This window comes from Gadus morhua, chromosome 8 (assembly GCF_902167405.1).
Source record: "Gadus morhua chromosome 8, gadMor3.0, whole genome shotgun sequence".
NCBI classification, from domain to species: Eukaryota; Metazoa; Chordata; class Actinopteri; order Gadiformes; family Gadidae; genus Gadus; species Gadus morhua.
The window spans coordinates 11511459-11653035 of NC_044055.1; the positions used below are offsets into that span (position 1 = coordinate 11511459).

General features: G+C 44.8%; 8 protein-coding genes and 2 long non-coding RNA genes across 17 annotated transcripts in view; 4 read left to right on the plus strand and 6 right to left on the minus strand.

The window, feature by feature from the left end:
* The first annotated feature begins 4246 nt into the window (after positions 1–4246).
* mppe1 (metallophosphoesterase 1) lies at positions 4247–19264 on the plus strand. 2 transcript variants are annotated; one of them, XM_030365004.1, is made up of 9 exons: positions 4247–4452; positions 11865–11973; positions 12133–12236; positions 13345–13425; positions 15494–15602; positions 16743–16838; positions 17344–17466; positions 17591–17731; positions 18319–19264. In XM_030365004.1, exons 1-9 carry the CDS (start codon positions 4262–4264, stop codon positions 18514–18516), a joined length of 1152 nt encoding a protein of 383 aa, XP_030220864.1. In that variant the 5' UTR covers positions 4247–4261; the 3' UTR covers positions 18517–19264. The 2 variants fall into 2 exon arrangements, with proteins under 2 accessions (XP_030220864.1, XP_030220863.1); XM_030365003.1 differs by lacking the exon at positions 4247–4452 and adding an exon at positions 11183–11692.
* Positions 19265–19471: 207 nt separating this feature from the next.
* LOC115549673 (guanine nucleotide binding protein (G protein), alpha activating activity polypeptide, olfactory type) lies at positions 19472–67743 on the minus strand. Of its 4 annotated transcripts, none has more exons than XM_030364998.1 (12): positions 67043–67743; positions 60848–60920; positions 60230–60284; positions 59955–60074; positions 52345–52442; positions 31134–31188; positions 30916–30989; positions 28323–28381; positions 27221–27341; positions 26763–26893; positions 26281–26348; positions 19472–22921 (listed from the first exon to the last, which is right to left on the minus strand). In XM_030364998.1, the coding sequence occupies exons 1-12, from the start codon at positions 67518–67520 to the stop codon at positions 22775–22777; spliced, it is 1479 nt and encodes a 492-aa protein (XP_030220858.1). In that variant the 5' UTR covers positions 67521–67743; the 3' UTR covers positions 19472–22774. The 4 variants fall into 4 exon arrangements, with proteins under 4 accessions (XP_030220858.1, XP_030220859.1, XP_030220862.1 ...); XM_030364999.1 differs by lacking the exon at positions 67043–67743 and adding an exon at positions 61151–61885; XM_030365002.1 differs by lacking the exons at positions 52345–52442; positions 59955–60074; positions 60230–60284; positions 60848–60920; positions 67043–67743 and adding an exon at positions 43868–43958.
* An 8853-nt stretch (positions 67744–76596) lies between these two features.
* LOC115549117 (uncharacterized) lies at positions 76597–80171 on the plus strand. Its single transcript, XR_003977700.1, has 3 exons — positions 76597–77757; positions 78054–78803; positions 79666–80171. It is a non-coding gene; the product is annotated as an uncharacterized LOC115549117 (long non-coding RNA).
* Positions 80172–80178: 7 nt separating this feature from the next.
* LOC115549116 (transmembrane protein 14C-like) lies at positions 80179–81394 on the minus strand. Its single transcript, XM_030364130.1, has 4 exons — positions 81112–81394; positions 80907–81008; positions 80727–80814; positions 80179–80617 (listed from the first exon to the last, which is right to left on the minus strand). The coding sequence occupies exons 1-4, from the start codon at positions 81185–81187 to the stop codon at positions 80560–80562; spliced, it is 324 nt and encodes a 107-aa protein (XP_030219990.1). The 5' UTR covers positions 81188–81394; the 3' UTR covers positions 80179–80559.
* Positions 81336–85008, minus strand: pak1ip1 (PAK1 interacting protein 1). Its single transcript, XM_030364129.1, has 10 exons — positions 84695–85008; positions 84309–84471; positions 83987–84107; positions 83550–83624; positions 83391–83443; positions 82953–83098; positions 82481–82578; positions 82172–82271; positions 81753–81882; positions 81336–81656 (listed from the first exon to the last, which is right to left on the minus strand). The coding sequence occupies exons 1-10, from the start codon at positions 84773–84775 to the stop codon at positions 81508–81510; spliced, it is 1116 nt and encodes a 371-aa protein (XP_030219989.1). The 5' UTR covers positions 84776–85008; the 3' UTR covers positions 81336–81507.
* Positions 85009–90332: 5324 nt separating this feature from the next.
* On the plus strand, positions 90333–108838 carry cc2d1b (coiled-coil and C2 domain containing 1B). 2 transcript variants are annotated; one of them, XM_030363392.1, is made up of 26 exons: positions 90333–90439; positions 90767–90877; positions 91015–91159; positions 91651–91754; positions 91880–91999; positions 92415–92546; positions 93178–93412; positions 93887–94005; positions 95249–95327; positions 95868–95927; positions 97068–97234; positions 97986–98058; positions 98838–98959; positions 99503–99623; positions 99991–100163; positions 100663–100788; positions 100969–101027; positions 102461–102577; positions 102827–102900; positions 103040–103098; positions 103188–103239; positions 103765–103864; positions 104405–104495; positions 105369–105491; positions 106205–106248; positions 106596–108838. In XM_030363392.1, the coding sequence occupies exons 2-25, from the start codon at positions 90818–90820 to the stop codon at positions 106214–106216; spliced, it is 2523 nt and encodes an 840-aa protein (XP_030219252.1). In that variant the 5' UTR covers positions 90333–90439; positions 90767–90817; the 3' UTR covers positions 106217–106248; positions 106596–108838. The 2 variants fall into 2 exon arrangements, with proteins under 2 accessions (XP_030219252.1, XP_030219251.1); XM_030363391.1 differs by having other exon boundaries at positions 90364–90669.
* A 2584-nt stretch (positions 108839–111422) lies between these two features.
* On the minus strand, positions 111423–122201 carry LOC115548628 (uncharacterized). Its single transcript, XM_030363393.1, has 3 exons — positions 122093–122201; positions 121464–121563; positions 111423–114968 (listed from the first exon to the last, which is right to left on the minus strand). Exons 2-3 carry the CDS (start codon positions 121561–121563, stop codon positions 111589–111591), a joined length of 3480 nt encoding a protein of 1159 aa, XP_030219253.1. The 5' UTR covers positions 122093–122201; the 3' UTR covers positions 111423–111588.
* A 1262-nt stretch (positions 122202–123463) lies between these two features.
* On the plus strand, positions 123464–126600 carry LOC115549284 (uncharacterized). Of its 3 annotated transcripts, none has more exons than XR_003977733.1 (3): positions 123465–123937; positions 124880–125200; positions 126467–126600. It is a non-coding gene; the product is annotated as an uncharacterized LOC115549284 (long non-coding RNA). The 3 variants fall into 3 exon arrangements; XR_003977732.1 differs by having other exon boundaries at positions 123466–123825; XR_003977731.1 differs by having other exon boundaries at positions 123464–125200.
* Positions 126601–129135: 2535 nt separating this feature from the next.
* Positions 129136–136812, minus strand: marchf11 (membrane-associated ring finger (C3HC4) 11). The gene is made up of 4 exons (XM_030364412.1): positions 135387–136812; positions 132166–132321; positions 130657–130849; positions 129136–130120 (listed from the first exon to the last, which is right to left on the minus strand). The coding sequence occupies exons 1-4, from the start codon at positions 135729–135731 to the stop codon at positions 129795–129797; spliced, it is 1020 nt and encodes a 339-aa protein (XP_030220272.1). The 5' UTR covers positions 135732–136812; the 3' UTR covers positions 129136–129794.
* Positions 136813–137869: 1057 nt separating this feature from the next.
* Positions 137870–141577, minus strand: part of znf622 (zinc finger protein 622) — a 5590-nt gene continuing 1882 nt past the window's right edge. The window contains exons 2-7 of the mRNA XM_030363992.1: positions 141558–141577; positions 141159–141452; positions 140768–140930; positions 140499–140620; positions 139102–139245; positions 137870–138505 (exon numbers count right to left, since the gene is read on the minus strand). The exon at positions 141558–141577 is cut by the window's right edge and continues 611 nt beyond it. Of these exons, the coding sequence (XP_030219852.1) occupies positions 138372–138505; positions 139102–139245; positions 140499–140620; positions 140768–140930; positions 141159–141452; positions 141558–141577 (877 nt within the window). The 3' untranslated portion in view covers positions 137870–138371. The remainder of the gene's footprint in view (positions 138506–139101; positions 139246–140498; positions 140621–140767; positions 140931–141158; positions 141453–141557) is intronic.

A 141577-nucleotide genomic window follows, 5' to 3' on the forward strand; every position in this document is an offset into this window, starting at 1 on the left:
CTTCTAAATGACACTTTTGGGTGTTTTGTAAACCAAATCAAATAGTCTTTAATGCTGGGCTTTGTCAACCATTAAACAAAACGATACAGAATTAATCATGATTGTAGCAGGCGTGTCATCATTAGTAAACCTGAATAGAGATCATTGATGTTAAAAAAAATTATCCTAGAAAACTGCTAATCTGTAGTGAAAATGCATGCCCAGTTTTGTCAAAAGTGTATTCATAACTATCAACTGCATGACACAAGGTTGTTGTTTGTACCAATGTCATATGTCATCAGGACGTTTTAACAGGAGATGTGTTCCAGTAGTTGACGTCTCCAGCGCCATGTTTATAATGACCAAACATATACCAAGACTTTAGATGCACTGTCCATCACAATATCTTCCTCCTTGGGAATGAGTGTATGTGGATGAACATGCTCTGCTCTCCTCTCTCTCTTCTCTACGGTCGTCCTCTCCATTGTACTTTGAGGACCACGGCTTCAGCCCGTCTTGTAACTATTCTCATGCTCAGTCTCTTGATAAGCGTCTATTCAATGCTTGTTTGGTTTCAGAATGAAACCATTTCAACAATCATTCAGAACCTCAAATGCCACAGAAACTTGAGGCAATTTGCTCTTAAAGTAAAGGATAGAAAATAAAACGCATTAGAAATGCTCTTTGGATTAAACTGACTAACCCTAAAACTCTTTGAGTGCCTCAGTGCCAACTCACAACTGTTGAAATAATATTAACATTGAATATTTGAATAAATTGAAAAAAAGAAAGAAAAAGAAAAATGTCTACAAAATGTAGCTCCGGATATGGTTTAAGTCTTTAAAAAAAAGGGGTGCAAAATAAGTTTGGGATATACTGATTTGGGGCAAACCCTATTCTACCAGGAGCACACAATCAAAGGAATGACATGTTTCCCCTAGTTGACCCTATATAACTCAACAGCATGTACATAGTGAAAACAACATGTGTAAATTACATTAGGGTCTAGATGGGCTCAGCATGGATCTCCACTGAAATCCACACCATCCATGTTCAATATTGACATGCGTGCACTTTCTGGAGCCTTCTGGAAATGATTAAACATAACAAAATACAAAACAATCATAATTTGAAGTGTACTTCAGTTGCTATAGCCGATATACAGACACACTGAAGTTAAATAATAAATGTGAGTCATCTGGCTGGATAGGAGAAATTAGAGAGCTTTAAGAAATAATAAATGTAATCACTGCTAAACAAAAGTGAAAGGATAATATATTGCCTGACGATGCCAAGTCTGTTAACCGCGATCAGCGAATTGTACTATTATAGCATTAGCATTCTGAACAAGTTCTGGTTAATGCACCGATTCAGGATGTTTATCTTCTCAGGAAGTGATGTCATCTAGACAGCTATGGTACACATTCCGTCTCGGTGATCGCGTTCACGATCCATTACGCACTGACTGGGAGCAGCAGGGTGATAGCGGTTTGACTATACCTTTCAAATGTGCCGGCGTGCATTATTTAAGGGGTCGTAGAGAGATCCCTGAATACTGTGGGGAGTAGAGACACAGTAGAGAGCTCCTGTTAAAATTTTGGCTTTTAACAGGAGAGAAAGAGAGGGGTCAGCTGCCACTCACTGACCCTCCATAACAGCGTTGTAGCCTACAGCAGTTCACGAAAATATCGGACGTGTTTCAGTTGAGCTGACAAGTTGCTGTCTCTTCACCTTCGGTACAAGACTTCACTTGCCAAATTGTTGATGGGTTCTTATTCTTCAGAGAAAAAATAAAAACATATTTTTAAAAACATATTTTCTTTAAATTGTTGATGTGTCTGTATTGGACATTATTAAGTCCAATACAGACTTGATACATAAATAATGAGTATTATTTGTATACAGTTTTCAAATGCATTCTCATTTAATAATTACGTAGAGGAAACATATAGGCCTACCACAGAATAATCCATAGAAGGTCTAATACCTTTCTGGTAATATATTACATAATATATGGCACTTGAATAAGTGTGTGCCATCCCATCAGATAAGTCCAAAATAAGTATTCATTGGTTGACTAATGCATGTTTGATTTGATTAAGTTTTCATCATAATACAGGACTGCCTGCGTTAGCAAGATATTCCCCTTGATTACTGTTTAATTTCATCCGGAAATTAGATTTGTGGATGGCTTTTTCAAAACTTATTTGCAGAGTCTACAGAATGTAGGGCTATTGTTTCAATAAGATTATTAAAGAAAATGCAGGCTGTCTCCATTGTCTGTGGTGGCTCAAAACATGGGCGCCGTTAGGCCTTGGCAACCTGGATGTTTTATGAATAGCCCCAGATCTTTTCCAATACAATATATTATATCGCGTGTCATTCAAATCAGAAGTTTTACTTCACACATCTTGGCATGCGCAAATTCTGTGTGAGCGCGAAAGAGAAACAAGGGATCGCGCGAGAAAAGTCCGCGCTGAATGTGCTTGAATCCTAGCGACGCCCCTGGACCAAGCGCCAAGCACTAAAATACACGGGAAGCAACGCTAGAGGGCACCGTCCAACACACATTAATGCGGATTATTTAGGCCTATGTCGCAGTCATTGTTGTAGGGAAACACTGAGGTGCTCAAGCCGTTAAGAAACCACAGGCCAAACTACATTAAGTAAGTTCTTGCGGGCATAAATAAAATACACCGATAATAAAGCCGTTACTGTTAATGTGGTGCGTTTAAATATTTTCGTGTGTCAGTACTGAAGAAAGCTATATATTGATCAGAAAAGAGAAGATACACAATCTGTCCTTGCGTGACGTTGCAAGGTTAATCAATATGAATTAACAGCTTGGCTGTATTATGTTATTAACTGAGGTTCATAAAATGATATATGCAAGGTCAGATAAGAACAATGTGAAATTAAATATGATTGCTGATAATAGCTATACTGACTGGTAACTTACTACAGACCAAAGACTTACAACAGATAAAGTCAGAAAGACAGGCACGCAGATCCATATTAATCTATAATGCATGCTCATGAAATAGTTATGTGTTACACGGAATGAGCATATGCAAGTACAATTATCTAGGTTTAGTACTCGGTTATTATATATATTAGCCTTATAATTAAGCCAGAATTATTGTTACTCTAGTGATTTTAGATATTTGGTGTTATTGAAAGCCAAATGAGAATCCTAGATAACTATTCTGTATGCATACATCAGATCAGCACTCATAGCTCAAGACCCAATAGTGAGCGACCATCCACCCATTGGACACAGGTGTACCACGTGACTGTTTATTATGCAATATGACATGCACCAGTCTCATGAGACCTGCCCGCTATTCAAGGTTGCGTTTTGCAATGAACAGAACGTGAACTTGCGAGATCAGGAAGGTATCTCGAGGATATGCCTAAAGACTCATAATTAACTGATTGAGATACACATGTTTCCCCCCTACTCTGACACTAAAAGGCATTTTGATTGGCCATCTGGATGTTTGCCTTTTTTGTCATCAGTTGGCATGTATTTGGCTCCCTCTACTGGCAGTTCTTTAGGTTTGAGTCTTCAGGTCACCATCCTCACTCCATAATCTCAAAACGATGTCCCTCTAACATTCCCATCTTGATGTCCATCTAACATTCCCACATTTACATATTGATAACATTTACTTGACACAGTTCATTGATGCTATTGCTGCTTTATTTTTGCCATTTCTCTTTAAGAGGTTTTACAAAGATCTTTGTAGATGAATTTTAGATTATGGACTGTCTCTTTGCTTTGTATGTATAACCGTTGCTTTGTACAGTGTCTAATGCCACAAACTATATAAATAAAGTTGATAATATAATAGATATAGAGAATAGAGGACCATAAAAAATAATGAGACAAGCAAAAATAGAGAAAAAGTTGGAGAGAACAAAAATCCCCCCCTAAAAAGGTGAGAGAAAAGGACTTCCGGTGAACATAAGATGGAGCAGTCACAAATCCAACACGCTGCGTATTTTATATTGATAGATAATTGATTAGCCAAAACTTTTTATTATTTCGACTGCATAGCGAGGCAATTTTTCATACTGGAAAACTACACATAATGGCGACTTAAAGTCAGAAGAAAAGCATCCAAACCTGCAGCTCAAAGTTTAGCTAGCCCTGCACTCAGACAAACGCTCATGGGTGAATGCTAGCGCTGCCACGGCTGCCACCCGACCATCAACCCCAACGATACCTCCAGCAGAGCAACCAACGGAGAGCGCTCTCCTACAGCTGATAAAATCCGAGATGGGCATCTCTCGTAAACAACTGGTTGATATAATCAAGAAGGAGATGGCTAGTCTCCACGCTGAAATTAAAGAAGACCTGGAAGCCCTTCGGCAGGACACTAAAGCTGATATTGCCTCTCTAAAAACGGAATTCCGGGCCGAGATGACATCGCTGCGCTCAGCGCAGACCGAGACGGCCACCACTATACGGTATTTTGCGGGCGCTCTCAGCCGTCACGATTCTAGCACAACCGGGCTGGATAAATCCCATGGGCGTCAGTTTGGTTTGAAATCTGCTGGGGACAAAGAAGCATTCGGAAGTACATTTTCAGAAGTGCTGGGTACAATGAGGATGCACTCTTTTTTTCTCTCTTTAGTGCCGGTGTTGTGCCGAAAAGTGATCAGTAGGTCCTATCACATTAAATAGATTAGGGTTCAAACTGACACTATACCATTCATGTGGACTATGTGGGGTAGATAAGAACAAATTCAGTCTCTTTTATCAGCTGTAATACGTTATAAAGCGAAAATATGACACATTGGAGTCCTTTTCCTCCTGACAGAAAATGATCTCAAGCCCTCTCTTGGTACTGAAATGTTTTATTTGCCTTAAAATGAGTTGAGAACATTCATGAGCATCAAATTACATAGATTATATCCCATCCAGTGTCTATTACCAGCTGAAACACATTGACATGGGTAAATATAAGACATTTCAGTCGTTTCCCTCCTGCCAGAAAATGATCTGAAGCCGAATCTTGGTACTGAAATGTTTTATATGCCTTAAAATGAGTTGAGAACATTCATGAGTATCAAATTATTACATAGATCATACCAAGATTGCCACTCAGCTACCCCTGCCAAGACACTTCACCATTTTGATCTTACCCCTGCTACAGCCCGTGCCAGCCATTTCCACTTCACTGCCCAGGATTTTCCAACAATAAATCAGTTCTGCACAATCAGTGTTCTGCACTCAGCACAACCCCATAGCAGTCATGTTATTACAACAAACAAGCCAAAACAAACAAATGTTTTCATATTCAAACTATTTATCAGGGGATGAACACATTACCTTCATGACGAAAACACCACAGTTACAACCATCCTTTTGAATGCTGTCCTTGATTGTGGCTTGCTGCCACTTTACATCCACCCAATGAGTCTTCTGATAGCGGTTCTGCCGCATCCTGAAGAACTGGCTGTAGTGATGGTTGAAAGATTCAAAACTTATTTTATCGTGATTGAAATTTCAATTCAATGAGGGCCTACTTTGCTACAAACAAACAAAAAAACGATGTTACATTACATCATTATTAATGTTAAATAAAAAATAACACAAAATTGCAAGAGATTCACAATTATTTTTGTAAACGACTGAAATGTCTTATATTTGCTCATGTGATGGCGTTTCAGCAGGTAGACACTGGATGGGATAATCTATGTAATGTGATACTCATGAATGTTATCAACTCATTTTAAGGCATATAAAACATTTCAGTACAAAGAGAGGACTTGAGATCATTTTCAGGGAAACGACTGAAATGTCTTATATTTACCCATGTTAAATTCCTCAACCGTCAAAGTCCTCTTCAAAACTCGCCATACTGCCTAGTTTTCGAGTTTGAGGGGGAGCACAATACGGTAACGCCAGCAACCGGAAGAGGAGGAGTCGCGGCCAAATCGGCCGCTAAGCAATAGACGCTGTCCACTTCCGTTCAGCCAGACTACTTGAGGAGTGATACCAAAGACATCATAGGCAAAAAGTCCTTTTGCCGATGCGGTCAACTATACTTAGCAATGGTGCCGGAAGTTGTGAAGAGCCCATGCAAGTGAACGGAGCGGTCCACGGCGTAGAAAAATAAAGAAAAAAGATTTTTTTTTTTCTTTTACAAGTGGTGGGTACAGACCCAATACTGGACCGCTCCTCTAACACCAACTACAGTATACCAAAATCAGCTATAGGACGATTAATGCTTTTTTACAAATGTATAATATATCTGATCCCTGGCGCTCCTTGCATCCCAATTCTAAGCATTACTCATTTTTTTCCCCAGTACATAATTCCTACTCCTGCATTAATTACTTTTTAATTGATAATCAGCTAATACCCTAAGGACTGCAGATATGAGGGCATTGTCATCTCTGATCATGGGCCTGTGGTTCTACAAATATTTAAAGAAAGCTATGCGGCGCCCTTGGCATTTTAGTAATGTTCTGCTTGGGGATGAGTCGTTTGTTAAGTGTATTAATACGCAAATCGATATTTTCTTGTCCATAAATGATACGTCGGATTTTAGTAAATTCACCCTCTGGGAATCCTTGAAGGCTTTTTTAAGAGGGAAGCAAGGGGAAGCTAGGTCGAGAAAACAGCGTCTTAAAGACCTCTCCGACCAAATTAAACAATTGGACTTAAAGAACTCAATTGCTCCTATGCGTGATTTTTCAAAGGAGAGATTGAGTCTGCAGACAGAATTTGACCTGATAACTACACGCCATACAGAACAGCTCCTCCTCCAGTCTCGATCGAGCTTACACAAACATTCAGATAAGGCTGGCAGGTTTCTGGCTCAACAGGTTAGACAGTCCATGACCTCTACTCTGATTACAAACATCCGAAAACCTGATGGTCAGATTTCTAATGATCTAAGGAAATGAATGATGAATTTAAGAGGTTTTATTCATCTCTTTACACTTCTGAGGTGATATTTGACCCTTCTAAACTTGAACTCTTTTTTCAGAGCTTAAATCCAACTCAAGTTGTGGCATTATTAATGGAGCAATTGGAAAAACCTATGTCTAAGGAAGAAATTAGATTACTAGTTATTACCAGTCTTATTGTCAGTTTTTCAGGAGTCCTTTGTTGAAGGCCACCTTCCACCAACCCTTTGTAAGGCTTCTATTTCTATTTTACTGAAAAAGAATAAGGGTGCCTAATTTTCCCACTTTTATTTGCTATAGCTATTGAGCCCCTTGCAATGGCAATACGCTCCTCTCCTGAGATTCGTGGCATAGTAAGAGGGGGTAAGGAACATAAAATGTCATTATATGCTGATGATTTGTTACTATATATAACTGATCCACAGAACACCTTGCCCCATATTATGACGTTATAAGGCCACTTCAGCAGCATTTCCTTGCATAAGATTAATGTGTCGAAAGTAAGCTTTTTCCTGTCAACTCTGCCGCAAAGTCCATCTCCCTTAATTCCTGTCCTTTTAAGGTGACATCTAACAACTTCACCTACCTAGGTGTGGTTGTTACGCGTGGCTATTCTAACCTTTTTAAGCTTATAGAGGACCTATTATAATACTTTTCTGGTCTTAATTTCTTATCAATGACTCCTATAGCTCCTATAGCCAACCTGACACGAATCACAGCACAAAAAACGATGTCGATTTTCGGGAAACTCTTCCTCTCATCTGGGCGCTTTCAGCATTCTCTGTCAACGCTCGGTTTCGTCCTTCTCCGCTCCCTAGCCCCCCTCCTGCCAACCCAACTTCGTTGTGATTGGTTACCTTCCTTGAAGCGCGCGCGCGGGCAGATTTGACCAGGCATATGGGGGCGTGGCAGGAGTGCCTCTACGACGTAGATGATTTCCCGGAAATGTGAACAAGTGAATCCCGAACGTTGTCCCGAGTGTTTAGCGCTCTGCACAGCCACCCCAGACTGTCAGCAGGGAATACTTCGAAATGCATGTACGTCATTATTTGACACTTTAGTATGGTTAAACATGACTTGACTTGACATCATTATAACAACGTTTATAGGTCATAAAAGTCGAAAAAGCATAATAGGTCCCCATTAATTTTGTTCCCCTTCTGGAGAGTTCTATATTTGCCTTCAATAAATGGTCCATGCTTCCTCCCTCATTAGCAGGAAGAATTAATCTAATTAAAATGAACATGTTGCCCAAATTTCTCTACCTTTTCCACACTATACCAATCTTTATCAACAAGTCTTTCTTTTCACACCTAAACAAGATTATGTCTGACTTCATTTGGAATAAGAAGCCACCCCGTATCCGTAGGGAATTTTTGCAGAGGCCAAGATCAATGGCTGGTTTGACCTTACCACATTTCCAATTGTACTATTGGGCAAGCAACCTTAGAGGTATGGCATATTGGCTTAAAGATTACATCGATGATGGGACTCCTACTTGGGTTCAGATAGAGGACACTGCCTGCTTGCCATTGTCTCTCCCTGCTTTATTGTATTCTGCAATGCCTATCACTCCAAGACACGTTTCCAGTGCCCCTTGGTACGTCAGTCTTTACGTATATGGGCTCAAGTCCGAGGGCACTTTGGTTTGCAGGCTGGCTCGCTCTGGGCCCCAATTGCGTCTAATCATCGATTTGCCCCTTCATTACATTATGACTTTTTCCTGGCTTGGCAAATTAAGGGTATTATTTGATTTAAAGATTTATGCATAACAGGGGTTTTTGCTTCATTCGAACAGCTCAAAACTAAATTTGATCTACCGAATGCAATTTCTTTTTTGTTATCTTCAGGTTAGGGACTGGGTACGTAACAACACAGGAAAAATTCCCTACAATCCCCGAACCTCAAACTATGGATACTCTTTTCCCAGCAGACCCAGAGTTCAGGGGCACAATATCCGTTATCTATAAAAACGTTCTTCTGTGCAGTCAGCGTCTTTGGATGCATTAAGACCAAGATACTTAAGAGACCAATAGCTCTGAACCCTCTTACAGCAGTTTTTGGTATTCAAAATTGTATTGCCTTTGTCACTCAGAAGATTAATTTTACTCAATTGGAAGCAGGCTACCCCACCTTCCTTTAAACACTGGATTAGGGACACACTACAATTTCTGAAACTTGAATAGATAAGATTTGCTTTAAAGGGCTCCAAGGCCAATTTTAGCAGTGTTTGGCAACCTTTGATTACATATCTGCTTGACCAGTTATAAGGATGTACAAAATGTTATTTCTCACTTTTATCTTGCTAAGGATCCAAATAACTCCAAACTGACACACGCTTTATTTTATTTCTTTATTTTATTTATGTATTTATTTTTATTTCTTATTTTACTTTTGTTGTTTGTTTTATCATTATTATTATTATTATATTTTTTATGTTTGTCTATTTGTCTTTGGGGGCTAAAAAAAATGTTAAATTTCTATATTATGATGTTTTGCTATAGTGTGAAAAATCAATAAACAAAGTGTTAAAAAAAAAAGGTGAGAGAAAAAAAGTAGAAAACAAAAAAAGTAGAAAATAAAGAGAAACAAATGATGGAGGAACCGGGTGAATCAAGAGTGAGAGATTAAAGATGATGGGGCATCTCTGGATATGTACCCAAGCACAATCCAACTGTCCTACGCCCTTTACCCGCCCACTCTGACATCTACTAGACATATGATAGTGTCTGCACCGCATGGCGTTCATTCACAGTCCAGACGTAGGACGAGCTGTATAGCTCAACAGCCCCTGCAGAATGCACAATCTCTCCCTATTTGCCAAAACCTCTTCAGTAGCCTTGTTCATAATGGTCAATTTGTCATTTGTGTTGAATTCAAAATGTGTATTTAGGCCCACTTTGTGGCAGAAGAATTGAACTGAATTGTGAAACTTTGTGTTAATGAATACATTGGAGAGATAAAATAGAAATGATTATAACAAAAGTGTAGTGTCCTGGGACAAATTTCTACCAGCTTTACAATGTAGCCTACGTGTTGACTTACCCTATACCCTACAATGTTATCATCAGTGTGACAAACTTTTCCTCAGGGCAGACACAGAGAGAAAAAAATAAAAACAATTTATTAAAATAAATAAACGAAACAAAACAAATGATATCCAAAATACCTTATCCGTCAATATCAGTAGGTATCAGGAGGCGGAGAGAGCGTAGGTGCAGCTTGTCTTGACACAGCTCCTGACCGCAGCTGTAGATGGGACTTGTTTAACCTGTCTCAAACAAGGTGACACACCTTTACCCCCTGCCTGCAGTTGTGCATTAAGGGTGGCAGATGAACTCAGCTCTATCAACATACAACGCATTGAACGGACGGAGATAGTTAACAAACTAACTGTGTGTCTTTGTGCTCAGGGATAATCGGTTTTGTATGTATATAAACTATAACCTGGACATTGTTCTAGTTATTCACTCAATTTGAAAGAATCTGACTTAGAAAATGCCTCAAGAAGAAAATAAATAAAATAAAAAGTCAAGAAAGTATGTTAGCTTTAATTGATTTATTATGGCCTATTATTTTGACAGTTACGTTTGACAGACTTCCGATTGGTGTACTGCGTTGGGCCGACTGCTCACAAAGATCTAGGTCACGTGCAAATGCGAATCAATGACGATTTCGCAACAAGATAGGAAGGAATGAATAGGATGGAATCTGGTCCAACTTGTATCCCCGAGGGAGCAAGGAGAGACTTCATCTCTTGTATAACATGGTCATGCATGTGTTCTCCTTTCACACATAGGTGTGTCACACACACACACACACCTATGGTAGACTGTGTTTCTTGAATTCAACATGGATCGAGGGTCGAGTGTGGCTCGGTCTGGATGGATGGATGATTGACAGCCCCGCTGTAATAATCCAGTAGTGAGTGGTGCCTACAGGCGGAAGTGACAGACACCACATCCACCCCCAGCGGAGCAGCTCGAACTCCGTCACCCTGTCGCTCCGCCAATGGAAACGCGCGAATGCAAGTGAGAGAATTGCGCTGACAGGGAAATCATTTCTGACTGATGACGACGGAGGAGAGAGAGAGGGAGAGAGAGAGAGAGAGAGAGAGAGAGAGAGAGAGAGAGAGAGAGAGAGAGAGAGAGAGAGAGAGAGAGAGAGAGAGAGAGAGAGAGAGAGAGAGAGAGAGAGAGAGAGAGAGAGAGAGAGAGAGAGAGAGAGAGAGAGAGAGAGAGAGAGAGAGAGAGCGACAGAGAGAGCGACAGAGAGAGCGACAGAGAGAGAGAGCGACAGAGAGAGCGACAGAGAGAGCGACAGAGAGAGAGCGGTCTCCCAGGGAGAAAAAACAACAACAAGCTGCGGCGTTTCAGGTTGTCTCTTTTTTTTATACACCGTTTTTGATGTCACCAGCATCACACCGGAGGATTAAAATAAAGCGTCAAGCTTGGAGGAAGGAAGATGCCTCCTGGAATGTGCCTTCGCCATCAACGCGCTAAACCGGGCCATCCGAAACAATGCCGAATAACAAAGTCATCTCGATCAGGCTCAGCACCGGCTGGCTGGCCGTGGTCTCGCTGCTCGGCCTAGTCAGCGTGTTCTTTTTCTGCGAGTACCTCATCTACTACCCTGTGATCCTGCGCTGCGCCTGGCCAAAGCTCAGCGCTGTGCGCGGGGGAGAGGTGGCCGACGGCCGGTCCACCGGCTCCACGCTCCGCGCAATGGTGCTGTCTGATACCCATCTGCTGGGAGCCGTGGGGGGACACTGGTTCGACAAACTGAGGAGGTAGCACTTTGTGTCCTACGTCGATTCCATGGTACCAGGGTATCGAGTTAGATATCATGTAAACAGCTCTGAAATGTCTGTGCTGCTTAACTCCATCCCCCGGTGCACGCCACATACCCGCTTGGTAAACAATAACAGTGCTGACTTTCAGGCATGTGTGTCCGGGGTTTAGGGAATGGCAGATGGAGAGGGGTTTCCAGACCGCCCTGTGGCTCCTGCGACCCGAAATCGTTTTTATTCTGGGGGATATATTCGACGAGGGCAAGTGGAGCACCCCCACGGTATGTTTCCCGCAGCCCATAGCCTAATTCCTTTTTTTCCAAAATATGTTTTATGATGATGATCGTTATTAAATACTTGACATCAACGCATTATTTAGTGCCCACTAACGAGTTTAGTTGTTGTGGTTGTTCTTGTTTTTGTTGTTTATGAACCTACAGAATTGGGAAGATGACGTGCGCCGTTTTCACCGAATGTTCCGGCATTCCACTGACACAGAACTGGTTGTACTGGTTGGTAACCACGACATCGGCTTCCATTACGAGTAAGCGAGGATTTGCACTACTTTGCTTTTACAATGACCAACAGACTTTGATCCGTTTATCGTTGGTTGATATCTAATCTACAACCTGCTAATCTTGCATTGTTGTGATGCACTTTGCTCCCACTGCTACCCCATGGGCTTAAGGCCAGTGTTTTTATTGAAAATGTTTGGGTCAAACAAACAATCAATAAAGAAGTGTGGGTGACGTGTTTAACATGACATAAAGGTACACACAGAATATGAGTGCATATTCTGTTTATCGTGAATAATTCAGGCACATTGATTTCAAATGAAAGCCTAAGAACCCCCCCCCCCCCTCCAGAACTAGAGTGCCCTACATCAATCTTTCTGATTTGATAGGATTTCCTAAAAATGCTATGAACCCTAAATCCAGTAGAGTTTGTAACAAACACTAATATGTAGGATTTTGTAGGCAGAAAGGCTGACAGCTGTTAGCGAAAAAAGGGAAGTGTGATGTAGAGAAGAAAGAAGTAGGCTATGCAAAATTAAACCGGCTTGATTTGGAATGCCTCCAACACTGTTTCCTGCTGCTATTTGTCCAAACTCTTTGTCTGTGTTCTCTCTAGAATGGACTGGTCCATGCCATGACATGTGTGTTTGTGTGTGTGTGTGTGTGTGTGTGTGTGTGTGTGTGTGTGTGTGTGTGTGTGTGTGTGTGTGCGTGTGTGCGTGTGTGAGTGTGTGTGTGTGTGTGTGTGTGTGTGTGTGTGTGTGTGTGTGTGTGTGTGTGTGTGTGTGTGTGTGTGTGTGTGTTATCTCTAGAATAGACTGTTCCATGACATGTGTGTATGTTTGTTCTCTCTAGCATGGACTGGTCCTTGACATGACCTCTGTGTGTGTGTGTGTGTGTGTGTGTGTGTGTGTGTGTGTGTGTGTGTGTGTGTGTGTGTGTGTGTGTGTGCGTGCGTGCGTGCGTGCGTGCGTGCGTGCGTGCGTGCGTGTGTGTGTGTGTATGTGTGTGTGTGTGTGTGTGTGTGTGTGTGTGTGTGTGTGTGTGTGTGTGTGTGTGTGTGTGTGTGTGTGTGTGTTCTCTCTAGCATGGACTGGTCCATGCCATGACACCTGTCTGTGTTTGTGTTCTCTCTAGAATGGACTGGTCCAAGCTCCAGCGCTTTGAGAAGGTGTTCAACTCCACCTCCACCAGGATCCTCACCAAAAAGGGCATCAAGTGAGCAAAAATAGGATTTATTTTACGGGAATTATCTTATTATTATAGTTTTTTTATCAAGTGTTGCCATCAACAGCGACAACTATGATGCATAAAGGTGGGATTTTTATTATCAAATTACTAAGACAACATGATACATCCAGATTTTTGAGTTTTCTCAACTTTTCACTGATACATATTAAAAGAATCTGGTTGCAACATGTTGCCTTGATATTTTGCGCTTTCTCAACGTTTCTTTTTTTACTGTCGGCTTAAAGTGGAAAGGAAGCAATCAAATAAAACATGTCTATAGCACTAGTTAAATATTTAAATATACCATAAATACAAATAAAGTCGGAAATATGTCCCGTTATTCAGAATGAAGCACAAACACGTTGCATTAATTACAATGTTTTCAGCCTGTGCGCCGCCATCTCTGTTTTCAGAATACGATGACGTCACGAGAATGGTTGGTATTAACATTCTATGTTGTTTACATAGCGGCTCATAGCCTCACAGGTAGCTTACTGCCTCAACAAAATTGATATGGACGAATGGGATAGACCCACCAATGAGGGCAGGCATCCAATTGCCTATGCTTTTGAGCCAGTAAGAGAAGTCGGAGTTTTAGTGCCCCCAACAGAGCCTGACTATGGAGGAGAAATAGATGAAGGAGAGAGAGATGTATCTGAGCGCACAGGAAACAATCGGTGGTGCTTGTGTGGGGTTTGTGTCCCTATGTCCACTGACATGGAGAGTGTCTGCTGCCATGAAATGAACCTGTAGTAATGCAGTGTAAGATATGTATATATATTGCACATTATATATTATTATATTTTTTATATATATATATATATATATATATATATATATATATATATATATATATATATATATACATATATATATAATAATTATTATAATATAATAAGATAAGAAAAGTAAAGTACACGGGTGCAGCAGCTGGGCTCCACGCTGCCTTACAGTTGTTAATTTCATGATACAAGTAATTGTCGTGCCATTTGGGTGTGCGCATGAATATGCGAAAATAGTGCAACCGACGGTGTTTGCAAATGGATTATTTCCGATAACAATGCATTATTTTGGCGATGGATTAGAAATTATCAAGAGCATGGAGCGAGCTAGTCTGCAAACAAGACAATCTTCAAACAGTGAGTGTACTTGTACTAATTTATCTGTTTCTCTAGTAGTAGAAGCTAAGTGTACCTCTCGTTCCTCTGCCTGGCAAGCACGTTTCTGCGCTCTTTCGCTGCGCATAAGAGCAGCGCCCGGGTCCGATCTGACGGGTATGTCCGAGTCTCCAGCACTATATCCACTAAAATTAAAAATAGTTGGCACAGCATCTGGCTTCAGGCGATTGGTGGGACGGCGAACAAATCTCCCATCTTCAGAAAAAGCTCCCTCTTCGATGTAATCAGCCTCTATAAAGTGGTCGCTACATACTCTCTGCCCTGGTCCCATTGGGGGGCTGAGGCGTTTCAATGCAGCTAACCATCTTCGGAGCACTTCAGGCTTCTTGACGGGAATTACATGGAAATTAACTATTCTACCGCTCTCCTTTAACCGATAAAATTCGTTTGAACAGCCAGGGGCAATACAAAAGGACCCCCCTGTTCTTCTTCCAATATCCGACATTTTTATTTTAAAGAGCCAACCATTCTGATGACGTAGCGCCTGCGTTTTTAAAACATGGCTGCGCCCTAGAGGCGAAAGTCGTTATAAACATGTCATTTTACGGTGAAACTACTTGAATTTCAGTATTGATGAAAATCCATGTGTTTCCAAAAATGAAAAAACAAACAAAAAATTGACACAGTTCTCAGTGCTTCATTTCCACTTTAACACATCAATAATTTAAAGTTGGTCAGAGAGATGGGCTTTCTCCCCGCTACTATTCAACACACTGTTAAATAACACATAAAAAGCCAGCCAGCACGTGAAATATGAAGGATTCCTCAGAGCACAGAGTCCATCTGTATACCCATCAGACAAAATTTCGTCCCAAGTAACACGTTAGCCAATCCGAGACTCAATCGACTCATGCCTCCTCTGTGATTGGCTGCTGCAGCTTCCTGCTGGTGAACAGCGTGGCCCTGCACGGCGACGGATGTCCAATCTGCCAGTCCGTGGAGAAGGAGCTGGTCAAACTGTCCCGGGATCTCAGCTGTTCCCTCCAGGTGGGCCCTTGGCTTCTCTACGAGAATAACGACCTTCCGTGGTGGAAATCCTTTAAAGTGTATTGACAACACACTTCAGAATGAACTTAAAGAGTTTATTATAATGAAGAAAGAATAGTGTAAGGTAAAAGTCGTCTCTGCAGAGAGTCCACACAACCAGTGTTGCAAGATTGGGCCCGATTTCACGCCCAATCTGGCAACCCTGGCTGCAGCGCGCTACACCCAGGGTCTCCATATTGGGTGGGAAATCTGGCCCAATCTGGCAACACTGCACACAACACTCCAAAGGAAAAACCTCGGACACGAGAAGTTAACGGAGCTGTGCACTAGGCCCACTCTAAGGCCGGGCCGAAACAACATTTGTTTCACTACGACTCCTTTCAGCTGCCCACCCCTCCTTTTCCAGCAAAAAATGATAACCTAAAACAGGTAATAAAACGCTTGAGGTGGCGTTTTGAAAAGAGAAAACTTAAAAAATGTTAGTACATGGCATAAAGATAATTATGGGCCTTTGATTGATATCCAGACATTTTTGCGGAGACACATTCTGGTTCCTTCCCGCTTAAACAGCTGCAATACCAGGCTTGGCCGCTGGGCATTGGTGGATTTTGGAAGTATGCACTGTTCCTGGGGGCTTGCCCCCCAGGAACACAGTGTTGACAGTTATGTGTGTGCAGGCTGCATTGTAACAGTTCTTAATAGATCAGAGGGCTAATGCGACTCTGGTTCCCCCCTCATCTTGTTCAGTTATGTCTTTGTCGAGTCAAGAAAAAAACATTACAATGAAGCATGTCTTCACAGATGCGTGTTTTCCCCAAGGGAGGAAGTGGAGGGAGGAGAAAAAGAGAGAGAGAATGTTGAATAAAGAGAAATACAGCTAAAGTTGAGGAGAGAGAGATAGTGGTGAGAGAAAGAGAGACTGATAGAGTCAGAGATATGACCTAAGCATTGAATAATGTTTTCAATGTTTTCTAGAAGTCACCGCCCAGATAATGTTGAGAGGGGATAGGGAGAGAGACACAGATAAGGGTGCAAGAAAGAGAGTGATAGAGAACGATGAAGATAATGGTGAGAGAAAGAGAGCGGTAGAGAGAGAGAGATATGACCTAACCATTGAATAATGTTCTCCATGTTTTCTAGAATTCACCGCCTAGCAGTAGCATTGGATTAGACAGCGCTGTGGAGGGCTGTGAAGGCGCAGAGAGCCTCCCTCCCACCCCACCAATCATGCTGCAGGTAGTCAATCATTCATTCTGTTGACCACACTGAGGCGGAGTCCCTGCTGCTGGTTAGGAAGACAATTTCTAAGGCATCCATCCTCCAGTGTGAAGGGGGAAGGATGTTCATGCACACTCACACACTCACACACTCCAAGTTTACAGGGATGCCTCACGTGTAAGACACTTGCTATCAGGGGACTGGGAACACTCATATCTCTGTTTTATTGGCTGCGAGAATCAAAGACGTTATCTCCACTCTTGACTTTGATAACGGGCTCTGATGGAGTTTTCCCTGCAGAAATTATGTCAGCTCAATCCATTATTTAATATCTGAACATCTTCAAGGCTTGTATCGTTGCTGCTGAAGCGTGACCTCATTTTATATAATTTGCAATGTGTGTTTGTGTGTGTGTTTTATTATTCTTTGATGTGTGGGTCTGTGTCTGTGTGTTTTATTTTCTTACTGTTGTCTGACCACGTTGTACTGGGCGCTATCCTGATTGGCTGGTCATGTTTCCCAGCACTATCCTCTGTACAGGGTAAGCGACGCCAGCTGCACTGGGGAAGACGCCGCACCGCCTGAAGAGCGCCATCTGCTGTTCAGAGAAAAATATGACGTGTTGTCCAAAGAGGCCTCACAGAAGGTAAGGGACCAATCAGAATGACAACAACCACAAACGCATTGAATCTGACCACTCGACTGAGTTTTTATTTGACTTTATTTTCTCTTAACGGATTTGTCTTGGAATGTCTCCTACTTTGTCACAGCTGCTGCAGTGGTTTAAGCCCCGCCTCATTCTCAGTGGCCACACCCACAGCGGATGCGAGGTTCTCCATGACAACAGTTACCCAGAAATCAGCGTGCCCTCCTTCAACTGGAGGAACCGAAACAACCCCAGCTTCATCTTGGTAATGACGCCCCCTACTGGGACGGAACAGAAACACACCTATTTTGTGAGAACATAACTGAAGCACCCGTTCGACTCAATGTTATATCATTTAAAATAATGGGATATTTCTGGTGCACTCTGCAAGAAGTGTTTTAGGTCACCATCATAAATAAATCACATCCGTTTGAACAATAATAATAAAAAAAATCGAAATCTTTAAACTCAGAACACCAAAAAAAGATCACATATGGCACTAATCCTCTTCCGGAGACATGCTATTTGCAGCTTATCTTTATTTATTTATCCCCCCCCCCCCCCCAGCCTTAATGATTCAGCCTAAAATCAATAGCACATCAAAGAGGAATCCATCACTCGATAGACCCATATTTTACCCCATTCCCATTTAAGAAACTTGCCCTAAGTAACCTTTTTACTGCAACTATTTAATAATCAGCCTCCTAAACCGTTTTATCCGGGCGCACTTTTGCTATAACTGTAGTTACAACTCTAGCAGCTAGAGGGTACCAACGGGAAAACGAACGTAGTGCAGCGCGTTCACACGTTGAAACTAATCTCCCCTCTCTCCCTCTCCGCCCCCCGTCTCAGGCGACACTCTCGGAGGGAAGCCACAGTCTGTCCAAGTGCTTCCTCCCAGAGGAGAGCACGGTCATCGCTGTGTACTCCTCCGCCGGTGCCCTGCTGCTGTTGGCCGTCATGGCCCACTGCCTGTGCTTCAAGTCAGTCGGCCCCCTGCTGCCCTGTCTGAGCCTCTGCGCCCTCATAGGAAAGCACAAGTATCTGTGAACCGTATGGAAAGACGAAAGAACGGTACAAATCAGGGTGGTTTTTTGTAGCAATCGTACAATATGTATTTTAGTTTATCCACATTTTTATTCTTTTGTATAAATATTTGAACCGATGTCGAAAATTCTAATGATTCCTTCTGGGAAACGGGGGCCAAATGAACGTTTATACTACCTAAGATTGTAAAATTGTTGTGAGCCACGTTAAAGAGATATAATAAATGGAATATATTTTAATTATGGAATACTTATGAGCACAAGAGACAATGTATTGTTGCTGATTGGGGCAGCCAAACGCAGAGCCAAATGTCTTGAGCGCGCCATTCGGCCGCTGGGCAGTTTATGTAGCGTTTGTTTATTCGGGTTATTCGCAGGGAGGTGTGCTAAAATTTGTGTTGTTGTACCGTCTTCGCCTCATGGTGTTGTCCTGTAGGGAAAGTGGATGATGTACCATTGACATGAACCAGGAAGCATTTGTAAGATAGATATTTTAAGTACGACTCGTCCCTGGTCTGACAAAATAAATTGTTGATGAATAAGTAAAGAACTTTACTACGATTTTGTGATCAATTTGAGTGAAATAAGGGGAAACTGAATATTGGATTTACTTTGACCTTCTGATTTATATATGTATATTTTAAAACATATTTATTGCCGACTTTTTGTGTCAAATGTTTGTGAGGGTTTTGGCAAATTGTTACAAGTTTGTAATGAAATGTCCATATTAAAGTGGAACATGTCATCTTAAAGTTGCAGTGGTGCAGTTTTCTTTATAAGACTGATTCCTGGCGATAAAACTTTACATTAAGTTAAAATTCAAATTGAATATAAACGCTGATTGATTTCAAGTCACTATCATCTGTAAACCAACAATAAAAATAACAATGAAAACATGGTGCCAAAAAATTTAAGTCCATCTCGCCAGGGCATATACAAAAGTCGCACACAGTCGGAAATGAATCAAAGTCCTCTAATGTGCCTCTTTATTTAAAGAAAAATAAAAATGTCATTTAATCATCCTCCCAGGCTAAACAAAGTTTTTAGTTGTTTTTTTTCCATACCGCCAGTCAATTTTCTCTCTCTCTCTCTCTCTCTCTCTCTCTCTCTCTCTCTCTCTCTCTCTCTCTCTCTCTCTCTCTCTCTCTCTCTCTCTCTCTCTCTCTCTCTCTCTCTCTCTCTCTCTCTCTCTCTCTCTCTCTCTCTCACTCTCTGTCTCTCTTTCTCTCTCTCGCTCGTTCTCGTTTTGGGGGATGGACGTGTACTGTAGCAGAACAGGAGCCTGATGCAGTCATGTACAGGGAGAAGAGCTTGTGTTGTCGAGTGCTGCTCACACATTCATAGTGCCTGTGCCATTGGGTATGACTCCAAGGGACCAAGGAATAATATAATATTGCACGCTCTCATTTATTCGTCTCCATTCTAAAACATGCTTTCCTATGTGTGTATGTATACATATTTACCGTATACATACATAGGTATGTACACCTAGGCACACACATAATTAAACATGTATAATTGTACATATATATTTATATAGACCTATAAATTTACATGTACATACAGTTATAAAAGATTACACACACACACACACACACACACACAACTCACGCTCGCGCTCATACACAAACACACACACACATATACACTCTCACACATACACACACACACGCAAACGCACGCACACACACACACACACACACACACACAATGCGTCTGTGAGTCTATGTTTGCTTAATGAACACATGCGCCCACATACGCACAGGCACACACATCAGTACAGGGTTCAGGCATTCTTCATATCGGGAAAAAAACTAAATACAAGAAGAAAAAAAAGTTGGTTCCTATTAAAACAACACCAGGTTGCAAATTTGGACACTTTTCAATGGATTTCCAATGTTCGTTTTTAAAGCTGTGAAATTGAAAACAAAAAAAAAAGAGAAGGGAAAAAAAAAAGAAGTCAAACCAAGAACGAAGAGAAATAAAAGGCATGGCGCTGCAACATGTGGTATTCACTGCAGGTAAGTGGTTAATTTGCATAATGTATACAGGTTTTTAGAATTTTTTCCCTATTTTTTTTTTTATTATTTTTTACTAAACATCATTTCCTTTTTTTTTTATATAAACCAGAAAAAAACTAAACTCTACAGAGAAAGTCCCCTTTCAGCAGCGGCTGCTGATAGAGCGTTTGACATCAAGCTGTACAGCGCAGTCAAAAACATACTTACATCGGAGCTCATTTACAGGTACAGCCATAATCAAGGCACAAAGATCTACAAGTAGATTTGTTTCTCTTTCAATAAAGTTGTACAAAATAATATTACATTTTACAGTCTGTACAGGATAGATCCACCTTGCACAGTGTACAAGTTAAATGGGGGAAAGTGGAGGGGCGGGGGGGGGGGTGTTGATGGTTGGGGAAGGTGGGTGAAAGGGGGGAGAAAGAAAACAAACCGAAAGAAAACAAACAATACATTTTGCTCTCTCCCGGAGCGGCCTGTCCCACCCCCCCGCCGGCCCCCCCTCTCTGGGCTGAAGAGAGGGGGGGAGGGGGGGAGGAGAGATGGGGAGGGCTCTCTCCGAGGAGCTGTGAGTCCTCTCTCTCCCGCTCTCTGTTGTCGTCCGCCCTAGCATCGCTCATACCGGAGCGAGTGAACGAGCAGGCGGGCGAGTAAGCCAGTGAGGAGGCGGAGCTGGTGGAGGAGGGGGAGGAGGAGGAGGAGGAGGAAGAGGAGGCCACAAGCTCAGGTCCATTCGTTTTGTCTTCCGTTCCAATCGATCGTCTCATCTTCTACCGCCTCCCCCCTTCTGCAATACACTCGTCATCCCTCCATCCTTCCGGACATCTATGTGTGTGTGTCTGTGTGTGTGTGTGTGTGTGTGTGTGTGTGTGTGTGTGTGTGTGTGTGTGTGTGTGTGTGTGTGTGTGTGTGTATGTGTGTGTGTTGGTCACGCCGATGATGAGGCCTGATCCGCCCCCTATCCTCTCCGTGTGACCTGGCCAGCGTTCAGCATCTGCCATACAACCAGTCAACCAGCCGGACAGCCAGTCAGTCAACCAGCCAGACAGCCAGTGAGCCAGTCAGCCAGCCAGCCGGACAGCCCAGTCTTCCAGACAATCAGCTAGCCAGCCGGCCAACTAGCCAGCTAGCTGGTTAGCAGGCCGGCCAGTCAGCCAGCCAGCCAGCCGTTCAGCCGTTCAGCCAGCGAGTCCGCGGCAATGTTGTGACAGAGTAATAAATATTGTTGATGCTACATTGTGTGTATACTTCCTCAAAAGAAAAACAATAGAATACAAAGTTATTAAGGAACCTGATGCAAAGTGCATTATTTCTTCATCTTTCTCTGTTCCATCGTCTTGCTGTCTTCGGCGTGGAGAGGGAGGGCGGGGGGCGGAAGAAACTGTTATGGCAGATGTGTCTTTTTTTTTCAGATGGGGGGGGGGGCAAAGGTGATGTTGGTGACTGGGGGGTGAGTGACACACACGAAGACGGACGAGTTCCTCTGCTTCTGTGGTTTTCTCCCACACTCACACAAACACGCACTGATGCAGGTGCCACTATTCGCCTCTGCAAAGGAGGTCCTGTGGGCGTGTCTTACTTGACCGCACCCACCCCCTTGGGTCTAATGACACGGAGCCAGCGTCCAGCAGGAGGAGCTATGGGAGGGGGTTCTGGGAGGGGGAGGGGTCAGAAGGAGGTAGCCCAAGGCTTCGTGGAATGACGGAAAAAACAAAAAGAAGTAGAAGAAGAATTATTTTTTTACACAAAGGCCTCCGAAAGGAAGGCCCCAAAAGGAAAGAAATAAAATAAAAATAAAAAGCACAACAATTTGTTTTAAAAAGGGGGCGGGAAATGACTTAAATGTGGATCGCCCGGCTCTCCGTTGGTCCGGGTTTATTGAAGCGCCCAGCTGGCCCTTCCAAGAGCAGACCAAGGAAACAAACAAGTAAATTAAGAGGAGGAAGAGGATTTGACACACTTCAGTAGTACTTCATAGTCCACGGCTGGGGAGGGACGGGGAAGGGGACGGGGACGGGGTCGAAGAATAGTTTTGTTGTTTGTTTGGGGGAGGAGTGAGGGACGGTGTGGTGTGGTGGTGGGGGGGGCATTGAGGGTGCAGAACGGTGTTGTGGGGGGTGGGGGGGTAAAGCGACGGAGAAATTTCTTTTAAAAAGAAAGGTCAAAAGAAAACAAAAACTATTTTTAAAAAGTGTGTGAAGGCCGCCCCGTGCCCGGACGCGTCGTTTCCCCCACGGCGCATCACAAGAGCTCGTACTGCCTCAGGTGCATGCGCTGGATGATGTCCCGGCAGTCGTTGAAGACGCGGCGGATGTTCTCGGTGTCCACCGCGCACGTGAAGTGGGGGTAGCAGTAGTGTCTGCCGTCGCCGCTCGCCGTGCTGATCCGCTGTTGGGTGTGGGGGGGGGGGGGGGGGCGCAGGGGGGAGGAGGGGGGAGGGAGAGAGGAGGGAGACGTGAGAAACAGATCGCTCCCCACACAGGCCTCACTCACGCCCAAACAATTAACGAAGGTTTGAAAAATGATTTCAATTTCTTTGTGAAATCATTTTACGAAGAGCATACTACTTGTGGCAGTACGTGCTCCTGATGCGACGTGGGGGAAACGGGCACGTCAGGGCGTGGCCACCGTCACACACACTTTTTTATTTTTTGTTGATATAGAGAGGAAGTTATGGGAGATAGAGGGGAGACCATGCAGCAAATGACCACGGGCATGAATCAAACCCGGGTCACTGCGTTCAGGACTGTGCCTTTATGGTACGCGCCAATTAGTATGTTTTTGAATTAGTAGGTATTTCTTCCACTGTTCAGGTCACCAATTCACACATACGTATGAGACTGGATCAGTGATACTCTGTTCTGGAGACAATGTGGGAGATGATGGGTTTTGTTTCGGACCGATCGGAGCTTGAACGACGGGTCTGTGTTGCCCACACTGTGGGGACTCAGGTCACATGTGTGTGACAGCCCTCTGGCACCTCCTGATTGCCCGGCTCCCAGGAGGTGATCAGTGTAATGGCTAACACCCATGCTGCCGGGGCTCCTCAGCTGTATCAGCTGTAGGTAGACGTATGGTTTGTTGAGGTTTTTGGGTTGGGTTAGCGCTGCTTTGCACGGGCACCACCTTCTCCACTCATCCACACACGGCACTCATCACTGATGACTGATTGACATGCATCACTTTAACTTACTTTACCGTGAGTTGGTTAAATAAACGATTATTGTTCAACTATGTGGTCTCCTCTTTGTCATTCCCCTGATGAGTATCACACATGACAGTTTGGTCGTTTTTTTGAGAGAGCATTTGTTTGGATTGGGGTAGATTGTTTTGGGTACGTCTACAGGTGCTGGTATTTTGGTATAGGTTCTTGAATTGGGAATATCTGGAGTTTTCCTTGCATGCTTAGCAACTTGCTCTAACAGTTTGTTTGCATCCTTTTTGTTTAATGTGGTGGTGAAAGTGGGTCGAGCTATATGCACAGGATCACGCCTCGGGTGTTCTGAGGGTCACTGCATAGCAGGGGCTTCTCAGACCCACTAGTTTACATTGAGTAAATAGCCCCCGCAGGTAATCACGAGAAGACTAGGGATGAGTTACTGTACATAGTTAGCCTTTGGGCATTATCTAGTCTAGGGCAGGGTACGCTCCAGTGTTCCTTTTAGCTAGTACTTGTATTGCTAAGCACCTTTTTGGTTGCCATTGTTGGTGCTAAGGTTGGTTGGTATGGTGATGAGTTGGTTGGTATGGTGTTAAGGTTGGTTGGTATGGTGATGAGTTGGTTAGTAGGGTGATGAGTTGGCTAGTATGGTGTTAAGGTTGGTTGATATGGTGATGAGTTGCTTAGTAGGGTGATGAGTTGGTTTTTATGGTGTTAAGGTTGGTTGGTATGGAGATGAGTTGGTTGGTAGGGTGATGAGTTGGTTGGTATGGTGTTAAGGTTGGTTAGTAGGGTGATGAGTTGGTTGGTATGGTGTTAAGGTTGGTTGGTATGGTGATGAGTTGGTTAGTAGGGTGATGAGTTGGGTGGTATGGTGTTAAGGTTGGTTAGTAGGGTGATGAGTTGGTTGGTATGGTGTTAAGGTTGGTTGGTATGGTGTTAAGGTTGGTTGGTAGGGTGTTAAGGTTGGTTGGTAGGGTGTTAAGGTTGGTTGGTAGGGTGTTAAGGTTGGTTGGTATGGTGATGAGTTGGTTAGTAGGGTGATGAGTTGGTTGGTATGGTGTTAAGGTTGGTTGGTATGGAGATGAGTTGGTTGGTAGGAGGTTAAGGTTGGTTGGCAGGGTGATGAGTTGGTTGGTATGGTGTTAAGGTTGGTTGGTAGGGTGTTAAGGTTGGTTGGTATGGAGATGAGTTGGTTGGTAGGAGGTTAAGGTTGGTTGGCAGGGTGATGAGTTGGTTGGTATGGAGATGAGTTTGTTGGTAGGGAGTTGAGTTGGTTGGTATGGAGATGAGTTTGTTGGTAGGGCGATGAGTTGGTTGGTATGGTGTTAATGTTTGTGGTCCGGTGAGGTTTTTTTAAAACATAAGTTAATTTGTTGAAACCCTATCATGCTTGTTTGTTGTCGTCTGACGGCCTGAGTCTTCTTTGAATGTGGGTAATTCCACAATTCCAAGTAAAACTGGTCACCCGAGTGTCAGGCAGCTTTTGAGAAAGTGGAACATCAACTGTGTTCAGCTCCTGTCCTGGCTGCTGCTCAGCTGGGGAAACCTTTCAAGTTGCAGACAGATGCCAGCAATGTTGGGGCTTGGGCGGTTTTATTGCAGTCAGATGGTCACGCTTTTGCAAGACCTGTAAACGACTTTTCAAAAAATTCAAGAAATATAAGTTGCATTGTTCAGTAACTTATGGTTCCACCCATGTAACATATGTTGTCTTCCAGGTTACGTGGTGAACACCGTTCTTATGGAGGGGGGTGTGCCAGCCCCCTGGCAGCTCCTGAATGCCCGGCTCCCAGGAGGAGATCAGTGTAATGGCTAACACCCATGCTGCCCGAGCTCCTCAGCTGTATCAGCTGTAGGAGTCAGCCACTTGCTCTCCCCTTTGACGTATGGTTTGTTTAGGTTTTTGGGTTAGCTTTGCACACAGACCACCTTCTCCACTCATTCACACACAGCACTGATTACTGATTTACGTGCATCACTTTAACTTACTTTAGCTTAAGTTGGTTAAATAAACGATTATTGTTAAACTAAAAGCCATGTGTGGTCTCCTTTGTCATTCCCTTGAGCCGGGCTGTGACACATGTGATCAGCTTCCCTAGTTTCTCAGTGTATCAGTTCCTAGCTTCTTAACTTTTCTACCTTTTTTCCTCTAAACATATCTCCACCATTTTTTTTCTCCGGATTTTCTTAAGCTCCCTAAGCAAACGCTGACCACTTTTGTTACACTTCCCCAGCAGCCGAGCCTGAAGCCTGTGTGAGGTGGGCTAGCTATCGCGGTGCAGATATGCCTCTGCTTAGGATGTGAATGGCGTCTTGTACTCCTTTGAGGTGATCTGCATCACACAGGAAAAATGTATAAAAGAAAAGGCTAGCTGTTGCCACATATTGGCTACTGCATAAGAGGACAGATGGCATACCAAGCTGGCTTAATTGTTGGCACAATGTGTTGACTTCTCCCTTTTAAATGTTTCTAAGCAACAAAACTGCTAAATTGTTGGTGCATATTAAAAGGTATACAGATGGGAATACATCAGGCAAGTATATCAGAAAGCTAAGCCTGATATACACCTGGGTGGATACTTACGAGAAACTCATCGCGGATGAAGAACTTAGCTCTCGTTACTTTCGGGTCTTCACCTGGTTCAGGAGTTGCTAAAGATAAAACAGAACAGGGACAACTCAGTTTGCACACCACGATACAAATCAGCAGGATTCCTGTGTTTAGATTCATAGATTCAACAACCCAACTTCAATCTAGATTGCATCTAGATTCCCTTGCTTTGTATTGGTTTAAGACAAATTGGGTCACGTATTAGCCAACTGTGACCTGACAAAACTGCCGTAAGAGATTCTGTTCCGACAATAACAGATTTCTAGGTAATCTCGATTGAACGTGGGGTACACTAGCTCAGAAGGGGGTTTGGACCACGGTGATCTACATCTACTGTCTGTTCATCTCAAATTCACAACCGTGTTTCAAATCACACCTTGAAGTGGGATTCAAAAACTCATGTAACTCATGTAAGTGCCTGTATGTGGATAGGATTTATCTAGAGAGGCACAAACCTTCATTTGGTATGGTGTAGCGAGCGTATTCAGGGAAGTAGTCTTCGATTTTGGATTTCCCAGCTAATACTTTTTCAGCCAGCATATCCTGCTTGTTCAGGAATAGGATGACCGATATAGTGCGTAACCACCTGCAAGAGAACGGACACGACGCTTAATGGTTGAACCACCCAGTGGCCTGACCTGTTCGGTACAAGCGGAAGACATGGTTTAAAAAAAGAACGAATGTACATATCAGCACTTTAGTAATCATAGTGAGTTGCATTACAATTACAGTATATGTAATCATTATGTGCCGTTGTATTGAGAGGATGAGTAGTCAAAACACATTAATGACAGATCTGGAAAGAACAAACTTCAGCAAATCCTAAAAACCGAAGGACCCAATCCATTGACAATGAATCTACAAAATAAAGCAACAGTAACTCCCAGTTACTGTTATCCCAGTGCAAACTTACCTGTTGTTCCAAATACTGCGGAAGAGGTCCAGAGCTTCCCGTAGCCGGTTTGTGTCGTTGTCTTCCCTTATTACCATGTTGTAGCTGCTGCTGGCCACCACGAAGATGATCGCAGTCACGTCTGCCATGAAGAGAAGCACCAGGGAATCCGTCACATTACAACTTTCAAAGGGGGGCTATCATGCTTTTCGACTTTTCACTTTGCTTTAGAATGTTAAATGACATATAAATAAATGTTTTACATCTGCTAATCTAGAAAAATCGAAGACTGAGCAAGAGGTGGTTTTCGCGCCAACCAAAATCGCCCCTGCGTGAAACAGCTCGTTTGGGCAAACTTTACTTCCGTAACAGTGTGACGTCAGTTTGCAGTAGGGGGAGTGTGAATCGGTTGAAATGCGTTTTAAAGTGGCAAACGCTCAAAGATTTCCAAAGATTCTCATTTGAATAAACGTCAGCCAAGTCACATACATTGCGACAGAGCATGTATGATCCGCTAATGAATGAACTTGCGGTTCCGTCTTTTGCATGTGATGAATGTCAGGACCTGGGTGTCGCTGGCTGCCTTCCCCGCCATGCATTCAAATCACAAGCAACGAACGGTTAGTGATCTGTTTCCCATCACTTGGCGTTGGTTAATCCACCAGAGTGGGTGCGACACGCTCTCCAGCTCCCTTGTGTGTGCAACGGTGTCCTTTTGTTTTTTTGCCATACGGGCCACCAAAGAGAATGACTTCAGGATGCCCCTTAAAGACACCTCAGCTCATGGCATGCACAAGTTGTGATTTAGATCACTACATCAGCATAATGGTCCATAGTCCACATGTATGATCATGGGTAGGACTCTGACCCCATATGTATTATATCTGGTTATTCTTGGTAAAAGGTCCTTATGGTGTGATGTAAATAAAGAAGGTACTTTTAAGGTAAGGAGACTAAAAGTGCCCTTCAGCATTTTAAGGCAAACATCTGGGGCTCTTTATTCGTTAAGGTCCAACCTATAAACTGTGTCAGACTATTTGGGGAAGCAAACACAAGTGGAAGGAGGGCTTTTATTTTGTGGAGCTGGAATGGTCAAGACGACCCAGAGGAGTAGGGGACTTACCGTTAAAGCACTGGATCCATTTCCTCCTCTCATCTCTCTGGCCCCCAACATCGAACATGCTGTGGAGGAGAAACAGCGTTTAGTTAGGTCACAAGCGTCAAAGATGGACCGACGGCGCCCTCTTGTGGCCAAACAGAGTACACACACTTCCGGCACAAAGGAGCACAACAACATGACAAACGCATCAAACTCCTCTTGAAAAGAGCTTTTTTATTTTTTTTAGGTTTTATATTAATACATATTTACGTATATATATATATATATATATATATATATATATATATATATATATATATATACATATTTACGTATATATATATATATATATATATATATATATATATATATATATATATATATATATATATATATATATACACATATATACATACATGTATATATAAAACTATATAAATTAAATGATATGTAATACATATATATATATTATGTACATATGAAAGTATCTTGTTTCTCTTCTCAGTAAGTGGTTACATAAAATCCTCCTCGCAGTTTCGGAAATCTTGGAACTAAAGAGTAAAAGATTCATGAACTAAAAAAAAACATACATTTATCATTTGACATCAGCGCTTAAGTTCCTGCACAATTGTGATTTCTTGGAAATCAGCAAAGCCCGCTGGTGAACCAAAAACCCTTAAAAGCTCAGATTGAATCGTGGCAAGGGAAGTAGGGGCAGAACACATTCATCCATCACCCAGGACGTGATATAATCAATACAAAGAGCCATTTCAAACAGCAGAACAAGTCTGTTGTGTCTAGCTGCCCTGGAAATGGGTCACCGCGGCCTGAGAGATTAGACAACGCTCCCTCAAATCTTTACTGCTTGCTTTTGTAACAGTAGCCAGTGGCCAATCACGGCTTGTGCCTGCACTTTGAAGTCACATGTCTCGGCTGGGACTCTGGTGGGGGGGGGTATGTCCCCGGCATATGACCTGTTCCGCTTCCTACATGTCGTACAGGGGAACTAATGCCGCGTTCAAAACAATCTGGGTTTCCGGGAGGTTCGCACCTTATGCTCGGAGGAAAGTGCTTCGAAGATTCTGTTGGGTCAGAGTTTTCGCTCTGAGTTTCGTGCGGAAGTAAAGCTACCCGAGTCCCCCGAGATCACGTCACAACAATGGCTGCCCATTTCATCTATAGACTAAAGTGAACTTGCAGCAAGCCCTAAGAGGCGAACTTAACACCCATTCTAACATTTGCATTACGATACATTATAGCTTACAATTATAAACATCACCTGATCAATTCTCGCTGATGTTCAACCATAGCAAGCAGTTCTAATAACTGATTCATTTGATTCAGCAAAAGAGGTGCAGAGAGGTCCCTGCCGGCATCCATACTTGTTGTTATGAAATCTAGTCTCACGAACAATCTGTTTATCCGGATTTATATCATAGCCTACGGATTTCTGAGGGGCGTTTCCTGAACACTCTTATTTCGGGAGAAGGGAAGGTTTATGTAAAGACACGTAAGTGTTTCCGAACCTCCGAGCCGTTTTGAAGGCGGCATAAGACGCACTCTGGACCACGGGCCTCAGAGTGGCCATCACTGCCGCTCCGGTGGTCAGGCTGAGCCGGACCCGGCCTGTAGGCCCCGGTGAGATCGTGAGTAGGAGGGGAAACTATGGATAACGCTGCAGATAATAACGACCGAGCATCTGGGAGCTCTACAATAAGGCCCTACTTTGCTCGTTACAATCAATCATCATTATTGGGTTTATGCAATTTTTTTTGTTTATAATTTTTGTTAAGATCGTGCCACACAGCCTCACATGGCAGGAATCTCTCGGCGTATGTTGCTCTGTAGATAAGACTACTAATGACTATTATTTATAATATTATTCATCATCAGTTGTTGAGCTGTTAATTTGAGTTGTCATCTGTATCTGCTTGAGGACGGAATGAGAAACGTACAAGCTCAATTGATATATCCACAGAAAAGTCATTTAAAAACTTTTTGTCGATGTATATTGACTTTAATTACAAATTGATCAGTCAAGATCTTATCTTAATTGTTCAAACGTGTCAGTTGAAGACACACTGCAAAGAAACTATGTAAGAATCTTGCTATAAAGGTCCAAGTTATCATGTAGCCCAATGGTAGAATGATTGCACTCAAATAAATATTCAAGAATTAAGATCGATATAGTTTACTGGCCATAAGCCCAGTCAATGTATTTATGAACTTTAGAAATTAAGCATCCTTAAATCCATACCAAAACCTAACCATTTACAGCTTTGCAGTAAAATATCCTTCAAGTTAATACCTAAATTAAAATGTATAACCCCATTTCTATTTTCACAACATGACAAAATAATATGAATTTGGACCTACAATGTCGAATATCATAGCTGCTCAGCTATACCATGGATGGAAAATATTTTGACATATATTTATATGATATATATAACCCAATACATTTTAGGCATCACCCCTTGTTGTCTGGTGGTGGGTCTAATTGTAAAAATTTCACATTGGTATCTGCAAAAAAAGTAAACCCAATGTGCAGGAAGAGCCTCTGTGCCAGCGTGACATCACTTCCTGTTTAGCACCGGTGCCACCTGCAGATACTTACTGAAAATTGACTTTGTCTACTTGGAACCTCGTCTCAAAAATCCCTGAAGTCAACACTCGGCAGCGTAGCAGGTCCTGGAGAAACAGAAGAGGACGAAGCAAAACAACACAATTACACAGCTGAGTCGGAACACTAAACAAAACCCCTAACAGAGGGGGGGACCAACAACAAGATAAAGACAAAATAATACAGATAACACTCCAGGGGCGGTGACTGACCTGGTCCGTTGGTGTGTATTCACTCTGTCTTACGGAGTCAATTCTGTCCAGGAAACTGTGGAGCAAAAGACAGAACTATGTCATGGTCTGATAACCGGTTCAGAGGTTAAACGGGGCATAACCATTGATCTCTCCTATTCTATGACAACCTCTGCTCGTCGACACAACTCCAGCAGTAGAGGGTGTCAGAATGCATCTGGCAGCAAACGGAAAGCAGAAACATGAAAACAAAATGGCCCAAAATAATCCAACAGCCTAATGGTTCCCCGTTGATGGAATGTAAATATGTACGTCAAATTCCCAGCCGCTGTTTAATCACAAGCGACAGCTGTGGTCGGCACCGAATTAGAGAATATCTACGACGGCTAGCTTAACTACTAGCTTCTCAGCAAGCAACCCAGTAGCCCCCCCCCCCGCCCCCATCCCGACCAAACACCCCGACTTCCTCCCCTATCCACCCCTCTCCTTCCTCAGCAAGGCACCCATTTTTCTCTCCCCCTAGACAGGGCTGCTAGTACAGCCTATGACCAGCAGAGGGCATGGCTGTTCAGCACGGGCTATTTTGGTCTCTCCAGCAGGAGCGATTACATAAGGCCGTTATTGAGGAGGTTAGACAGCTTGCCATGACCCTCTCCCTCCACTACGAGGAGAAGGAGAGCATGCATGTGCAGGCGCTAGCATTAGCCGTAGCATTAGCTGTTGCATAGCGGTAGCGATAGCAGCTGGGCCTCTGTGCAGCACGGCGAACAGGAAGGCGGGCTTCCTCACAGAGACGGGGGAGAATACACAGTCACAACGACCAGGCCGCGGTCCTGTCTGGTGTGGGCTGAACACTGGTTGTCGACTGAATGGCCTTCGTAGGAGCACCCTCTTTCTAACATAATCTATCCTCCATCATATGTGAAGTTATTGATTATATAACATATTATGTATTTTTATATGTATGCAATTATTTACAAGGTTAATAAGTGCAAACAAATATTTCAAATGATATGAATCATAGAACATGGCTAATTATATCATGGTTGCCCAGCCCTACATAATAATTGATGACTCCATTGACATTTTTGGGGTCATTTAATTTCAGACAAGCAATAATAATAAACCTACAAAGAAACCTGGATGTGTTTGCTGATGTCAGATGGTCATATGACATCACAAGAAATTCCTCAAATGTGCAACGTTAAAGTCCAAAAAATATATAAAAAATTCGGTCAAAGTCATCCGAATAAACAAAGATAAGATGTTTGTGTTAGGCAACATGGAGGGCAAAGGGAACTAACCCAGAGCCTGGAGAAGACAAGAGGGAAGCAGGGCTCAGCACATGACGAGAGCCACAGCACTCATGTGGTGGGGCGGTTACGGCTTCAGCCCAGAGGAGGCCTGTACACGCGCCACTGCAGAGATCGTCCGTTTGTCTCTCTCCCGGTGAAGTTTGAATCTCTGTCTGAGTTTTAGGGCATTTACATTGAAATAAATACTGTCCTTACAATAAAGCTTTCAACATTTCTTTGCTCCAAAATTCTACTATGACATCTGGAGAAAAATGTAGTCACATTACCAAAATATATTTGCTTAACATATATTACCAACATCCCCAGAAATGTAAAGATTTACCACACAAGATTTACCAACGATAGAACAGATTTCTGTGTGTGCGTGTTTGTGTGTGTGCGCTCGTGTGTGCATGTGCATGTGCTTTTGTGTGTGTTTGCGAGTTTTCGAGAGAAAAACAGCCTCATACTTTCTCTCATTTCTCTTCCAACAAATGTATTCATGCACAACCAAAACCTAACCTTTGCAACCCTTGCTCCAGAAAATGCGAAAATATTGGATTTGTGAACTGTATCAAAAGAGCTTATCAATGAATAGCCCAGATCCCTTTCTAGCTATTAAACATCCTAAAATATATAACATAATTTATGATCATGATAGTAATCTTTCAATGGAAAAAGGTCTACAAAACTCTTAACATGCAAAGCTGACCAACGTTTACACTTCTGAAAAAGCTAAAAGTTTAAATATAAAAAATGAATAAACAAGTAAATCAAATCCCTAAACTAGCTTTGAGCCCATTCACACACCAAATGCAAACAGTGCACACACGCACACACACACACACACACACACACACACACACACACACACACACACACACACACACACACACACACACACACACACACACACACACACACACACACAAAACTGAAACAAAACATTGCAAAAATAGCTCCAGTTTATTCCCCATCACTGCAACAATGTGGGAGTATTTATAGTCAGCCATCTTGGTGAGGGAAAAAAACCCTAGGTTATAATTACTGAGCGCTTTGTGACTGCCATGTGACATAAGTGCTATTGGTAGAGCACTGAAGATCCAAATATAGCCTGGCCTCTCATTCACAGCCACCACTACATCCAGGACATACAAAAAAAGACTGATCATCGAATGCCTTATTAAAAGCTTGGGCCGGGCGGTTTTTAGGGACTGCCGAACGTACTGGTCTAGTGTGAAGTAGAACAAGTCCCATTCTGGTCTGAGTTCCCCGCAAAATAATTTGCACTAGTTGGCATGGTAGAGCAGACTCCGCCACACAGCCACTTCTGACAGAGCGGCTCCTTTCAGAACGCAGCGATGGATGGATGTAATGGAAAATCGATATGTTTTAGGCTTTTGCCTATTATCACATTTGCTTTCTCACGCTGTATTATCTTAGCCCCACTGTATGTTTTTCCCATAGGGCCTGGACTAAACTGAACAAAGGTGGGGTAGGCTCCGTAACTGCTGGCCACCACTGCCGGGTGCCGACCACAAACAAATAGAGTTTGGCGTATTGGCAACAATGCAGGGGCCTCTGGCCTTTAGGTTAACATCTCCCTCCTTTGATGTGAGGATAATTGCATTGATGGGAGGGGGCTCACACTGCTAGAGAGGAGACGAGTCTATGCATACATTAAATAGGTTATTTCCTACCAGTTTTTTTCTTGTATTTAGAACTCTCATCTGTCCTTGACGCAAAATTTTATAAAGGAATTGCCACGACAATTTGGGAGTTCTACAAAATCATTACTCCAAGACAGGGGAACCCGAGCACGGCTTAGGACCGGGTCACGGAGCGACACCTCCCCACCGGATGACTGTGGCCAGCTTACTGGGGCGAGACTGGCATAGATTCAGGGGTTCCTCAGTACAGTTTCCTGAGGGCAAAAGACTCGGGCCAGGTGAGACCACGATGTGTGTGAAGTAACAAGAATATGGTGGGGTAGAGGGAGGGGGGCCAGGGTAGAAGAAAATGTGCAGAGTGTAGGACTCTATGATGTCAATGTCACCCGAGTTCTAGAGGCAGAGCTGGACTGCCCCGGTAGACCGTGTGTGAATGCTCCCCCACCTCCATCGTATGACATTGAATCGGTTGGTGTACCGCATGACTTGCCGCACAACGGGTCACGCCAGCCATGCAGATCGAAGCAACGACCAAGAGGCTTTACCTTGCCCGAATAGACGCCCTGGAGAACCCCAAGCCTGTCCGTCCCTTCAGGGACCAAGGTGGCGACATGTCAAGTGGAAGGACCATGTTCCTTGCAGGGCTTCACAAGCCGGGGACAGGTCTGATTCCGTTGTAGCGCCATGGATCATTGGATCACAGGCTAACCTGCCTGTGATGTGACGGTGCATCCCCCAAGGGGCAGAGGTGGCTAGGGGCATTCAAATGGACAGGACGCAGGGGCAGGCCAGGTCCAAGGGTATGTGTGCATTATGACACAATCAATCCCGGAAAAAAACATCCGGTATTGTAACCTTTGCCTCAAAACGTACACAAGCACCACATCCAAAAGATTGGTTCTAACTAGCCTCACGCGACCTGATCAGCTCCGAAAGACTAAAATAACTGTAAATGGTAACAAGCATAACATTCCTGGTCGATTCAGGGGCAACACATTCAGTGATGTCCACCAAGGAAAGGAGAGATCAATCGAAATTGGGCAGTCCTTAATGTACAACCCTTTTTGGAAAAGAGTGCACATAATCCACTCAAACATAATTTTTTTTCGGTCTAAACCAATGTGTCTGACAAACCGGTTGGGGGGAGATTTGAGGTGTCGCCCAGGGCTGAGTGTCATTCGCACCGACATCGGCCTCACGGTTACTTCCGATGCAAACCCCACCATCTGAGCCCACTTGTGTGCATTACACTCACCAGGATACTTTCATTCATGGGACTTGCTGCCAGAGGGACCGGGGTCAATGGCTGGCACACTGATAACAGATGCATACCACTGCATGCAGAGTCAGCCAGAAGTGTAACACAGGTCCACTGATGATATGCACCGTACTGCCAGAGTGTCTGATGACGGACCATGAGCAAGGTTTGAGGAAGTACAAAGAAGGGTGTATAACCTCCTAATGTTAAAGGCTGAACTGTTGCTTTAGAAATTAGACATTCTGCCTGATTACAGTGGCCTGTTCTGGTGAAGTTTTGTTCTGTGAGGTTTTACGATGTTCCAGGCTCCACACCACATTTGTCATGCAGAACCCAGACATGACATAGGCTGAATTAGGTTTACGGGCTGTAAGGGGGGGAGATGCATGGCATTGGAGGGGGGGCTACGCAAGGGACAATATTCTTCCCCCGCAACGGGGCTGAGACACAGAGTCTGGGATGGAGCTTTCGAGACCACACACACGTCCACCAAATGCGTGGTAATAGGGAGTCGCCTGAGCTTTTACTCCCACGGACGACCGGGGATGACCCACGATTGGCTGAAATCCCTCCCAACATGTGGGCTAAAAATAAGTATGATGAGGGCCACACACAAAATGTGGACCCCCTGGTGGTGACTCCTAAATCCACTCACAGGCCAAGACAACCCCAGTACAGGGTAAACCAAGTGTAAATTGTAAAACATATATGTGGATTACGATGCCACAAGGTTATTTTAAAGAACTAGACAGTGCTGCACGACCATTTCACTACTTTAGTCCTCAAAGGAGGAAGTACATTGATTACTAAAAAAACAATTAAAAGATGGGCTTCTTTGAAACGACGGGCTTCTGCACACAGTACAATAATCGTTTATTATTCACATTGAGCACGGACACTCCGATACATCACCAACGACAAGACATAGACTTTAGGCTTTAGACTTTATTGCCCCCAAGGGGAAATTCTTAATAAAAATAAAGTGTTGCCTGACCCCGACTTGGTGAATGGGACACCAGCAGCAGACACTGCCTTCGTAAGAACTTGAAAAGGCCTTCATGGCCTCCCCTACTCTAGATTGACATGAACACACACACACCCCTTGACACCGAGCGTCATGGAAATCAGCTGGTGCAGAATATCGTGCTGAATGAGCGTCCTTGCTTGGCTTTATGTTTATTTTTCTATCTTTGCCATTCGGACACATGTTCGGGACAACATGTCAAAGGGGGGAATGATAGCCCTTAGATGAACTGGCCAAAACAACTGCTTATACAGGTATGTCGTGGATAAAGGTCTTACCACTAGGCGAGAGCGGCCAGAAGTGACATCAATCAGACTGGACACCAGACCGCCACCATGCTACCCGTTCCAGAGGATCTGACGCAGGATTCAAGGATTTGTTGGTCGCCTTGTTTTTCCATTGTTGTTGATATGCTAACCAGCGACTACCCCCGATTGTCCCATAGTTCCAACACTGGTGGGCCCAAGGGCCGAAATAATAGTACTGGACGAATTCCTCAGCCTATTTAGGTTTACGTCAACCACAGGAGAGGGGAAATTGCTGTAATATGTAATATGTACAGGCGTATCGCATATTCCCCCACCCCAATTGGTTGAATCGATTATCTCCTGCGTCCCGAGTAGTACCTTGTAATATTAGAACCTGTACGGTAACTGGGAAGAGTTACCGTACAGTGAGGCTCCACTATGTCTTAGTGGTACCGCCGCAACGATGATGGGAAAATAGAAAGCGGCCTTCTGGATCGGAAGATCATGCTCGCCCAGAAAAGAGACACCGTCGCCGACAGATCACACAGATAAAGATCAGTTCGTTTCTTTAACTCCTCACACTTTTTCTGTCCTGATTAATTCAAAGATTTACGTTTTGGGTCTTCAGACTGAATTAAAAAACAAATGTTTGTTCTATGTGTCATACATGTGTGTGAGTGAGGGGATCTGCCCTGCTTTGAACGCTGTGCATATGAAGCAAGCCCCATACAAGTCTGACCTGATGGGTCAATTAGGTGAACTGTCAGGGGAAACGCACGCACACACACACACACACACACACACACACACACCCCCACACACACACACACACACACACACACACACAAACACACACACACACACACACAAACAAAACCACAGGCAAACACACCCACACACAAGCACAAATAGGCACAAACACACGCAAACCCACACGCACAAACATACGCACGACCACACGCACAAACATACGCACATCCACACGCACAAACATACGCACGACCACACGCACAAACATACGCACACCCACACGCACAAACATACGCACACACAGACAGACACACACACACACAGTGAGGGGAAGTGGAGGTTAGCTGGGCCTGGGGGCCTGGAGGGGCCTCTCTTGAGCTGGAGGCCCACGTGGTGCAGGTCACATGTGGCAGAGCCCATCCAACACACACCATGACAAGGTGGAAGAGGAGGGGAGGGGGAGGGAGGGAGGGAGGGAGAGGGGGAGAGACGGCAACAGGGAAAGCGATGGGAGGAGGGACGGCCAGATGGAAAGTAGAATGTGTGCTGCTGCTGCTGCTGCTGCTGCTGCTGGTGGTGGTGGTGGTAGTGGTGGTAGTGGTGGTGATGGGGCTAGCAAGGACAGTATAGGCCTTCCGTTTGGGGGGGGGGGGGAGCCTTGGCAAAACTTTGCCAGCATTACAAAACCACAGCTTTTCAGGTCAGATTCATTGAGCTCCTCAAAACAAACAAACACAAACAATCAAACAACAAACATAACTACACAACATACAAATAACAACAAACGGGAGAGCGCCCGCATCAGGCCTCAGGGGCTTCCCAAAGACCCCCCCCGGCTCCAGGGGGCGCTGTCTGATGGTAACAACCATCTGGTAATGTCCAATGGTAACACACGGGTAGCCTTGCATCACACACGCCACCGCCGCGCTCACTATACTTAGCGTACGTAGGGCGAAAAGAAGTGTACTGAACCCGGGACCCGGATGGTGTACTCAACGGCAGCCATTAGCTACATAGCGGAAGAGGTGGAGCCAGGCTTAGCCAACGTCGGCGCATTTCCCACATTGCCTGCATTAATGGATTCATTTTGTAGTTTCTATAGCATATATAGCTTTTTATAGCTGCTAGGCGTAAAGAGTTCACCGTTCAAAGCCGGATGTTTATTGCGGGGGAGGAGCCGCGGCAGCAGTTGCGATCGTAACTTCCGGTTAGTGCACCACGGAGTATTCGATTTGGAACGACACAGACATCTGAAAATCAGCGCACTCAGTGAATGCGGATAGTGTATTACGTTTAAGTGTACTCATGGAAGTATGGATATCGGAACACAGCACATGAGTCCGACCGCGGCGGTGTGAAGACGCAAGGAATGGATGTGAGGGGGCCGAAAGCAGGAGAAGCACCAGCCACTGGCAGTGACAGGCAACCTTCACACCAATGACAGTGGTCCTAGCCTCATCTGCTCATTTGATAATTGGGTTGACTTTTTACAAATAGTGGGCCATCTTTAATTAGCAGCGGGGGGAGTCCGATCAATAGTTTCCATATTTTCAAACCGCCCGAGCCTGGCATAACAGCCAGGGCAGCTCACCGTACCGTCCCATTGACTGGCACTGGGGCGTTTCAAACAGTGGTTCTTTAATGCCGGTGCAATTGGTCCGGCGGCCACGTGCAGAGCTGCACTGAAACATGCAGTGCTTGGATGGTCCGAGGAAGGGCACTTGGAAGCACGTAGCGCAAGTATCCGACTAGCGTGCGCATGCTTATGTCTAGCCTTACTGTTGCTGCTGACGGAGAGTGCTTCCTGCAAGGTCCCAGTACCCCTGGCTCAGGGTTAACCCCCCTCCCCTGAAACTCTTCATGACTTCTCTTTTAATACTACTTTAATACTAAATTTTTCCGAAGGGTTGATCCATTGAGTGGACAACAAGTATTTTTCCAGATTTACAACCTTGATCATTCCATTCGCCTCGTTTGGAGAGATGGAAAACCCTAAAAGACATCTCATCACTTCCCCCCAATAGTTAAGTCTTCGTTCGTAGATTGAAGTCTTCTAAAATCCATGACATCCCCAGGCCTGACAATTTATCTAATCTCACTGGGGGGGGCGGGACAAATGACGAACCAACCAATCCACATTGTCCGACAGATCACACAACTGAGGTCGACCTCATTCATACATTTCCACGAAGAGAAAACTCCCCCCACAACTGGGCAGTAACGATGCGCCATCGCAGCATCAATGACGATACAGAGTCTTGGACGATAATAACAGCGACTGTCCACACGCCACCCACACCCGATCGAGTCCAAAGGGGGGAGGGCGATAAACACAAGGAACAACAGAAACAAGTCACAGAGTCAACGTGTCACCTGGTGGAAACATCTGAGCCCAAGGTTCAGCTCCCCGGGCCCAGACACAGAACAATGTGCAGACAGGGAGGTGGACCTGGAGAACCAAACGCATCCATCAGGCAGCCCACTGGGCACTTCCTAGAGAGAGAGAGAGAGAGAGAGAGAGAGAGAGAGAGAGAGAGAGAGAGAGAGAGGAGCGGAGACACTCCTGAAAGTCAAACCGAATCCAGTGTAAACAAAAAAGGGGTCTGCTTCATTTCAAGTCCCGCCAATTCCCTCCCTCTGGGGCTGCATCAAGCCATGGTTCTGAAGGGTGTTGTATAAAAAGGTTCAAATACATCGTGATGCCCCCCCATCGACTCTGTTCAGTGTCCGCACGGACCGCTACACGACATGGTCCCAAAATAGACCCCAGGCCGCGGGTCCCACATTCAGCCTGGGGGACTCGGTTGAGGTTGGAACAAGGGGGGTAGGGGGACTATAAAACAAAACACGCGTTCCCCGTCACAATTCTCTGAATGGAAAATGATTTGAATGGAAGGGTGGATAACATTTAAACACATCCAGCCAAGTCTCCTATCAAAGCACCTTATGTTAGCGCCGGCTAAAATTAGCAAAACCCGAGTATTAACGGACAACAAATCCAAACCCCGTCAAATGAGGGGGTATTTTATTTGTGTTTTTATTTTTGGGTTCAACGCACACGGGCTGCAGCCCTGACGGCAGGGAGAGACCCTCTCCGGAACTGAGCGCAAACGTCCACTTCCGGTTCGGTTTTCCCTATTTTCCATAATCAAAAGTCAATAGCCTATATCCAGCGAGAGGCAGGGAGGCCCGGCTAGCTGTAGCACGTTGCATAACCGCGGACGGAGCAGCACGCGCGGACATGAAACGGCAAGATGGAGACCAGAAATGCATTTCTATCCATCCGCACACACACAGGGAGGGGGGGGGGACCCAAAGACATTCCTCTTTTATTTATTTCCCTGCGATTCATATTAATGGACACCATAAGATGGATGCATCGCACGCTCAGCTTATCAAAGGGGCCTGGGATGAGAGGGGAAATACTGGTGGGTTTGTCGGGCCTGCTGGTGCTGAAGTAGCGTGTGTTTGTGTGCGTGTGCATGTGTGTGTAGTTTGCAGACTGGCCTCCGGGTGGCATCCCTTCGCTCTCACTACAGACAGCCTCGCTGTTCCACACTGACCCTGCCTGCTTTTAGCAGCTGGGTTCCCATAGCAACCCCAGCTGGTCGATACCACTCCTCTCTCTCTCTCTCTCTCTCTCTCTCTCTCTCTCTCTCTCTCTCTCTCTCTCTCTCTCTCTCTCTCTCTCTCTCTCTCTCTCTCTCTCTCTCTCTCTCTCTCTCTCTCTCTCCCTCTCTCTCTCTCTCTTTCCCTCTCTCCCTCCCTCTCTCTCCCTCTCTCTCTCTCTCTCGCTCTCTCTCTCTCTCTCTCTCGCTCTGGCTTGCTTTCGCTCTCATTCTCCCATCTGCCCCCCCCCCTCCTTCTCGTCTCCTCTGAAGGTAGGCCATACTTGTAGCCTGCCATCACAAGACTCATATACAGACAGCTCGAGCATCCTGTGTGCATGTGTGTGTGCGCCATAGCCACAGTCTGACTACCGCTTCACTGTGCATGTGTGTGCGTGTGTGTGTGACAGTCACAGTCTGACTACCATTATCTCTGCGTGTGATAGCGAAGCCACAGTCTACATACCGCTTTCCATGCATGTGCATGTGTATGTGGCTCTGCGAGGCCCTCATAACGATGGAACGAACACAAGAGTTTTTCAAACGCAGCAGTAGACTAGGGGAAAACGCGGCGTAAACTGTGTGAAACCGTCCGCACGTGGTACCGAGAGTTAGGGGCTGAGCCACAGGGCCAAGGCTGAAGAGGATGCGAGGTTTCACAGTCAATAGGCCCCTCTGTTGATGTTCTCTGGTCCACGGTGAGACACGACGCGAGAGCGCGAATGACTCCTTCATGACCACCACCGTGAGCACACAGCGATGCCCATGTTGTGATCGCTGGTTAACAAAAAAAAAAGCTCAATGGAATAAAAGTGAATTCTGAAGGCGATCCGTTCAAGATACCGGCTCTTAAACGGGCCCCTATTTCACCAGCAGGTGTGAGTGCGATTAGCCATTACAGGCCTTTTTGTATCGGCCCTGCCCTGTGCCCTGTGGGAGTGTCCACCTAGAAATATGCTGGATGGGTCAATCTGCCATTCGTACCAGTGGACTTAAGCAACTTATCTGTCGGTCATAGTATGTAGGTTGACACTCCCTGGGTTGGGTTCAGTTACAGAGGGACAGGGCAGGGCTGATGTTTATAAGGCTGCTAATGGCTCATCACACTCATACCTGGTAGTAGAATAAGAGGCCTTTTAAAGTATCGGCGTCAAAGCCTCCGTTTGTGGAAATAAACTGAAATGAGCGCTTCAATCTATTGACATCTTCATCTGACTGTTTAAGGACACATTGTCAACCAAGGCATTTTACAGTAATAGAAATACAGGTCACTATGGATTGAGGAACAGGGTAAGGGACTTTCTCAATGCTACCTATTCACCGAGGTGCTGGTTGAATCTATCATTTTTCAACCGGGTCACACGCCCCATCTCACTCATGCTGACACAGCTTTGCTATATTTGCAATTGCCTTAATATCTCACAACAAAAAAATTGCAATCATTCTCAAATATTTTCGCTGTATGGATGTTGATGAACCTGTGAAAACACCATTGATTTTTATTAATTAGATTAGTCAACTAGATCTGCACAGACATTACATTTACATTGATTTCACAACAGAAGCCTTTCTGTTGTTCATTCTTTCATAAATGTGGTAGTTCATCATACACTAAGGCAGACGAACAGGGAGCATTTCTGCAGTATTCTACCCCTCCATAGAGAATTGTTTGAGAACTGAATTTATTCACCTAAGAAATAAAAAAGAAAATGCATTGCTCATGGTATGGAGACATACAATCCACTTTAAGTGCAACATAATAAGAATATGCTATGAGTTTCCCTGTGTGTGTGTGTCTGTTGACACACACACACAGAATGACCAAATTAGAGGTTTATTTACTCAACGCAGATTCTCATATCGCACAAGTCTCACAGCTATTTAGCTAATTATATTAGACTGTACCATGAGCCAGAGATGGAGGGACCCTCGTAAGAAAGAGAGACGGCCTGAAAACAGCTTGGGTTAAAACCGAAACGCACCTAACTTAAAGTCAAATGTTTACTTTATTTAGCCTGCTAGCCACCGCCAGTAAAACGGCCATGATGAAACACCCAACAGCGCAAACTGTCTCGGTAAACAAACCACAATGAGGGCAAAATATAAAAGTTTCTAAAATTAGCCTTAAACGACCCCCACCCCCCCAACCACATTCCAAAGGAGGTGAAAGTTGAGTCTTGTTTGACCAGTGGAGGTGGAGCGGTGTAACCTTTGCCCTGGGTGTGACTGGACACAGCCACTAGCCGCTAGCTAGCCTTTACAATTAACCACAGCCAAAGGGAGAGCCAGTCTCAACCGCCAAGCAGGACTTTCACTTCCACCTGATACTAACATTAATGCTAGCACATAATGGTTATGAATTTATTATTAATTTTTTTAAGGGATTTGTCTGTGTCTGCGTGGGTATTATTTTCCGATAGGCCTGAACCTGGCAGCGGCAGGGAAGGAAGTTTGGAGCCGGGCTGCCCCTTCTCGCGATCACAGAGCAAAATGTCTCCTCTCGCGTGGTTCTGCTCCTCCTTTCATGTATTCAGTTTCCTCACACTTTCGCTAGCTAAGGATGGCACTGGAGGCACACAGCAGAGTGTGTGTGCGTGTGCGTGTGTGTGCATGCGTGCCTGCGCGCGTGTGTGTGTGTGTGTGTGTGTGTGCTGGCTGGTTCAGGGAGGAGATAGGGGCGGAGAGTGGCAAGAGAATAGCATCGAGTCAGGATGCATAACACCCAACACGGGTTCACCTCGTCTACGCACTTTCATGTCAGCCACCGTTAAGACCAGGGAGAGGTGTGTCTGTGTGGATGGGCACAGCCTGCTGCACGCACACACGCACACACACACACACACATGTGCGCGCGCACACGAATATAGACGCAAAACCAACAAAGAGGCGTTTTGTGTCTCACCTTCTGCTACTGACCTTCCTTTGTTTACAGCGCATTGCCGGGATACTCCCTTTGATTCTGCTGCGCACACGTGACCCAGCGCCAGTTTCTGCTCTGCAGTGCTTCTGCTTCTAAAAATAGCCTCAGCTTGCCCTGGCTCCACAGCTAGTTTACATAAGCTCTAAGGCGGGTGGTGGTGGTGGTGGTGGTGGTGGGGTGGGGGGTTGCAAGGCAGGAGGAGGGGTTGGTTTGGTAGGGGGGGGGGGGGGGGGGGGGCTTGGTGGGAGAAAGAAGGCGCAATAGAGGGAGAGGGGCAGACAGAGACAGAGAGAGGGAGAGAATGAGAGGGTAGGGAGAGGAAGGTAGAGGGGGGAGGGAGGGTGGAGGGGAGAATGATCTAGAGAGCCACCGTGCCACAGTCTCTGAGCAGGGAACCTGCAGCGTTACTGCTGTCCCCCTCTACTCCCTGCTCGTCCAGACACCATCCTGTGTGTGCGTGCATATATATAAAACTATCAGAGAGAGAGAGAGAGAGAGAGAGAGAGAGAGAGAGAGAGAGAGAGAGAGAGAGAGAGAGAGAGAGAGACTGTGTGTTTAAAGGGGAAAGAGAGTGTCGGTTTGGGAGAGAGGGCAGGACGAGATGGATAGAGATGTGTGAGAGAGAAATAGAGAATCATGTGTGTCTCTGTGTGTGTGTGTGTGTGTGTGTGTGTGTGTGTGTGTGTGTGTGTGTGTGTGTGTGTGTGTGTGTGTGTGTGTGTGTGTGTGTGTGTGTGTGTGTGTGTGTGTGTGAGTGTGTGTGCTCTGTACATCGTCACAGGCGCGCAGATCACTGCCATTCACTGAACTTATCCTCCAGTCTGTGTCTCTGACTTAAAATTGACACACATCTTGAAGCCTAAATTTAGCCTACTCAAAGCTACAATTCTCCCACTTTTAGAAAAACCTCAAATACAGCCTCCTTTCAAATCCTCTTTTTCTTTTTTGCGTCAATGTGGCGAAGCGAGACAAGCTAAAAGCTAGCTAGCCAGCTACAACCCAACAACTGTTAGATTGCTTGGGTAAAAACACATCACAATAAGGGCAATGAAAGTTTGATATTATTTTTTCTTTATAAAAAGTCACAAATTTCTTTATTAAGTTAAAACGTCTGCCCTTGTAGACCTGTCCTTTATTATTTCGAGTTTGTTTATTTTTATTTTGACTTTGAGGCCACTGGGTTCAGGTCGTCATAGCTTTACTCTGGCCCCCTGAAACATCATAAAAACACTGCAGCACTGAAGCCAACCTTGTGACATGTAGCATGCTAGGCCGCGCGGCTCCCAGTCATTCACAAATGCCTCGTCAAGAGTCCATAACTTGACCAAGAACCAAGATGGAGGCCGAGGCTTCAAGCTTTCTTTATTGTCAGTTGAGAGTTGTTCCTTCCTTCTTCTGCATTGGAAATGTTCTCAATCCACAGTCAAGAAATTCATGTTTGAATGTTTAGAAGATTTCTTTACATGCTGCAATTTTCGGTAATGGGCTGTTAAGACAAGTTAAATTCTGTTTGCGTGTGCCATCCTTGAATATTAGGGCACATTGTTCCAATTAAGACACCCAATGGTTTTTCTGGGAAAAAAAAATTCTGGAAAAAAAAAGGCCTAATAGCAGAATCTAAATGCGTTCTGCAACATGCTCTGTGCTGTCTTTCTGAACTCAAGAGCAAGAGAGCACAGATTGGGACCATGAAAAGATATACACTATGGAGAGCTATAAAGAGGGCGGGAGGAAGAGAGGCACAGGGGTGGTCTTTAGTCACATAGGGAGGAGGAGGAGGAGGAGGAGGGGCGGAGGGGGGTGTCGAAAACAAGTCCCGAGAACCAGTGAGTGGGGCGTGCTTCTAACTTGTATGGTGGCCATCTCGGGTGCTGCAGTCTAACCCAAAAAGGATATTCCCCATAGAAAACACAAGCCTCTAAAAGTACCGTACTGCTATTGAGCACTCAGCTGCTCTTTATGTTTCAGCTCGCTTCCACTTGATTCCAATGTTTTACTTTTGGATGTATAATAAGGATTACAAGCATATCACACACACAATGAGTCTTGCATTTACACTCCTTAACCAGCTCTGGCGATTATACAGATTGTGTTGTCCCTTAATGATGAAATGTAAACGAAAGGTACTGATTAGGGGCACAGCTCCATGTCGTTTTCGGGGTGAAAGGGTAGATATCATTGTATTAGGCATTGTTCTGTCCACACGCCCACTTATCTTAACGTGCAATTTGAATGTGCAATCTAGCCCTTCAAAAATAGTCTGTCACACTTTATTTTACAGGACGCTACTTAGTTATAAGTTGCCAACTGCTTGACCAGCAACAGTGGTAAACGTGGATTGTATTGAAAGCCTGCCTTGCATAAAACCGGATGCTAGGGCGGGACATAGCTTCTCAAAAAAGGTGAGGGTTCGCCAAATGACAGCAAGCTTTCTAGCCTTGATATTTGAATCGTTGAAAAAACAAGCTAGCCGTGAATCACTGTGCTATGAGTTACTGACAATAGAGTAATGTAATTGGAGGAAATACTTGTCCGTTAAACGCCATTCCAGGCATGTGTCATAACTACCTAATTCAGCCTTATACCAGAAGTAAACAATGGGACATTTTTTGGCATAAATATATGAAGAATGCCTACATTGAACAATTTAATTATTGTTTGGCCTATATTGTGGTATAGAAGTACCACTTTAGCCAATTTGTAACTTTAATGTATATATTAGCCAAATGTTAGCTTTCTTGTTGTAAATAATGCCATCATTGTTGCAGTAATACATAGTGTTTACTGGGACATTACTTAAAAAATAATATTAATTAAATTTTTACATAACACAAATAAAGAATTTATGCATAACCATCAAACAAAACATATGCTGCCTGATACCAATACCAATACTAAAGCCAACGCTCATGCTAATGCTAAAGCTAACGATGCAAACTCCCAAACATTGGGGATGTGGATAAACACTGTGCAACATAGCAACATGCACACTCACACCAAGAAATGTGCATGCAAGTAGATGCACACACAAACACATGCATGCAAACCTACCCACACACATCCACAACCAAACACTCCAAACACCAAACACAGACCAACCCAGAACCACCAACCCACACACACACACACACACACACACACACACACACACACACACACACACACACACACACACACACACACACACACACACACACACACACACACACACACTTTCATAGTGCCTCCTTTGAATATTCCACAGTCAGCTGGCAGCAGGTCATCTGATTTCCGCAAGTGACACAAAGGTTTTTGTTAATCTAGACCAAACAAAAAAGTCTATTAAGGTTTGACACTGCTTAATATGCAACTAGGCTCTGAAGCCGCACACATGGTTAACCATAGCGGGCCCGTTTCTGTTGCACACACTCACTATCCTCCTCCGGGACCATTTAGGTCTGTACTTACAGCACATGTTCATTTGTGATCACCGCGTATTCAAACCAACAAACGGACAACCCTCTAACATTTGAACATGTCGACTCAAACGGCAGCCGGGCTGGAAGGGAACATGTTTGTGTACGGTGGAGGGGCGGCCTTCAAACAGGACTTTGCTATCTTCCCCTGGCTTACAGTATGTATGGACATGAGTTGGAGCTAACACACAAACTAAACGGCGACAGAAAAAAAACAGCAACAGTGACACACAGCCGATGTATAAATATCGTGCTCCCAGGCTCTTCTGAGAACAGAAGAGGCTCCTCACTGAGGATGGCCAGTGTTTGCGAAGCGTAGCCCCTCTGTTTCCCTGGGCCCTTCAGGGGCACAGGCCTGCTGACAATGCCCGTCATTCTCTAAGCATTATTCCCCAAGATGACTGTGTCAGAGGCCCCCGGGCTGGTGACTGGGTCCCGTGACCAGCGCTACACCCCAGCCCCATCTCCCCATCTCCCCATCTCCCCATCCTGGGTCCATGGCTGTCCCAGTCCCAGCTGTCTCTCTGACCCCTGGCTCCAACTCAGAAACCCTCACTAGAGGAGCCCGGTCCAGGTCCCAGCCAGAGCCCTTTCCACAGGGCCTCGCTGGAGCTACAACTTTCTGCAAATCCAGCAAGGCCACAAAAAGACCCTGATGACTGGCCTCCTCCCTTCGGCCCAACCTTAAACCAGGGTTGATCAACCTGATGGGCCGCCGACCCTAGAAATGTGTCACCAATGCAATCCAAACCCAAAGCTTTTACCCAAAGCTTGGGTCCCCTGAATCTGCACACACCATGCTTGATCGGTCTATCTCCAAATTAACATCATAAGCTCTGAAGCTCACACACCTACCCAGGTTATCTCAACACAACCTGGCTCTCTGTCTGCTTCCATACAATCTACAACTCCCCCTGGATCTGCTGACCAGTTCAGGAGGAGCTCACAGCCATCACAACTGCCATTTAATACAGTGTCATGAGAGTTAAGGTCAAATAACTAAATAACAGTGTCCAATTAAGGTATTTATGACGTTAATACAACTTTCATGCCTAAATGCTAATAACATCAACATCCCGACTTCTATATCGGTAATTTATGAAACACACATTGACAGGCTAAGAATTTGAGTAGAACCCATAGTTTAAAGACTACCTATGGGAGGGAGAACAAAGATGTTGCTGTTACAGGGCAGGGGATTCAAATCAATGGGTTGCAGCCAAAAATAGCCCCCAACCTAAAAATCAACTAATCAATCAATCAATCAATCAATTGACAAGCAGACACATATCTATGCTCTTAAAAACATATAAATGTGTGATGCAGAGAGAGGAAGAGAGAGAGGGAAAGAGGAGGGGAGGGGATCAATGGGTGACAGGATTCCAAAGCATCAATATGGACATGCTCTTTGGCATAACAAGTGCTCGTCACATCGTCCCATCGTCACATAGCATGCCACGCTCTGTCCTATAGAGCCGGTCAGCATCAGAGCTGCTGGAAAAAAATACTAAATAAATGAGGCCAACAGAGGTCCGTGAAGGACAAAGGAGGATTATTATTTGGATTACAGCGTAAACCTTTAAATGAACATAAAATGTTGTCTTCTTGACGTGTGTGAATGTTACAAAGAGGTATGATAAAATGCGTAAAAACAGTAGCAATAAATGATTTCTTTGAGGATCGTAGGTTGGTAGATTTTGTGTTCGTATACAAATGTTGTATACTTGCAACACAGTATTGCACAGCAGTGGTTACTGTATAATACTGTATCTTATTTGATGTGTTTGTATGCACATTTCCTTGGTGACAGCATTGAAATACTGCACTCTATTAAATAGTTTCAAAATGCATGCAATGCAAAAATGTTTTGAATGAATCATAACTCCAAAGCTAAAGTTCAGTTTCACAGTTTAAGGCTAGTCTCTATTCGTAACTAATTTGCAGTTGTGTGGTCCCACAAAGGGCCCGTTTAAGAATAAAACATTTGAGTGGATGTCAACTGACAAAAAGTTATTAAATAAAACGTTAAAATCTTTGACCAGTATTACAAAACCCAGGAACATCATGAGGATGTTATATTGGGGCTATGAAGGAGAATGGGTTGTTATAGCCTTCTCGTACACCTCTCAGGAGTTCACATGGAGGTTAAGGCCAAGACAGGAAGTCAAAGAGTGGACATGCTGTCTGACAAATCCCAGTCCACACACATGTGCATGACAGAGACAAAAAAAGTTTTTTACTGATAAAGACAACCGCAATAAGCATTTTCACACACATGTAGCCTAGATACCGTTTTGTCTTATCATATGGTTTGAAAGAAGGGTTATTATTGAGGTATTGAGATCAAAAATAAATTATTAATGAATTCTATTGATATTATTTATTTTCAGTGTGATGAGGCCCATAGCTCTATTGCTAAATTGCAGCCTGTGCTAATTTTTAAACTGAGAGGGGAACTACTACTGAAATCTCCTCTTTGTTTTGAGGTTCAATGTGTAACTTCACACGCATGCACAATCCTTAAAGTGAAAAACCTGCTTGTCAAACTAACGGCACATGCCAAACTCAAAACAATACTTCTATGACTCAATTGCAAGCTAAAAAGGAAGAACATTTGCTCATATGCACTCATGTTCGCACAGATGCAGGCTCACACACACACACACACACACACACACACACACACACACTCACACACACACACACACATGAACGCACACACCCACACACACACACACACACACACACACACACACACACACACACACACACACACACACACACACACACACACACACACACACACACACACAGGCGGGGACAAGGCAGAAAAAGGGCCAAACCACAGGCCCAAGTCTGTATCAGCGCTACCTTACAGCCTCATGTGACTCTCTTGCCATCACCTGACTCGCTGTCGCTGTCTTCCTTCATCTTTCTTTCTCTCTCGCTCTCTCTCTGTCGTCGTCTCCCCCCCCCCCCCCCCCCCCCCATCTCTATATCTCTCACTCTTCCCCTTCTCCCTCTCTCTCTTGTCTGTTTTCCCTGGGGTCGGCATACACTGGCTTTTGCCTGGTGTCAATCGAGAAAGGACCGGCAAAACGCTCACAACGCTGACACACACACACACACACACACACACACACACACACACACACACACACACACACACACACACACACACACACACACACACACACACACACAGTACAATCCCCCCTCCCAAAGGGTGTTGAAATGTATGTCCAGAGGGTATTCAGGGAAATCGTAAAGGAGACGGTTTGTCTACCATATAGCCCATGCCCCCCCATCCCGCCCCCCCAACAACCGCATAACTTGACAACAGGACGACAGGCTGCACACAGATACGGTGTAACTTTGACCGAACCCAGAGATAAAGCAGGGCAACCTTTGAGATGAGAGGCGAGGCTAAAGACGGGGGGGCTGCGGATGAGGCCACCCCCCCCCCCCCCCCCTCTCTCGCCCCTCGTATGTTTACATCTGAATCCAGAGGTGAGCCCGGCAGGAAGCAGAACAGGTAGAGGGGGAGAGCTCACTTTGCATATCCAAATGTCCTTTTTTCTTGGCACATGCCACAGGCGGAAAACCGCCAGCCCAGCGACGGCCGCTGCCAGTGTGCGGCTGGTCGGGCACTGGGTAAGGGCCCCTCTCATCTGGGGAAAAGTACTGTGACACAGGAGTCCCTCATGGGGCGATCCCACACCGCATGGACTGTTGAGTGTTGGGACAAGTGTGCTGTGGGCGTGATGTATCGCGTCCTGGAAGACGTGGCACTCACTGGGAGAGTGGGGCCAACCTTTGACAGTGACAGCAGCCACAGGTCAGGGTTAGGTGAAGAACCCAAGGGCCTCACGGGCCAGGAGCCAAAAACCAAAACAAATGGTGGTATCAAAATAAAGACACGGTATGGTATGGTGCATTTACAGAAGGCAGCCGCCAGCCCATTTTACACGTTGGAATACTCCCACGATGAAATGTCTACGTCTGCAACTGTTAAAACAGTAATCCAGAACTACAGACTTTATAATAGTAACAGTAAAAGTATTGTAATATCAATCCTAATTCTACTAAGCTGCGATGGTATTGATTGATAAACATGGTTTTCAGTCCCTCACTGGACATGAGATAGATTCTTCTGTTGTGACCAGAAAGGGGTCCATCTTAGCTACAAAGGCACCAAACATGATCTACTGTATACCGGCAAACATACAACCCACCTATTCCAGTTTACCATGACAAATTGTTACATTTCCAACGATTATGAGTTAAACGGCTGCTAAGGTTTTACTTCAACAGACAATTTAGACTCAGCCCGATAAGTAATTATAGACAGTAATACTGTCATTGCCAATAAAAATGTATTGAATCATGCCATTGTTTGTGAATTACCAAGTGCTTTCGGAACTACCATCAGGAATGGACTGCCAGCACTACCATTATAAGAAACGACTTGTACAGGATAAATAACCCCATACCTGTGATGGACAACATTACCTGTAAGTTAAAAAACATTCTGGAGAATCATCATAAATACAATTGGCCTGCCAATTGTATTTATTAGATTGGCGGTCATGTGTGCATATGTTCATGCATTGGCCTGTGCTCGATTTCCAAAAATGCTAATTCAACAAGCGCTTGGCATGCCCCACCCATTGTAAACACATGCCTCCTGTAGTCATACTTGACATGACATTCGCACATACTGTGCAGCTCTCTCTCAAACCACAAACAAAGGGGAAGAGGACAAACCCAGCAGCAGAACGTGCCACTCGCTCTGCAAGCTGCCAAACCGAAATTAACAATTCTATCGCTTTCACACCGATTTCCAGTTGCGAAAGTTACCGACGATTACAAAACTTGGTGGACGCATTGTCAAGAATCTTATTGTCCACCTGGAAGCACACAATAGGCTAGATAAAGGAAACACACACATATGCGCAGGCACGCACGTAGAGGCGCACACAAAATAAAAGCGTGTGAACTCACTATTGTGCGCAGTCAATGAGCTGGTACTCGTTGGACCTCTCGAAGCACGCTTTTACTCCCTCGTCGTCCCACAGTTTCTTCGCATGGTCAAAGAACTCCTGTTGCGGAAACAGAAGGGGTGTTAATAAAGATAGCATGTCACAGAAATATATAGAGATTAATAAACACATACAGTGCAATGAGGGATGAGGGAAAGGGGAACGGAATGGGGGGGGGTGGGTAGAGTCCAACATACGTGGAGGCCACCTTTCCATCTAAATACAACCAACGACCGACTTATTGGTCCAAATTCATAGTTTACGTGTTGGTTACCATAACTGCTGTACAGCACCCCTGTGTTTGTAACTCATAATGTATACCCACATGTATGATGGTTCTGACACATAAGCAGCTCTGATTGTATAGGAAAAACACAAGCAGTAGCGTATACGTATACAGGAGGAACAAAGAGCAGTTTTGTTTTCGTAAAAGTTAATTTAGCCAGATCATCATTTTGAAGGGGCATTAGGGCATCATAGACCTAATACGAATTAGTATTGATGACTCACTTTGCCAATGATCTGAAATACAAATATCATGTAAGAAAAATCTGCCGCTTCATACTGAATGATATGCTGTGTTACGCATACTAAAACATACAACACTATGCTAATAATTCTACATTTTATTTGAATTAGGAATATGTCTTAGATTTCCAAGCCAAGTCAAATCTCACATCTCTGCACTTCTGTAAGTGAATGTTAAAACCAAGAGGGCCCATGCAAGGGCAAGGAATGAAGAAATATATAGATAGATAGATAGCCACATGTTCATCAAGTTTAAGTACGATAATATTAAATACAAACGGCCATCTCACTCGCTAGGGCCACATTGAGAAATCAGTGACCACAATATGTTTACCCAGACATTGATCGAGAGGACCTTTCGATTTTTAGAATGTTCGATCAATTATTCACACCGTTGACACAATATTATGACAATATGCATATCTTCCTTATGACATCCATATTATACATATTGTAGACATCCAACAAAACAGAAACACAAACACACACACACATAAACACGTCACACACACATAAACACAAACACACACGCACACACACACACACACACACATACACAGACACACACACACACACGCACACACACACACACAAACACACACACACACATAAACACACACACACACACACACACACACACACACACACACACACACACACACACACACACACACACACACAAACAGACACACAACCAAAAAGAGTTACTAAACATAGTCTCCCACAGCTCTTCAGCTGACCGCTGGTGCTGGACAATGGTGCGTATTATGCAAGGATGGCACTGCGAGTTGGAGAGAGGGAGGGGGGGGGGGGGGGGCTTCATCTTATCAATGACTTTGAGATATTTCTCAGGATTCTCTGTATGCTTCCCCCCCCCCCCCCCCCCGAACAAAGATGACTGGTTTTAAATACCTCTCAGGGCTCTACTGTGCACATGTCTTTTTTAGACCCCCGCCGCCCCCCGGCTCTGAGACTAACACATGACCCGCTGCACTCCCCGCTCGCTCCACCGGGGAAGACAGGGCGGGGGGGGGGGGGGGGGGGAGAAGGCCCCTGAACTGGAGGGAAGGGTGGGGGGGGTGTAGGAGCTGACAAGTAATCACATGCTTTGGGAGATCTCCTCGAAAGAGATCCGGTGATTAAGGAGTAAATAAAATAAACACGGAGGTACGGTCTTGTTGCTAAATGTATTGGGTGTTTCTTTTGCTTCGTTGTGTCGTTTGTGTGTTTCTCGACAAAAACACACCACCAAGTCGGTTGTCGTTTATTAAAAACTGGTTAACCAGCTGCTGCCTCTAAAGTGAAGAGGAAGCTATAACATGTTATGCCTACAATGGTAATTGTGTTAGCTAGCAGCTACGATACAATCAAACATTTACTTCCTCACGCCAGGATAAGACGGACCATGGATTAATTTTCGAAGCAAGATCGAAAATCCCTTTTCCCGTGCCCACAATGGTTGCAATAAGCAAACTTTCTGTAACAAAGATTACGATAGCAAAAAACTAAAAAACGGGCCATCATCCAGCCATAACGGTTTGTTCTTGCTGTCACATCCCAACTCGACCACCTCAGCCAATAGCCACAATATTCTACCCCGTAAAACATCCTATGGCTGGGGTTTGTCTCTAAGCTTTGGGGCCCGGCCTCCACCATCTCCGTCAGGCCGCTGGTCAAGGCAAGGGCCCCCCTCGACCAACAAGGGATGGGCCCAACAGTGCTAGCGAAACATTAATCTTGATGGGGACCAGAGGGTGGGGGACAGGGAGAGAGAACCAGAGTATGGTTCTCCTCGGGCTCTTTTCCACAGAGGCGTGTGACACTGGGTCTTTGAATAAATGCAGTGTGTGGTGCAGTGCCCTACAGAGGAACTGATAACACACACACACACACACACACACACACACACACACACACACACACACACACACACACACACACACACACACACACACACACACACACACACACACACACACACACACACAGACAGACACAGAGAGAGAGAGACAGAGACAGAGAGAGACAGATAGAGAGCGAGAGAGAAATTGTCTAAACACAAACATTTAACTCTTTCCCCCCTCTCTTTAATGCGTCCATACTTTTTCACTGGATTTGTGATGTTCAAAAAAAGTTTTCAAGAAATCTATAATTTTGTGCTTCCAGTCAATTGTACGGTTATGTCATTAATACCTCCCATTTGTACCCATCAACGACAACTATTCACGAGCACATGCTCCCCTTCATCATTGCTCTATATACAGATTATGGACTATGCTTTAGCCATAACAGCCCCATACTGTTAACATACCTCTACTACCCTCTAACCTTTGAGCGCCACACATGGTGTCATTTTGTCTTGTTTATTCTAATTTCACAGTACCACTTTCTCTGTCCATACCTTAATTATGTGTTAGCTGTTATTACGTTTCCTCTGGGGTCACCTAGTACACGTATCGCTCTCCTGGATGTCCTTTCTCAAGGGTCTCAAGCCTCAACCCCTGACTTATACTTTAAAAAGTTAGATGATCGTCTTTGTCCTGCTCACAAGATTCTTGTGAGCAGTCCATCTAGTGACTGCAGATGGACACCATTGTGTGTAACTGTGTTTCATGAACTGTGTAACATGACCGTAAACATCAATTTTTGCTTGACCAAATATGCTAACAAAAGTTATTTTGTATCTCAATACTAGTACCAAAGGAAAGAATCGAGTTTTCGGGGCATCGTAAACAAACAACATCTAGCCTATCGAACACTATTCATTTGCCTTGCGACCATTCGCCGTCAATTACAAGATATAGAACATGTAAATAATGTAAAAAAACTGAGAAGACCATGTAGATTATGTTCCTTAAAAGCCATACTTAACCAACACACAGATTTTCAACGACATAAAGTAGTTTGAACAAAATCCCCTGGGCTGCTATGTCACCACAGTGGACCGTTTCACTGTAAGACTGATGGTATAGGTCCATGGATTTGGGCCCATACTGTAGCCCCTAAGAAATCTGCTCACCCCTTGAGTTCTAAATATCAAAGGAAACATGTACATCTTATGCTTTACATAAAAAAGTCAACAACGATTGTCAAACCAAACCCCAACCAAAGTTTACATACACATTAAAACATCTCTATGGCCACTTTATAGCGACCTCAACCTGTTGAAATGGATGTTAAACAGAATGGGCTAGCTGGCTGGTGCTAGGGGGTTCATGCTAGGTGGCTATGCTAGGAGGTTGGTGCTAGGTGGTTGGTGCTAGGAGGTTGATGCTAGGAGGTTGATGCTAGGTGGTTGGTGCTAGGAGGTTGGTGCTAGGTGGTTGTGCTAGGAGGTTGGTGCTAGGAGGTTGATGCTAGGAGGTTGATGCTAGGTGGTTGGTGCTAGGTAGTTGATGCTAGGTGGTTGGTGCTAGGTAGTTGATGCTAGGTGGTTGGTGCTAGGAGGTTGGTGCTAGGAGGTTGATGCTAGGAGGTTGATGCTAGGTGGTTGGTGCTAGGAGGTTCATGCTAGGAGGTTGATGCTAGGTGGTTGGTGCTAGGAGGTTGGTGCTAGGTGGTTGTGCTAGGAGGTTGGTGCTAGCAGGTTGATGCTAGGTGGTTGGTGCTAGGTGGTTGGTGCTAGGTGGTTGATGCTAGGGGGTTGATGCTAGGTGGTTGGTGCTAGGAGGTTGATGCTAGGTAGTTGATGCTAGGTGGTTGGTGCTAGGTGGTTGATGCTAGGGGGTTGATGCTAGGTGGTTGGTGCTAGGTGGTTGATGCTAGGTGGTTGATGCTAGGTGGTTGATGCTAGGTTGTCGGTGCTAGGTGTCTGGTGCTAGGAGGTTGATGCTAGGTGGTTGGTGCTAGGTGGTTGATGCTAGGTGGTTGATGCTAGGTGTTTGATGCTAGGTGGTTGGTGCTAGGAGGTTGATGCTAGGTGGTCGGTGCTAGGTGGTTTATACTAGGTGGTTGTGCTAAGGGGTTGATGCTAGGTAGTTGGTGCTAGGCGGTTGATGCTAGGTGGTTGATGCTAGGAGGTTGATGCTAGGTGGTTGTGCTAAGGGGTTGATGCTAGGAGGTTGATGCTAGGAGGTCGGTGCTAGGTGGTTGATGCTAGGAGGTTGATGCTAGGTGGTTGATGCTAGGTGGTCGGTGCTAGGTGGTTGATGCTAGGTGGTTGATACTAGGTGGTTGATGCTAGGTGGTTGTGCTAGGTGGTCGGTGCTAGGTGGTTGATGCTAGGTAGTTTATGCTAGGTGGTTGTGCTAGGTGGTCGGTGCTAGGTGGTTGATGCTAGGTGGTTGATACTAGGTGGTTGATGCTAGGTGGTTGTGCTAGGTGGTCGGTGCTAGGTGGTTGATGCTAGGTAGTTTATGCTAGGTGGTTGTGCTAGGGATTCGGTGGCAGCAGGTTGTTGCTGGCGGTTAGTTTCTAGGTGGTGTTGCTGAGAGGGAATTTTAGGTGGTCGTCGTTGGTGCTAGATGCCAGGTCCTTCCTAGGTGGTGTTACTAGGTGGTCGGTCCTATGTTGTTGGTGCTAGCTCCTAGGTAAGTGGTGCATGGCCAGAGTAGTTGCGCTAGGTGGTTGGTGCTAGGGCCTAGATGGTTGGTGCTAGGACCTAGGTGGTTGGTGATAGGACCTAGATGGTTGGTGCTAGGACCTAGATGGTTGGTGCTAGGACCTAGGTGGTTGGTGCTAGGACCTCGGTGGTTGGTGCTAGGACCTAGATGGTTGGTGCTAGGACCTAGATGGTTGGTGCTAGGACATAAATGGTTGGTGCTAGGACCTAGTTGGTTGGTGCTAGGACCTAGGTGATTGTGGTAGGCGGTTGGTCCTAGGTATTGGTGCTACACCTAGGTGGTTGTGCTAGGTGGTTGTGTTAGGTGATGGTGCTGGGTGGTTGTGCTAGGCTATGGTGCTAGGTGGTTGTGCTAGGTGGTTGTGCTGGGTGGTTGTGCTAGGTGGTTGTGTTAGGTGATGGTTCTAGGTGAAGGTTCTAGGTTGTTGTGCTAGGTGGTTGTACTAGGTGTTGGTGCTAGCTGGTTGTGTTAGCTGATGGTGCTAGGTGGTTGTGTTAGGTGATGGAGCTAGTTGGTTTGTACGCCATGACATAGGGGAGGCATCAGGCCCAATCCTGGGGAAAGCTGCTCATTGTTTAAAATGGGCAGCCAACTCATCTGAATTTGCTTCACCCGATGGTTGTTGGAAAGCTAAGCATAGCTCCCGCTATTTCATTTGTTTCTGCTTTGCATAGACGGCCGTTCAGCGCCCTATTTTCCATGAGTTTACTGTTGTCCCTTGTTGCTCGTGGTAGGGTAAAGGTAGGCCAGGGGCATTTTAAAAAATGGCCCATTTCGAGTGGTAAGACGAACAGAATATGAAAACTGGGAGGGTTCATGCACGATTAAAAGGACATTGTAACCAGGCTAAAATAATTGTGCCGTTGTGCTATGCACGACAAAATGAAGCTGAGAATTACAAATAACCTTGTGTGTTCAAATGTATGAAATTGGTTGACCATGATGCCAACTCACCCAACTACTTTTTAAGCCAGCATAACCCGCCCTTCCACACTTTCCCATTTCATTGTAGCCCCAACAGGTTAGAGCCACAGGAATTGGCTGAGTTCCTAGGGGGGCTGTATTGGATATCAAGCCAAGCTAGGCTATGTGGTGATATACTGGCGACAATGTAGTGGTGACACCAACAACACTAGTAATGCCCACCACTGATGACATGCACAGACACACCAGACAAAGCTATGTTGTTCCCCTTGGTTTGGCTAGGCCTGGGAACATGGAGACAGCCCTCCCAATGGCCCTGAACTGTCCAACACACACACACACACACACACACACACACACACACACACACACACACACACACACACACACACACACACACACACACACACACACACACACACACACACACACACACACACACACACACACACCTTTAAACTTTATATTCCTGCAATTGCTCAGCAAATAAGCTGGCTAGAGAGGAGAGAATGAGAAACATCCCATGGGTGATGTAAAGTGACACTGTACTAAACAATACTAGTCACGTGACAACGTCAGAGGTGATTGTTATGGTGGGCCTATGGATTGGGCCATGAGGGAAACGATGCGAGTGAACTGGCCTTTGAGAACCAGGCTTTCTCATGACTACTCAGCATGTACTTCTTTAAACTTTAAGAAACATTAAAATGAACCTGTTTGATTCATGTACCACAATTGAATAGTTGGGATCCAATCCACACTCAAAATAATCAAGGTACGCTCCCTAATCGATAAATATCAATAATACACACATTTCCCCACAAAACACAGCCATTTTAGCCTTGCATAATATGGAGTCAGTTTCTCTGTACAGTACAGTAAAAATAAGAAGCACTAAATCGAAATAGTAGGTAGTAACACGCTAATAATCTTTTTCCTTTATGTCTATGCGTTGATTTCTCCTGCCCTATTTTGCAGAAGCTGCGACTCTTATTTTAAAACAAGGAAGACTTTTGAAATTATGTAAAATATTATTTCCCTATCCGGCTATCACGTGACCTAGAGCTATCAGGTGGTAGAACACTGAAAACAATCCCTTTTTCTGATCACATTAAAATCCCAATGTCTGTCCCAGCTACGAAGCATGATAAGCATTCAAAATGGTGGCAGATCGTAAATAAAGTTGCTATTATATGGATGTTATAATCAGTTTTCTCTTATGAAACCCTGTGATAGTGCATCCTTGATGTTTTCCAAAACTCACTCTTTGAAAATAAAATAAGCTCCTTTTTCCCCAATTAAAATCTAGAATATAATGCGTATCAAGGAGACACACATTGCAATCTCTCTAGAAAACAATACAAATATATATCCTGACCCATTAGTCTGTGCATTAGTCTCATTCACTATTTCATGCTCTCTCCTCATACACACACACACAAAACATATATATATAACACACAAACACACACACACACACACGTCATACACACACACACAAACGCACACACAAGACACAAACACACAAAAACACGACACAAGATGATTGAAATCTTACCTGTGAATAGTCAAAGTCGGAGAGAGGAGCTATGCTTTTGATGTACTCAATTCTGAATTGGTCCTCTGGATTAGCTAGCGGGACTGGGGGTATCAAAGTGCTCATTGCCGACACTATCGTCTTCAGATCACAAGTTGGAAGTAAGAAGAAAACATAACAAGCCTTTAGTACACAATAAATATAGGACTATTCACTAAAAATGTTAGGTTACATTTAAAAGACACAGAGATAATTATTTACAAAAATAGGAAAGCACTGTTACGGATCAAACTTACCACTATGGCATCCTTAACGTTTTTTCGTATATCTTGTATTTTCAGTTTCTTTTCTCTGTGTGGGGACACAGTACAGGTGTAAGGGGACTATCAATCAGGCAATGTCCACAACAAACTAATCGCTGCTGGCAGTAGTCAGATAAAAGCGGCTTGAATATCCCCTAAAGTAGGGATAGGAATTGCTGTAGGGCCAGACAGTAAGATACTCATACAATTACAGCAATATGACATATAGGCATGTTCAAAATAGACCATTGGTCAGATCAATGCCATTGCAAGGCCTTGCAGCAAAACAAACCATCAATAGGTCTATTGAATCCGACCTATCACCCTTTAACATGAAACTGAGAAACAATTAATCGGACATTTTTCTGTACTCAAACGTTATGTCTTACAGATGTAGTCTGTTGATCCAAAAAGGAGGAAATGGGAAGAAAATAGCTTATATGAACTGAACACTGCGCCCAACAGGCGCTGCAGTGCCTGAGGAAAATCCATTCAGCCTATATTACAGCCTCGACAGTCTCACTCATTAATACACAGACACAAAACATTAATCGAGATTATTTTTGTACAACACACAGGCTATCTCATGTGAAACTATTGAATAGCACTCACTCTGCGTTGAAGCCGTTGACGTGTAGAATCCTCATCTGCTTCACAATGGTGCTTTTTCCGGACTCACCCGCACCTTGGACATAAACCCAATACATGAGCATGTTATCAAAACACGAAATGCAGACATCCTGACAAGCCTCAAAAAAATGGACAAATGTTTTCGAATTGAATGTAATTGTATGCTCGGCTTCGTTTCCATCAATATCCACCCCCCTGACATATCGCAAGCGCTGTCAAACGGGTACGTGTTCAGCAACAGAAAGGCATAGAGACATTGACACAAACCATAAATGAAAGCCTTACCCAATAATAACAGCCTATGTGTAGCTTTATATGCTTGTCTTTCTTTTTGTAACTGTTTTTCTATTTTTTTATTTGCCTCTCGTTGTGCCTTTTCGTCGATGCGTTGATCTTCAGTCTTGCTGTTGCCCAAACAACCCATCTTCCGTCTCTTTTAACCCTTCCTCGTTAAAAGAAAATATGGAAATACCTCGGATGGTATATTAAAAAAGCAATACGTATATTGTAAATCTTGGCGAGGCTTCTCGGTCGGAGGGAGGAATACGTTCCCCGTTACAATTCCGCTTTAGCCGCAACGAGCTGGAGCTTCGGCATCCGAGTCATCTAAACGATATTCTGGGTTTTCAAACCAAAAAAAACGATGTTTAAAAAAATAATGGCAAACATGCAAAGGAAGAGGGGGTTTCGATTTCTGGAATCCAGTCAACTGCTCCTATCTTGTTCCTCCCCTCTTCTCACAGTATTTTCTATCTAAATTTCTATCAGTATTTCTGTCTCTTTAACTCAGCACTGCCTCTCTCTGTGACACCAGGAAGTAACCGTGAACCAAGGGAGAGAGAAACGAAGAAATATCTACGTTCAAATTTAACAATCCCAATCAGGCAGGCCTATATATATATATATGTACATATATATATAGGCTGATATAATTTTAGAAGTTGCATTGGAAAGGTTGAGCCATTAAAAAAAACATTAGTAGGCCTACAGGAGTCCTCCACTAGCCAGCTATCAAACGAATCGACAAGGGGTGGAAAGTGTCCGCCTCTACAGACTACTTTCAGAGGGCTGGGTCTCATGTCGTCCAACATGAACGCAGTCAGCGAGATGGCCCTGACCTAAACTCTCGATTGTTTACCAAGTAAACTGCACTCTGTCTACATACTAAAGTTAACTATATTCCTGACTCAATGTCTTGATACACAACAAACACGCCGCACATTACATATATTTTTTATGGGTAGGTTGTGTACTTACATTAGAAGTTAGAACATATAACTTATATAGGAATATAGGCCAAGTCAAACGAGCTTAGATATACAACAAGTTTTGTCCTACATTATGTTTACTCTGCAGTAGTCTACTATTGTGTCAATTTGAGGATAATTCAAGCCCTGTTTACAAGGTTTACAATGTAATGTAATCAAATATTGCTAATGTGATATTAAAGCAGGATTGTGCCGTATATTACAGTAAACATGTAATATTGCTCTATGTGTATATCGTCAGAGGACTATCTGGCGTGAGGAAGGATAATAGCTATTGCTAATACCTGCTTAAAAATAAATATAACCATGTTTGTTTGTTGTAGTTCTTTGGGATGCCCAAGGAAAGAACCAATTCCGATGTATATACCTTTTGTTTGTTGATAAACACTAAAGAACACTTGATGAGGTAGCAAACGATTCAGTTCAGATAATACATCCCATACATTACTCTGTAATACTATTTTATGTTAGCATATCACTTTGACTTATATGTCTTAGTTAAAGTTGCTCAAGGCCTATGACTTATAAGGCTTTGGGCAAAGATAATAGAATCTTAGCATGTGTAGTGTGCTTGCTACACATAATTAGCCACTAAACTGGTAACCGTTAAATAGGTTTAGAAAATAAAAAATAGAAACTGTGTTGTAGCTTACTAAAAGGATAAAATATTCATCATAGATCAGTCTATATACACACACACACATTACACACACACTATCCACTTGTGTGATAAAGAAGTCTATACACACGTACACACACGCACACACACAAACACACACGGTCACACGCACACATGCACACTCACACACACACAAACACACACACACACACACAAATTAACAATTAAAATATAATATAACATAGTACAGATAACTATGCTGTTTCCAATATTTAGTTAAAGGAGGCTGTGAATATAAACATAGAGCTTAGTACCTTTGTGCCATCTTATATTAGCCTACATCGATTGAGTAAATAAATGCATAAGATATGTGCCATTGTGTACCATTTCCATGCTATGTAAAAATCCATCTCTGACTGTTGTAATCTTTCAAATTACATAGTATTATTTTTCTGTTTCTCATGTACTGTTTGGACAGAATTAAAGAACATGTTTTAATGGAGGCCTTTTTGTAAAGTGTTTTAGGCTGTCTAGTGGAGATATATCTCAGTTCTCTTATTAAATCTTGGAGTTAGATGTACATACAATGATGCAGTGTGCATTGTATTGTCTCATACTGTCCGTATTATCCATTTAATATGGTTGAAATGGTCCCTGCGTGTTTTGATCTTTATTATTAAAAGCTGCAATCAAAGGTCACTTTGTATTTCGGCTCAAACCATGAATGGGCGTTATATCTCATTGACCACCAACTAACATAGGTATTCAAATATAGGCTACAAGACAGCTATCAATGCTTATAGTGCCAGATGTAGAAACGAACAAGCTGCGATGGGCAACATTATGCAAATACCATGCAAATGCTTGGTTCATGCAGTGAAATGAGTGGAACAAAGTAGCTCTGCATGCAAATAAAAAACCGGGACTCTCACTTCATCTGTTGGGTGTTAAAATCTCAACCACCACCCCCTCCTCCTCGACACCCCTGTCTCCCCACCGTAGAATACAAGGTCATGACAAGCGACTGGCCCACAGTGCTCTCTAGTGCTCAAATAGAGAATAACATTTGTGTTTTTTAGATTTGCTAGTTCGCTACCAGCGCTACCAACATTTTCCAAATAAACCCCTCCCCCACTTCCTGGGAATTCATCGTTTTTAGTCAGTTTATAATGGCTTGGGATTTAAATGTCCATACAGTCCATCCTTCTTTAATTTACCCTTTTCCTTCATAACCCCAGATGTCCTAGCACAACAATCTCCTCCCTTTGAGCCTTAAAGTTCATGTTATCTTATCTTTAAAACTGGATGACTCCCTTTTTATAGACCACTCACTTATATCTTAGTTATTCATTGAAAACGTACACGTATTGTGCTGAAGTCATCATTCGACTCATCTATTTATATCACAAGCTGCAATCCCTAAATATATGTAAATGTAGTTAATGCAGAATAACAACCAGAAAATGCCTATGCATCGTATGCCTACATGGGGAATAACTACAATAAAGTCTAAATGTAATATGTAAAAACATAATTAAAGCGAATAGGATTAACTCACATATTTGTTATGTTTTTTCTTCGAACAGTTCAAGGAAGAGGATGATAACATTTTCTCTTCCCCTCAGATAAAAGGCCTCAGCTTAACCTCTAACCAAAAATGACCATTGAACCCTGCCTGCAATAAGGCTTTGATTTCCATTTAGGGTTACTCAGGACAAGAAAGTGCTGTATACATGTGATTTACTTGTATATAGCCACAATGTAGTTTTTTCTATTATTTGACCATCAAAATATATATGTGGACCACACAAACAGCGATTAAATGTCCTGCTGTATGAAGCTACAACTCCCACTAATTTCTTTTCAATTTCCAAACTGCCATCAAAACAATGGGGTCCTTTACCAAGTGAATAGTGTCCCACCCTCTTAAAAATACTTCACATTGTGATGCTACAGAAAACCCTTATGCATTCATGTCTGAGAGATGGGGTCCTTGATAAGTGTAAATCATGCATTCTACAAATGCAACGGTGCGAGCATAGTTCAATGTCTTTAAAAGTATGTGTCAGTTTGTATGTAGCAAAGCTTTATAAGCTGACAGCAGTATCAGGGCCAATAACTAGGGTGGGCACTGCTATAGAAGCCATAAAACATGACAATTCATCCTTCAATCACGCCTGTTGATGATTAGTGCAACTAGGAACTCAATGGCACCAGTGGTAAAGTACAGAGCAATGGTCAATGATAAAACCCGTCCGGAGGGAAGCAAAGTTCACCTGTGTGAGACATTCTTGCATTTATAAGCTGGGGATGGACGAGCCTGCAGGGGCCCATGTGTGGCTGTGTTGTGGTGTGTGGAGATGTATCAATAAGGGTTTCTTTCAGCACCGAGGTCATCCCATTCAAGAAGTCCTGAAACTGAACAGAAACACTGCAGTGACACGATGTGACATGTCCACCTTCTCTCCTTTTGCCATATGTTTCCATCCGGTGTCAGAGCCTGTAGCCTGTGCTCATTAAATAGGGAGTGGAGAGGGGGGTTGATAGGAGAGAGATATGGAACTGCCAATCAAGTGTCGTTTAGGAACGCTGTTGCAGATGCTAATCACCACCTCCTGTGTCTTTGAAAGCAGGCTTTACCCTACTCATCTGTTGCTGTACTTAATTGGAACATAACTCTGGTCTTGACACCCATCTTTGTATTCAGCAGATAGACAGGTTTTAAGTTACTGTTAGTTAGCAAATTGTTGTTGTGGTATTAAAATGTATACTTTGATGACATGAAGTTGATCTAATAAATAAGTAATGAATGAAATTTCAAAATCCACACACATATAAATGGCAAAAAGAATATATGGCGACACGGGTGCAATCTCAATCTAACTCGTGCAGAAAAAATATGGCAGCGCAGTTAAGTTACACTTCCTTATTCCTATCATTATTCAACCAAACACCAGCAGCAAATACAAACAGATAAAGTGACCCAGATTAGCCATAGCCTAGGTCGCCTTGAAATGTAACACTATTTGGAAGGTGTCCACTTTCAGAGGAACTAAAACCAAGCACAGTCCTCCTGGCTGCAACCAGAGTCCCAGTGGACACCTGTAAAGGTACAGAGTCTTGTAGGTCCCTTAAGGAGACCAAATGAGGCCCTCTGTGGCACTCTGGAGAGACTTCAGACTGTACCTGTTTACACCAAAATAATCAGGATTAGGAACAAAAGACGAACAGGGAGCCCATTCCAAATGACAGATTACAACAATAAACATAACATATATATAAACAGTGACTTTTATGAATACCAAAACAATGAAGCTTCTTCTGCTTCAGATTAGTCCCCCGAGGGTAGTTTGAAAGTTATACAGTCTATCCTACTTAGAACTGGTATATATATATATATATATTTTATGAATGCCATTACAATGAAGCTTCTTCCGTTTAAGATTAGTTCCCAGAGGGTAGTTTGAAAGTTATACAGTCTATCCTACTTAGAACTGGAGTTATGGGTTTAGACAGGAATTAAAAGGAATAGCACCTTCTGATATACTGTTCTGACAAGGTATGCTTCTCACTCACTGTTTAACACTTAGAAGAAGAGCAGTTGAGTAGAACTAACAACATGAAGCTGTTTATCTCTTGACGAATGTCTGCTTTTCTTATCATGTCGTGAATCAAACACAATTACAAATGTGTCGATGTAACAATAGCATAACCACAATGATTATTGAAGAATTGAAGAACACACTACTAAGTATGAACATTTGTATAAACATGTCATTTTAGAAAACATAAGGGCCCAGTAGGAGTAGGAGTACTAAGGGGTCCACCCTGACACCTAATGTTTTCTGGTAAACATGATTTATCCATCAATGATAAGTCGTGTTATTAGATAGGCCTAGCAGTCTTATCAGTGTGTGTGTGTGTGTGTGTGTGTGTGTGTGTGTGTGTGTGTGTGTGTGCGTGTGCGTGTGCGTGTGTGTGTGCGTGTGTGTGTGTGTGTGTGTGTGTGTGTGTGTGTGTGTGTATATATATATATAGTGGGTATTTACAAGAACAATTAAATGTATTAGCTTTAAAACTGCAACAGGACAACAGGCCCAGCTGTGTGTGGGTTAACGTCCATCTTCGTCATTTGTCACTGAAAACCGCAGGGGGTAGTCCTCTGAGCCAAGCTAAAAACAAAGTAAAAGGCCTCCCCAACGCACTGACATAATTTCTGACTGTCTACATTCAGTGCCTAATAATAGGCTATACCACGTCCATAACACAACACAGATGGGGACAACCTACCGAGTAATAGCAGTCGATGCGTCTGTTTATACTCCCGTTTGAACTCCTTGAGCACCCTGTCAATGCTCTTACTGACTTTCTTCGCCTCCTTCTCGGCCTCCTTTTCCTCCACGACAAATTCCCAATTCTTTTGCTTTTGGGTGCTCGTCTTCTGCAGCAACGGCAGGCGTCGACTACGGTCCTTTCCCGATCCCTTTCCCGCTCCTCCGCCACCCCCGTTTTGTATGAGCACAGCATCAGTGCCATCTCCACGGCGGAGCTCCCCGGCCGGGAGCTTAGCGGTGTCCCCTTGGCGTACTTTGCCTCCACCGCGGAGCGACGATGTCTCGCCACATCCCCCTGTGTCCTCTCCACGGGCTCCCCCGGCGCGCGGAGGTACAGCTGTGTCTGGAGGCTGATCCGAGTCCGAGTTAGCGTTGGAAATAGACCCGCTTAGGTCCCCAAAGAGCCGGGGACGCAAACTGTAGCACAGCCCCATGTTGAAACCAATATATGTCTGTCAATTGGACTTTTCATAAATTAAAATATCAAAAACCACGTCAAATCAGCAGTCCTAACGCGCCATCGTAACATCGGAGCTCCAGCGATGTGATCTAAATTCGAATTTAATCCGAAAATGTGAATGAATTATGCTCCGACATTTGCTATATGTCATTTTGCATTTTCACCCGTCAGCCTACGCTTCGTAGATAGAGGATCACCTGATCCCGCTTAGTGGACACTGCGGGTCCACCTTACCGTAAGTAACCAAAAGTAGAACCTTGGAGAAAAAACGCAGCATAGAATCTGCAAATGGTCAACATTCAACTGCACAGTTGTTAGATGAAATGCATAACACACGTCACATTACTACAGTATGGCCATTTCGAGAATGCTGGTCATGATTTTCATTCCACACATTTCTTGACTGCATATGAGGCACATTCTGTCTGCCCTATATGGTTCATGGAATGCAGACATTAGTCTAAACTTTCCTTATTTTGCCATTTTGTTGTTGGCCTTAAACACGGTTTATCCTGCCAATGCACGTTGCTGTGGTGTTATTTTTTTTAATTATTATTCTAAATTATTCTTGCTGCGTGTAGTGTGAAAACATTCAGTTGGTCGGATTGTTTGAAACGGTAAAATCAAAGAGAAAATCAATTTAATATAGGATATATTGTAATACAAATACCGTGCATTGTAGATAGATTTGTAGTTTGTTTATAACACATGTATTTTACATTATCATCTAGAGTTGACAGTCAAACTAATGAATGACTGAATGACTAATGAAAAATATCTTTATTTTGTTTTAATTCGTTTGTCCATCTAATAAGTCTTTGGGGCGTTGGTTTTGTAGCACATTCGCATAGGCCTAAATACCATAGCATAATTTTCAGGATTTTAAAAGGAACACTAGAGGGCGCTAATATGGAACGGATGTGCTCAGCTAAAGCTAGCAACATACAGGATGCTTCTAGGCTGCCAAGCCAGTCTATTAATAGCAACCCTTGGAGCGAGGCTCTCATCACTTTATGTATAAACAGTTTTTCATAGGCCTACGTTACATATTTTCGACTCAAAAATGCTTATATTTAAAATCAGTGCTTGATACCATGCAAGCTTGACCTAAAGTCAAAGTATTTATTAAATATTATTAAATGTAGGTTTTTACCTCACAGATTGCGGGGTTAATATTTCTCTTAAAAAACTCTTTCTCTTAAAAGCCAGTTAACCTACCAGTACATTGAAACATAGTTTAATCACTGCTTTATTTTATATTTAAATAATATATATTTAAATAACACCTTGTGTATGACAAATATGTGCCATCATATTATTGTAATATACTTTAATAATATTCAGTTACCCTTTTACACTATCGTTTCTCCTTCCTTTATTTTCACGTTTCCACGTTCATTTTTTTTGAGCCGGTGCGTAACCCTGTGGCCGTTACCTGGCATTTAGTTGCGTCCCGGACTACCGAGGACTGCGACTTACGGCAATTCCCATCACAGGGTGAGTGGACCTATAATCAGACTCTCAAGGGTGGGAGTCTGCTTTTGTTATCTAGTCCCTGTGGATCAAACAAACCATATTAAACAAGCTACAACAGTCAGATGATATTGTCTAATGAGAAACGCTGAAGTGCTGTGTCTCTGGGGAGCCTTTGGCCCGCCATCAATTCCAATTCGTTATGATTCAAGAAGGTGGTGTTGGCGTGTGGCTAGTTTAAACAAAACAACAAGTTTGTGTTTATTACTCTCATCGTGACTGATGACGTGAAATAATTGAATTTAAATTATTACACTGAGTGAAATATCCCATTTTTATTATATCTTTGATTTACATGCATTTATTCTATGCCTTATTAAACCACATTATATTAAGCTAATATTAGGACCACATATTTGTGCTAGCACCACTTCTGACTAGTTTCTGCTTCTATACATGGAGTGGTCAACAAAACACCATATAAAGTTAGAGATAAGGCAGACCCTATGGGCGTTGCTTCTCTAGCATTCTGCCCATGCCAAGACAGACTTAAGATTTACCTGGGTATATCAGACCTTGAAAGCGTGGCATATTTACCATTTTGTCCATAGCAAAACAGACCGACATTTTACTTGGAAGTGCGAGATGCCTCATTAGCCACCTCCAGAGTGCGTGTCCGTTTACCTTGTACCTTTGAATAAACCACGCGTTGACCCTTTATCATTCTCCAGGTCATAGTCCCGAAACCACGATAATAGACGATTACAAATGATGCTTCATCATCTTCCCATGTGAGCCCATCTCAGGGCACTGACTCTTAACAAGCTCTACCTATAAAGCCTGTTGTTAAGACCAAACCAGGTTGAACACAGCGGGGCACAAACCAGGGATTGGCCTAAGCACTCTGTTTGGTTGTCAGACCAGAATTTGTATGTAAGTATTCAAATTACTTTCTGTCTGCAGGTTGCTATGGAACTTGCTTTGCAAGTTTATGTGGGCTGATAAGATAGGGCGACTAGAAGTATTTTGTTGTGGAGGTATTTTAACATTTTCAACCCTCCCTTTCCAGTCAAGACACATGAACTAATGTCCCCTTTGAAGAGCCGAGAGACAGGCAGGAGAGAGTGAGCCTTTCATTTATTTATTTATTTGTTTCAGAAGCAGGTGGACACCCTAACCTCACTGTACTCATCTTACTTTAGAGGGGCGGGGTTTAGAGGTGGAGGAGGGGGCTGTGTGTGTGTGTGTGTGTGTGTGTGTGTGTGTGTGTGTGTGTGTGTGTGTGTGTGTGTGTGTGTGTGTGTGTGTGTGTGTGTGTGTGTGTGTGTGTGTGTGTGTGTGTGTTGTGGGTCCAACCGGTTGCATATGTGTGTGTGTGTGTGTGTGTGTGTCGTTGCCTTCTCTGTCCTCATGATGACTTCTGACTCTGATGGAGCTCTTCTCCCAGGGATCATCGCTGCAGTGTGGGACGATGAAGCGCTACACCGCCACCAGGCAGCTGGGCGACGGGACCTTTGGCAGCGTGCTCCTGGGCAAGAGACTCGACTCTGGGGAGTTGGTGGCCATTAAGAGGTGGGTTCCTCCCTCACGGTTTATTTTCTCTTTCTAGAAGCTCAAGAGGTAGAGCGGGTTGGCTGGTAACCGTAAGGCTGCTAGTTCGATCCCTGGCTCCTCCTAGCTGAGTGTCGAGGTGTCCCTGAGCAACACCCTTCACCCTGACTGCTCCCGACGAGCTGGCTGTCGCCTTGCATGGTTGACTCCGCCGTCGCTGTGTGAATGTGTGCTTGAATGGATGAATGTTCTATTGTAAAGCGCTTTGGATGAAAGTGTGAAAAAAATGCAATCCATTTACCATTTACCATTTCTTTTCTGTGAAGGATGGATTCGATAACATGCAGTGGGTCATCTTCTGGCTTTTCGTGTGTGTGTGTTGTTGTTTTTCTTTACGAGCAGCCTGTGTGTTGGTAAGGTCCCTCATTCATCAGCAGCTTATTATAAGTCAAATTGACCCAAAGCCTCCGGTTAATAATGAATGGTGGCCAGAGGCTCGGACCAGGTGCTGTAAATGGAAGGCTATTGTGAAAGGTGACACTGGTGATGACAGAGAGAGGAGTGAAAGTGGAACGCGTCATGTTGCTGCTGAAAGGGGCGGGGGGGGGGAACATACTGCAAGTCAGATGGGACTTATAAAGGTTTTAAAGAATTGTTGGCCTCACTTACATACAGAAGATGACAGTACCGAATGTAATTATCATCATTGGTACTCATCGGTATAATATATATATATCTTCACACACACAAACACACACACACACACACAACACACACACACACACACACACACACACACACACACACACACACACACACACACACAGTCACACACACACACACACACACACTAATGCTATTGTATTGTTTTTCTACTGTAGAATGAAAAGAAAATTCTATTCTTGGGATGAGTGTGTGAATCTCAGAGAGGTTAAGGTAAGAGGTTGAATACAAACACAATATTACCATACAAAACATAGACCTTTTTGCTTTCAGGCATTGCATTATGTGCTAGGTCTTTGTTTGATTGGCAGTTTTATTTTTTTCAGTCGCTGCAGAAGCTGAGACATTCCAACGTGGTCAAATTAAAAGAAATCATTCGAGAAAATGACTTTCTGTACTTTGTCTTTGAATATATGAAAGAAAACCTTCTTCAGCTCATTAAAGCCAGGTAAGCTATGTTGCATGCCCATGACATTCGAATACCAACGACTTGCATGCTTATTTAAAGTTCCTTGAGAGTTGGTCTGTACACAATTTAGACCTCGGATTGAGTAACCTTGGGTTGGTCTTCCATTTTCACAGGAACAAGTTGTTTCCAGAGTCAGTTGTCAGGAACATGACATTTCAGATCTTACAAGGGCTGTCTTTTATTCACAAAAACGGTAGGTAGGTAGGTGACCATCTCACCCAAAGAATTTATAATTTGTCAGAACATTTGGGCATCATAGTTTTCCCCACACACCTTTGTTATCTGATCCGGAGGAATCCTTTTCCAGCGTAATGAACGTAAAGGAAATGTTTGAATGGAATGGAAAAAGTACATTAGGTGTCTACAATGAACATAGCTGACTACAGCAACAGCGCGTCTCAGAAATATTTTCTAACTGTGTTCACACCAAACGCGAAATTTTTCGCCCATTCGCGTTGTCGCCGAAGTTTTGTCGCGCCACACATCATAATCTGTCGCTGTGCAAGCTTTGTCGAATTTGTCGCGCCACAACAAGATAACCACCATTGCATGTCTTTACCTTTTGTGGAAGAGGGAGAGACGTCGGAGGACCCGACGCAGTATATTCATAATATTTTAATGACCACGGAAGAGGCAGTGAATGAAGTATTGAATAGACAGAGATTAATAAACCGTTGGAACACACAAGACCGGAAACATAGCAACACCGGTAAACAAACCCCGAGAAGCCCAATCCCTATGAGAGCTCCCCACGCTATGGCCATCCGGAGGCGCACAGAGCTTTTGGCCGTGATATTATGCATACAAATATTATATTATATACTATTATATTATATATAGAGCTCCGGGAGTCGCAAACGGCAACATTCACTTTCTCCTCCATGCTGCAGTTCACCCCGGACTGCACTGCACTGAGTTTGACGGTTGAACGCTGATTGGCTGTTACGTTACACATGTGACTCAGTGGCCACGCTGTTGAACGCTGATTGGCTGTCATCACGCATCATCGCGTGAAATTCGCGTCAAAGTTCAAATATTTGAACTCGAGCAAATTTTTCGCGCGACAAATTCTCGTGAACGCGCTCACCTGTGCACGACAAAAGTGTGGCGCGACAAATCAAAACTTGTCGTCCGCTTTCTCTCGCGAAAAATTTGTTACGTTCACTTTGTATGGGATCCTGTCGCCCCGTCGCGTTTGGTGTGAACACACAGTAACAGCTACTTGCAGTTGTCACAAAAAATGTTGCGCAAATAGTAGTTAAATAGGAACTACTTTGTTTCCATTGGCGACTTTGTATCAGAATCAACCAACGTGACATGTGGAGTCCCACAAGGTTCGATCTTAGGACCCTCTTTATTCAACATCTACATGCTCCCACTAGGGCAAATCATGCAAAATAACAATATTGACCATCATTGCTATGCTGATGACACGCAAATCTATGTATCGCTATCACCAAATGACTATCGGCCCATAGATCTGCTGTGCCAGTGCATTGAGCAAGTGAAGGAATGGATGTGCCGAAATTTCCTTCAACTAAATGAGGACAAAACAGAGATAATTGTATTTGGTTCTAAAATGGAAAGGCTTAAAGTAACCCAGCACCTTCACTCTCTGTCCCTGAAAACCTCAATCAAAGCCAGAAATCTAGGGGTTATCATGGATTCAGATTTACATTTTGACAGTCACATCAAATCAGTTACAAAATCGGCATATTATCACCTTAAAAATGTAGCAAGACTTAGAGGGACTCATGTCCACCGAAGACTTACAAAAACTTGTACATGCCTTTATCACTAGTAAGCTTGATTACTGCAATGGTCTCCTCACAGGTCTCCCAAAACAAACTCTGAGGAAGCTTCAGCTTGTTCAGAATGCTGCTGCTAGAGTTCTAACAAAGACCAAAAAATTTGATCATATTACACCAATTCTGAAATCGTTACATTGGCTTCCTGTAGGTCAGAGAATTGATTTTAAAATCATGTTGCTAACCTATAAATCCCTACATGGTTTAGGCCCAAAATATTTAACTGATATGCTTCCACTACATCAGCCTTCTAGACCACTAAGATCCTCTGAGACCAATCTGTTAATTATCCCCAGAGTAAACACAAAACATGGGAAAGCAGGATTTAGTTACTATGCAACAAATAGCTGGAATAAACTCCCAGAGGATTTAAGACTTGCCCCAACTCTGAGCACCTTTAAAACAAGACTGAAGACTTTTATGTTTGCTATAGCCTTCTGCTAAAATCTTAAATACATTGCACTTTCTAAAAAGCTTTTTAACTTTGCCTCTATTTTCTATTTTAATACTACCTTTATTTTACTAAAATGCCTTTTTACTTACTAAAAAGCCTTTTTAACTTTCAATTTAATTTTCTCTTAAATACATTGCACTTTCTATTTTACTCATTTCTTGCATATGTTTTCTTTTACTTATCTATTATTTTATTTTATTGTATGACAATGTTTATATGTGAAGCACTTTGAGTCTGCCTTGTGTATGAAAAGTGCTATATAAATAAAGTTGCCTTGCCTTGCCTTGCCTTATAAAGGCATTACCGTTTTTAAAAACAGTCCTGAGTAAACGGCCCTTCAATTCAGATTCCATAAGTTGAGGACAGGTGTGTCGCTATAACAGCAGGTGACAATATAATGATGATTGGCCAATAAGAAGTTATGCATGTGACAGCATGTGTCAGGGGAGTCATCGAATGCAAACAAATGCACAAATGGTACTGGGATTAGGTTCTCCCTAAAGAGTGTCCCAATGTTAAAAAGCAGGCCTCAGAAACATCCCTATCTCTGGTGAAGGACAGGCCATAACAAGTCCTCTTTGGGAGGTGTGACGGCCCTCTGGCTATCTGTGTATAACTTCTCCTTTAAGGTGGTTCATGGTGGGCGGAGCTACACAATCAGTCCAATCAGTGTGTGGCATATATAAGGCTCACCAGTGGTGCCCATGGCTCTCTCCCTCTCCAGACATCAGTTGACTTTTGTTAAACCATTATTTTTGTTTACCTTTTGTTTATCAATAAATTATGATTACTTCTGCATTTAAACCTTGGTGTGTCTCCCTATTTGTTATGGCCAAGAGCCGGGCCGTGACAAAGGACATGGGCTCCGGGAACATCACATCCCAAACGGCACCGTCAAAGAAAATTGCAAAACTTATGACGGCTTCTGGGTTTGGTGCTGTTCCTGAAGTTTGAGTTTAGTGATTGACCTGATTGTGTTATATCAAGTAAAATAATCTTGTTTTTCCTATGAACGTTTGATGCGGGTTGGTTTGATGTTTTCCCCTAGGCTATTTCCACCGTGACCTTAAACCAGAGAACCTGCTGTGTACAGGAACAGAGATGGTTAAAATAGCAGATTTTGGCCTTGCCCGGGAGCTCCGATCCCTACAGCCGTACACAGAATACGTCTCTACAAGATGGTGAGAATCTCTTCAGCAAGGACCAACACTGGACTCAATGGCCGAGTAGATGGTGAAGTCTGTTCTGTTTGGCCTGCTGCTTTTTGGTGGTTGGGTTATAGAGCTGTTTTTTACTCTGATGCTTATTCTGTGCTGATCTGTTCAACATTATAAACAGATTAAAAAATAATTTTAAATTTGTTGTTATAGTTTGTAGCCGTTTTATTCAATGCAATTTTTTGTTGTAGCTATGTTTTTTAGGTGCATGTTTTTGGTGCGTAGGCAGGGACTAGTCCCGAAACCACCATGTCTAAATAAGCAACAATAAGTGTCCTGGCCTGATTCTCTGTGGCGTCTTTTGACGGTGACTTGGTAGGTGTTACTTGGGCGGTTTGGTTTGGTCCTGGGTGTTACATGGTCTGTAAAGTTTGAAAACCTCTAGACTTAAAAGATAGACAGAACCCAGTGAGGAGTCAAACTGTGTCTCCTGTTTTTGTAATGACCCAGAACATATAACTGGTTTGGTGTTCGTTGTACATCTTTGTAGCTGCATATTCTGGCTTTATTTTGCCTCCTCATGTCGTTATCTGCAACTTGTTACCGCTGATCTTGTCTAGGGTTTGTTATACAACTTTTGCATCTGCAAAATGGGGATTTATTTGGCCTTCTTATGTCATCATTTGTCAGGATTGATATGTTCTAATTTTTCCACTGTTGGAACCAACTACCAACAGAAATCAAATCTACTGCAACTGTTACTTCTTTTAAAAATAAATTAAAACCCCATTTATTTTCTATGGCTTTCAATTAATCTTTTTTAAAAAATATTCTGTTGTTACTTGAAAATATATATACGTATATATTTTTGATTTATATATATATTTCATTCTATTTAATTGTATTTATTTTAAAGCACTTTGAATAACCTCTGTGTATGATACTGTGCTATACAAATACATTTGACCTTGACTTTCACTTTTGTGACCTTGTGTCTGCTGAGCAGGTACCGCGCCCCGGAGGTCCTGCTGAGGTCCCCCTCCTACAGCTCCCCCATCGACCTGTGGGCCGTGAGCTGCATCGTGGCTGAGCTCTATACCCTCAGGCCCCTGTTCCCCGGCACCAGCGAGGTGGACGAGGTCTTCAAGATCTGCCAGGTGCTGGGGATGTTGAAGAAGGTTGGTGAGGACGATGAGACGCTGGTGTACGCAACCAATGCCATTATACGCACATCTCACACGAAAAATAATTGATAATAGCAATTTGCTATAGCAAACCGCTGATATCTAGTTAGGTAAAAGGTAAAAAGAGTTAAAGAAATACTTTTGAAGTTGTTAATCATAGATTTAATATAATATACAGAGCTTTGCCACTTCCACTTTGCCAGAGAAAGTCATTCTGCCGTTTGCTTGTTTGTATTATCTATTTATTTTTCCTTTCCACACTAGTCGGACTGGCCAGAGGGCTTCAACCTGGCTACTTCATTGAACTTTTGCTTACCAAAGTGCGTCTCCACTAGCCTTAGATGTCTGGTGCCCAATGCCTGCCATGAAGGCATCACTCTCATGAAGAACATGCTGCAATGGGACCCTTGCAAAAGGCCATCTGCTAGCCAGGTAACATTGGAAAACAACTTATTGGGTCGGGATCACATAGAATTAAAAAGGATTATGCTGGCGTGACTTATTACTTGCAAACGACATCTCCATAGATAAACCATGAATGTTTTGCTCCATAATATTGTCTGTATAGTCAATCATTTGACAGATGGTGAAGTCACGATTGGTTGTTACTTTTAGTAGGAAAAGATCATCAAACAAAAAAAAGAACAACAAAACAAAATGTCTCTGGATATACGGTATTCATGCTTCAACTTGACATGGATACCATGTCTAAACTCCCCATGCTCTGCGGCACCCCTACTTCCACGTGGGCCACGGGCTGGGCCCTCCTTCCAGGTACCTGGAGAAGCACCAGGCCCATGCTAAGGCCCGAAAGCCTCTGTCTCTCTGTGAGGACCATCTCCATCTACCAGCACTCTGTGAGAAGCAGACCCACCCGGCCCAGGACTGGTTAACCCTTCTGACCGGCAAGGACCACGGCTGTCCCATGGCTGCACACTCCTCACTCCTCACACCTCCTTTAGCTTCAACCGCTAAGCCTGGGAACAACCAGCCAATCAGTGAGCTCATTTGGTCCTAGTTGCCATCGTCAATGATTTTGGGATGTACCTTTGTCTTCCAATGCAAGTATTCTTCTGTTTTCTGAATATTTTTTAATGTATTTTCAGTGGTTAAATCATAAATTATCAAATGCAATATTAACTATGAAATCCCATACATTAAAATAAGGTAATACTCCCATTTTTATATGGAATAAAAATGGGATTTCTATGGGACTGCTCAACAGGTATGGAAGAAGCAGAGGAATGGACCAAGAAGCGGGTGCAGGCTTCAGGGAGGGACATCGGTCCAAGCCACTGAAGGCTGCGATGACACTGAGGATGCAGCTTCCAACTCTAAACCACCCAGCCTCTATCGCTGTACACAGAGGCCACTCAGCGACTGCAACTTCCAGTGAGAAACAGCTTTCTGCTTCGTATCGAAAGGGGCAGGGTTTTATAAAGGCTCTGGTCGACTGTAATGGCTAGTCATTGAACACACAGCCCATAAGTCAGCGACTATATTGTACTCCTGTCTAAATCGATGGAGTCGATTTATACCTGCAGACCGGCATCCTTGCATAAGATGACTAGTCCCTGCCTACACATCAAAAACATGCATCGAAAAAACAGTTGTAACTAAAAATAGCATTAAAAAAAGGTTTAAATATAATAACATTTTATTTTTAATCTGTTTATAATGTTGAACAGATCAGCAGAGACGAAGAATCAGAGTGAAAACAACTGTGTAACCCAACCACCAAAAAGCAGCAGGCCAAACAGAGCGGACTTGTGTGGCCCCCTCAAATATGGCAGAAGCAGAGAGAAAGAGTTTTCCTGGTAAAGGAAATTGCACTTAAAACTGAAAGCGGAACATAAACACCAGGGGAAATAAACACCGGACAGGCTCTGAAAGAAAACACTTCTGGGAAGGATATTCCAGCAGGCCCCAGCTTCCTTCGTAGAGGATGATTTTAGTTAGTAAGGTAAACCCGTAGGACTAATAACCATGTTAACATCACTGGGAAGATGACTGGTGAGCAGCACAGAGTTGGAAAAGCAATCTAAAATGCAACAGGTGGAAAGCATTGGTGTGATGGCATATGAAATGCAGAATGTTTACTGCAAAGAAACCATCCTAAAAGCCCACATCATTAAATGTAATGGGGTGCAGCAAACATATGAGGTACAGCCTCGCAGATTCAGCAGCTTCTTCAACAAATCCCAGACAGACAGAGAGCGTCTTCTTGGGGTGGTGGCCCTTTTAATTTGTGTGTGTGTGTGTGTGTGTGTGTGTGTGTGTGTGTGTGTGTGTGTGTGTGTGTGTGTGTGTGTGTGTGTGTGTGTGTGTGTGTGTGTGAGTAAATCCTTTTACCGGACATCAAACAATTGAAGGAAACATCTGGGACAGAACATTGGGCATCGCTGCGTGCCAGGAGTCAGAACACACCTCTTCCAAAGGTAAGTAGTGTTTGATGGGAGAATCAGACTCCCCTGACATCATGATGTTTAGTGTCAGATTGCATGGCTGCTCACTTGATGCACATTCGTACAGAGTTGACAATCATAAATATTTAAATTGCTGGATAAATGAATACAAATGTTTTGTGCATATACTATACAATATGTGGGTGGTCATCGAATAGCTATATGTGTTAAACGGCCATCTTTACATTCCAAACAAGGATTGATCACTCCTGAAAGCTCCTATCAACAGTTCATCTAAATGGGTTCACTTTTCTCTCATCAATTGGGCAAAGCTTGTACAGACTTTCTTGTTCACCGACCACAAAGTGCAGCGAAGAGTGAGAGTACTCTCTCGCAGTTTCTCCAATACAAAAGTCATCGAGAAAAATAATGGAATGAATACCGGCCATCCAACACCATGGTGTTTGTGAACTACGCCACTAATTACATCACACACACAAGGACAACGAAAGACAAGCCCATACCGTGAGAAGGGATGAGTTTTAATGACTTTTTTAATGAGCCGAGGCAAATCACAATGTACTCTACAGAGGAATAGGTGTATTATTCATGTTAACTTAGCAGAGACACAAAAAGAACATATTGTCTCTTCATGTTTAATTGATGAGATCAGGCAAGTATTAAGCACGGGAGGACCGAGGGGATCGCATGTCCACTAATGAGCCAGGCCAGAACAGGCCCCAGATCACTTTCCCTCATTAGGGATGCTTGGGTATGCAGACCTAAGATCAGTGATGCACGTTCAATCACTTCGCTGTGACTTTTAAATCTGTGATTGCAATCCTTTTTAAATAACAATTACAATTTTTGCATTCCCACACAAAACTCTCGTAAGGAGGGCGTTTCTCAAAGGGTCTCATCTTAGGGTCAATTGACACCAAACCTCAAAATCTGTTTCCAAATGTATATGGACTGGAGTCATGTCATGGAATAAACTGTAGTCCTACACAAAAACGTACGTATTCATTTATAATGACCAAATTATACAACTTCACCACATCCATGAGTTGGTTCCTAAACATTGTTAGACGGCCTTAAGCTCCATATCTTTCCATCGGACCATGACCATCTCCTGCCTCCTGGTGTTTGTTATCTGCTCAGACGGCGACGGATGGAGGAGAACTGTGAACGCAAAACCTCCCGTACCCAACAGCAAGGGAGAAGAGAGGGCTGTCTTTCTGTCCAAGAAGCCATGCGTCGCAACAGTGTTCGGGCGGGTAGACTGGTCCGCCAAGTACGGTGGCAATCATAACCGCTAGCAGGTAGCCTTAGGATGCTACACTCAGAGGTTGAGAGGTCCTCTTCCATATGCACTATGATGAATAAACGCACAGAAAATTCTTGATTCATTTTGAATTCATTTATTTATAGAAGAATGGTAGACAATACTGGAATACAATTTTGAGAGCCAACGGGTATAGAATACATGAAAGGCCTTTTACAAAGTCGGTTAAAAGAATCACTGTACACATAGTGTAACATTTTTTGCATTGTCAATAAGAAAAAGTATATCATTATTATTCATATCTACTAAAAAAGCATTCTCATATAAAATAAAACATTTCAATTTGTTGTTATCCATACCAAAATATATTCAGCATCTGGAAAGTAAACTAAGCTTATGACTCATAAGCAGTCAATTGTGTTGTCATATGAACATAGTTGATGGTCTTGCATTCATTTTCCCCCAAATGATATTCATCTTACTTTCAATGACAAACCACGGTTTTCAGGTTTGGTGTGGCCTTGTGGTCATTCCAACCATAATCTTGCCCATCATCAATAGACTGAAAATACATTAGAACAAAATGTACTGCTGTTATTAGTTATTTTGAATCTGTTGGGATGTGTATTGCATTGCAGTAACAAAGACGGACAGCATAAATAGTAGTGTACCTCGTCAAGGCCATCAGCCCAGCAGGCATGAATTTCCAGGAGTTGAAAAACCTCAATCCCATCACAACAGCCAGTGCTCCTGATATTCCTAGTTTTGCAGTGGGAAGGAAACATTATTAAAAGGGTTGGCAGACAACGTTTAAGTTTAGACTTTGGAACAATCCAAGTGTGTTAACTCACCAAGTGAAACCCATACATTTTGGGAATTTCTAGAGGTCAGATAAGCACCAAATCCTGCCAAGACTCCAAAGACTAGTCCGGCGACAAGAGAGGCGACACTACCTGTGTTGCAAAATACCCATCGTATCAATAGAGGTGCAACAAGCCAGCTGCTTGCTCTCCTGCATGGAACGTAACAAATGAAATCTCGGACGACCTAACTTACCTGCTTTAATAAAGCCCACGACCCCCCCGGAAACCACCAAGGCTGCGTACCCAAAACCTATCCAGTCTATTGCCATTATGGAATAGGTATTGTGCCGCTCTGGTTGTTTCCATAGGGAAGGTAATGATATAATTATGTGTACTTCCGGGTTATGCCAAGAACGTAAAGCTTAGTAAAAGGTTTTGACGGCAAAATAATTCAACATGCAAATTTGACTTCAAAGATTTTGGTTTTCTTCCTTTTAATATAAATCAGGGTAATTGTGAGTAACAAATATACTATACAAAGTCGGCAGAATGAGTCAAAAATGTGATCTACACTGTGGAACATAAGAGTACTCCAGCGCCACCTAGTGGTGAACACAAGTTTATTTAAACACATAAAAGAAAAACACGTTCAAATTGTAACATTTGGTTGTTTTTTCTGTTTCCTTCCGGTGCCTTTTTTCGCCTTCTTCTTGGGCTGACTCTCGTCTTCAATAATAACCGCGTCAGTTGCGATCCGAACTCTCTTACTCCTTGTAATCTCCTTGGCGAGCTCTGCCACTTTAAAAATGGTAAAAAAAAAAAAGAAAGCCAATTACATATATACATCCATTTTGTAAGATAAAAAAAGGTCAGTGATCAGCGTCTCTCAAGTACCTTCGGCTGCTGTTACCACAGGTTCTGGATCTTCCTTGGCTTCCAGTATCAACTCAGGCGTCCACACGGCCATGCAGGTGAGACGGGCCGTGGAGTTCACCTCACCCAGCAGAGTAGGCGGCTTCAGCTCCTTCACGACAACACAGATAGAGACCGCTACGTTAACAACATGTTCTGCCACGTCGCTGGGCTTTTAATACCCATGTCAAGATCATGAACAAAAACCTTAATAATATACATTTTGACTAATGCTATCTAGATTAGTCCAAAAACTTTATTTGTGACAAATTGATGTTCGGTGCAGAAATGTCGTGGTGAGCATCAGTGACATATGTTGGTCAGTGATATTTGCGCTCCATTTTAAAGTCACCAATGTATTTTTCTACACTAAATATCTTGTACAACCAATGAATAATCACCTCGCTAATTACGAGTTTCCACATTTTGATGAATCCGTCATTCGATGCCGTGACCAGGACAACATACTCCTCTGCGCTGAAGCAGTCAACAGCTTTTACTCTGAAAAACACAAATTTACAGTTTTGTTTACATTTACTAATGGACGACACATGCAAAATCCTTATACATAGGGATAGATTCTATACAGACATGCATAGAAAGCTGATGTGGTTTGTATTGACCCAGACAGTACAACAGGGAATAAAATGCAATGTGTCTTCGACTGTTGATTTGAGGATTTGATATTGAAATTTTGTCCCGGGATGTACCTTGTTTCGTGGGCGGTGAATTCACAGAGCCACTGCTCCGTTCCCACGTCACACAGCCTCACCTTCTCATCGTCTCCTGCAATAGCCAGGATGGAGTTCTACAGGGCAATGGTAACAAAATACAGTCACAAATAAATGTACACATTACAATATTTGATTTCTCAATTAATCCTTTGTTATGGACAAAGATGTCTGCTAAATGAATACAAGAATCATTTGAATGAATGACGGTAATAATGTGGGCGTTTGATATTTATGTATCTGTACCGTATTATATGTTATATATATATATATATATATAAGGATAAGGTAAGTCATCAGTCCAACAGCGGCTTCACAGACAACACAGCCATGTCAATTGAAACCATTATAACAACATTAGACTCTTACTTAGGACAGAGTGGATTCCATCCTGTCAAATGACAGATCATTAGACTGAGTTTTTAAAATCCAAATAACAGTGAAAACGTACAGTTATGAACTTAATGGATGAGATCCTCTTGGGGTTTGTGATGGTTCCAGTCAGAGAAGCGGTCGCCAGATCATAAATGTCCACTTTTTCATCGATCACCACCACATACTTATCCCCGTCTGGGGACCAGCGGACAATTTGTGCAACTGACAAAAGGGAAAAGAGAGGAAACATGTTGGCGTGTTGCTTTAAAGACCTAGCTGAAGAGTATGTTTCAGTAATATGACTAATGAGCAAGTAAAACAGGACTTAAGTTTGGGGGCGAGCATAAGTAACAGGGTTGTATTTAGAGGAGGGCGTTATCAATTTATTTGTGGCAATTTTATGCTCAGCCACTCAGACTTGGTGATATCACAGCAAAGACACGACGTGAAAACATGAAAACATGCATGTCAATCCAGCTTGGGATATCACTAGAAACAATATGATGCAACATACTCATCTTGATGTTTTTGATAAAGGCCGCTCTTCCATCAATCAAATTCCACGTCCTAACCGAGATAAAAGAGTGGAGAATTCACAATTGATTTGATGTATTGTTTGTATTATTTATTTGACTTCAGGGCCATCCTTCTGTAAACGTTCAATGGGCTTTACCTGAGGGTCTTGTCTGTACCAACTGACAGCGCCAGTTTACCAGAGGGGTGGACGGATAGCGATGTCACCTTGCCTCTGGTAGAATCGATTAAAAATGTTGCATTAAATTTTATTTATTTTTAAGTTATCGATTTAACACATTGAGCTTATCGTTCGGGCAGTGGGATAGAGTATTAATATAATCCAGTTTAAATTTCCAATACAATCCGTGTAATGAGATTTTCTTTACAGTGGGTGCCACCAATGACAGCATCACTTTGCTAGTACGAAAGTGAGCAGTGGGAAAACAGTTCTGACTCTAGACAGTTTAATCAATTTGAAACAACACAAAAAGGACCCCACCGATGTGCTCAATGTATTAAATCAGCAAAACTGGTCTTTTGAGGCAAGTGTTAAGTCTGTTCTATGATCTTGACAAGGCCTCGTTCTCGACGTACCGGTGAGCAGGGATGGATTTCAGGCACTCCCACTTCTTGGTGCTCCACACGCAGATGAGGCCGTCCTCTGCTCCGCTCAGCAGGTGAGACGAGCCGTAGAACTCCAGACATGTGATGGTTCCTGGGCGAGAAGAGCACACATGTAGCGCATCATGCAAAGAGACCCTGGCTACAGCTTGTTGTAATTTTCTTACATATTTTGTTTTAAATTACAATTTTAAAAGCAATTGCAAAGTTATGACAATTAAATATTCTCAACTTCTCAAGTAAAAATGTATCAATATTAATAAATGATAGTTTATCAATAAAACTCATTTCTTACCATCGTGATGAAGCAACGCTCCATGCTCAACTCCTTTCTTCAAATCGTATAACTGTATGGTCTCATCTTTGCTGCCTGTGACAACAAATCTTTCACTAGTTGCCACAGCTGATATGGACTGTGTATGGGCATGATGTGTGAAGTCTGCAGTGGCTTTCCATTCCTGCAAAGTGGAACAATTATATCGTATTAGTCATTATAAGGTCAACTAAGGTTATAAGTTGGACTGTTACGTTAAATCGTAAATAAACAATATAAGCAAGTCGTGCCAGGTTAAAATCAGTTGAGGGCAGACCAGTATCATAGGTCTACCGGCTGTAACATCGGATGCCAAGGTATTCAACAAAACAGAAAACGAGGAAAGTTTCCAATCCTATTGCACTTACCGATACCGATTCACAGGTAACCTTGTAACCAAATATGATCTGTTCATAGCTCCCAGCCATAATCTGCACTACATTGGCCATGCTTCTAGAGCAAAAGAGATCTCAAATAGTTTTAAACGTCTTGCCCTCGTTCTATTTAACCCTATGTATGGACGTAATACAATCTGTCCGTTTTTCCTGTAAAATCTTTGGAAAATTACGATATAGGTATTCTTTTTAAATAACTATACAACGTGTAGAAAACATTCGGAAAACATTGCCCACAACGTGCGGAAACCTACGCATGCTCAAATTCACTTCCTTCCGCCGTCGGATACTGTCTAAATGTCAAAATAAAAGCTCGAACCACATGTCAAAATAAAAGCTACAAAAATATGGTGTTAGGAAGCGTTTAAGCCGGTGTGCTGTAAACCTAAATAAAACCCTTAACGTATTCTTGTCACCATTATGCTTTATTAACCAAACAGAAAGTCCCTTACATGAAGACAATAAACACAAGGACATAAACAACAGAAAAACAGTCCCTTACATGTGCACAATAAACACAAGGACACAAACAATAGAAGCAGCAGACATTACTAATCATAAACAGGTGTTCACATATCTTTAATAACTGAATATGTTCTGCTGCTGCGTCGTTCCCCACAGAATACCTGGAATCATTCATTTAAAGCCATCCAACATGATCGATAGTTTTTCCCAGACTGCTTGCATTATGAATATATTAAATCTGCTTTAAATCTGGTTCCATGTTAGGTTTATCAAAATATAAACTGATATTCGAGCCCTGCATTATGAAACTGTTAAAGTCTGAAAATATAAGAAAATATCTGACCAGGCAGCCAGACAAGCTACACACACACACACACACACACACACACACACACACACACACACACACACACACACACACACACAGGCCCTCTTCTACATTGAACTACTACTTTCTTTTGACAAAAGATCCTGGAAGACAGCGTCGTCACCCTTCAACAGATTTTTTTCAGACAGGATATGGCCTGTTTATGTGTCCTCTTGTCATGTACTACATTTGTGTGTGTGTGTGTGTGTGTGGGGGGGGGGGGGGGGGGGTAACAACTGAATTGGTGCCAGTGCCACAATACGGTCCAACAGCATCCCCTGGTAGCTGAATGGTGGAAGTGAGGCCGCAATATAGTCAAACACAATATTCTGCGGCTGAAAGTGGAGCATCGATACCGTCAGTCCAATCTCTGATGGTTGGATGAGGGAAGCATATGGAGTCAGTTTCCTGCCATAATTCAAACCTGAAAAAAAAGGTTTCAAAGGCTTGTAAGTCTGGGTTTGAAAACTCAACACCTTGTAATAAAGGTTTTGCAACACCGAAAAAAGAGATTATAACCTGAAAAAAAATAAAACTAAAATTCAAACATCTGTAAACATGATTTTGTGTTCTATTTTATCTTCTTCATCATTTTCACCAACACATTTTCAAAGTTCAAACAATTTCACCAGCGCATTTGCAGAGTTTCAAATCTGGCACTGTTCTAACAGTGTATTTCATTGTTGCCCGGTTTTGAAACCTTGTAAATGGGATTCTGCAAACAGGTGTTCATTCATTGAGAAATACGTTTTGAAAGGTTGAATATTTAGTTTTAAAAACTTGTAAAGGTGTACGTTAACGACATTACAACGTATTTTTTCAGAACTGACTTTTCAGCACCGACTTTTCAGAGATTTGACCACACAGGCGCAAGCTTTGAGTCACGTGAATATTGGCAGTGTTCTGACGCCACTCGTTTTGAAACTCCTGACAGTCGAATCTGAAAACGTTCCTGGGGGCGGGACCATTTAGCTCTAAACCTATTGGTTGCTCTCGGCTGACGTACATTCCAATCACATGTGCCGTTCACCGGGCTGTGCGTGATTGACAGTGCTCTGCCGATGACACAAATAACAAGCGACTTTCGCGGTTGATTTTGATTTCCATTTTCTGGAACCATGGCTGTTTCCCAAAGTGAAGGCTGCAGCCTTGCTAGGACGCGTCCTTGCTAGTCGCGTCCTATGGAGATGAGACTCTGGTTCCAGAAAATGGAAATCAAAATCAACCGCGAAATCAACCCGTTGTTATTCGTGTCATCGGCAGAGCACTGGCAATCACGAACAGCCCGGTGAACGGCACATGTGATTGGAATGTACGTCAGCCGAGAGCAACCAATAGGTTTAGAGCTAAATGGTCCCGCCCCCAGGAACGTTTTCAGATTTGACTGTCAGGAGTTTCAAAACGAGTGGCGTCAGAACACTGCCAATATTCACGTGACTCAAAGCTTGCGCTCAAATCTCTGAAAAGTCAGTGCTGAAAAGTCAGTTCTGAAAAAATACGGTGCAATGTCGTAAACGTACACCTTTACAAGTTTTTAAAACTAAATATTCAACCTTTCAAAACGTATTTCTCAATGTATGAACACCTGTTTGCAGAATCCCATTTACAAGGTTTCAAAACCGGGCAACAATGAAATACACCGTTAGAACAGTGCCAGATTTGAAACTGCAAATGCGGTGGTGAAATTGTTTGAACTTTGAAAATGGGTTGCTGAAAATGATGAAGAAGATAAAATAGAACACAAAATCATGTTTACAGATGTTTGAATTTTAGTTTTATTTTTTTTCAGGTTATAATCTCTTTTTTCAGTGTTGCAAAACCTTTTTTACAAGGTGTTGAGTTTTCAAACCCAGACTTACAAGTCTGTGAAACTTTTTTTTTCAGGTTTGAATTATGGCAGGAAACTGACTCCATAGAAGCATAGCGGTTCTGTTTAGCCTACTTGGTTGGTACTTGGTTGGCTATGAATTTTGCAAATACCAGGTATGTTGGTGCAGTAAAGGGCAATAGACAGGATATTACTAAAATAAATAAATGTTATATTTTTGAAATATAATCATTCAATGTGTGTCAGTATAATATGTGTGACTTTATTGAAAAGTGGGTTTAAAGTACAAGGAATTTGCATTGGAAATTGTTGCAAAAAGTAATAACCTAATTAACAGTAATAAACGCATCGCAAATAGAAAAAAAAGTAGCCTACTATACAAAAAGAGACATAAATATAAAATGTGATGATTTGTCATAGGACTCAATGAAGGAACGTGCGCATCTACAAAATATGGGCATTGGAATGTGCAGATGTTCTGTTCACTGTATTGTATGTAGGTTTAACAATATGTGTATTGTGCCTGATATAGTCCAGAGAACTGTGCGTTAATGTGAAGCATTTAATTAGACTGTTTTGCGGAGAGACCCTGCGTTAATGTAAGGTCGGGGGCGGGTCTTGGCCTTTGCTGATCATGACGCTGCAGGAGCAGTCGCAGTGGCGGACTCAGACTGTTTGAAGGGCAGGCGCGAAAAAATAAAAAGGCACATTCTGCAGAACATGGGGCCCAACCAGCGTGCAAAAAGCTATGATGCATCATGTATGGCACTTTCTCTCGTATTCATCACTCTAGAGGGCACTTTTTTTCAACCATGGAGGCACTGTAAGGACGTTAAGAGGGCACTCATTGAGGCACGTTATCGAATTTTCTTGTTCTAGAGGGCTCATCATCCTAATTTATTGTATGAAGGGGCACCAGAGGGCACCCATATAAGGCACTTTCTCTCGTATTCGCCACGCTTGAGGGCACTTTTTCAACCATGGAGGCACGGGGGGGGGGGGCAGTCGCCCTCTGCCCCAACCGCACCAAGCCAGCAAAGACGCGAGGCAGAATCACCGTAGTACAAGTAAGCCAACAGAGTGCGCTGTTTCCACCATGTTTTCTGTACATTGGCAGGGATTTGAAGAGGCCACTTTATAACAGGGCTCAGGAAACAGTGTAGTACTATTTTGAAGGCGGGCTTCGTCTCGTGTCAAGGTGCGTTGACACTATTTCCCCGGCAGGTTCCTTGTGCGCGGAGCTGCCCCTACTCGTCCAGGAGGCTGTGGAGATGAAGTGGCCCTTTGTGCCGGAGAAGGGGCCGTACAAGGTAGGGCTGAACAGCACAAAAAAAATTATAATTATTCTTAATCAATTCATTCTAATTGATCATCAATGAGCAGATGGATAACTTTTTTTCTTTAACTTTTTCTTCTTCTTCATTGAAACAGCATCCTGGTCAGAGAGGGCCGGTCTTCATCAGACCCCAATCGGTTCAAGAGTCAGCTCCACGATATCCACCTATGCCGCTCCAGGGGGTGCTAAAGGGCCTCAAAAGATGACAATCTTTTTCAGTAAAAAATAGTATCCAGACCGAGTTTGAAACGGTTATTACTAGAGGTCCAATATTTGATAGCAGGTTTAAGTAAGGCTATATGTATGATATACCATACATAATATCATTACTTGACCCTTTTTGTATTGGTCAATTTCGATTATTTCCAATTGAATCAAATTAATTTAACATTAAATAGTAGGCTATATGTCAACCGCATTATTAAATAATAGACTCATAATAGACATAATAGACTCATGCCAATATATTTTGTCACTTATATATTTATAACAAAATAATAAATAGAAAACCAGCTGCTTTGAGGCTTCCCTTTGCCGAGTTCAATGGGGGAGATCCCTTTACTTGGTTTCTATAACCAGGCCCATCATTAATGCTGAACGAAAGGCTTCATTCTTCATACACAACACTGGGTCCAGTTCTACCTGCAGGAGAAACACTGCCATGTTGACTGTTAAATCTGACTGGCTACAAAGCAAGAGGCCACAAAAAAACAGTAAGCCAACAAATTTATGCTATTCTCTACATTAAGGCATCAATGTATATATTTATACTATCATGCTGCAGAACAGTAAGGTTAAATTGCTTCAAAAAAACGTAATGTTTTTCTAACCCTGTTTTTTTTCCACATTATTGACCATTTAATCATATTATGGTGATAATTGTGATCATTATTGTTGCGGTTGTTAATTTTTGTTTATTCTATTTTGAAACTGCTTTACTTTCTTATGTAGGCTCCGGCACCTCCATTGAAGCGTCGTACCTTCTTGGGCAGGCTTCAAACTAAACATTAGCTTGGAATCTTGTTCAACTGTTTGTGTTTACCATTGTACTTGAAGAAGGATGAAGACAACCACATCCTGAGCCTCTAGTACAGATGGAAGGGACTGGTGAAGCCACTAGTGGACTCTTCACCGGGGTAAGTCATACACTTTAAATGACCCTGTTCACCATTGTCTCCCTGATGTCCAAGCTGAAGATTACGAAAGTGCAGGTAAATATGAAAGAATATGTGTTGGAGCTGGTTGGATATATATTGGCATGGCCAATCTATTGGGACATCCTATTCCAAGTTGCACAGCAACAACAACAGAGATTTGTTTAATTTCTTCATGCCAACATGCTTTATATATTTTGTATTATTATTTTGTGGGAAAGAAAGATGTTTAAACCCTTGACACAATGTAGCGTTGTGAAATGTATTTAGTTTATGCAAAGCCTAAAACAAGAAGTGCATTAAGGTCAATATTGTGTTGAATTATTTATCATATATGTATGTACCAATTCAACTAAAATCGTTTTTGTAAAAATAAATGATGTTGTTTGACAGTTTTGTTTCTGAGTCATAAATTCAAATTTCCAGTCACCAGCCCACCACCGTTATGACTTCATGTATGTCCCAAAATGCTCCCACTTCCTGAGCATGCGCACTGAGAAAGCGATGGTAGGGAAAAACAAAACTGACCGCATCTCCGGGACTGACGGGATAAGTGACGAATGAACAGGTAGAGTAACGAGCGTTTCGACAAGTAGGAGAAAATAATTCTCCCAACCATAACAGAAACCTAATCCAGACGATAATCGGATGCCTGTAACGACCGACATCTTCCATGGGAGTGCATGTTTATGAACTTTAGCTTAGCTAGCCGCTATGACAGCCAGCGAGGCTAACTTCAACGCTGGTGAACGCTAGCTGTGAATGATAGAGGAAGCCAGGGCACTGCTCACTGCTAGGGTGAGGCACCTGACGAGCCCTCACATGACGCTATGAACCACATGCTTGTTTACATTGGATGCACTCAGATGGTCCGTTGTGTGTGTGTGTATTTTAGGTTTATATTCCACAGCTTCATGTCAAGTTGGGATTGTTGACAAGCCAAAATATGTTCGGGAAGAAGAAGGCACCGATGCCCAAGGGTCACGGAGCTGCTGCAGCCAAAAAGGTAAAGGAGACTTAGAAGCGAATTACTTATTCTGAAATCCACATATATCTATCAGTACGTCTAGTTGGCCAAGTAGCTATGTATAAAGCTAAGTATGAAGCAATGTATAAAATGTGATCATTACGTCATCGTTACAGATGGGTCTGTTTGTTGACATGAGCCCAGAGGAGATGCTTATGGGAATGGACGATAACCTGGACGACCCGTCCCTAGAGGCAGAGCTTGCTGCAATCACTGGGGACAAACCCCCTGCTGGTGGGAGGGCAAAGCCGAAGGGCAAAGGTTAGAACCACCATCTGTTAATTTTACTCAAAAACTGTACTTTCAGTAGATGTTGTGTATAGTGAGTGCTGCATTGCTGCTGTGTATACAGTGATTCAATGCTGTTGGGCTTGCCTGAAATAACCCCCCCCCCACTCATTTGAATATAACATGGATATGTGGCATTATGTATTACAAGTGGCATTAAATAGATACATGTGACATGATGAACTAAAATGCCCCTGAAAACAACAAAAACAGTAGTCCTTTTAAAAGACATATATTTATTTATTTAAATATATTGATACATTTAGATATTTATATTTCTTGACATATTTATTGCCTCTTTTAATTATTTCATAGGCATATTTATTTATTTAATATTGACTCGAATGGCATTCCAAAACAGGCTTCTTAAAACAATTGTGAGAATAGGATTGTACTACAAGTCCTTCATGTCAACAGTCATCTTAAACGTTAAGATATTTAAGGGATACCATTTGTTTGCACAGCCCCTTTGCCAATGGAAGACATCGCAAGAATGGCCGACGACTGTATGAAAGACTTGGACGAAGAGGACGACGATGATGACCTGGAAGATGACGAGGATCTTCTGGTTGGTTCGCCTCCACACGTCGTTGTCACTCAATTACAGCCCGTGCATAGTAAACCATAAATCAGAACCTGCTTCTGGTGTTACTTCTGCGTCGCGTGACTATTCTCACTCTCGATTAAAACCAGGCCGAGTTACAGGAAGTGGTTGGTGAGGAGGAAACGGGGGAGGCCATGAAGGCGGACTCCACTTCCACTGTCACTGCAGAATCTTCTCCAGCGAACACACCAGGGTCCCCGACAGCGCAGGTGGGTGCTGCTCTTGACAGAGTCGTGCTTCTCACACACTGAAACGAGACCTGCAGAGTGATGCTGTATGGTATACCAAGAGATCTTTGAAAACATTCTTCTCGTACCTGCCTTGCGTCCTAAACCAGTTAAGTCGGAACGGATGCGAGCAGCTAGATTATTTTTAGTTTTGCGGTAACACTGCCTTCTTTGCATCGCCAAAGCGTGGACGTAACAAACTTTTTTAGCAACAATTGACCATGACTTACTGTATGAAATGGTTCATCCAATTGAATAGGTTGTTCTGATTTTGTTCTGATTTTGTCCTGTGATTGTTCAACAAGCTGCCTCCAACCACCAGTGATCCAGCGTTTCAGCTGTGTTTCCTCACCCTTCCCTGGTGGTTATATTTGTTGTACTTTCCCCCGTACATCAGGAGCCCTCCTCAGCCCCAGGCAGTCTGCAGCGCACCCTGGAGGAGAGGAGAGCCATGTACAAGACGGCCCTGGAGAACGCCAAGGCCGCCGGAGAGTCCTCCAGAGTGAGGCGATACGACCGAGGCTTGAAGGTGGGCAGGGTTCAACCACCCAGTTCTTTCAGGGCTGCGCTAGCAACAACTCTGAACTCTCCCTTCAGAGTTGACTCTTGGAAAATTCAGGTCTCTAAAGGGTTCAATAGGCGAGGAAGATGCAAGGATGCTTGCAGGAACCCTTTCAATTTATTTATATTTTTATACATTTTATACTATTTATTTGATTTAGCTTACCAATAACTTGTGAAAAAGGGATTGAAAAAACCAATTATACTGTTAAAGTATGTGTCTGCAATAGTTGCCAGTAAACCAAATGCCAACTGACTTACGTGTGTCATAGATGTGTGAACCACAGAGATGTGGTTCAAAACATCTACATCTACGGTTCAAAAGCACACCTGCTTTTGAACCACATCTATGACTCAAACAGACAATCTCCGAGATTGCCACTATACCAAACATAGTTAACAAAGGCATTATAGTGTATCTTAGAGAACAAAGTATTTCTGGCTCTGACGTCAGTACTCGCTCATGTCCGTTCTAAGCTTTAAAAGAACAGCCACTTTTATATATTTGGATTTTTATATTTGTTAAAAATCCGAACGTATCTCAACGTTGTTGAGATACGTTCATCACAAATATAAAAATCGGGTCTAATCTCCCAAAGGCCCTGGAGACCATGTTGACGGCGGTGACCAAGGGCCGCAGCGTGAACGAGGCAGACGTCCCCCCTCCGGTGTCCACCGGGGCCCCCCAGTCCCAGGGGCCTGCCCCACCGCGCCCCGCGGACCCCCAGCACGCCCCCGCAGACCAGCAGGGAGAGCCAAGCAAGGAAGAGGAGTGCTCTTCGTCCACCCTGAGCAGCCTGTCGTCCCCTGTGGCGGAGGCAAAGACACCCACGGGTCAGTACAACTCCGTTATGGGTTTCCCGGCAGACCATTTATTTACACTTATTTTCATATCTCACTTTTTCGCTGCAACCTGATCTTAAAAACAGAGAGTCAATGAAATAAAAAATAAAATTAAAATATATGAAGGCGGCAGGATTGTGTTGCTTAGTCGGCCGCCTAAGCTGTAAAGTGCTGTCGGAAACCCTGCCGTTGATCCGATGACCGTAGATGGAGGTGGATCGTTGTTAAGTTTTAGATAACTGAATGTCATTTCATGAAGGCCGTCAGATTTATAGAACGATTCAATAACATGTACCAAAATGTTGTCAGTACGTGTTCAAACAAATTACTGTGTGTGTGTGTGTGTGTGTGTGTGTGTGTGTGTGTGTGTGTGTGTGTGTGTGTGTGTGTGTGTGTGTGTGTGTGTGTGTGTGTGTGTGTGTGTGTGTGTGTGTGTGTGTGTGTGTGTGGGGGGTGATGCCACAGTGGATGAGGCAACCAGGAACATGCTGCTCGAGAGGCAGAGGGAGTACAGGGTGGCCGCGCTACGGGCCAAGAAGCAGGGAGCAGTGGAGCAGGCCAAGCTCTACGTGAGGACCAGCAAGGTACGTCCAGACACTATGGGTCAGTCCCCAGATTAGGCTATGGCATGAGATTGGCTTCAACCTATTACCAGCTTGCATTGTAGTGGGATTTTAGTAATATAACTGCATATCTGTGATTTTGTCGTTGACTGACATCGAGTTAGTATATAAACTAACAGTTGGTCCCGTTGAATCTGTACATTTTGCGATTGTGAATGAATAGATTCAGCTAGTTTTTGTACTGCATGTAATAACATTGAATCAGTGTTTGATATGTTTTGCCTTCCTTGTTAGAAGGACTGTGTAAAATAACATCCCCCTTGTTTCAGTACTCTAACTCGATAATACAAAGGCTCTTACAAGTTTACGTTTGTAATTTGGCTTTGATGAGTGGTGCCCTAGCCTGCATACTCCATTCTCCTCCCACTGTGGTATAATACTACCTATATCAAATACCAATCCAGCCTTTGCTTTGCATAGGGTTTAATCTGTGTGTGTGGTATCAACGCATACAAAGGCTTGTGTTAGTGAAGAGATGGAACTCAAAACTGCTCGTGGTCTGCTTAGTCTTTGAGAACCAAGCAACAGGTTTAGCAGCAATGTTGGAACAAACACTGTGCACTGTGCAGTGTTTGTTCAAAGGGCCATCTGCTTCTGCATTATTCTCAGGCAGAAAGACTCTGGCTTCAAAGTGTATCTATCGGTATACTAGTGTGATTTGCTTTCTGTCTATTTTGGGTGAATAAGAGTCTTAAGAGCTATACAATGACATGTATTACACGAAAGGCTTCAGGTGTGATGCCGTTACTGGTTGGCTTTAGTGTTTTATAACGAGGCCGTAAAGCAAACAGATCCAACCACAACAACAAGCACACTGTCGTTGTAGCTTTATAGAAATAACGACAATATCTCTGTTTGAAATCACATGTCGCTCTTCAATTCTGACCCCACGTTGTACTGCTATGAGTCCATCCAAAATGCCCATGCAATATCCCCCTTGGTTCAGGAGCAGCAGAAAAAAAACAAATTCCCCACGTGCAGGTTATTAGACCCAACTAACTCCTGGAGGCCTTTCGCTTCCCCTGTACCTGTCCACTGGCCGGTGTCTCACAGTTAGGCCAGACATCTGAAAGACGACAAAGGCTGTCATTGTGTGTGTGTGTGTGTGTGTGTGTGTGTGTGTGTGTGTGTGTGTGTGTGTGTGTGTGTGGTGTGTGTGTGGTGTGTGTGTGTGTGTGTGTAGTGTGTGTGTGTGTGTGTGTAGAAGTTTGATGCAGTGATGGAGGCGCTGGAGCACGGAACGGCCGTGGACCTGAGCGGCTTGCCGCCTCCCCCACCACTGGGTGAGAATTGTCTTGTTTTGGGGGGTGGGGGGATTGTATTTTCATTTGCCATAGCAAATACGTCCGCGTCTGATTGGACGTTTTACTAAATACAAATGCCATGGTCAGATTTCGCCATGGCGCAGTGAAACACCCCGTGGTATTGTTGTCAAAGGTCACACTCACACCTGCCACCAGGTGTGAGTGTGATAAGCCGCTACAAGCCGTTTTGAATATCGGTCCCTTACGACATCACAGGTGGGCGTGTCCACCTGTGATGTGTGACGGATAGATGAGCAACGTTTGCTTCAGTCCACTCAGTAGGCTGGTCGACTGATCTATCCAGCATACATTTAGGTGGACAAGCCCACCTATGATGTCATAAGCGCCAGTTTTACGGCTTGTAACGGCTAATCACACTCACACCTGATGGCATGTCATGGGACTTTTAAAAACATGGCTGATACAACTTCTATGTATTACTATGCATCCAGTAATTGAATAGAAGTCAAAGAAGAGTACGTATCATTTGAGGTGATGTTGGATTCCGGTACCTTGCAGATGAAGGAGGGAGCTCAGCTCCAGCTAAGGAGTCTTCTGTGGCACAACCCTCTGAACCAGGTGATAACATTGTGTGTGGTGTGTGTGTGTGTGTGTGTGTGTGTGTGTGTGTGTGTGTGTGTGTGTGTGTGTGTGTGTGTGTGTGTGTGTGTGTGTGTGTGTGTGTGTGTGTGTGTGTGTGTGTGTGTGTGTGTGTGTGTGGGGTATTCCTTCTGCAAGTCCAAAATAAGAATAACAACCCAAAAATCACTCGTCGGACGTCACCAAGATATATTCCTGCATCACATGCAAGTTTGTACTACTTCTTATACTTGGCAAAAAAAGTTGTCATGCTTCAGCCATTACGTAAAGAAAAGCTGCCTGAGGCATACTCAACCTGTACTCCAACAGTTAAGAGCTTGTTTCTACGTGACTAGTTTGTCAGGTATCAAACTTTCATGTCACCAGCTTTGGATATAACACTACTAAGGGCTGGTTATGGTCCTACTTTCAGACAACGGCAAGGGGGTTAGGGACCCCTTACGTCCTTGCGGACCCTCCTTGCGTCCACCACAAGGGCCTGACGTGCGCCTCCCAAAAATTGTAACCTTCCGTCGAGGCGACGCAGCAGCAAGGGCTGTGATTGGTCTGCTCACTAAAACCAGACGCAGGACCATAAGGGTTCTAGACCGCGTCGAAGCATCTGCGTGGTCATTGCGTTGCGGGAACGCGGAACCATAATCAGCCCTTAAGTGACTAGTTTGTCAGATATCAGAACCTACATTTCACCAGCTTACTATGTCACTCTATTATTCATTACGTATCACCTGTTTGTCTCTGCCATGTAGAGCGTAAACAGGAAGTACTTCTGGCTGGAGGGATCTCTTAACTCATTATCCCCCCCCCCCCATTTTGTAGGCTAAATAGATTCAAGTAGTTCCGCTATCGATTAAGCTACTTAATGGAGGGAGCTTTTCCTGATGGAACAGTGCAATAACTGGTGGGGGGGGGCAATAGTGCAATAACAAGTGGGCAGCGCAATCATCCTTATGGATGAATTTTTTATACTACTTACTTATTGGTGGAACTCTAGGGGTGTGTGTGTGTGTGTGTGCGCTTGGGCAGTGCCTAGACTGTTTTTTATAATGGGTTTCAGAGTGGGGGTGATGCCATGATGCTCAAAGCAAAGACAATTAAATACTTAGTTTGCTCTTTGCCTAGTGCCTGCGGCAGCCCAGGCAGCGGGCCCCCCCACGGCCCCCCCCACGGCCCCCAGGGACGTGCTAGAGGCCCTGGAGCAGCGGAGGGCCAAGTACGCCGAGGCCAGCGCCCAGGCCAAGGCCGGCGGGGACGACCGCAAGGCCCGCATGCACGACCGCATCGCCAAGGTGAGCGGGCCGCGCTGGGGCAGCTTCACAGCCTGCGTGCTGAACAACAGTTTTGTCGTACCACTTTGCTGCGTTGTCGGACAGACGTGTATTTTTTACCACAAGCATTTCTTTCCCCAAAAAACAACAACAAAAAATAAATAATACAATTAAAGGTTGTATCAGCGATGATGGGTGACGTCACTTCTGTTGTACTTGACCCCAAACAGACAGAGCCAGCTCGCTCCTCTCTTCAGCGTTTCGTGCATCCAGTAAAAACGATCACGAATAACCCCAGCGCAATAACCCCACAACACCCACCCCTTGTCGGTGATTGGTTGGAATACTATTCATTATGGTTTTGAGTGTCTGTTTTTTTTTTCATTGGTTTTTATGTACGATCTCGGGGCATAGGCTGCCTACAGAGAAGCGTTTTTTTTGACGGCCTGCTTATGGGGCGGCCAGCTAGCGGATCATGAGGAAAGATCCGATGAATGTGACCATTTATATTTCGGACTAGAACCGCTGATAAAACCGTGAACATAAAACGTCAGTGTCATATGCCCAGACTCCTCCCTGAGCAGACTGCCCCGGATCATTTTTGTTCACCACCCCAACGGGGGATGTGTTACTGTCAACTGATCTTCAAACCACCGGTCCTCTACCAACCCGTGTCAATGCTCCCGTGGACGTCCATGTAAAATAGCACTTGCAAATCGCCGGAGGGCGGCTGTCCCTGACTGAAACCCTTCTTCCCGTTGACTTGCTACAGCAATACCAGAGTGCCATCCGAACACACAAAGCGGGGAAGCCGGTGAACTTTGAGGAGCTCCCCACCCCACCGGGTGAGAACCCCCCCGTCTTCCCCTCCTGTCCTCCCAGTTACAGGGGACATATTATACCACCAGGTGTGAGTGCGATTCGCCGTTACAAGCCGTTTTGGTAATGTAGCGCTTCTGACATCACAGGTGGGACGTGTCCACCTAGATGTATGACGGATAGATTTCAAACGGCTTGCAATGGCTAATCACACTCGCACATGGTGGAATATTATGTCCCCTTTAAATAACCACAGACGTACGTTAACTTCTTATCAATAGCTGTCCATGTTTTTTCCAACCGCTGTGAAAATGACCAGTGGTAGTAGCCACTGACCCACCTCTAGAGTCTGCGTGTGTTCTGCAGGATGCTGGGACTCTTTTGCATATATTTAAAGGAGTTGTAGACTGTGTAGAGAAACAAGTACGCATTCATACACAAACAGATGCCCACACAGTTGTGGATACTATCTTAAACTCGATAGGCGTCGGTAGCAGAATACGGTCATGGCTTGGAATAATGGTATAGTTGAATCTATTCCTTTTCTGATAATGTATCAATAGTGTAACGGCAGCTTAAAATACTTGAACTGGTGTTTAAACTTTACAGTAAACATATACCTGGCATGCTTTGTAGGGTTTGGTTTGGTTAGTTGCGAGTACTAATACTGCCTACGCATTCCATATTTCCAAACTTTAGGATACCTCACGTTTTTTGTTCTATGTTGCTGACTAGGATATTGATTTGATATAAAACAATGGAGACAAACCTCTCTGATAATCAAAACGCTGATTGTGTCCTCAAGGCTTTCCTCCAATCCCTGGCCAGAAGGGGGCGGGAGCTGATCAGGGATTGGCTGCTGCGCTGGAGACAGCCAATCAGCTTGCCACGACCGACCCTGCAGATGTGGATGAGGACGGAGAGGAGGTAGGTCAACATTCGTGGAGCCACCTACCATGTCTGGTTTCACCACTCCACTTGTGAAGCGTTTCAGCTGTGCTTCCTCACCCTTCCCTGGGTCATCCTAGGGCTGGGCGATTTGGCCAAAAACCTAACATGATTATCGAATTTAAGAGATTATTTCCTTCAAGTGAAAAATACATTATTTTTTTTAAGTTTGGATTTTATTTGAAGAATAACAATGATCAACAAAAGCAAAATAAGTAAAACACATCTCCCACTCTGGTGCGTGCATCCGTTTAAGATGTTGGAATAAATGTGATGTGCTTCCCCCTATGGTTGCCTCAGACTTTAAGCAAACTCTACCACTCTCTTTTTTCACTGCATGTTGATATTTAACCCAAAAAACGTCAAACTAACCCTAACCCTAACGTCATTATTTTTATTTATTCTTTTATAATCGATTTTGTTGAAAAAGAAAATCGTCCTAAACCATTCATTCGAATTATGATTAAAAATGGGTTAATCGTCCAGCTCTAAGTCACCCTAGTTCCTTCCTCTCGACCGCAGGACCAGGTCTCTCCCACCAAGCCCACCATGGCGGTGCCCCCCATGGTGCAGCCACAGCGGAAGAAGTCCAGCGCTTCCTCCCCTGTCAGTGAATCTGCCAAAGAGGGCCTTTCACCCACAGGTCAGACCCTCAGAAACACTTGTACAGCTCCCTTTTTAATTTAGAGACTATTTTCAATTGGTTATATATAGTGTCTGCCTAGCTCAGGAGTTAGAGCGGATTGACTTGTAACCAGAAGGTTGCTAGTTCGATCTCGAGTGTCGAGGTGTCCCCTGAGCAAGACACCTCACCCTAACTGCTCCCAACGAGCCGGCTGTCTGTTTGTGTATGAACAGTCGCTTTGGATAACAATGTCTGCTGAATGCCATAAATGTGACTGGTTATGTTTATTGATGGGCCCACTGGCAAAGCCAAATCAAACACAGCCTGAAAGAGAGTGTGTGTGTGTGTGTGTGTGTGTGCGTGTGCGTGTGCGTGTGCGGTGCAGGCACACAGCAGCTGGACTTCCTGGAGGGCCGCAGGAAGCAGTACATGAGGGCAGCTCTACAGGCCAAGCAGAAGAAGGACTTGGAGCAGGCTAAGGGCTTCCTCCGCTCCGCCAAGGCCCTGGAGCCCCTGATAGAGGCGGCACGGGCCGGAAACCCCGTGGACATCAGCAAGGTGTCTCCCACTGCCTCTCTGGGCCTCGGTCGCCTAACGGCCATCTTGGTTGCTAATCGCTAACTGGGTGATGCAAAGTTACAGATTAGAACAGGACACGGCTTGAATCTTTGTCGACTCGCATTCAACTTGCGTACTTTTGTGTTGCGGGATACCTTCGTGTTATCTTATCTAGTTTAGTCTATTAACCCTACCCTGGTATATAAAAGCTCCACGCCTATAATTTAATAAAATCACCACGCCCACATAGTAGACTGGCCACTGTAGAAATCAATTCGGTAAATCGTCTTCTGAAGGATGCGTTTGCGTATTACTTTATTTTCTGAAGAATCGGTATGTATCGGTAACAAAACAAAAAAAAACTGCGTAACTCCACTCCACTTCCTTGTTTCCGGCCCAGTCTCTGTGCCGTTTCCCCCCTTGGGAGTTCGGCGATAGGATTGTCAAACTTCTGGATGGGAGATTAGTTCAATACTAATGCGTATGCTGTGTGTTCCAGGTGCCGTCGCCCCCTGGTGACGAGGATGAGGACTTCATCCTCGTGCACCACAGTGATGTGCAGCTCTCGGAGAAGGCAGAGGAGGTCTACGCACAGCTCCTCAAGATCCTCAAGGAACAACACGAGGTAGAGCGCTGGTTCGCTGTTGCCATTTTGATAACGGCATGTTATAGTGGGTTATTATCACATTTAATTATGTATTCATACTGCTGTAGTTTCTTGAACTTTCTTCTCTCTTTTGTTATATGTTGTTTCTTTGGGGCCTTGCAGGTATTTTATCGTGTGTCTTTTGTGCCCCTCGTCTAGAAATGTCGGACCTACTCCAAACAATTCACACACCTGGGGAACATCACAGAGACGACAAAGTAAAGTATTCTTTACATTTCTTTAAAGTTATTTGCTGGCTTGTGTAACAGTAAGTTGTAGCTCTGAAGGTGTGTTCACACCAAACGCGAAGGGACGACACAATCCAATACAAAGTAGATGTAGAGACGCGAATTGGGGGAATTACTCGCTAGAGAAAACCGGCGTATTGATTTGTAGTAGAGCTGTCAAGCGATTAAAATATTTAATCGTGATTAATCGCATTAATGTCATAGTTAACTCTAATTAATCGCGATTAATCGCAAAATATTTTTCTATGCTAAATATCCCTTGATTTTTTTGTCCCATAATTCTTCTCATTTTAATTCTCTTATCAACATGGTGAAGTGCATCGGCTTGCCTTGTGCAAATGATTTTTTATTGATAACAACATTGGCATATACACTGATCAAAACAGGACGATACAAAAAAAGAGCCTATAGTGCAATTAAACGACTGCTTTGAACAAATGTCATTTGAACATAGCAGTCAGGCTACTGCTTCTTTGTTTTGAGCCAAAAAAAAAAAAATTTTTTTTTTTTTTTTTTATAAAATAATTGCGTTAATCGCACGATAAAAAATTTAACGCCGTTAAATTTGGTTTGCGTTAACGCCGTTAATAACGCGTTTAACTGACAGCTCTAATTTGTAGTATTGATTTGTCGCGCCACACTTTTCGCCCTGCACGGGCGAGCGCGTTCACGAGGATTTGCAGCGCATCGAATTCGCTCGAGTTTAAATATTTCAACTTTTCTGTGGCATTCGCGTGATGACAGCCAATCAGCGTTCGACAGCGTGGCCACTGAGTGACATGTGTAACGTAACAGCCAATCAGCGTTCAACCGGCCAACCGTTCCCTGCAGTGCAGTCCGGCATGAACCGCAGCAAATTCGCCTGACAAAACTTGCACAGCGATAGCTTATGATTTGTTGCGCGACAAAACTTGGGCGACAACGCGAACGGGCGACAAATGTCTCTTCTGGTGGTTGTATCAGCGATGTTAGGCCGAAACATAAATGATGACATTCATCTGATCTTTCCATCCGATCCGCTAGCTGGCCGCCCCATAAGCAGGCCGTCAGTAAAAACGCGTCTCTGTAGGCAGCCTATGCTCCGAGATCGCACACATAAACAAATGGTACTACCAACCACTCAAATCCTAAATAAATAGTATCCAAACCAATCACCGACAAGGGGTGGGTGTTGCGGGGTTTTGCGCTGCGTTCATGGTCGTTTTTACTGGATGCACAAAACACTGAAGGGAGGGGCGAGCTGGTTTGGTTTGTTTGGGATCTCGCTTCCATTACCAACAGAAGTGACGTCGCCCAACAGTGCTGATACAACCTTTAAGGGAACCCACATAGAATCTCTCCCACGCCGTCCGTCTGACTCCCTGCCCCCTGCCCCCCCCCCCCCCCTCTCCGTGTCCTACCAGGTTCGAGAAGATGGCCGAGAGCTGTAAGAAGAACCTGGAGATCCTGAGGCTGTCGCAGGCGCGGGGGCTGGACCCCCCCAAGCACCACTTTGAGGAGAGGACCCATCGCACCGTCAGGTAGGGGGACACCACAGACCCAGAGCCCCGTCCGAGCCCCGTCCTGACGGCTTCTGTCCTGACGGCTTCTGTCCCGACCGTGTTCCTCAGCTAAGGCGTTCTGTCCCGACCGTGTTCCTCAGCTAAGGCGTTCTGTCCCGACCGTGTTCCTCAGCTAAGGCGTTCTGTCCCGACCGTGTTCCTCAGCTAAGGCGTTCTGTCCCGACCGTGTTCCTCAGCTAAGGCGTTCTGTCTTCTCCTTGCCCTCAGGATCTTCCCGGAGCTCAGCAGTACTGAGATGGTGGTGGAGTTGGTCAAAGGGTTGAATCTACCCGCTCCTAGTGGTAAGCGTCCGCACTGGTGCTCATTATGGGATGAGGGAGTGTTTAAACCTTTCTATAGGCCGTTCTAGTTAAATGGGCTTTTTCGCATGCACTCCTAGTTTCACTGTGGGGACTATTCAAAACAAATCCTCTCCTCTAGGTATCCAAGCAAATGACCTGGATGCATACGTCAAGTTTGACTTCCCCTATCCAAGCACAGTAAGTAGCCCACCCCAATGGGAAATCATTTCACCAGATTGCTGTGCACCTATTCCTTGTTTCAACACATCGGCTTCCTGTTTAACCAGGAGAAACCTCAATCCCATAAAACGGCGGTCATCAAAAACAACAATTCACCAGGTGAGCCACCACCTCTCAGAGGATGGGATTCCTGTGTGTCATTTAGGCTGAACGATTTGTGGAAATAATATTATTGCGATTATTTTGACCAATATTGCGATTGAGAATTAATATGCCATTTTTTTAAATTGATTAACTTCCTTATGTTCTGTTTTATTCAATAAAAAGGCAATAAATCTTTCTTTAATATGACCAACACAACATTGGATGCAGTCAACACATAAACTGCTCTTTCCTTTAGGCCAGCTTTATGTGTTGAGATTAATTGTTTTGATAACCTTTAACCTATAATCTTTTTTACTGGATTGACTTGTAAAATGACTGATTTCCAGTCAGATACGATAACAAAACAAACCCCAAAAAAAGCGACCTATATTTTCTTATTTTTTGCGCAGCCTTTGCGATTTGCATATCTCGTTCTATTACATCGTGATTTCGATTCTTCTATTATTGTTCAGCCCTAGTGTCATTCAGCGGCCGGGCGGTCTGGTTACTGACGTGTTTGCCGTCGCTCTGCCTCCCCAGAATACAACCAGAGCTTCACGCTGACCATCAACCGCAACCACCGGGGCTTCAGGAGGGTGCTGCAGTCCAAGGGCCTCAAGCTGGAGGTCCTGCACAAGGGGTCCGTCTCAGACACACACACACAGACACACACACACACACAGAGACACACACACACACACATACACACACAGAGACACACACACAGAGACACACACACACACACAGACATAGAGACACAGACAGACAGACAGTCAGTTATTTTTAATTTGTTTGCTGCTCTACCCTTTCAATCTTAGTTCAATGCAATCTGTGCTGTAAATATTTGGTTAAACAGACATTACTAGGTGCAGGTCATCATGACCTAGGTCAGGTCATCCAGCTTGACAAAAACATGAGTGTGGAAGAGAACGGCCCGCACTGCAGTAGGTTCATCCAAAGAGATCTCTGTACGGATCATGTATCCACACTGTGTCCGCATCGGTGACCATGGGCAACGAGCCCACCAAAACACCGAAACATGTACAGCTAGGTGCACAAACTCTGCATTAAGAAGCGGCTACACAAACAAGTGACCCTGACACCGATACGGAGGAGCTTTTGGTTGTTGTTGTGGCGAGACAGTGATGTCATCCCCTCTCCCTTCGTCATGTGACCCCAGGGGGTTCCTGCGCAGCGACAAGGCGGTGGGCTCGGCCGTGGTGAAGCTGGAGCAGCTGGAGAGCCAGAGCGAGATCAGGGAGATCGTTGAGGTGAGACCGCGTCCACCCTGCCGGCTCACAGTCCAACGGTGGAGGCTTAGCGGCTGGTTGTGGTTCCACGTTCACGCAACGCAATGACCACGCAGACGCTCCGACGCAGTCCTAAACCTGTATGGATCTGCGTCAGGTTTTAGTGAGCGGACCAATCACAGCCCTTGCTGCTGCGTCGCCTCGACGGAAGGCTAATATTTTTGGGAGCCGCACGTCAGGCCCTTGCGGTGGACGCAAGGAGGGTCCGCAAGGACGTAAGGGGTCCGTAACCCCCTTGCATTACATGGACGGTGGGAACATAATCAGCCCTTTAGCGGTTAGTCCAGAGCAGCCCCATGAAGCTGCAAACAATCAAAACAAGGAATCTGTGTATCTAAGTATCTGCAATAATAAATAGCTTTACAACCTAAACGATGAACACGACTGGGCTGAGGAGCTATAGGAGTCAGAAATACATACATTTTTGCCATTTGCAAGGAAAGAAAAAGGTCAGGGTTACATATTAAAACCATTGCTTGTCCATTGCTGTCCTACTACTCAGGCAGATGAACAGGCAACATTCTTAAGGTGTGAGTTTGATAAGCCGTTACAAGCCGTTTTGAAAACCTGGTGGACACGCCCACTTGTGATGTCAGAAGAGGCAGATTTTCAAAACGGCTTGTAACGGCTAATCACACTCACACCTGGTGGCATAATGTATCACCTTTTTGAGTTGACCTTTGGACCCTGGTTACAGCAGATATCTTATATCCTCCTTGATTTGTTCTCTGTTCACCGTGAGCCCACAAGGCCCTAGCTTGTAGCTTCTAGCTCCTAGCTCCTAGCTCGCAGCGCGCGTCTCTCACCAGCGCACCGTCGTCTCCACGGTTACAGGTGATGGACGGCCGGAAGCACACAGGGGGCCGCATCGAGGTGAAGGTGCGTCTGAGGGAGCCTTTGAGCGGACAGGACCTGCAGACCTCCACGGAGCGCTGGCTGGTGCTGGACCAGTCGCAGGTAACCCCCCCCCCCCCCCCCCCCCCGGGACCAGGTTCCAGTGCTACACCGTAAAAGTGTGCTTTTCACAGTAAAAGCCCCTACCCCAAGGACAAGGCTCAACTGCCACACCCTCTCATGTGCTTTTCACAGTAAAAGCCCCCAGGACCAGGCTCAAGTGCTACTCCCTCTCATGTGCTTTTCACAGTAAAAGCCCCCCCCCCCCCAGGCTTAGGCATAAGTGCTACATCCTCTCATCTGATTTTCACAGTAAAAGCCCCCCCCCCCCCCCCCCCCAGGCTCAAGTGCTACGCCCTCTCATGTTCTTTTCACAGTAAAAGCCCCCTCCCCTAGGACCAGGCCCAAGTGCTACACCCTCTCATGTGCTTTTCAAAGTAAAAGATCGTAAATGTGGCCATATTGTCCTGCTTACCCCTGATGACAATTCTACCTTGATTCAATTTTTGTTATACTTATCTATATTATATATCTCTAACTCTATATCTCTCTATCTTGATAGATAGTATAATATCAATCTATCTAACAGTATAAAATATACTGTTACATTGCCCGCCAGTATAATATAATATATACTGTTAGTATATATTTATATTTTTGGAGAACGGGTCAATGTTAAACGGTTCCGTCTTTTCTGTGATGTTTCTCAGAGAAGGGTTTAATTTTTGCCTTTGAGTGAGCTTCTCTTTGAGTGAGCTTTTGTTTTTGTTCCACAGGTTCTTCTTTAGATGTTGCCGCGAGACTGAAGACGCCCTCCAAGGTACAGCACTAGTTCCATCCCTCTTCTTGCTATCTGGAGGGAAAGCACCTGATCAAAGGCCTGTTTACATGGAGTCTCAAAACACCCTGTTGTTCCTCTCTGTTGTTCCAGAGCTGTGTAGGGCTCGGTTCTTGCTATGTGCTCCTAATCGCTCATGATCTAAATTCTGCCTTGATTCAATATTTGCAGGGGTTCATATCAAAATTGTACTTGCTAATAGTCAGCAAAACATGACTTGCTGTGCAACACTCGGATTGAATAGCTTTTCCTATCCTATTCCCCTGGGAATGCGGGAGGACGTCTGTTATCCGTTCCATCTGATGGGATTCTTCTGGCTTCTCTTCCAGACTCAAGTCGCCTCTCCTCGGAGGCGTTTGTGGAGGCTTGGGAAGAGGAGGGAAGAGAGCCAGAGAATTCAAAGGAGGAAGAGGAGAAGGACAATTCCGATGTCTTCAGACACTTTCACTGACTTTCTGGGACGCCGTCGGCTGCTGAGAAACACACACGCACACGCACACAAACCCACACACTCGCACACCTGCCAGAGGGCGGTTATAGTGTGTCCTCCCAACTGAATCGCCTGGCTTCCTTTCCTCTTCGCTGTGTACGTTCTCACCTAGTTAATCAAGTTCAACACAATGCCATAGAATATGCATTTGCAGCGCTAGCACACTTCTTCCACAGTTTTCAATTTCAGCCATAATTGCTCCGTTACCGCCATACGCTTACACGTCAGGGAGAGGTCTGACTTCGGCCAATAGCGGCTTGCCACACGCGCGCGGCTGTTACAATGCCCGCCGTTGGCCGGAGAATGACGATTCGTTCAGCGAGTGTTGTGAACGAGCCGGTGAACGGTTAAAAGAGGCTTATGAGCAAGGTGACCTGAAGCTTGCTCTCCTCTCTCACACACACACACACATGCACGCACACTTTCGACACACACCCCCAACACCAAGATCAAGCCCTAGAGACAGCAGTCAACCGGGGTCACTGCTGCTGAAGTAGTGAAATACCGTCACACACTGAAGGGTTGTATGACGTTACCTGGCACCTGTCTGGGCCAATCAGAAAGCAGCGTTAACCCAGGTGTGACTGAGCACAGTGCTGCCCCTGGGTTTGATGTTTGTTGATAAGAGGGCAGAGACTCGACGGGGAGTTCAGTCTGAACCGGCTGCCTGTAGATGAGCTTGTTTGTGTTGAAGAGTGTGTTATTATCGTCTCTGGACCCTTAGAATTTGCACTTCTGCACTAATACCAAAGTAATCACTGTTGCTGTAAAAAACAAATAATGCGAATTCGAAAGGGCCTTTGGGGGCCACTTTGGTAACCATAACAACGTGTGTGTGACTGGACATGGAAAAGTTCAGCTTTGTTGCGGGTATTTGAGACCCCCCCCCAATCTGCCGTCTCATATATATATATATATATATATATATATATATATATATATATATATATATATATATATATATATATAAAATCTATTTATCAATGGAAGTGGGGGGGTTCTTAACAGAGACAGAGCAATGTTCAAAGGATAATATAAGTTGGCGGTACTATAAAAGGTTTCATGTGATTTGTTCATAGTAATTAAAATGGCACAATGTGTTTCAAGGCACGGACACCTTTAATGTCTTTTCACTGTTGAGCCAAGTTGTGTCTGTCCACGGGTGGGGTCGCCAAGGTGTCTGCCGTGGGTGACCTTCACCCGGTACGTATGGGTTTCGCTCTTGTCGGTTGTTGTGTTCTCTCGCTTTGAAAGGTTTACATTTTGTAGCACTTAACTGCACATCCGAATCACTAGGGGGCCCTAATGTTCACGGATCTTAGATGAGTTTTAAATGTTGTGGTCGTCCCCTGATATCCTAACCTACATCATCAGTGCATTCGAGCTCAAATGGAAAACGCAAGCGTGTGTTGCTTTGCAGATGGCTGGATGGCTGTTGGATCTAGGCTGGCAAATTCTTAAAAAGAAAAATTCAGACAAATTCCTTTACACCGGTCCATAAAATACAGACTTTGAGCCAATACAGATTCATTTCAACCAACTATACCTCCGCGCTGTCACAGTTTTCACCAACCGTGTCACTATTGTCACAACGTTTTCCAATGACTCTTTGTTGGCGTCTCAACGTTATGCTTTATTTAAAGGTTTTTGATCTTTATCTTCCTTTACTCATTCTTTGGTGATGAGGAGTAACATTCTTACGAAAGATATCGGTTGTAGTCGAAATTGTATGTGTAAACAGATTGAAATTGAACTTTTACAATTGAAGCGATTTTATTTTTGCACACTTAAATCATAGAAGAGAATAGGCTCTTATTTTGATGAGAAACAGTGTCGAATGACGCTGTTTAAGAGGTTTGGATGAAAATAATAAGAAAACACCATCTTCTCAATTTTGTATAAGTCTTTATTATACATATACTACATGTTTCTTTTGCTAAAGACTGCGATTGAAAATGTTTGTAGTGTAATGAACATCAACATGTTTAGTTTTTTTTGGCTTACCGTACAGTTCATCTCGACTGAGATCAAAGATAAATAAAATAAAGACGATTTTAACAACACCCAGTAATTGGAGGGATTGCCTGGATTGGTTGTCTTTTGATTTTACATTGGATCCACAATGTAAAAATATTGTCAAGATGCAAGGTTGAGTAGCGCTTCACCATGGCCAGCTCTTCTGTAAATGCATGCATGCAGCTTTCTCAATCTGGATACGAACTCCAACCAGATTGTATAAATGCTACTCATGTCTAAATAAAACTGAACCTTTTTAAAAAGGTGCTGGGATATTGCACAAATCAGATACACGCTAAAATAAGGTGACAAAGTTTCCATAAAACATAAAAATAAAGTGTTGGGGAGGATTGGAAATAGTAAATCCACACTATTCCCAGTCCAAATCCTGCTAATTTAAAAAAACAACAACAAGTCAAACTCCCAGTGGCCGGCCGCTGTAAGCTCATCACAGTGGAAGAGACACAGTGACTGATCCCGACTACAGCCAAGTCCAGGGGGTTGGGCGGTTAGAGGACACAAGACCAGTGAACCATCGCTGTTGACCTTTGACCTCTTGTACAATATTCCTTTCACCTCATTTGTAGCCGTCCTTGTTCAGTCGCGTTCTGCTACGGTCCAGGTCACAGATAGGTTGAAGACTAGGGTGCACGCGTCAAGGTGTTGGCTCTTCTGCGGTTCTTCACGTGATTGTCTTGGATGCTGCGGGTAGCGGGTGGACTTTTTTTCGTAGAGACAACATGACGATTACTATATAATAAAATGCTTCACAAAAATCCTTTACCTGTGGATTGCTGCTGGGCTAAGTTTTTTCCTCTGTAGATTCCCTTGTGTGATGGGAGACATGAGGGGAGATGCAGTACACACGATGATACATAGACTTCAGCCAGGGTTTGCCCACAAAACAAACGTTTTACAGATCATTTTTACTGCAAAAGGACAAATGCATTCTTGTTTTCTATCAGGTCCATGGTATTGAAGGAGAAGATAGGCCAGACGTTTGCCCGTGTCGAATTTAGGTTTTTTGGGGTGGTTGATTTTGGAAGTCCCGCATGCAGACTTAAAACACTTAAATCTTAAAGCATTTCCCAGATCGACAGGGTTGCTGTTGCTTTAGGGGTATACTTTTTTTTTTAAACTTTTTAGGGGTATAAGTTTTAAATAGACAAATGTTGTCAAAGGCATCCTACATGTGTATATGCGGGCCAAGATCACCAGAAACTCAGCGCCTGGGATGTTGAGTTGTCGGTGGGGCATATTAAACCCCCGTCAAAGCAGTTACTTAAAGGTCCCATGGCATGAAAATCTCACTTTATGAGGTTTTCTAACATAAATATGAGATAAAAGGGGAAAAGCCACCAAGCTTTCCCCTTGGCGCGGTTGGCTGGTTTAACACAATGACGACAGGGTAACGAAGGCATGCAGCCAATTGCGTACAGTCAATCTGACCCTCCCCTGGCGTTGGGCTTCTTTTGTGGGGAGAAATTAGCCAGCAGTTGCATGAAGCTCAGGCCCATTTTTCTCACTAAATTGTGAGTATTTTCACCCTTCTAATGTTCATGTTTACGATGCCAAATAGAGAGCACATTTATTATTTTTGTTAATTTAATCATTCAATGCCTAGCATGCCTGGTCAATCAAACATTCTTACTAACAATATGTAGGCCAAGTATGGGGACTGGGAAATGGATCGGCGGGTAAGTGGAAAACAAAACCAGTTTATGTCCCAAATAAGGTTTAATCATTTAAACATTTTGTCACATTTTGTAATTTATATTTGTTCATTATTTCTGTTCCAGAGAATATTTTGTCTTGGATATTTTACACTATTTCATTAATGTTGTGTTAGGAACACGCAAACGCACAGTGTTATATCAATTGGGAAATTGTACCTTATGTTGACATGAAAATGAAGGGCTGTGGCTGGGGCCGATAAATGTTAGCGTCTGTTGTACAAAGTTGACACAAAAACTATCTCTGATTGTCGCCCCCTGCTGGTGGTTTCATGACCTTGTTAAAACAGACCAGAAGGGGCAGTCTGCAAAGGATACATTTTTGAGAATTTTCAATGGGCATTTTTTTAAAACACAGATCATTGTATTAGCTTTAAGTCTCTTTTAGAGCCTTTGTTCTTCTATAATTCAGGGGTTCCAAACCTTTTCACTTTGAGACCCAAAAGAGACACATGGGGTCTCCCCGGGACCCAAACTTAAAAAGAATGCCTCATGAATTCATAACATCTACATTTACAAACTACTGACAAAGAACACACAGCAAACCATGAATTAAAAAATAAGAAGAAATGTATTTATCTCATGATGAAAGTACATCAAAGCCATAATCCAATGTGTTGAAGTGTGTGAAAAGCACACATAAGAATTTGCACAATTAACTTGAAAAATAAAGAAACAGTAAGTCAATACACTCTGTGTTTCAGCTGGAGTGGGGAGTGCGGCCAAGCATATAAATAGCAGAACAACCGAAACAAAATCAGGGTATTAAACTCCTCATTATATTTTCATTTCAACATCGGGATCTAGAGTGTGCGAGTCACAGAAGTCTCACTCAATGTTATCTCAGCCAGGTTGTCAGGTCCAGATTAACGAGAAGAGAGGGGGGGGGGGGGGGGGGGGGGCATGATAGTCCGCTGGACTATCATGCCCCCACATCTAGAGCAGTTTGGCTCCGCTGGCCACCTCCAAATCTGCATACTCACTATGACTGGTGACTGCACTACAGTGACCAGTGATCGATGTTTGGTTTTAATTATGTTTGATGCTGTTATTTGATGCTTTGTTGTTGTTATCTTATGCTTTTTATTCTATGTAAGGAGACCTTGGGTAAAGGCGGCAAAAATAAAATTTATTATTTATTATTATTTCCTTCCCCGCCTTCTCCCTCATGTGCTGTACTTTCTCGATGCGCTCCAGGTAGCCAGGCTTGGCTTCTGACTTCTCTCCCTCTATCATCAGGTCAATGTATTCAGGTGTTGAGAGTGGATTGGGCTTCAGAGCGATCTCCTTCAGGGTGTTGAGACACTCGGCTGAGCACTCCTTCAGCCTAACCACCTCCTCCTGTAGGAGGTCGTACTCCAGCTCCATCTTTTTGATGACATCTACAACGGACATTGCTTTCTCTGAGGCCTTTTCATACTTTTCTTTCAGGTCCTTGTAGGTCAGTTTCTCCGTCACCTGTTCGTAGTCCCAGTGATACTTTTGGTTGAAATGCAACATCCAATGGCACTTGTTCTCACATTGTGTGCAGTTGCCGTCTGGTCCCATGACCCTACAACGACTCTTTTCAGCATCGTTTGGTATGGAGCAGGGAAAGTGGCAGGTCTTTTCACATTGCTGACAGTTGGTGATGTATTTCCCTGTTTTGGAAATGTCAGCTTGAACAGGTTTCATGAAGATGACCTCATACTCAAATTCCTCATTGGCTGTGATCGCTGCCTCGTGTGTTTGGAGAATTTCAGATTCTTGCTTAATCGCCACAAGTTTAGCTAAGCCCAATTTCACCTTAATCTGGAGATTCTCCAGCTCACCTCTCTTTCTGAGCACCTCCTTAGTTAAGGTCAAGCTCTTGGTCTCAATGAAATTCAGAGCAGAAAAGAATCTGTTCATGCTGTTGGTTCCCATGTCCCAATTTGTTTTATGAAATCCGTCCCCGTCTTCATCGTCATCATCATCGTCATTGTCTTCACTTTTGTTTTTCGCACCAAGTACCTTGTTGTCAGCAAACAAGGAGTTATTGAATTTGAAGTGAATTGGTAAACCATCTTTCTCTTTTGGACAGGGGACCGCAGACTCATTGATTGCGTCGAGAACCGTAGGTTTTGTGCCATCTGCAAATGTCACCAAAATCCGGATGTTCTCTGCCACATCTTTGCCAAATATGGAGAGCACTGATTCAAAGATGTATTTCTGTAATGGTGTAAGCCAAGCTAGAGACGCTTGGGCCACGAAGCAGATGGCATCAATCTCGCTGACTCCATGTTCAGCTGAGAAAATCCTTTGTAGACTTCTAATCATCCTGTCTTTCTCTATGCCTCCTGTGTCTCCGAAACCCGGTGTGTCCACAATAGTCAGGGAGTAGTCGATCTGGAAGCCCTCTCGGTGGTTGAGCTTGTACACGGTGACTTCAGAGGTCTGGCTGTGAGCCTGAGACTTGGCCGCGCCTTCGTCTGCTAACTTGAATCTAAAGGTGTCGTCCCATTTGACCCCCAGGATGTAGTTGATCATCCTGTTGACCAGGGTGGACTTCCCCGCCCCAGTGGCTCCTAGAACCATGATGGTGCGGTTCTTGTTCCCAGAGTCTTTTCCAAATATGAAGCGCTCACACCCCTCTACATTTATGGGCTGGGCTTTCAGAGGAAGAGTATGAACGTCCAGAGAATCTGGGGGTCCTGTAATCTTCCTGCCTTCTTTCTTAACAGCCTCAGGTGGCTTTTCTGTGCACACAACTACAGATTTCTCTTTGCTTTTTTCTGGAGGACTGGTAGGTAAGGTTTTAATTAAAGCGTTATCGTCACAGGCCGGGCCAAGGCCGACTGCACACTTGGCTCTACACCTGATCTTATACTCTTCATTAATCTTCAAGCCGGACACTGTGACATCTCCAGCCTTGCTCTCCATTTGTTTATGCCAAATATCATCTCCATCGACACAGAACTCAACAGTGTAGTGGGTGACAGTTGTTAACCCAAAACGAGGTGGGGAAATATTCAGTGTTACACTGTTATGGGTTATGTCACCTGTGATCATCTCTGGCTTCGAAGGTGGTTCAAAGTTGTTGTTGACTAAGGATCCATCCTTGTAGAGGTGGAGAGTTGCACCTTTCTTCTCATCATCTCTTATTGCAGCTGTTAGAAACCTGACGCTTTTGTTCTCCTTGTTGGCCACGGCAAAATCTTTGAAGAGCTTTATTTTCTCGTAAATTACATTGGAGAAGAACCATTGTTTATTTTCCAAATCTTTAGCACATGGCACATCGTCTGGTTGGGTTTCATCCAAGTAGTTTGACAGAGCTGAAAGGAATGGCTCTGGGGTTTCCAGGGAGGTAAAGACGAAGCACACTGTATGTCTGACATCTTCACTGTGGATCTCATGGTGCAGAGTGTTTCGATTAGTGACAATCGTCATGTTGGGCATCTTGTCAATCAGAGAGCTGATGATTTTGATTTCTGTCTCTTTGCATTCCATCCACTCATTCAGTTCACCACTTTTGAAGGGAGAAGAATGTACTTTTTTCAGGATCTTTGCGAGAACACTTTCCTCCTCTCCTCCTCCTCTGATCAATGGGAGTTTCCTTGCCATATGATTCTGGAATTCCAGTTTGTGCTGAGAAACCAGCTCTTTGAAAGCCTTTAACTTTTTGTTAATCTGTGGGAATTGCTGGGCTGTTGTGCATCTTTCTGCATCGTTGCTTCTCCTTTCCAGCTCACTGAGGTCCTCCAGGACATTCTGAGCATCCCTGATTAATCGTTCACTTATCTGTCGAACCAGTTGAGCAGCACCAGAATCTAGAGCCTTCAGTGGCATTAACCAGACCTTCTGAGGCACAGCATTCGCTCCGTTGGTTCCCATTAGCTTAGGTAGGCTTTGATAGACTTCTATTGCCTCCTGAAAAGACACAGGGTGTTTTTCAAGGTTGAAGTCCCCATGGAACTTGCAGGAGAACTTCTCAACATTTGCAATGTCCGTGTCTGCCATGTTCAGAGAACCTTGACCGTCTATCGTCAAGGCGGGTATCTTCTTGATCAGCACCTTTAGATTGCCCTCGATGACTTGCCTGTCTTCCTTTTCTGACACCTCACGGTCAAACACAAAGAAGGCTTGTGCCCCATATAGGATTCCTGTCACTACGTGTGTTGCTTGTCGTGACTCAAACACATATGGATGCTTTATATTACCTCTGCCAATGTGATTCATTGACAGCTCTTTGAACTTGGTGGTCGTTTTGTATTTTAGTGTCACTCTAGCCTGATTTCTGGAAATCTTAGAATCTGAGAGGAATTTAGCAGAGCCTTCTATCTCAACCAGTCCAGACAGAAAACTGGCTTTGAGTGAAGCTTCAACATTCAATGCAGTTGATTTGTCTTCGATGGAGTCAGATGCAACTATGGCAAAGTCACTGTTGGGTTGGGGTCTTTCGTCTGCTTCTTTCTCTAAGGCTTCCCGGTCCCAAAGTGTCAGAGCTTTAGAAGAAGACAAAGAGAAAACAAATCACAATCCGAGCTCAGAGGAATGCATAAAAAACATATTTGTTTATATATCAGTGTATGGTTTCATACTTAAAGTAAATGCTTTCCTATGAAGGCTGTAGGGTCACCTTTGAAAATAGCTGTTGAATCTCAATGTGTTAGATATGGATAAATAAAGGTTAAATACAAATAAATAAAGGTGTGGAATTGTTCTGATGTGGGATGATATAGGCTGGTCTATATTCTGAACACATCACTGCTTTAACTCACACTAATACTTTACAATAGAGTCTGACTGACCAAATCACATGTATTGAATATGGAAGAGAGTTGGTCTTTCAGAACTTGTTCTGTTGTCTTGCTGTTGAGGGAAGCCATCCTCTGGCTTGTTTCTTTGCAGGTTGGTTTATCTGGTTATAATAATAAATGTTTCTGTAGGCATTCAGGCTTGTGCAATGTTGTAAATGAGTTTGAGGTTTTGTCAGGATCCTCGCATGGACTGTTGTTTTTGTCTCCCCCTACCTGTTGGAGTGTGATAGTTCGGGGCTTTGTTTATGTTTGGAGCCATGTGTTGGTCATGTGTCCGGGGTGACACCCATGTCCTTATTTGGGCGACTTCCTGCCTTTTGTTTGTGCCCTCCATTTTCTCTGTCCACCTGTCCCTCATCTTGCATTGATTGGTGGAGTATTTAAACGCTGCCCTTTCTGCTCACTTTGTCAGATCGTCACGTTAGGTACTGTTTGCTACCCGACTGCCACGTGAGTGCGACTAGCGTGGAGCTCTTTAAAGAGAAACTATTGTTTACTGTTCTTCCCGGTTTTGAACCCTGCCTGTTTTTGGACTAAGCCTTCTGCCTATCGGTTTTGGATCTCTTGCCTGTAGCTGTCCGTCAGTATCTGTCTGCCTGCCTGCCCGTTTACGAACCCTGCCTGTACCTGGAATCTGATTTGCCCGCTGGACTGTATGGAAATAAACCCTTTTTGATCTGCTATTGATTCCCGTTCTGTGTCGTGACAGTACGATCTGACCAAGATGGAATCAGCAGATCTGGATCAGGTGAAAGCTGTGCTGGAGAGGCAAGGAGCGCTTCTCGGTCAACATCAAGCCCAGCTTCAGACAGTTGAAGATTCTCTGGGGGCCATCGCAACCAGCATCACAGACTTGGCGGCCCAGCTGCAGCAGGTCCAACTGGCCCTGGTGCGGTCACCCCAGCCTCAACTGGCGACACCGCCCGACCCCCCCGTTCCACCTGATAACCTGTTCCGAGAGCCCCGTCTGCCAGCTCCTGCACTTTATGCCGGGGAACCTGGAACCTGCAGATCGTTCCTTTCACAATGTTCGCTGGTGTTCCAGCTGTAGCCCGCCACCTTTCCGTCGGATCAGTCCCGGGTTGCTTATGTCATTACCCTCTTGGCGGGCCGTGCAAGAGAGTGGGGAACTGCGGTTTGGGACTCCAACTCCCCAGCCTGTCTCAGCTATCAGTCATTCATAGATGAGATGAAGAAGGTCTTTGATCGCTCGGTGCACGGGAGAGAGGCCGCCCGAGTGATGTTGCAGATCCGTTAAGGCAAGAGGTCTGCTTCTGACTATGCAATAGACTTCCGCACCCTCGCCGCCACCAGTGGATGGAATTCAGATGCCCAGTATGATGCCTTCCTCTATGGACTCTCTGAGGCCATTAAGGATGAGGTCGCCACCCGTGAGCTGCCTTCCACCTTTGATGACCTCGTTGAGCTTGCCATCCGAGTGGACAAACGCCTGAAGCAGCGCGCCGGGGAGCGAGAGTTCCGCCCTCCTCCGAGGTCACCCGCCTCGGAGGCCCCTCTCCCATTCCTGCCTGCGCCATCTTACCCCAGCCTACCAGAGCCCATGCAAGTGGACCGTACCCATCTGTCCCCAGCCGAGAGACAGAGAAGAAGGGACACCAATTCGTGCATGTATTGTGGTAAACCGGGTCATTACTCCGCCCAATGACCGGCAAAAGGCAACGCTCACCCGTAGAAGGGGGATTACTGGTGAGCGTCACTCCTCTTCATCCCTCTGCTACCACCCGTACCCTTGTCCCTGCCACGCTCATTACAGGAGCTCATTCCCACCTCGTGTCTGCACTTATTGACTCGGGAGCGGATGGCAATTTCATGGACACCTCCCTGGTCTCTGAGCTAAACCTCGTCCCAGCCCAGCTGAAGTCCCCTCTGGAGGCAAGAGCACTAACCGGAGCAAGGTTCTCCCAGATAACCCATGTCACGCCCCCGGTGAGTCTACTCATTTCTGGCAATCATCAAGAGGACCTAGTGTTCCATATGTTAGACTCACCAACTGCTCCCATCGTCCTCGGCCGGCCCTGGCTGGTAAAGCACAATCCACACATTGATTGGGCTAATAACACCATCCTTGGCTGGGGCACATTCTGTCTGAATAACTGCCTTAAGAGTGCCCTTACCCCCCCGCCTGCAGTCTCACCAGCCACAGATGATTCCATGGATCTGTCTGAAGTACCACCTGAGTACCTGGATCTCAAGGCTGTGTTCAGTAAAGCCCGTGCAACCTCCCTGCCACCGCACCGACCCTATGACCTGGCCATCGAGCTTCTACCTAGTACGTCACCTCCTAGGGGCCGTCTCTATTCCTTGTCTTCTCCCGAGACCGCAGCTATGAACAAATACATCTGTGAATCACTAGCTGCCGGTATTATCCGCCCCTCTTCCTCGCCTGCTGGTGCCGGGTTTTTCTTCGTAGGGAAGAAGGACGGCACCCTGCGTCCTTGTATAGACTATAGGGGCCTAAACAACATCACTGTGAAGAACCGCTACCCTCTGCCTTTGATGTCCTCAGCTTTTGAGTTGTTGCGGGGGGCCAAGATTTTCACCAAGTTGGATCTCCGCAGTGCTTACCATCTGGTCCGAGTAAGGGAGGGGGATGAATGGAAGACTGCATTTAATACTCCGTCAGGTCACTATGAGTATTTAGTCATGCCTTTTGGTCTCACCAACTGCCCAGCTGTGTTCCAGGGTATGATTAATGATGTCCTGAGGGATATGCTTAACAAGTTTGTTTTTGTTTACATAGATGACATTTTGATTTTTTCTCCGTCGGTTTCCCAGCACTCCCAACATGTCCGTAGTGTCCTGCAGCGCCTTTTGGAGAACCAACTGTTCGTTAAAGCGGAGAAATGTGAATTTCACAAAGAGACTGTTTCCTTCCTGGGGTATGTCATCACAGCTGGAGGGGTCCAGATGGATGGCCCGAAGGTAAAAGCAGTCACCGACTGGGAACGTCCAACATCTAGGCGGGAACTACAAAGATTCCTGGGATTTGCTAACTTCTACCGGCGGTTCATCCGCAACTACGGTTCTCTGGCTGCTCCCCTAACCGCTCTAACCTCCTCCAGGGTGAAGTTCACTTGGTCACCAGCTGCCGAGGCGGCGTTTAACGACCTGAAGAGTCGTTTCACATCGGCCCCGATCTTGAGCCAACCCGACCCTGACCGTCAGTTTATCGTTGAGGTGGATGCCTCAGATGTTGGGGTGGGGGCTATTCTTTCTCAGAAGTCTGGGGCAGATCAGAAGGTCCACCCCTGTGCATTCTACTCCCACAAACTCACTCCCACTGAGCGCAATTATGACATTGGCGACAGAGAGCTGTTGGCAGTAAAATTGGCCCTAGAGGAGTGGCGTCATTGGCTGGAGGGAGCTAAGGAGCCATTTTTAGTTTGGACGGATCATAAGAATCTGGAGTATCTACGTTCGGCTAAACGCTTAAATCCCAGGCAATCTCGTTGGTCTCTGTTTTTCACCCGTTTTGACTTTTGTCTGTCCTTCCGACCAGGATCCAAGAATGGTAAACCGGATGCCCTGTCTCGTCAGTTCCCAGATTCGGATCCTGCTCCTGCACCTAGCACCGTCCTGTCCCCACAGTGCCTCATAGGAGCTGCTAGATGGGATATTGAGACCATTGTCCGCACAGCCCTGTCTGGTGAGTCCGGCCCCAGCACTTGCCCTCCTAACTGTCTTTTCGTACCACAATCCGTCCGCTCCCAGGTCCTGCAATGGGGTCACTCATCCAAGCTGGCCTGTCATCCGGGTGTCAGACGTACCACTGCGTTAATAAAGCAACGCTTCTGGTGGCCTGCTATGGAGCGGAGTGTGCGTGAGTTTGTGGAAGCCTGTTCTGTATGTGCCCAGAATAAACCATCAAACCTTCCACCTGCTGGCTTTCTACAACCCCTACCAGTACCCAGGAGACCCTGGTCCCACATTGCCCTGGACTTTGTCACTGGTTTGCCACCTTCTCACGGTAACACTACAATCCTCACTGTCGTTGATCGCTTTTCCGAATCTGTGCACTTGGTCCCCTTACCCAAGTTACCCTCTGCCAAGGAGACAGCGGACTTACTCGTGCAGCATGTCTTCAGGCTACACGGGCTCCCAGTGGATGTGGTCTCAGACAGAGGTCCCCAGTTCACCTCTAATTTTTGGCGTGCTTTTTGCAACCTTCTCGGTGCGAGGGTCAGTCTGTCCTCAGGCTTTCATCCCCAGTCAAATGGCCAGTCGGAGCGAGCCAACCAGCAGATGGAGACAGCGTTGCGGTGCCTGACGTCACAGGACCCTACAGCCTGGAGTCTTCAGCTGCCATGGGTGGAGTACTCCATGAACTCCTTGCCATCTGCGTCTACTGGTCTGTCTCCGTTCCAGTGCTGCCTCGGCTACCAGCCTCCATTGTTCCCGACCCAGGAGGAGGAGGTTGGGGTTCCCTCAGCACAGACATTCATCCGACGCTGTCGCAGAACGTGGAGGCGGACCCGGGCCGCCATTCTTCGCTCACAGACCAGAATGAAGAGTCAGGCTGACCGTCGCCGCATCAAAGCTCCCCACTACACCCAGGGGCAGCGGGTGTGGCTTTCCACGCGTGACCTTCCTCTGAAGGTGACTTCCCCAAAATTGAATCCACGCTTCATCGGCCCCTACGCCATCTCCCAGGTGGTCAACCCCTCTGCGGTTCGCTTGAACCTCCCTCCTGCCCTCCGCCGCATCCACCCCACCTTCCATGTGTCCCGTGTCAAGCCCTTCCGGTGTTGCCGTCCGGGTTCCAACTCCGGCCCCAAACCCCCACCACCCCCCAGACTCGTTGATGGGTCTGAGGTTTACACAGTTCGCCGCCTGCTCGACGTCTGCCGTCGGGGTCGGGGCCACCAGTACCTGGTGGACTGGGAGGGCTACGGCCCCGAGGAGAGGAGCTGGGTCCCTGCCCGGAACATTGTTGACCCCTCGCTCATCAAGGACTTTCACCGTCAGCATCCCGCTCCTACCTCGGTCAACGCCAGGAGGCGTTGGTAGAGGAGGGGGTACTGTCAGGATCCTCGCATGGACTGTTGTTTTTGTCTCCCCCTACCTGTTGGAGTGTGATAGTTCGGGGCTTTGTTTATGTTTGGAGCCATGTGTTGGTCATGTGTCCGGGGTGACACCCATGTCCTTATTTGGGCGACTTCCTGCCTTTTGTTTGTGCCCTCCATTTTCTCTGTCCACCTGTCCCTCATCTTGCATTGATTGGTGGAGTATTTAAACGCTGCCCTTTCTGCTCACTTTGTCAGATCGTCACGTTAGGTACTGTTTGCTACCCGACTGCCACGTGAGTGCGACTAGCGTGGAGCTCTTTAAAGAGAAACTATTGTTTACTGTTCTTCCCGGTTTTGAACCCTGCCTGTTTTTGGACTAAGCCTTCTGCCTATCGGTTTTGGATCTCTTGCCTGTACCTGTCCGCCAGTATCTGTCTGCCTGCCTGCCTGTTTACGAACCCTGCCTGTACCTGGAATCTGATTTGCCCGCTGGACTGTATGGAAATAAACCCTTTTTGATCTGCTATTGATTCCCGTTCTGTGTCGTGACAGGTTTGTAAAATGGAAATGAGGTAGGTTTTATCTTGGTCCCTATCATGTGCGTTGCCACTTTCTTTGTCCCAGTGTGTTATCTTAGTCAGCCTGAATGTAGGGGCTTTCATGTTAAATGCATGCCGACACCCCAACCCTGATGTTTAAAAGACCAGCCTCTGAAATGTAGCTTCAGCGAGGGATCAGACAAGCTACTGATGGCTGTGTTGTGTGCTCTCTCTGCCAGCTGAATTAAATCAGCTTCAATGCTCTGCTATTAAGTTATTTTACCTTCATAAGAGCATTTCCACGACTGTAGCAAATATTATGGAAACGGGTGGAGGTTACGACGTAAGATTAATATTCTTTGCCATTAATATGATTAAATAGTCTCAATTATGCCTATGAACCTATGTGATATGGTTTGGCTGTCATTACTGAAAAGCATTTTCAAATGGTTTTCCAGTTTATTGGAGCTAATATCAGCTAATATTCATGATTATAACATCCATTTGGCCAGAGCCATCAATTTCAGCCAAAATATAAATCAGTTATAAGTTAAAATAACGACAATAAGGGATCTTGTGCATGTCCGTTAGACTCAGGACTTGTATTTATTTACCGGGGATCAGTGAGTCATTGCGACAGTCGTAGAGCATCCCCAGACTGAAGGGCCGGCCCAATGCTGCCAGCACTACAGTCGTATCACTGTCCACGGCCATCTGAGAACACACACACACACACACACACACACACACACACACACACACACACACACACACACACACACACTAGGGGTGTAACGATGCATGTATTCATATTGAACCGAATGGGTACGGACGTCACGGTCCGGTGCATGGATTTAAACGGAGAATACACGGTATGAAATTAAATAAAACAGGAAAGAGGACTTCTTGTTCTCGTAGTTAAGGGGAAGCTTAAGCCATTTAAAACAAAGTCAAAGTCTGATGGTCATCATGTTAATCTAAGATGGCCAGCTAAGTGGATTTCCACGTGTGCCTATACAATTCACCTATCGCTTCATAGATATTATCCCGAAACTTTAGCAAATAAAGTGAGTTAAAAGCGATCCGGATTCAGTGTAATAACATAAATCACAATGAAACCTGAAGTAAAGTCCACAACATTTACGGTCCACATTTCGAACATTAGTTATGGGGCGGATAACCACTGATTAGGTCCATTCGATAACGCTCAAAACGGGTGCACAAAATCAGCACCAAAACCTACCTTGGCTGTCCTGGCTGCGTACTTGGAACAGGATGTGAGCTCTGTCTCTCTACCGCGCCTCTTAAAGCTGAGCTGGGTGAGCTACAGCCAGGTGGAGTGGCCATGTCATTATTTTTCACACAATTCCCAAGAAATGGTTCCTCTTTCTTATGATAATTTCCGCCTCAATGACTGAAGGTCTAAAAATATATCAGCTTAGTTCATGACGCTGGTATTATTTATATAATATTTTAGAATAAACAATGGTCAATAGTCAAATAAAAAGGCTTAAAATCAACATAGATCATTGTGTTCATCTTCAATTCTCTTTTAGGTAAAAGGCATGCGTTATCGTGATGATACTTCAAGACCCAAAAGAGACGTTTGGGGTCTCCCTGGGACCCCAAATTCTCAAAACTACCTGTTCAACCCTCACATCATTGTGTCACTTGTGCGCATCAAAAAAGCAGATCCTCATTGCTTTGAACAAGTTGCAAATGCTTTGGTACATCCATGCAAATGACTATGTACAATTCTCTGCTTTTTCCTACTCACTTTCTATTGAATTGTCTTACCCCCACAACATTTAGGCATTAGTTCATTGCATAAGTCTTTACATGCAAAATGGTTGACAAGTTGTCATAATATGTCAGGCATATTTCTATACATTTCCATTAGACTTTTTTTCTTAAACTGTCCTTAATTGGTAAATTGCTACCAGGTGAATCTTGACTTTCTCTAAAGAAGGGAAATGTGTGAAGTGTTAGATCAACCGACAATCAACCAGTTTACTGAAATAGCTCAAAGGTGCATCTCATGAACCATGAACTGGTAAGTACATATATAGCTGGAGCACAACACAATGTGACCTTGTCTGACAATGGAAAGACAAGGAATTGGACGGGGTCAACAGCCAGAGAGAAGGAGAAGAGGAGTGAGGCTTCGTGAGAATGAGAATTTGTGGCCCAACAGAGAGGAACGTTTGGAGGTATAGGAAGACTGCAGTGTAATTCCTACAGGAATGCATGTACAGTTTAGCCTAAGGAGATTGGCCTATGTTCACATTTCTAGCAATGAAAAGGTCTGTCAAAAAATTAAAGTACAAACAGTCAAAGCGTAAATGTGAATCTTGTCCAGTCTCTTGCAATCAATCTCCCAAATACACTGAGGTGTAACTTACAATTGACAATAATTGTCTTCAAAACTTTATATTGTATTGTTATATTGACAACATGACTAGGCAATTTGACTGTCTTATCCATTCACAATGACACAATGACTTGTCATTCTGAGAGAGAGAGAGAGAGAGAGAGAGAGAGAGAGAGAGAGAGAGAGAGAGAGAGAGAGAGAGAGAGAGAGAGAGAGAGAGAGAGAGAGAGAGAGAGACACCCCCGGGGACAGGGTGTGGGTGTACTGCCGCGTTTTCCTGTTTACGGAAACCACACGTTTCCCTTTCACTAGCGAGACTGAATAAAGTAACCCTCCACTGCAACCAGGTCTGGTAATTGCAACGCTCTAACCCATTCTCCACGGTGCTTTGATAAGTCCTATCGCTCTCCAGACAGACGGACAGTCAGTCAGACTTACTGACTGACTGACTGACTGACTGACTGACTGACGCCTAGCCCCCCTCCCCCCTCCCTCCCCCACCCCAAGACAGACCCAGAGAAGATCTGCAGGGTTAAGGACTGGGAGAGGCCAACGAATCGGAAGGAAGTGCTGCAGTTCTTGGGGTTCGCTGGATATTGCAGGCGGTACGTTGAAGGCTACTCAAGCATAGCTGCTCCTTTATACCACCTCACATCTGGTGATCCCAGAAAGAAAATGAGGGGAAAGAAGAGATTGGGTCCCGAACCACCCTTTTTTGTGAGTGTGAAAAGGCCTTTCAGTCCCTAAAACAAAAGTTGACAACTGCTCCAGTGCTGGCCTATCCAGATTACAGCTAGCCTTTTGTGCGGTCTTGGCTCAATTCCAGGGTGGAACCGAGAGGGTCATAGCCTATGCGAGCAGAGGCTTGAGGCCAACAGAGTCAAGGTATCCTGCTCGCATAAACTAGAGTTTTGCGATTTGCAAATTGCGTTTTCTTAAATTGCGATGGTGGTTTGAATTCGATTAATCGTTCAGATCTACCGGCCGGTTGGTGAAAAAGGCACAGCGATGCCTATTCTACCTCAGGCGGATGAAGAAGTTTGGCATAGGGCCCAAGACCCTACGGGCCATCTAAAGAGGCACTACAGAGAGCCTTCTGACAGCTAAGATCCCCGCCTGACATGGGAACAGCACTGCTCTCGACCGCAAAGCACTGCAGAGGATCGTGGGACAGTTTCATGTTTCAGTTTCAGATCATGGACAATGGAGTCTCGCGGCCTGTGGCCTGCTGCCTGTCCCTATTCCATTGCACTTTTGCTCTTGTGACTTCTGTCCATTTGTTTAGATTTCTATTGTTTAGATTATATTGTTATTTCATTGATATTTCTATTTTTTAGTTTGATGCTGCAAGCAGGGAAGCCAGAACACATTTTATTGTGGTATACTTGTATATGAAATGGCACTATGAATAATCTTGAATCTACTGAAATGTACTGTACACTATTTGATAAATGCATCAAATATTCTCAGTGAATGCATGGCCAGAGTAGAGGTAGAAAAGGTGACCAGACGTCTTATTTGGTCAATGAAGTCTATTGAACTTATAGCTCACAAGAGTAGTTACATAAACTGAATCCCATACCATACATAAGTAAAACCGGTTATTCTAACTTCAACTTTTTTTACCCATCTAATTGTGGGTCCTTTCTTCTACCTCAGGCCATTCCTCAGAAACCAACTTGGGCGGGTTGAAACTGGCTTTGAATGCAGATGTTTTTATCTGTCATTACCTGTTTTACCAAAGACAGGACATACAGGTCAAAGATTTTACACACATTGACTTCAGCCTGGAGTCGTTATGTCCAGCAAAGTAAATTATTTCTGATAAAGCAGTTATGGGGTTAATCTGCTGCATCCAAGATAAAATCTCCAACAAAGTAAATAATGGAGAGAGAGTGAGAGAATGAGGGGCCACCGACTGGGTATCCAAGTGGAGGTTGCTGTCAACTTTCTCAGGGAAACGACTTTGACATCTCTACCGTGAGTATTCTGCCTGCGATTATTAGATGATTCCTGCATGCAGCGCTCAACTATTATTCTTTTTAAGTTTTATTCTTTCTTTCTTTTTGTTCTTTCTTTCTGTATTATTCTCTACCAACTTTGGGACATAACTCCTTACACAATTTTTCCCTTAGAGACTCCATTCCAATTGCACGCTTCATTTCAATGTTTAAAATATTTTTAACTTTGTAAAAGGTCCCATTGCACGAAAATTTCACTTTATGAGGTTTTCCAACATTACTATTAGTTCCCCTAGCCTGCCTATGCTCCCCCAGTGGCTAGAAATGGCGCCAGGTGTAAAACAAGCACTAGGTATCCTGCTCCTCCTTTGAAAAAACCAAAGCTCAGACGTGCCGATTTGGTATTTGCCACCATATGTGTGAGAGATAGATGAGAGTTTCCTTGTATACCACTTAATGTCATAGTTAATAATTAGTAACTTTTTAATAGATGGCAATATATATGTTTTGGGTGGGTTTTTGGTTGATTGGGCGGTTTTAAATTTGTAGTTGGGGTGGAAATTGCTAATCCAATCTGGCAACAAATGCTATCTAAATAATATGCCCCTTTTCTAAATTACTACACGCATACGCACACACCAGCTCAGCTATTCTATATTTTATCTCAAATGTATTAAAACTTGATCACTTTAGCTATTTGTTTAACTCTTCACTTTATTTGTTCCCAACCATTTACATTTTGTTAAATGGTTTGCATGTTTACATTGTGTACTCCATTTAGACTGTTCAAATCCTTACACCTGACTTAAGCCAACATTTCTTTAGGTCTTAAAATATGTGGCTTTACTAAAAAATATTTCAACCTCACTTTGCAATACAGCACTCACCGCATTTTCTGCAGGAAATGCATTTTCGATTTACTATTACGAGCCAATGAATATTATGAAGCTATCAGTAGTATATTAGGCCTAACAGCAGCGTCGGCTTGCATACAATTTCAACTGAAAATATAAATGTATTTATCCATAATTTATCCCTGCGTTTATTGAACCATTTTCTTTAGAGTTACTTATTTTCTTTCTCAGTAGCAATTCTATATCTAATGCTTGCTGAACAAATGTATCTTTAAATTAACTTTGTTATGTTATTGTATTTCTAAAATAAATTTAGATAAGAAGGGTTACTGTGTGTGTGTGTGTGTGTGTGTGTGTGTGTGTGTGTGTGTGTGTGTGTGTGTGTGTGTGTGTGTGTGTGTGTGTGTGTGTGTGTGTGTGTGTGTTTTCAGATGGCCGTGGACAGTGGTAAGACCGTAACAGTAGTGCTGGCAGCACTGGGCCGGCCCTTCCGTCTGGGGATGCTCTACGACTGTCGCAATGACTCACTGATCCCCGGTAAATAAATACAAGTCCCGAGACAATATCCCTAATTTGTGTTATTTTAAGGAGAATTTTTGGAATAATCTGGTTGGTGTGACTCACGGCCATTAGGCTTGCTTGCTTGCTTTCTTTCTTTCTTTCTTTCTTTCTTTCTTTCTTTCTTTCTTTCTTTCTTTCTTTCTTTCTTTCTTTCTTTCTTTCTTTCTTTCTTTCTTTCTTTCTTTCTTTTTTAAGACATTCTACTTTTAAAATTATATTTTTTATAATGGAAGTCAATAGGAGGAAGGCATAGCTGTCTTTTTACCGTTTAGCTTTGTTCAAACATTTAACAAATCAACACACTTTGATCTTAAAATATATCTAAACGATTTTTGATATCATTTATACTACTAATCATAGTACATGGTATGAAGGGGGATGAACCTATGCCTACAGAAACATTATAATAATAACCAGATAAACCAACCTGCAGAGAAACAAACCAGAGGAGTTCTGAAAGACCAACTCTCTTCCATATTCAATACATGTGATTTGGTCAGTCAGACTCTAAAGAGAAAGACAACCTCAACTCAAAATCCCCGGTGAAGAAGACTGGACTTTACTGTCGGGTTAGTGAAGCTTCATTAAACTCTGCGGTATAATTCACGTTTCTTGTTCAAACCGTTAGTTGCGCTATTTCTGAATGAATCCATACAGCATAGCTATCGCAAAACGATAGTGATCGTGTCCAGGCTGAACTTACCGTAGTGTCCAATAGAGGCCGCCTTCCTCAGCCTCCCGATCACATAACTCCTGTCCTGGGGCTTATTAAGCCAATCAGCATCAAGATAGCTACAGCGAAGCTCTCTCAGTGTGTTGATACTATGGGGTGAACTATCAAAGATGTAGCGCACCAATTGCTAGTATTGGGGCGGCATAGCTCATCATTACATAGACATTTTTCATTTTGTGATAAGCACAAAATGTGTCAGATGTGTTTATAGATATATTGGGAACAAAACTTGATATTGGGCCTTCACAAACTCGCCCCCTAGTGGCCGTGGCAGACATTTTTCATAATGGCCACCAGCGGTTGGTCAAACTTGGGGCCTATTCCATTGGGCCCACATGGAATAACGGACATAATCTAGATCCTAGTAAACCTTAGAACCAAATAAAATACTCACTCACAATTCTATGGACTTCTACAAAGTAAATTTCATTATCTTATTATATAGTGTCGTGTGTGTGAACATTGTCTATGGCTGAATCCGAATACTCATATTTGACTGCTATATTGTATGCATTTTGTAGTACGCCACAAATATAGCGCGTCCGAATGCTCAGTACGCATTGTGTAGTACGGAAAACGTTTCCAAATGCGTACTACCGCCACAGTATACAACGGTAGGTCACTACGCTATCCCACAATGCTACCGGAGTCTGGTAACGAACGAAGAAGAAATGGCTGACCCAACACCACCAACAGCTGCTCCCGCAAATTTTGAAATATCGAAATGTAAGTACAAGTATTAAATGTTTCTTTAATTTACCAACATTTTAATTTAATAGCAACTATGAACAGACGGTAAACAGGTAACTTATCAAGGTAATGTTGCCGGCATCTGAGGGGAGATACGTCATCTCTAAACATCCGGTGGAGTTTCGGCGGTGTTCGGAGGCGTTCTACGCATAGCTGTAGACCGTGCTACACTGTTAAGTGTAGTACGGTCAAGTAGTAGACACTGAACAGAAATAGTATGTACTAAGTATTCGGATGCAGCCATTGACTTTAGGATTGTTAACTAACTTCTTCTTTGGCAACCTTCATGTCTTGACACCTCTTTGATAGGCTTTTATATTAGTTGTATAGTCTGTAGTCTTGGATTTGAAAAGGGGCTACTTTCTCTGATTGTAATGGCATCGATCTTTAACCTTTCCACACAGAAACTGTCGAGTCAAAATGATAGCAGTTAGCGAGTTGGACAGAAGAGGTTGTTATCATCTGGAGGCTAGCTAGCTATCCAGGGTTCCTTTTGGCAAACACTGTTGAAGTGTCTGAGCAAGGCTCCCAACTTCCCTGTGTTTCAGATGTTGTCAGTCAATGAACATTCATCCCTGTACAATAGTACAATACGAATATGCATTCTATTACTATTGTGAATGTATTGGACATCTTACCTTCGTTTGACAGTGTTGTTTCTGACTAAAGAATTTATTGTAGCGAAAACGCATAGTTTCTTCAACTATCGTTCTACCAATAAAACAATTATAATGCACTATCTGAAATATGTGAATTGCTAATTCAGATCATGTTTGAATATATGTCAACTGATTCTCATGTATGGGAATTTAAGCAAAGATGATTGTAGCATTCATGCTTCTTAGTGCTTGGCACTTGGTTCTATGAACATACTGTACTTACTGTACCGACGGCGATATATTGTTTATTTTTCTTCTGACAAATGTACTTATTGTAAGTCGCTTTGGATAAAAGCGTCTGCTAAATGCCCTATGTTAATGTCTTACAATAACGTTCTCCAGTCATTTGTAAGCTCAGGACATTTGTACGAGGTGAAGAACCACGAATCTTCCTCTCTGAATATAAACTTCCTTTATACATTACATTCATGTTACATTCAATAGCCATTGATAGATGGCCCACCGACAAAGTCACATTCACGTCGTATCTCTGCTACTCGCGCCGCCATTTTAACGCCTGTCATCAGCCTCGTGCTAAGGCACCGGAATGAACCAGTTCTTCCTGGGTCGGGAAGGAAAAATAAAACAGGTTTTCGGAAGCTCAACAGAGAATTTCACACTGGTACAAACAACCGACCCTTTGATTTTAAAGGTCCTTTAAGTTGTGTGGAACCGGTCTGACCCGGCCTAGCGGACCCGCCTCATGGCTCCACCTAGTCTGTTAACAGTTCGAAGATGTCTTCAAAAAACAGCAAGAGGCTACAAATCCAAGGGGTGGAAGAAGAACCAGGACTGCCATAAAGAATGTTACATTCAATTAGATATTAAACAATAACCGACAGCAGCACAGCGGTGGTTTGTGGTCCATTCCCCGGATCAGAAACCAGCTTCCAGAGATCTGAGCTGACTCCGGATCAGAGACCAGCATCCAGACCCAAAGATCTGACCTGACTCCGGATCAGAGACCGCCGTCCAGACCCAGAAATCGGACAATATTCACCAGGACTCTGGGTCCGGACCACCCCCCTCTCCCTCGCCATTGTCCTCTCCGTGACATCACACCGACGTGACCCGCACCACCACCTCCCCGGACCCCCGGGCCCCCCCCCCGCCGGGCCCCGCTCCGCATGGGCAGAGGTAGGGCCAGCAGGGGCAGCTCCAGGGGCTGTTGGGGGCCAGCTCGGAGGTCTGCAGGGGCCTCTCCCCCAGGGGGCCCAGGGGCAGCCAGAGAGTCCGGGGGACGAGGGGGGCGGCGGGGCCCCCCGCGCTGCTCTCCTCCAGGTCCGCCGCCTTGTCGTAACTGCGGACGTCCCAGTGCAGGTTGACCGCCCGCCAGCGCAGGAAGACACCGTGCACGGCCGCGCCCTCGTGCACGATGAGGCCTGGGGGGAGGGGGGAGAGAGGCGGGGTCAGACCGGCCGGGACCAGCAGCGCCGGTCCCACCAGGTGGGAGTGTGATTGGCCGTTACAAGCCGTTTGAAAACCTGCCTTTTCCTGTGTTTTAGTGACATCACAAGTGGGTGTGTCCACCTAGATGTTCGCTGGATAGAACAGTCTACCAGCCTACCCAGTGGACTGTAGCAAAGGTTGCTTATCTATCCGTCATACATCTAGGTGAACACGTCCACTTGTGATGTCACTAAGGCACAGGGAAGGGAGGATTTTAACCCTAGGGGTACTTTGGAGTACTGCAGGGGGTACTCTGAAAATGTCTTAAAATTAATAAATTAAAATGTTTTAACCCAACAGTTGCATAAAGCACAGGCCCAAGTTTCGCACAAAAATTTTAATAAACTTTTAATGTTCATGTTTACACTGAAAACTAGAACAAGGGGGTAAACTAGTAAATCAAGTTTGAGAACCACTGCTCTAGATGACATGTGACACTCAAACAAGGGTTCCACTAGGGGGCGCTCACCGACACAGACCAGGTCCATGAAGCCGTACATGCCATAGCAGATCTGGAAGAGCACGTCGCGACGCTGCCAGAGGGCCTGGGGGCTGAGTGCCGACCACAGCAGCCAGGTGATGGAGGCCATGAGGAACAGCGAGCCCAGGAACACAGCCACCATCTGGACCTTCTCCACCAGCGTGATGCTGATGCTCTGCCACTGGGGGCAGGAGAGAGGCCATTAGCATTGATGGACTCTTTTTCTTCTTTTGGGTTTTTATTGGTGGTTGGCACAGAGCTTTTTGGTTTATTGCCGCCAATTCTGAACTGGACTATGAATCAGCGACCGTTCTAATTTTCTTCTTTTTTTTTTACAATTTTGCCAGACTCCACTCAGCGACATTATTAGAGTCGGAGAAGCATGGCCTGATGCTCTGTAATCAATACATTGGCAAGAAGTTTCAAATCAATACTTGATGTAGAAACAAGAAAACAACAAATCAGCAGGCACAATCTTAATCAATACTCATATATAATACAGTTGACCAATAAATGTAGGATTTATTGTTGTTTTTGTTGTAAATATGCTTTATATCTGATGCTCTTGAGTTGAGGTATAGATTTCTCGTCTCTTTCCCCTACTGTCCCTACTGGAGTGTATTACTTGGCCTGGTCTGAAGCCGCAAGCTCCGGGGAGTGGAGGTTGTAAAAACAATATCTCGTTAATGCGTCATTAACAGCGGGAGGCGAGGGAAGCCTGGTGCTGTAAACCTCAGGGTTCCCTTGGCCCTAAATCTCCAGTGCATCGCGGTTAGAAGTGTCAATATCCGTTAGCATTGCATGTAGTAGTTCGGTTAGTGGTTAGCACTGTTATTATTAATGTGCTTAGTCGTTAGCAATGTTGTTAACAGTTAGCAGTGTGCTTAGCAGTTAGCAGTGTTGTAAGTGGCTGGCACTGGGGTTAGCAGGGTTCTAGGTGGTTAGCAGTATGTTTAGCGGTTAGCAGAGTTGCTAGCAGTGAGCTTTGCCGTTGGCAGTGTTGTAAGTGGTTAGCAGTAGGCTTAGCGGTTAGCAGTGTTGTAAGCAGTTAGCGGTGTGCTTAGTGGTAAGCAGTGTGCTTAGCAGTAAGAAGTGTTGTAAATAGTTAGCAGTGTGCCTAGCGGTTAGCATAATGGTAAGTGGTTAGCAGTGTGCTTAGCAGTCAGCAGTGTTGTAAATGGTTAGCAGTATGCTTAGCGGTTAGCAGGGTTGTTAGCGGTTAGCAGTGTTGATAGCTGTTAGCAGTGTGCTTAGCGGTTAGCAGGGTTTTTAGCGGTTAGCAGTGTTGATAGCTGTTAGCAGTATGCTTAGCGGTCAGCAAGGTTGTTAGCGGTTAGCAGGGTTGTTAGCGGTTAGCAGTGTTGATAGCTGTTAGCAGTGTGCTTAGCGGTCAGCAAGGTTGTTAGCGGTTAGCAGGGATGTTAGCGGTTAGCAGGGTTGTTAGCGGTTAGCAGTGTTGTTATCGGTTGGCCTGTGTGGCTAGCGGCAAGCGGTTACCTGCCAGGGCCTCTTCATGGTGATGGCCAGGATGTTGAAGTGGTAGCAGCAGAGCTCACAGCTCCAGCAGCCGCGCTCGCTGATCCACTTCAGCAAGCAGGTCTGGTGGGTGTAGCGCACCGAGCCGTCACAGCGGCACGGGTTCAGCAGGTCGCCCTGTGGGTCAAAGGTCAAAGGTCACGGTTCAAACCTGGTCAGGGGAGTCTGATCACACAGTCGACCCATTGTTAGGATGCCTGGGGTTAATAAAGCTATCGTTTGAATCTAAGAAGGGTTCTGAACCATTTGGTCAAGAGGTCGGAAAGGTGGCTTCTTATTTTCAAAAGACCTCTCTGTCTGGGAGACACGAGAGCAGAGCACAAATCAAAGACGGCCGTGAGTTTCCCCCTGTCTCCTAAATACGCTCAATTCTAATTAAAACGTGATGAAAGGGGCTAGGGCCAATCACCTTGATTCAAAGCCCAATGAGTAAATTAATGAACAGAGCTCAGCACAGAGACCCTGTGTAACGTCAAACTCTAAAGGTCAAAGAACCCTGCATTCTAAGGCCTCTCCCACCGGCTCACTCATCGGTAGACAGCCCTCTTCATCAGGGTGCACCTCAGGGTACGATACCGGGACCACTTCGGATGAAAACGCCTCTGAAACGCCCCGCTATGGATCCCATTTCCTCACTCATTACAGACGTTTCTATTAACCTTGAGTGTTCAGCCCTGGTCCCAGCAGGCGGTGGGAACAGGAGGTGTCCCTGAGCAAGACGCCTCACCCTTACTGCTCCTGACGAGCTGGCTGTCCATGCATGGTTGACACCGCCGTCGGTGTGTGAATGTATGTATGAATGGGTGAATGTTAGGTGATGTTGTTAAGCTCTTAAAGTCGCCACTGGTTAGAGGACTGCTGTATAAATGCAGTTTATCATTGCCCACTGCGGAAGGCATCGAGGTCGGAGCTGCCAATGGTGGGTCGCTGCGTCGCAGTGTATTATTAGCCTCTTAAGGTCGGTCACTGGTAGCTCGTTCTTCACGGCCGTGTGCTTACCTGGCGGCTCACAGCGAGGCCCCAGTGACGCCGGCCTGATCGATGAACAAGATGAACCATCCATCTCCCAGTCCGAAAATCAAACCAACACCCGGGGGCGGGGGGGAGGCGACCAGAGTCGAGAGTGGTGGTGTGGTGCGGTGAGAGCACTCCAGATGTGTCGGCATTCAATTTGAGCTTCAAAAGGGATGCGGGAATCTGGTGATGGAGTCTGAGTGAACCGGCGCTTTCAGCTTCCGTTATCGGAGGCGAGTGAAACGGGATACATGATCCAAAAGCGGGAGGGAGGTTGGGACAGGTTTAACCTCCATTGATAAAAATACATTGCATTACGTTGTTCAAACTCTCCATCACGTTGACCCAGCCCCCCTTGGTCCTTGGGAGTCCCCCACAATGCATTGCGGCCGGTAGTGGGCCATGTCCCTGCGTTGAAATCCAATATGGTTGCACAGGGCCGGAGGTGGAGGATTGGATTAGAGCTAATAGTCTGAGGGCCACATGGGGAGGCAGGATATTCACTTAGACCGCGTGCCTCGGCCTCACCGGTACACAGACACACACTGCTGCTGCTGCCTGGGGCTCAGATTACAGACTGACTCCTACTGGACCAGGACTACTGGACAGACGGACAGACCGGGACTACTGGACAGACTGACAGACCGAGACTATTGGACAGACTGACGGACCGGGACTACTGGAAAGACTGACGGACCGGGACTACTGGACAGACTGACAGAAGGATAGAAAGGCAGGCGGACAGATCGACTGACTGAATCTCTCCGTCTGACTGATGGAGAGATTGACTGACGAGGAGGCTGCCAGTTTGACAGACTGACTGATTAACAGAGACAGGTTAACTGACTAATTAACAGAGACAGTTTAACTGACTGGCAGGCTGATTAACAGAGGGACAGGTTGACTGATTTACTGACTGATTCACAGAGAGACAGGTTGACTGACAGGCAGGCTGACTAACAGAGACACAGGTCGACTGACTTAGTGACTGGTTAACAGGGAGACAGGTTGACTGACTGGCAGGCTGATTAACAGAGCGACAGGTTGACTGACTTGCTGACTGATTAACAGACAGGTTGACTGACTGGTAGGCTGAATAACAGAGAGACAGGTTGACCGACTGACTGACTGACTGACTCAACAGTTGAGCCGGTGTAAACATCCTTCTAGTCGGATAGAGGAGCTAACCTATGACGTCTGCCTCGTCCATTAGAGACAAACCTTTAAAAGCCTTCTCTGTAAAGTGCCCAATCAGGGATTCAGTTCAACCAGCCCTCTCAACCAAGTCACTGACTGCATCGTGGTGAATCACCCTATGAGGCAATCGTTGGCATGTTTGTATTCCTGAACAACTGTTGTTCAAGTCGGACCAAACTGATAACAAATACTGTTGCATGTTCAACAAGGACCTATATCTGCATCGATACCGCGCTAATCCAATCTGATCTCAATTACATTTAGCAGACGTTTTTATCCAAAGCTGACCCACACAGGGCGACAGCCAGCTCGTCAGGAGCCGTCAGGGTGAGGGGTCACGCTCAGGGACACCTCGGCAGAGCCGGGGATCAAACTAGCAACCTTCCAGTTTCCAGGCAACCCCCATTTAGTCCTAAATCCCACCCGATCTTCTGTACTGCTGGTTTCAAGGTGTCATTATTTGCTGGTTAACCGTTGGTCATTAATGTTTTTAAAGTGCTAATTGACAGTTGTTAATTGATTGGTTGAAAGTGGTTCCAACTTGTTTCTGTTCTGTGCTGCAGTTGCTCGCTATCACAGTAATCACACACACACACACACACACACACACACACACACACACACACACACACACACACACACACACACCTGTAGACTCCATATCACTGCATTCAAGCATCGTTCCAACTTGTTACTGAGATCGAGCTAATGCTATGAACTAGCTTGTGACGGTAGCTGTCCGTGGTGCTGTACTTCATCTGAATCCGGCCAATCAGACGCTCCGCGATCACACTCTAACTAGGCAGCCCCTAAATCGGTCTGAGTACTAATGGTAGTCCACCTGCTGGTGTAGACCAGTCTGAGTGTGTAGACCACCTGATGGGTGTAGACCAGTCTGAGTGTGTATACCACCTGCTGGGTCTAGACCACCTACTGGGTCAGGTGTAGACCAGTCTGAGCGTGTGGCCCACCTGTTCGGCGCCCTGGAAGCAGATCCGGCAGCTTGGCGTAGGGATACAGGACTCGCTGCTGCTGCTGGAGTGCAGGGCGGCAGGGGACTTGTCACCGCAAAGACGACCCCCCATCGCGCCCTCCTCCTCGTCCTCCTCCTCTTCCCGATCCTCGTCCTCCCCGTCGCTCTCCGGTTCCCCCGCCGGTTCATTCCCACCAGACCCTTCGCGCGGTTCGTCCACGTCGCGTGGGCGTCCTCGCGGGTATTCCCCCGTGGCGCCAGTTGTCGTCGTGCAGCCCTCCCGCTGCTCCTCTCCCCCTGTGGCAGGGCCCGTCTCTCCCGCCTCTCCCTCCTCGGCGCTCATCGTGAGATTCAGAGCCGACACGCAATCGCATAGATGCTCACGCGACGCTGTTCCCCCACCGAAGCGACGGAGCCGCGAGCCTCACCGCCCCCCGGTAGACGTGTCGTGTTCCCCCCTACCCCCCGCTACGCCCCGTGACGTGGTGACGGTATGGCACTCTGACAAAGTTGAGGACGGACGGCCAGCTCTGCGCACGCGACACCCGGCCGTCGCTCCTGGTCGGTAACAGCTGCCCCGGAGATCATGTCCGGTCGGCCGCCGTGCATCGCCCTGGATACGGTGGATCTCCGAGCGCCTCGGGAGCCGTCGGGGATCACCACATAGTCGCCCTCCTTTACTCACCTATGTCTCGTTTCCAAGGTAACCGGCGGTTGGATAAAGGTGATAACTGGCCAGACACACGCGCGCCCCCATCCGCACAGATGAACGAACGTCCTCTCTCCCGCGAGACGGAACCGAACTGGGAGCGCGTGAAAGAGGATAAGCTGTGTCACGTGCACGGCGGTGTACACCCTGGAGCGGCGCAAGGGAGGGAAGAGTGCGGGCTTGCGCGTGAGAAGATGTATGTGGTGTGATGTAGCTAGCGACCTAACCCCCCCCCCATCCAACAGCATCCTGCCGCTCGTGCTGCTGCCTTATAGATGATGTCATCGTGCAGGTCGACGGGTTTACCTCCGGGAGTCGCCGCCCCCCTCCTCACAGGTGGTTGAAAAGGTCGCCATTCTGTTGCGTTGTAATGATACGTTGACGCCTCTCCCAACCGTTAACCGTTATTAAATTACGTTTGTATTGGACCAGGTAACCGTTATTAAATGACAGCTACCAGTGTCCACCAGTAGAAGACTGTGGTTGTACTGGGATGCTCCCCACATCCACCAGTAAGTGTCTTGTATATCCCAGTAGTAGATATGCAGTGTGTAGGCCAGCAATAGTCTTACGCAGCCAAAGAAACGACCCTCCCTCAGCCAATCAGGGCCCAGAGCCTCCGGTCAATTGAAGGCCCCCAGGGCTCAACGGAGATCAGGAGGGAGTAAGAGGAGAGAAGAAGAGGAGGAGAGAAGAAGAGGAGGAGGGAGGAAGAGTAGTGAGAATAGGAGGACGAAGGCCTGGCGTTTCTTCATGAAGAGTATGTGGTAGTGTTGATGAAGAAGGTTCATCAGGAGAAGGAAGATTATTGTTGATGTCCCTTAGGGAGTCCAACTGTTGCTAGGGTCTGCTCACCATAGTGTTATACTGGTTATCCTGGGAGCTGGCCAGTATAGCCACAGTGTTCTACTGGGAGCTGCCCAGCACAACCGCAGCCTTCTAACGGTGGAGACAGGATGTAGCGGACAGGAAGTGGCGTGGTTACGGAGGTCAGCGGTACCTGCGTTGTCATGACGACGTCATCAGGTGATGACATCGATCAGAGGAGGACGGCTGATCACACACACACACACACACACACACACACACACACACACACACACACACACACACACACACACAGTCCTGGGGGCCCTTAAACAGTAGAACATTACTCATCAGGACATTAGCGCGGCGGTCTTCAACGGCGGTCTCGTGCCCACAAGAACCCCCCCCCCCCCCTCCAAGATCCGCTCTGCTAATGTTCCTGAGCTCTCTCGCTCTCTCTCTCACATCCTGGGCTATTAGTCTGGGCGCTGCCTGTCTGTCTACAGGGCTCCCTGCTGGTTGGGGGGGGGCGTACCCCCCCCACGCCACAAACACTCCCCCCCCCCCGCCCAACCAAACCAAACCGACAGGAAGTGGTCGTTGGCCTGCCAAGCTCTGAGTGGGCGGAACCGCAGAAGAGGTGGGGGCAGGATTGGCTCATTAAGGGTTCGTGGTGACGAAGACATCATTAGAAGGAGGAGGTGAGGAAGAGGGAGGAGGTGAGAGGAAGTGAGGAGTTCAGAAAGGGGGAGAATGAAAGTGAAGATGTTCGACATGAAGTAAGAGTAGTGTTGTTTGTGGTTCTGAACGGCAGCTGTGGGATGCCGCTGGATCCTCTCCCAGGAGGTGTTCAGTCCCCATGAGGTCGGGACCCCATGATGTGTTTGGGTCTTGACCCACTGATGCCTTGCTCAATGGCCACCAGTTTGTACGCTGGAGCACCTCATTACAAAGAAACAAAAAAATCGAGACTCAAGAGAACTTTATTTTCCTAATAAAGGAATCACATATAATATAGCAACTACATTAGTTTATTATTCATTCTCCCCCCCAAAAATATGAAGATTTAGGTGAAACATTTACACAAAATACAACTTCCTGATCTCCAATGCATTGTTCTTCTCCACAAACGCAAGGAATCAACATCCTAGGAACCGTGTGTTGTGTTGGTATCTAGTCCACTGTGGTTTTGAGACCTTGGGTATTGTGAAGGTATCTAGTCCACCCTGGTTGTGGGGACGTGTGTTGTGTAGGCTGTGTATCTAGTCCAATGCGTTAAGTGGGGCCGTGTGTGTGATCGTATCGACTGTTGTTACAAGGTCCTTGTTAACTGGTGTGGCAGTGACCTGGTCTGTCTTGGTTATGGCGACCGTGTCGTCTGGACCATACGGGTCAGTACAGGGTCAGTACAAAGAGAAACCACGGTCCACGTGTCGCTGTGCTCCGGTCCCGATCCCGGGTCAGGGCTCAGAACAGGACCTGCATCCTGAAGTGGTGCTGCTTGGTTTTGTTGTGGTTCATGCCCATCTTCAGCATCCACCTGGACTTCATCTTCTGCACGTACGGCATGTCGCGGGCGTGCGTGTGGAAGCCGCTCTTCCCTGAGGACACAACACAACAGTCGTTGGTCTACAACACAGGGAAGGGAACCACCAACCCTTACCAAGGCTTAGTGCCTTGCTCTACCCTCTGAGCTCCACAGGGGTTAGCACCCCTAACCCTGCAGTGAGAGTGCCTTGCTCTACCCAGGGGTTAGCACCCCTAACCCTGCAGTGAGAGTGCCTTGCTCTACCCAGGGGTTAGCACCCCTAACCCTGCAGTGAGAGTGCCTTGCTCTACCCAGGGGTTAGCACCCCTAACCCTGCAGTGAGAGTGCCTTGCTCTACCCAGGGGTCAGCACCCCTAACCCTGCAGTGAGAGTGCCTTGCTCTACCCAGGGGTCAGCACCCCTAACCCTGCAGTGAGAGTGCCTTGCTCTACCCAGGGGTCAGCACCCCTAACCCTGCAGTGAGAGTGCCTTGCTCTACCCAGGGCTTAGCACCCCTAACCCTGCAGTGAGAGTGCCTTGCTCTACCCAGGGGTTAGCACCCCTAACCCTGCAGTGAGAATGCCTTGCTCTACCCAGGGGTCAGCACCCCTAACCCTGCAGTGAGTGCTACAGGTCGTTCCCTGGTGGTCCGGTGGTCGGGGGTCTTACCTCGGTCTCCCTGCCAGCCCAGGGCCTGGTACTGCCTCATGACGCGGCCCACGGCGTTGCGGTTGTGGGCCAGGACCACGGCCCTCTGGGTCCCGAAGCGCTGCTTGTAGTACCGCAGCAGGGAGCGGTGTCCGATGCGGGCCCCTGGGAACAACGGGAGGGGTCAGCACGAGGCGGTCCGAGGGGGCCCCGGGTCTGAGGACCCCCAGAGTCTGAGGGCCGAGGATCTCAGGGTAGACCGGGGAGTACTGGACACCGGGGCTTAGTAGTCACGGCCATGATATGGTAGAGAGTGTGGTGCGGGTCCCCCAGAACCCGAAGGTACTGGGTTAGATCCCAGGGTTATCAGATATTTATGAAAAGTGGTCTTTAGGTGGATGTGTTCTGATGCAGCAGTGTATACAGCCTCGTACCTGGGCACCAGCCCAGACCAGTCCAAGTACTGTAGGTTCTTGATCACTGGTTTTAGTGGGTGTTGGGGTCGTGGTGGGGTAGTGGTAAGGGAAAGGTTGTGGGTTTGATCCCCAATGAGCACCCTCATCTACATGAGGGTGGAGTCTGGTTAACTTTGCTTTATTCTGAGTGTCTCTCACTCCTTATGTAATGTAACGCCAACACGTTGATCATCACTGATGCATCAGAGTAATACTGCATCAGTATTATAGTACCATATAGCATATATTGTAGTATACTGTGATGGTGTAATACTGTGGTACTATGTGGTGTAACCTTGAGTTCCCCTCATCAGCCAGTCTGTCTCCAGACACAGATTTAATAGAATGGACTGAAAGGAGCGCAAAGGAGGCTGTTCTGTTCTCATGATGGGTGGAGGGAACTGAGAGAGTACACAGGAGGTGGGAGAGTAGGAGCATGTTGAGGGGGAGAAGAGGTGTGGGAGGACGGTGGAAAGAGTGGGGGAGGGCTGAGTCATGTCAGCAGCTGACTAGGGCCCCGGGGGAGATGGGAGGAGGGAGAGAGGAGGGCTACTCAGCATTATGACCTGAGACTGAAGTGACTAAACATCCGAGTGTCTGAGAGTGTGTGTGTGCGCATTGGTTTAAATGTCATTGTGAAAGAATCTGAGTACAGTTAATGGACTCGTGAAAGTGATATCCAAAAGACTTGAGGTGAACGTAGCCAATGAGAGATTTAACATGAAGCAGCCATCGTGGCCTTCTGTTGTGGGCGAGGCCTTGTGTTGTGGGCGGGGCCTTGTGATGTGGGAGGGGCCTTGGGACAGGCAGGGGCCTTGTGTTGTGGGTAGGGCCTGGTGTTGTGGGTAGGGGCTGGTGTTGTGGGCGGGGCCTGGTGTGGGCGGGGCCTGGTGTTGTGGGCGGGGCCTGGTGTTGTGGGCGGGGCCCTGTGCTGTGGGCGGGGCCAGGAGAGGGCATAGTCACCTGAGGGGAGGGTCAGCTCCAGTGTGCCAACGTCGTACTCCATGTCCTTGTCGTCGAGCAGAGAGTCCAGGTCTCCGTCCTTCATCTCCGCGTCCTCGCCCTCCTGGTCCGGGTAGCTGCTCCTATTGGCCGAGAGACAACGGGGGAGCAGCTTGAGTTCCAAGGCCGGGGGAACTAATCTAGTTATACGAGTGTTCGACTGCCTGCCGTTCTGGGTTCAATACCCAATGTCGCAACAATCTAACCCCTGATGGCATCCCCTTCGTTACCTGAAGTCGTAGAAGTCTGCGAACTCCAGCGCGGCGTCCCCCTCGGTGAAGAGCTTGCAGTGGCTCTTGTCAGTCATGTGACCCTGGACCGCCTCCGTGGAGTAGAAGGACCGCCCCTTCTCGTTACACCACAGGCACACGTTCCCCGCGCCCACCTTCTCCCCTGCAGGACGCACACAGTGTCACGTAAGTAAACACACACACATGCACACGCACAATGGACCAGACCCCCCCAGAACCAGAGCCCCAGACCCACCCAGGTGGACAAGACCCCCCCAGAACCAGAGCCCCAGACCCACCCAGGTACTGGACCAGACCCCCCCAGAACCAGAGCCCCAGACCCACCCAGGTACTGGACCCGACCCCCCCAGAACCAGAGGCCAAGACCCACCCAGGTACTGCACCAGGCCCTTCAGGTCCACCAGGAACTCGAGGTCGGGGATGAAGAAGCTGTGCTCGCGGGTCATGTGGGCCACGTTGCGCAGCAACGAGCGTGAGTGGTGCGGGCAGAACAGGCACTCCGTGACCGGGAGGGACCCGGGCAGGACCACCACGGGGGGCTGGGGGTCTGAGGTCGGCGCCGCCGCGTCTCCTTCCTCCTTCATCACCTCAGGCTCCTCTTCGTCATCGTCATCATCGTCCATGTCATCATCGTCTTCCTCGCCGTCGACATCCTCCCAGTCGTCTGGAAACACGAGCCGGTAATTATTAATGTGTGTGTGTGTGTGTGTGTGTGTGTGTGTGTGTGTGTGTATGTGTATGTGTGTGTGTGTGTGTGTGTCCTCCTCACCCTCCGGGACGGTGGGCTCC

What these genes read in the sequence shown, in the direction of transcription:
- mppe1 (XM_030365003.1), top strand. Translation starts at nt 11,424, where the DNA reads ATGCCGAATAACAAAGTCATCTCGATCAGGCTCAGCACCGGCTGGCTG. An exon ending in CCCCACCAATCATGCTGCAG is followed by an intron (nt 16,839 to 17,343) that starts GTAGTCAATCAT and finishes CATGTTTCCCAG; the next exon opens with CACTATCCTCTGTACAGGGT. An exon ending in CCAAAGAGGCCTCACAGAAG is followed by an intron (nt 17,467 to 17,590) that starts GTAAGGGACCAA and finishes ACTTTGTCACAG; the next exon opens with CTGCTGCAGTGGTTTAAGCC.
- LOC115549673 (XM_030364998.1), bottom strand. Translation starts at nt 67,520, where the DNA reads ATGGGGCTGTGCTACAGTTTGCGTCCCCGGCTCTTTGGGGACCTAAGC. An exon ending in GCATCGACTGCTATTACTCG is followed by an intron (nt 60,921 to 67,042) that starts GTAGGTTGTCCC and finishes TTTATGTCCAAG; the next exon opens with GTGCGGGTGAGTCCGGAAAA. An exon ending in ATGGATCCAGTGCTTTAACG is followed by an intron (nt 27,342 to 28,322) that starts GTAAGTCCCCTA and finishes TCTTCATGGCAG; the next exon opens with ACGTGACTGCGATCATCTTC.
- LOC115549116 (XM_030364130.1), bottom strand. Translation starts at nt 81,187, where the DNA reads ATGGCAATAGACTGGATAGGTTTTGGGTACGCAGCCTTGGTGGTTTCC. An exon ending in CGTGGGCTTTATTAAAGCAG is followed by an intron (nt 81,009 to 81,111) that starts GTAAGTTAGGTC and finishes TTTGCAACACAG; the next exon opens with GTAGTGTCGCCTCTCTTGTC. An exon ending in AAATGTATGGGTTTCACTTG is followed by an intron (nt 80,815 to 80,906) that starts GTGAGTTAACAC and finishes CTGCAAAACTAG; the next exon opens with GAATATCAGGAGCACTGGCT.
- pak1ip1 (XM_030364129.1), bottom strand. Translation starts at nt 84,775, where the DNA reads ATGGCCAATGTAGTGCAGATTATGGCTGGGAGCTATGAACAGATCATA. An exon ending in AAATCCATCCCTGCTCACCG is followed by an intron (nt 83,625 to 83,986) that starts GTACGTCGAGAA and finishes CGATTCTACCAG; the next exon opens with AGGCAAGGTGACATCGCTAT. An exon ending in TGTGGTAACAGCAGCCGAAG is followed by an intron (nt 81,657 to 81,752) that starts GTACTTGAGAGA and finishes CCATTTTTAAAG; the next exon opens with TGGCAGAGCTCGCCAAGGAG.
- cc2d1b (XM_030363391.1), top strand. Translation starts at nt 90,634, where the DNA reads ATGATAGAGGAAGCCAGGGCACTGCTCACTGCTAGG. An exon ending in GCCGCCTCCCCCACCACTGG is followed by an intron (nt 95,328 to 95,867) that starts GTGAGAATTGTC and finishes GGTACCTTGCAG; the next exon opens with ATGAAGGAGGGAGCTCAGCT. An exon ending in AGATCAGGGAGATCGTTGAG is followed by an intron (nt 104,496 to 105,368) that starts GTGAGACCGCGT and finishes CCACGGTTACAG; the next exon opens with GTGATGGACGGCCGGAAGCA.
- LOC115548628 (XM_030363393.1), bottom strand. Translation starts at nt 121,563, where the DNA reads ATGGCCGTGGACAGTGATACGACTGTAGTGCTGGCAGCATTGGGCCGG. An exon ending in CAATGACTCACTGATCCCCG is followed by an intron (nt 114,969 to 121,463) that starts GTAAATAAATAC and finishes CTTCTTCTAAAG; the next exon opens with CTCTGACACTTTGGGACCGG.
- marchf11 (XM_030364412.1), bottom strand. Translation starts at nt 135,731, where the DNA reads ATGAGCGCCGAGGAGGGAGAGGCGGGAGAGACGGGCCCTGCCACAGGG. An exon ending in GCTTCCAGGGCGCCGAACAG is followed by an intron (nt 132,322 to 135,386) that starts GTGGGCCACACG and finishes TTTGACCCACAG; the next exon opens with GGCGACCTGCTGAACCCGTG. An exon ending in CATGGACCTGGTCTGTGTCG is followed by an intron (nt 130,121 to 130,656) that starts GTGAGCGCCCCC and finishes CCCTCCCCCCAG; the next exon opens with GCCTCATCGTGCACGAGGGC.